This window comes from Cygnus atratus, chromosome 1 (assembly GCF_013377495.2).
Source record: "Cygnus atratus isolate AKBS03 ecotype Queensland, Australia chromosome 1, CAtr_DNAZoo_HiC_assembly, whole genome shotgun sequence".
Taxonomy (NCBI): Eukaryota; Metazoa; Chordata; class Aves; order Anseriformes; family Anatidae; genus Cygnus; species Cygnus atratus.
This window is the reverse complement of record NC_066362.1, coordinates 23,034,491-23,163,914: the sequence shown is the minus strand read 5'-3', so window position 1 is coordinate 23,163,914 and position 129,424 is coordinate 23,034,491. Positions and strand designations below refer to the sequence as shown.

The 129,424-nt window shown below is 36.7% G+C and overlaps 1 protein-coding gene across 4 annotated transcripts; it reads right to left on the bottom strand.

Annotated features, from left to right (window-relative positions):
- Positions 1–29,741: 29,741 nt before the first annotated feature.
- On the bottom strand, positions 29,742–103,481 carry POT1 (protection of telomeres 1). 4 transcript variants are annotated; one of them, XM_035559383.2, is made up of 21 exons: positions 103,374–103,481; positions 95,910–96,025; positions 94,966–95,099; positions 90,614–90,686; positions 89,074–89,159; positions 83,681–83,791; positions 82,844–82,891; positions 81,535–81,649; positions 71,606–71,736; positions 60,478–60,768; positions 56,406–56,561; positions 49,065–49,225; positions 48,264–48,352; positions 47,301–47,339; positions 46,753–46,909; positions 42,399–42,604; positions 39,399–39,534; positions 37,594–37,688; positions 35,971–36,062; positions 32,519–32,624; positions 29,742–31,410 (listed from the first exon to the last, which is right to left on the bottom strand). In XM_035559383.2, the coding sequence occupies exons 2-21, from the start codon at positions 95,920–95,922 to the stop codon at positions 31,298–31,300; spliced, it is 2,352 nt and encodes a 783-aa protein (XP_035415276.1). In that variant the 5' UTR covers positions 95,923–96,025; positions 103,374–103,481; the 3' UTR covers positions 29,742–31,297. The 4 variants fall into 4 exon arrangements, with proteins under 4 accessions (XP_035415276.1, XP_035415277.1, XP_035415278.1 ...); XM_035559384.2 differs by lacking the exon at positions 95,910–96,025; XM_035559385.2 differs by lacking the exon at positions 103,374–103,481 and having other exon boundaries at positions 95,906–95,921.
- Positions 103,482–129,424: the final 25,943 nt, after the last annotated feature.

The following is a 129,424-nucleotide window of genomic DNA, read 5'->3' as shown; positions in this document are numbered from 1 at the left end:
TAAGCAGCAGCTGATGCAAAAAATAAATAAATAAAAAAAAATGCTGGCTGGACATAATGTGTCACAACAGCCCATCACATTGAGATAATGTACAGCTGCAATGACGTCAACTGCCCTATGAAGAGTCCTGTGATGGGGTCTTAGAATAATTCAACTGAATAAAAATAATAAAACAGGCTCTGTTAGCATATGCAGCATGGTGATAGGCTAGGATTTTTGAGTATCCTTTCAAGGTAGATGACTTCTGCCAAGAGCATGGGTCTGCTCACGTTTTGGGGGTGAATAACTGCTGATTCATTCAGTTAGCAGTATCTTTCAAAATTTCCCATAGAGCAAGCCCTGCATCTACAAGGCCAGAAGAATACATCCTGCTTCATCAGCATAATGATGATTTTCCATCCTCTGTATAGTAATGATCTCACTAAGAGATTTTGTATTTTAAGCATGAGAAGTAGCAAAGAAAGAGAGCCTTGAAAGGTGCCACATTTCAGATTCTTTTACCCTGACACATAATTACCGAGAAAAGCCAGTTATCTGCCCCTGTTTTTTAGACAGCTAGAAGAGGATGATCTTGTGGGTAAGGCCTTGGGAGATACAAGCTCAGTAACTTGTTCTGAGAAAACATTTTAGTGTGCCCTTGAGCAAATGCTTCAACTGGCCACTCTTCAGTACCCCTTACTGATAGATCACTGTTAATGGTCTTCTATTTGGCTTGATATTTCTAGGCTCTTTGGGTTGTTAGTAGGCTTCAGCAAAACACCTATAAAGTGTCAAACACTTAATGTTCCAATGCTATTTGGGCCTTTGTGCATTACTAAACTGCACATAACAAACTGTGAGTTAGGCCACTGGAGAACAGCTTTGGAAACACCAGCAATTTCCTCTGGTTACTAAAATGAAATATTATTAGTTAGAAATATTATTTATTTTTAAAATTCCAGCCAAATCAAAGCAATATTAAACTTTTGTAGGGACAACACAGGTAATGTCATCTGTAATTAATGCTGCCCTTAACTTTCATTTGAGGTTTTCATGTTCCTAGAAACTGGCCAACTGGGATTCAGCTTCAGGCTGATTTTTTAGGCTGTTTTCTTAGAAAATTTCTAGGTAGACTAAGTAAACAATCTATTGTTTTAATCATTATGAAGTGCTGACACCTGTTTCCTTTGGAAGCTTTCAAGCAGAAGCTTGAAACACATTGAAGAAAGGCAGAGAAAGAGGAGGTCCCTTTCTCTTGTTTCCCCAAAACGCTATTCCACTCAAGCTGTGTTTTATCTCTGTAAGATGCCTGGTGCACATCTTATTTTCACTGAAGATGCTCCAGCACTCTGACCAAGCCATACATGTGCCAGCACCAGTGTTTGTGCATTGAACCTGAGAGAACAGCATCAGAAAAGTTCGGAGTGCAGGACTTTTGCAGGAAAAGCACCTAGAAGTGGGGGAACTGAGTGGAAGGGGACAGGAATGAGGATAAGGCTGAGAAAATGACAACTCATGAGTCTGGAGAAGGGGGACATGGGGCGGAAGACTGGGATTTGACAGAGAAAAGAGGATATGTAGAAAACATGGATGGGATGGAGGAAGACTGGGAAGAGGCTGGGCAGAGGCTCCTAGGATCTGGAGCAGAGCTCAGAAATCCTGAATCTCAGCAGCCCTTTGCTGTTCATAATGTTACCCTCAACCCCCCTTTTAACTGGAAAGCATTATGGAGGATAATGGCTTTCTACTACTGCTTCAAAGCCAGAGAACTTTGCCAGGAGCATTATTATCTCCAGTCAAGGGTCTGTCAGGGGAATTCACCTTCCCCACTCTGAGCATTTTAGTCTCAGAAATATTGTGGATAGTATTCAGAGAATGTATAAGTCACATGCTCAGAAAGTATCTGAATGGAGGCTACTTTCTCACTCTTAACCACCTACAGCCTGTGAATTATTGAGCTGCTTAATGTATTTACAGAGCAGGGAGTAAAACTAACCTGGTTTATTTTGGCATCAACCTTCTGCATTTCTTAAACACTCAAACTTATAGATTTGAAAAGATTCTTTCTGAATTGGGTCCACACCCAAATGTGCACTTCCAAAAATAACTGACTACCTAAATGACGACTACCCATCCATGGGTTTACCCAGCCATATGTTCCAACAGTCCATTTCTTATGGTATGCCATTTCTGGAGCTCTGAAGAGGAATCCTGACCTTTCTAAAAGAGGTCCCACTTTGGATATGGGGCCAGTTTATAGCACTCACATAGTATTGCTATTTGTGAGATTTCTGATCAGGAATTGCTGGGATCATAAGTTTTCAGACTTGCTTAAATCAAAACCTGTTCAACTGATTTTTCTTCAGCTTTCCAGACTCCCTGTGAGACAGAGCATGCAGAACAGAAGCCCCAAGGGAGCTTGAGAGAGCGTTCTGAGCAGTGCAGGTGACAGGCTTGAACAAAAGCCACCTGTCGCAGTTAAGAAGAAAAATCATTACAACATACACAGTATGGTGCAGCTCAAATGCAAAGTGAAGTGGAGAGGTGCACACACCTATGCTGAATGGCAATATGTTCAGGAGGAAGGTATGGTGGTGTAATTCATCACTTGCTACTCACAGACAAGGAAATCACCAGATGATGGTAAAGAAGTGGGGCCTGGTTGTCACTTCTCAGTCCCCAGCCACATGTTAAAAGGGAGATGGGACACCAGGCATAGAGGAGAAGTAAAAAAAGAAAAAAAAAAAAAGAAAAAAAAAAAAGATCTGCTGCAGTCCTATGCAAAACTTATACCAAGCTACAAGGGACAAAGAGGAGCTCCTAAGCCTTAACCCATCCTTGTACCTATGTGGTGACGCTGTATCCTCTTTCTCTAGTCAGCTCTATGAATTACACAAAAAAGGCTCAAGCATTTATGTTAGAAAGGTTCACACAAAATATGCTGCATTTAGAAATATTTCAGCCAGAAATATCATTTGCAGCCCTGAACAAACACAGAAGTATTCCAGAGGTGAATGTCCTCTTATTTTGCATTACTTAGCATCATAGGACGGTTTAGATTGGAAGGGACCTTAAAGATCACCTAGTTCTGACCCCCCCAAGTTGGAACCATCAGTGTATCATTGGCAAAAGCCTGGCCCAGGTTCCTACTGCACAGCAGGGGCGAGAGGAGCAAGAAGAGCTCTTGCCCTGAGAACTCTTGGGCCACGAACATCTGCTGCAAGCAGCAACCCCCCTGGACCCAGGAAGAGCTGTCTCAGAGTACCAGTTAAACCTGAAGGGCTACAGCAGTGCTGAGGGTCCACTGTCATTAGAGCCATGCGTGTACTGCAAAGGCAGCCTGCGCTCTTCTCTCTTGCTGGTGTTAGGGCAGGACCTTGAGGCACTGCAGGCTCCTCCTGGCAGGGCTGCATTTGGAGTCCTCCCCTTGTGCACACAGACATGCACCCAGACACAGACACACGCTGTCTTGGGCAACCTGTCCCTGATGTACCCTGTCGGGAAATTACACTGTATGTCTGCTGGTAGCAAGAGCAAAAAATATCCATCATCAAATTTAGGGCAGGGCTGTGAAGGCTCGATTAGCGGCTTCCCCCAAAGGACTAGCAGCTCTTTGACCCCGTGCCTGCTGCATACAGCAAATACACACCAAAATGGCTTGTGAGCCATTGAAATGTGAGATCTTGCCCCTTCTAAGCAAAATGCCCTTCCATCTTGTCAATATACATTGCTAAAGATCTTTTTCTTCTGTCTCTCTGATTGGTATTCACAGGGAGAAAGAGAGGGGTGTGTCAGCACGAAGGAGAAACAGCAGGACCTTGGCAGCAGTGAGAGCTGGTTAAAAATCCGAGTGCTAACATCTCCTGCAGCCCCTCCATGGGGTGATTCGTTGGGTAAAATACCAGGGGACCTGCTGTTATTTTAGACACTAGCCTGTTAAATGAGTGACTACCTTATCAATCTAATTCATTATTGTGTCTGAGCACCTCTTTTTGATATATTTCCATCCACATGTTCTAGAACGCCTTTTATATCAGACTGACATAGACTAATAGCTTGGTAGATTATCCAAGCAAGCAGACAACAACTGAGAAAATTATTGGTGCCTATTCATGTGAGAATACTCACTATTATGCTAATTGTATATTCACAAAAGAGCCAGGGGGCAAATACACTGTACCTTCACTTCACAAAGTGTTTCAGCTGACGATATTACTGATTAAATTTGAATTCACACTTTTCAAAATACTTGTGCTTGACAGCAAATTTCTAAAAATATATTTGGTGATGCATCTTGGTACCAACTGTTTGTGGTCTGCAGTAATTTGTTATCCTACAGAGTCATTGTCAAGTTGGATGACCCAGCTCAGTGTGGCAGGACTTTGAGGAATGGTAATGTCATTTCATTAACATGTGCTCTAGTGTTTTATTTTTAAGGCCAATGATGACCACACACAAATACACACACACACACACAAATATGAATGCTGCATTGCCCCTGTAGAAATATGTCAATCATATTTCTGCAACTGGAACATTTTGTGTCACTCATGGATTCTGGTACATAGGTCTGTATAACTGAGACACCAAGTTCCTAGTTTTTCTTGCTGTTTTTCCCTGCTGTATATAATCACAAGAAGTGTAGGAGTGCCCTTTTTAATCCTGTTACTGGAGTATTGCTATTTCTGATATCTTAACATATAGATGATGTAAGGAAAGAGCAGACAAAAAAGTCTTGTCCTAAGCTGCCATGTTGGGATACCAGTGTAGCATTTTCTCTAGAGCAGAGGGCTGGAGAAAGACCTTCAGAAAACCTCTAATTCATTCTCCAGCAATGAGGTGAGATAAATATTTGTTGTGTCCACTAGACACTTGTGTAGCTCATTTCTAAAATGCTTCAGCAAAGATCCCCAGCCTGTGTGGGAGCAACCTCAGAAAACACAGGATTCTTGTTTTATATTAATAAGTCAAAGGAACCTGTGCTAGATGGCTTGGAGATAAAGACCAAGTAAGGAGAGCAGTCCTGAGGCAAGATAATGTGCCTGCAGAAAATTCTTTCTACCTTACATGCATTTTTTTCTGAGGCTACAATAAGTTGGAAGGAGATATGATCACTCTCTTAACAAGCAACCAAGGATGTTCAAAGGCTATTGGAAGATGCTCCCACTTGCTGATCATTCTGCTAAATTTTCTACCTGATATGATTACGCATGGCTGAAAAAAAAATAAGTAAAACTAAAGCCTGATGTAAAATTACTATTAAAATGGGAAAGGGGGGCAACACATTCTTCTCTTTCCCTGGGATCATTGCAATTAATTCACAAGGGTTTTATAAATCCCTCAACAGCTTAGTCAGAATAAGAGTGAAAGTTTTTAGCCATTTCTGCTGAGATGTACTTTAAAAAGAGAAATGATGTTTCATGAGATATTTTGGCAGTTCTAAAAAAAATATACTCACCTCATTGTGAGATTGATGAAGTTGGAGTACCATTAGGAATAACCATCTCTGAATATCCTGTAAGGATGTTACTGTTATTACATTGAACACTCAGCAATCCAGCTGTAGCAGCATAAAAATTAAACTGATGAGCTGCAACTTAAGTATTTAACAATAAGATATCTAGTGAACTATTCAAATATGCTGCAGTTTAGCAATTCACAGCTGTAACTAACAGAGAATGCAACAACAAGTATGAGAGAGATTAGTGAGAAGCATGCAGTGTGAATGCTGGGGAGGGCATAATAGATGGCAGAAGAACTGAAGAAGCAAAGATAGATAATTACTGAAGGGACAAGAGATTGTGGTAGCTCTGAGGTTGACAGGTAGTAAAGCATTAAATGTCTGATCCAAAACCATTGAACTTGATGATACTGTACCCATAGCAGCCAATTTTCCTGTTATCTTCTAACAGCTAAGGTGCTTGCCCAGAAAGATGACTGTCCTCAGCCCAGTGCAGATTTTTTCTTCCTTCTTGTAGTCAGGAATGTAGAAGCTACAGGCACAAAACAAAGGGAGGAAAGAGCAGCTCCAGAACTAAGAGCTTAGATGCTCACCTTTTCCATAATAGGTTAGGGCCACGTACCTTCCACCAGGAAATAACAACCCTCTTTCAGTTCCCTCCAGATTCTCTCGGACACCTAACTCCTGCCTATGCCTTATCCTAGGGCAAGGACTCACCTAGGAAGCAAACAGACACAGATACCTTCTCTGCTCCCCAGGGAATTTTTTCACGTTGCATTGCCCAATCACTAAGAAATAATCCTGGGCAGCCTGTGCTGTAGAAGCCTGCTGGGAACCGAGCAGCAGTTGAGCAGCTTGCTGCCCATCCATCCTTTAGGAAGAGGAAGTGCCTTTTGAGCATAATTTGCAATAGGAATCTTTATGTGGGTGGAAAAGGAAAATTATTTGTGACAGAGTATATGAGATGCTTTAGAAGCTGCACCCCAGAATGTGGAGCTGCAATTCTGTCTCAAGGGCTCCATTCAAAGATTAAGGTATTTGGTTTTGGCTTGAACTCAGTCCAGTACCTTTTCATTATAAATGGGCATTTCAAAGAGCCAGAAAACAACAACAAAAAAACAAACAAAACAAAACAACAACAACAAAAAACATCAGAAATGAGAAAAGCATCTGACTTGTTGCTGATTGTTGCTGATCTGACACTTGTTGATACTATTTTTCATTGCCTCCAGGCTATTTTCCCTATTTTCACTCAGGGAAATAACTGTGAGTGAAATCAGAATCAATCTGTTCAAGTTTAGCCAACAGGATGCTTTTTTGCCATCATATTTAATTACTTGTCCATCTTCTGGAACCCCCAGACTGATGTATGCATATGATTATGTATCATATTGCTTTGACTGACAAGAGGAATAAACAGAACTTCAAATCAAGATCAAAAAAAAAAAAAGGGCCTAAACATATGTATTGGATAGCTTTGAAGCTCCTGAAGCTCCTTTTTTCCTGGTCAGTAAAAATCACAACAAAAAAGTAAAATGCGAAAAAGTTTATTATAGTGTATTTGTCATAAAAATAAGTAAATTATTGCAATATCAAAGAAAGTGTACTGTGCCAAGAATGCCATATAAATATCACTTTTAAAATGCAAATATTGAACATGAATCTCTTTATTATTATTATTATTTATTTATTTCTTTATTTATTTTAAACTCAGGAAAGCCCTTAAAATGCAAGGCTATATCAGAAATGTTTGTATATAAGTAATAAATAGTTTTAGAATGGTTAATAACGCTAGGTTCCTAGACAAGAGCAAAGGACAGCTATTTTTCTAGCCTGAAGATCCTCTCTGTGTAATAATGAGCACAATTCTCATATTTTTCTCCAACATCAATGTGTTTGCTATAGGCACAAACTGAGCTTTAAAGAGGATTTTGCAGACAATTTATACTGTAGCTGGTTTTTGCAGAAGAATTTGAACAGAAATAAGGTCTATTAACATCCATAAGTACAATTGCCCAAGAGAGAAAAAAACATAAAGAAGAGGAAGATGCCATTCAAAATGATGACAATCACTGTAAAAATTGTTCCTTCTCTGTTTTCTATAACAACCATCAGTTAGTATGAAAGTGAATTGTCTTCTTTATTACAATTATTTTGATCTATTTTATGTCCATATTGGTTTGTTGAGATAAATTGGTGGACTTCTGGCACTTCCCTTCAGAAAGTAAGGGGAAAAAAAAAAAGAAAGAAAGAAAGAAAAAAAAGACAAGATTTTTAAAATTACATGAATATTACAGAGAAAAAAAAAAAAAAAAAAAGAGAACAGGGGAAGTTACCTTTCAGCCCTGCCAATTTCAGCAATGTTTTCCTGATTTGAAATTGCAGAGGTTCTATAAACCTCAGTCATACTTGATTTTTTGCTTGACCTTTTGTATGAAGAGTCAGGTGAGAGGGAATCATCAGTCCCTATGAAAGTGTTAGACTAATGAACACAATCTTGGGAAGGGAAAGCAAGGGTGTGAAGGGTGCTCTAAATTTAAGAACTTATTTTTCCATTCCCTTGACTCCCATCCAGAGGGTGTTCAGTGCTTTTTACAATGTTCAGCCAATACAATCTATCCTATTGTGGTTTTCAATTTACAGTGCAAATGATTGACTCATGTTGCTAGTTAATGTAGTGAATATGTTTCCACGTTTCATCTGTGTGGTTTAGGCTGTATTGAAATCCCATCAGCTTGCAGTGCTGACTGTCATGCAGCATAAATAGAAGCTGCACAGAAATTTGAATTGGAAACTAAATGAAAGGGGGAAGAGATGATTTCAGTTGTCAATATCAATATTTACATATTTATTTATTTATTTTTATGCATACTTCTCACATTTTAAGTGCTAGTTTGGGGCTACATATGAATAAAAGAGGAAGCCATTTTTTGACTCAGATGTTGCTTCTCTGGGTACAGTACAAGCAGACAGACTGATGGAGACAGTCAGTGCTCAACCAGCATTGCCCGCTTTCTGACCTGCACAGAAGGATGTGCTGTCTGCCCTGACCAGAGTCATGTGCTACTGGTCCTACAGATGAAGACACTACCAATAATACAGACAACTTCTTCACCACTTTGTGACTCTCCAACTCATAGTTAAGGGTCCCTAGTACAGTCTCCTGTTGGGATTCACCCCCTAACAGGACAAAAATCTGGGATAGAAACCTTTTACCAGATGCCAACAAATAGTGACAATTTGGTAGAAGAATTACATTTATTTCATTAATTACATTGCATTGCATTTGTATTGGCAGAAGAAGTTTGTGGCATTACCACTATCATATGTATGCAGACAAATTTATCTATAAACAGTCTGGAAGGCTCAGCTAAATACTCCTGTCTCAGTAGATGAAGTAGGGACGTAGAGGCAAAGAGAGTGGTTGGAATACGCTGTTAGGCTGAAAATCTGCAGGAAAGAGCATTTCCTCTGTTCTTATCATCTCTATTTTTCTGTTTTATTCTTGAAGGCAGAAAAAGACACAATATATATTTCACAAGTATCCTTAGTCTATCCTGCATAGCCGCACTTGCTCTGTGGTTCTCTTTAGCACACTAAATGCTTTCACACATCCACATCTTAAAATATGTAGGGAATAGCTCCCTCCCCTGCAAAATAGAAGGCATTACTGCAAGCCAGACAGAATCAATCTACTACCTATTCCTTAAGTGTTAAATGAAAAAACAAAACAAAACAAAAAAAAAAAACAGGGACCTGTTTAATTGGTCTACAGCAGCAAACTGCACTTGCTGATCCATTTGCACTGTATTTGCTATGTTAATGGCATGTAATTATAGTCAGACATCTAGGTTGTAACTTCATTTACAAATACAATAAGAGTGTTTAAGATGTATGATAAAAAGAGCTCATTAACGAAATTCTTCTCTAAGAATAAACAAACATTGCGCCTCTTAGACTTCTCTGGTTGGAGGACTGATATGTTTTTCCAATAAAAAGGAGATAAAATAAATATCTGTTTCATAGTCAGCATGTAGAGAGAACAATGGTGTAAGAATACAAAATCTACAAGAACTACAGATGCTGGACCAGTCCACCTATCACACAATATTTTGTCTCAAAAAGTATTTGATGTTCAATGCTTCAAGAACAGTGTAAGACAAGCATATTCAGAGAGAGATCTTTTCCTAAAAGGCCCACTTCCCTGTAAGATCAGGGCTTGATATTTTAGAATTAATTTTGGTGAATTCTAACACTTCATGTGTTTGCAAGAATACAAATGAAGCAGTTTAACAGATTATGCACCCTCTGTAAGAGGTATGTCCTGTGGTCTTTCCTAAGAAGTAAAATAATTAATTTTTTCACCAAAGATGAGAAAAAGTATTTTAGAGATTATTTTATGTTTACATTTGCTCAACTGGTGTTTGGAAATATCCAAAGATATTGAGACCCCTGCAATACAAATAATAAATATAATGTGAGCATTGACCAAAGTCTCCCTTCCCCCCTACTGTTAAGATTATAAGTATGAAACTATGAGAAACACAGGAATGTATTTCAAATAAATTAAAATAATATCTACAATAATAAACTCTATCATTATCTGGAAGACTTATAAAGGTATTTTAACGTTCAGCTAATGGTGCCAAGGCAGGCTAAGACCAACAGCTGAGAGGAGGTTCTTATCAAAGTTATGATCTACAGGACCTGGCATTTTTTCTTTCTGTCCCGTAGGTCACAACATATTTCAACATCTGTTCTTTTAAGGCACATCTGATCTTGGACTGCTGCAGATGTTAACAGGCATAGCATTCAGAGCCCATTTCTCCTCCCACAAGTGCTGATTACAGCACAAGTAGCCCACAGCTAAGTTCAGGTCCTCAGCGTGCTGTCTGAAGTGGCCAAGAACAAGCTTGTTAGGTACTAGCAAACCACTTACCTAAAACCATTCTGTTCCAGTTGTTTTCTGCATCCAAGCTTAGTCCCTCATATCAGAGACCTTCACAGAATTAGGAATTAAACCAGAAGTCTATAATTTTGAACATACTCCACTGATATCTAGGGAAGTTTTGCCATTAACTTCAAATAATGCCAGGATTAGATCCCAAACAACCAGAGCTCTGCTGTAAAAGGGCAGGTCCATCTGTGTGGCATGCAAATCTGTTCACATGAGAATCAAAATGCTTCCCTTCTGCTGCAGGGTAGGTAGAAGGAGTGAGACACTCAGATTTTAAAACTGAACAAAAAAGTTTATATGTTAACCTTAGTTAAAATTAATATTATATTAGTTTGCCTGATCCTATGCATTTTGCCAGCCCACATTTGTAGAACAGACTATTAACCTTTCTGTATAGCACCTACTGAAGGGCCCATTATTTTTATTCCCATTATGTTTCTTTTGATATTGACAGTGTGATTGCAAAGGAGCATTTTCTTACTCTTAGAAATTTAAACACTGGTTCTCAAAACATCCTCCCTGGAGTTACACAAATGGGAATTGAGTCTGCTTTATTGGAAACAGTTAATAAATGCCAATTTCAGACCCTTTTGCTTGATTTTCCTAAGTGAATCTTCATAATGTTTATACACATCATTCTCAACATATGCTTAATATAAATGAGCAATCCACTAGTACCAAAAAAGTAAATCCAGACATATGCTGTTTTAATAAGAAGCTATTAAATCTGTCTGACAAAAGTGAATGTCAATCATTTTCCAGCATCTGATTTTCAAGATACCAAGGCATGTGTATAGGAAAAGCACACTGCTAAGCTTCTTGGTTTCAACCATGATTTATGGCCCAAGACTAGTAAATAGGAAATCTTCACTCTCGCAATTAGTAAAGCATATGAATTTATGAAGAAGTTGGCAGGAAAAAAATGATTAAAAAAAAAAAAAAAGAAAAACCTATAAAAAGTTGATGATGAACAAGTTTCATCTCTATTATCATTTTCCTGAGAACTGGACACTAGGCAGGGCACAAGATATAAAGCAGTTTAGGTCTCCATCTGTCACTGCTGGTACATAATATTCGCTGATACTTCTCTTTGCTTCCCAAAGAACTTTTCCAGATGACAAAGATGCACCAGAAATTAAGATCTGGCTACAATCATTACCAAAACGTCACTGCCATAAGAGACATACCCCTTCCTCTGCCAATTCTAATGGCAGAATTAGTAACATGGAATTGTTGATGCACTTTTCTTTCTTCCCTTTTCTGTTTTTATCCAGCAAATATTTTAAAATCCACAATTACTTTTTGGTGTCCTTGTACAACTGGTGGGTTGCACATCATATTTATGGAGTTTAAATTGTCAGCCACAATAAGGGGTGTAGCCTTACTTAGACTGATTATGCTGTCTCAGTTTCTTTCAAATGATGAACTGGCTGAGGGCACAATGTATATGTATATCCTCCAGTGCTGCATATCTGATTTTTCAGATATACCCCTTTAGCAAAAACAAAATAATGAGAATAGTTATTGATACAAGAAGCCAAACCCATTTTACAATACAAAGGCAGGATTTATTAGGAAGATTGAAAAGATGGATGACCATTTGGGTAATTAATAGATGAATAGATATACTACAGTCTTGTAAAACAATTAGACAATAATGTCTCATTAAGAATATTATCTTCTTTTGCATTATAAGACCCCATAGTAAACTATAATGGGATATGCGGAGACATTGTAAGCAATGTGAACTAAAAGAATAGTTTGTTCAGTCATCACAAATTTACAAAGGGAATTTTAAACACTATTTTTTTTTTTTTTAGGTTTTCCTCCAGATATAAATGCAAGATAATTTCAAGTCAATTAACTGTAAAATCTGATAAGATATAGCCTTGTCTCTTCCATCTGATGAAAGTTGAGGAGTATAAGAAACAGCAGTGATGAAAAATCTCATTTGATGTGCCTTCGTGGTCCTGTGCCAGAGAGTTCATATTTACAATTTGTCAAGAATAGCCTGGAAGTAGAAACTGCTAAGCAATTTACTGTGGGCATAAATCCCACCAGGAGTCAAGCACAGGCAAACTTTTAGTGAAATCCAACACTTCTTGAAATTAATAGGAAAACATACCTCTTGATTTCAGCAGGTCCAGGAACGTGTTGACTGTATCATTCACCGGTTCATCAACCATTTTTTCCCTGACCTGTTGCTTTTTTTCATCCTGAATGTATCCACTATGAAACCTGCTTCCCGTTTCATGCTAGAAAGAGATGTGAAAACAGGCTGTTTCAATTCAGAAGAGCAAAATGTTAAAAGTTTCATCTGATGGCCTACAGCCATGGTTTGATCCATCTAGTGTCTACAGCAGCGAGGTGAAGTGATTGCAGTGGGAAAACACCAGTCTTGGCTGCAAAGCAATCTTCATTCCTTGTGATCTTTGGAAATGAAAAAAGGCAAAACTGAAAGCAACAGGGTGAACAATACACCTGTGGTGCACTGCTTGATAAATCCTTCTCAGTGGACACTGAAAACTGAGGACTCTGTGCTGGGAACAGAAGGATTGGTGGGCTTGTATCATGACCACATTCAACTAAAAGTCGTATTTTAGTTGTTTTGTTGTTGACAACATCCAGAAAATCTCTAAATGTTTAAAGGGAAATATGTTATGGATTTGCAGTCTTTACTCTAGAAAGAGTTATGTGCAATGTTAAACTTAAATTGATTTTTGGTGTTTGAGCACTAGCCTGGATAGTGGGCCTAATTATTATCTGCAGTTACTTAAATAATGATATTGAATGCCTGTGTTGGAACAGTTCCCATCTTTATTTAGAATTATGTTTTGTGATGGAAACTCTTCTTGCACTTCTGAGAGATGCAGTTACTGGGGAATTGCAAACATCCAAGAAAATTCACTTTTGTTATTTAATCTGTGGTAGTTTTGCCTGCATACCCAGTTTAGAAACAAGTGAGGAAAACAGAATCTGAGCCATGGAGAAACCCATTGCTGATAAACACTTCTAATGGGAACATAAATCGTTGTTCACAAAGAGCTTAAACTTACCACCATCTTCTGATAATAAACCTGGTCTTTGGTTACCTTTTCCACTAGCTTTGCACAAAACAGCCTGGAAACTGGCCTGAACTGAGGTCCATCAGGAAATGCAAATCCACTACAGTCTAAATAACAACACCATTCTCCATCCTTTGTACAGAAGGTATTTTGGGACAGAAAATTTGCTCAGATGGAGCCTGGGAGGGCTATGGATATGTGCTTTATGTTCATGCAAGAAAACAGACCCACATATTAAAACATCGGTCAAATCAGAGAAGAAAAGTGTCTGTGTTACCCTGTCCAGCACTCCCTTGCTATCCTGAGAGTTGTTTGGCTACTACTTACATTTAGGGAAAAAATGTGCTCGGTTATTATATGCTTACTTCCTTTCAGAGTGAGGAAAAATAGACATAACTATGTGTGGCAGACTTCTCACCTAATCCTTCAGCTTCTTAGTACCTCAAGTTCCCACTGAAGGCACACAAAACATTCTCCTCACGAATGCATCTAAGAAAATATTCAGGGGTTGTGTGTTCAACAGAAGCAGTGACAGAATTTGGGTAAGGGTGCATCACATTTTCCTTACATTGTTGTGGTAGAATTTACTTTCTGAATGAGTCTCATTTAGATTTTTTTTTCTTTCCAAAAAGCATTATGGATTTATAATAGCAGAAAAGGGTATAATTTCAGCCTCTGTGCTCTGAGTGATGTTCCTCTAATTTGCAATCACTTAATTAAGGTCTGACATCGCTCAGCTATTCTTTACACTTATGGTGGTTGGCCATCTGGGCTTCACTAATAAATAAGCACTTTAATGGCTGAACCACTTAATAAACTTTCAGTGAGAGAAGAGGGAAATTAAGTCAATTCTTTCATTATGAAAATATGCTATGCCATCTAATTGTTCAAAAGCAGATGTCACTCATATTCAATTAAGCTGTTTAATGACCTGTATGCTTATTACTAACTTGACTAAAGGTTTGACACAATTAAATATAAATGCTTGGTAAGAGTTTAGCTGTTCATGTTTCTGATTTTCACTATTTCCCCAAACTATCCACTTCAATCTGTGGGTTTTTACATTACAAATTTGTACTTTCTCATCTGAAATCAGGGTTTTTGAAAATAGTTAGCAAACATATTTTTCTTATTTTAACTTCCAAATGTATAGTTTTAATCTCACAAAGAATGTGTCAAATAATTAAAATGTGAGGCAATCAGCAATGATGTTGGTTAGACAGAGGGAAAAGTTCCCCAAGGAAGATATTTGTTTAGTGATTTAGCTTTTTTCATTAGTGACAGATTGGAAGAGATATTAAGGCTGCTTTTTTTTTTTTTTCCTAAACAACTTCTTTTAATAGGCCAAGTTTTATAACATGTGAATGAAATCTACTTATATATATAAATTCCTCCTGATTAATTAAGAAAGAAAAAAAAAGGGAAGGAAAAAAAAACATACAATGCATGGAATATGCACTGATTATTAAACTACTATTCATCACATTTTTTTTTATAATGTGTTTCCCTCTGTCTTGTTCATCTCATCCTCCTGACTTCTTCAATTAGCTAATTAGTACTTATTGTTTACACAAAATTCAGCATGGATTATCTCAATTATGAACTTAAATCAGAGTTGCAGATTTCATGGACATAAATGCATTGTGAAGTGGCTCTCACAGTGTTTCCTGGCAGAAATAATGAAATTGTATTGATTAGCTGTAGGTGATCCTGGCTATGAAGTCGTACAGACTTTATGAATGAAAGAAACTTTACGAATGTTGTGCCTCCCACAACAATGTGTGCATGATAATTACTGCCATTCTGCATAACTTAACCTCACAGTATTCAGTGTCCAAATCCTTTTCTTAACCTTGCCATGGGCACTAAGGTCATTTATAGGCGGTCAAAACAAACATTTGTAGGAATGGTCTAGACATTGCCTAGGCATGGTCTAGGCTGGTCCTGCCTGGGGTAGGAGAAGGACTAGAAGGCCTTTTAAAATCTGATTTGCCATTGGATTCACAGTAACCATCTATTTATTGTAAGCAAATTAAATTTTTCAGAGGTGCTGAAAATTTCAAAATGGTTACTTAAAAAAAAAACAAAAACAACAACAACAAAAAAAAACATTTCATCCCTAATGCAGATGTCATGGGTGGAGGGCTTCTTGATAAGGGGTGGGAAGCCAAGCCATTCATCGTCAGTGATCTCTTTATTTCCAGACTCCATGATGGGAAGCAGATAACCTGGGAGCCCTGGAGGCCCAGAGCCACCCACATGCTGATGCAGCCCTAGAGCTTTAAACCCTGAAAGCTCAGGCACTTCAGCATCTGGTACTTCAGCCAACTGGCAAGCCTCCAGCTGAACACTGTCTGCGCTCCAGCAGGCAGCCTTCAATGGGATGAGTTTCTGCAAAATATTTGTGTTTAGATATAATTATCATTTCCATTTTACTAAGGAATTTTTAGCCTGCTCTTGCCACATCAGAGCCCATTTTTTGTGCTGGGTCAACAGCCCACAGCAGCGCTTCTTCTGCCCATTTCTCTGTCTCTGTGGGAGTGTGGGGCTACATATAACGTGCTGCTCTAGCCTCTAATTGTTAGATGTGTCTGTGTGTTTCAGAAATAGCCAAAGGTACCCTTTGAGTAAGGGCTTTGCCATATGGGTGTTCAAGGCCACTGCATTCATTTTTGGAACCATCTGTAAAGAGTTTAGACTGGCACTCACCTCACCTGTGCTCTTCCATGTTCAGAAGTCATCCATCTCTGTTAGGAAGTAGGCACATTTATTTTCCTATCCATCAACTAAAAATAAACTTGTAATCATGAGGATTTTACAGTTCAGACAGGGCTAAAATCTGTGATGTAGAAAATATTTTAGGTTGCTCTGGAGGAAAATACCGATATATTAATTCAGATACATATGAAAGAACATAGCCAATCTCAAGTCACTGACAACCAAGCTTTTTTGGAAGATGAAACACAAACAAGTTTTATCCACTTGTAATGTTGTTCTGTTTTCTTCCATCTCTTCTCCTTTCTCTATTGCATACAACTTTCAGTTAGGTTCACTGCGGATTAGTCAATACAATCCTATTGGATTATTCTAGTGCACTTCTTAATGCTTCTTAAGAAAGTCACTTTTCTCTCCTCCCTCATCTGGGACTCATCTGGGTGAAATCTCACTCTGCCTTCTTCAGAGTACAGTAAATACAACAAGCGTCTTTTCACAGGGCAAAAGGCTACCCACATCTTTAAAAGGATGAAGCTCTCTGCACTAAGTGCTGCAACTACTCATCAGAGGAATCAGTCTTTCACTTGTGTTGTTTCATAGGAACAGGTAAGCTTGTCCTGCTAGTGCTCAGTGCTGAACATCCATGTCAGTGTGGTCAGTACATTTCGGGGCTTGGTATGGTGATTCACTGTGCTAACATAGTCCTGTAGCTTTTGGCCCACTCAGAGAATAGGTGGTATATAGCATGTGAAGTACTGTAAAACACTGTGTTTTTTCAATCTGAAGAGAAGGGCTGATATTATCTAAGAATCTTATTTCTGAAAACCACTCTGAAATTAACAAAGACAATTTTGAAACTTGAGCAGATCTCCAATCTTCCTCTAATACAAAAGATCGGAAGAACTAATCATGAGTCAAAACAGAAAGTAAGTACAAATATTTGTGGTACCTTACCCAAGGCTTGCCCTGCCCATTTGGTCTTTCTAGCCATGGCTACCTGTCACCATATGTTCATCAGTGAATCCAGTTTAAGAGGTGACATCCCCCATTTCCACCAGTTAGTTATTACTGTTGTTCCTTCTTAGTCCTGGTAAAACAATGTTTTGTGTGACTGTTCCCACAGCTGCACTTGTGGGAACACAGACTAAAGTGATCACATTTTATTTCTTTTTAAGGAAATTTTGTTTTAAGCCAAGCCATTTAAAATTTTTTTTGGAGAATGGCCATGATCAAATCCAGAAGAGACAATTTTTTTTTTGAGAGGGAATGTAGGGGAACACAGCAGGGTACAAATGTAACTATGGAAGTGAATTTTCTGCCACAGAAATATCTGTCCGTGTGGAGAGAGGGTTGTTTCCCCCCCACACACACACAGCAATCCACTGAAATTTTAAAATTGAAATATTCCACTTAAGCTCTCTTTTTACCAGTTTTTCTTTTAATGGACAAATTCTAAAAAATCAGAAAAATTCGCAGAACAGGACAGGAAGTAAGAACTGTAAGGCACTTGGCTTCTGGAAGCAAGAAATAATCTACAAAGCTTATTTCTGAGCTACATCAGGGAGCTGATCAGCCAGATCATGCAACCCTACTGCTACCAACATGACGGAGGGCTTGGGAACTTATGACCAGGACTGATTTTGGTGGCAGCATGGACTTCCTTGGGTTTAAATGATTTATGGAATTGCATCTTTAAAAAGAATTGTGTCTGTGCGAATCCTAATGCCTAGGCCTTCCAGGAGAGGTTAGAGAGCATCAGTTGTTTTTAGGGTGCAGTGGTGACAACTCAGGGTATCAGCAGTGATGTGTGCGAGCACAGAAGCAAACTGGATTCACAGAACCCTGATGAAATTTGGAGAACTATCTAACACTAAGCATCAACTAAGCACTGTATGTGTGGGATCCTTGAACCCACTTCCCAGACCAGGAAGTCTGCTACACGTCCACAAAATCAGTTCTCAGTGTAGGGCAGCATTTCAGAATGCAGTGAGATAAGTAGAGGCAGCTCCACTGAGTTTAATATCAAACCAGAGTTGTCAGCTCCTCTTGCATTCAGGTGCACCAATTCCATCTAGGTTCTTTGTTACAGATGAAGGAATTTCAAATGAATTTCTGGACGAGCACTAAACCTATTAAATATATACACACAAACACCTTTTTCCCAAAAAGGTAGAATGTAACGGACAGCTTATTTGCTAAGGGTAAAGTCTGGAAGAGGATTTAGAGAAATTCTTTTCTGTGTACCAAACCAATGCACAATAAATTAGAGAGTTTGATATATAATAATTGATTTTCCATACTGGAAAGAACTGAGCTCTAGCCCCTTGCCAATTAAATAAGTTTGAAAGGTATTTTGTCTGTACTCATATAATATCCTTACTTGCTTTCCCATGATGGTTTCAGTGACTGTGACACTCTAAAAAGATTAACATCATAATCATTCAAGTTTTTCTCTGTGTTCACATGAAATTTTGTTGCTACGGCCAAATGTCTAATCAGCAATCAGCTGGAACATTCTGAAGCCAACACTAAATCTTCACTATTAAGTACAATAGTTTTAAGTCTTCATTCTATTATCTAGAAAGAACCATACATGGTGAACTGATTCACGAGTTATCTGACCTATCTGTAGTGTAATTGCTTTGTAATCATCATAATTATACAGGGGATGAATAAGGCCCATTGGGTTTTAAGAAGCAACAAGAAGACTGATTTCTGTATTTCCAGAGATAAAATGTTCAAGACGTGATCATTCATCAGGATTCAAAGGGCTATGTCAATCTCAACTCAAATGCTATGAGTGCTGGCATAAAAACATCTTTAATTTGCTTGAAAATGAAGAACAACACTGGAAACCTTGGGCAAACTTCCAAAAATTGATTCCTGCTTGAATTGGATGTACACAAAGTATGATCAAAAATTGTAAAAATTCAGTTCTTAGTTGCTTCTCAGACCAACAGAGCATTATGCACAATATCAAGACTTTTGTATATAACCCCAGAACATAAGAGCTCAAGGACCACCTTCAACTTCTAAGGGAGTCAGAAGACTTTGCAGGTAGTGAGTTTATGTTACATTTTCTATTAGATAATAGGCTAAGGTCTCAGACTAATATATTCGTATGATCATGTCAATGTAAAAGGTGATCACAAATAGCAGCTACCACCAATACACTATTCATGACAGTTCGAGTCAGTATGCTGAAATTGTTGAACAGTAATCTTTTGCCTGAATTTGAACAAATTCTGACAGTGGCACAATGTATTATATTCAGAAATCTGGATCCTGGTCTTTCCTTATAGGCATTACGTGCAAATGTACAGTTAATTGAATCCATGAATTGTAGTAACACTGAAGACTCAAGTACATATTCATACACATTTAAACAAATGAACAGGAAAAAACAAGCCAGCAGAAAGACCTGTAGTGATTTATCTTCAGAAGCTGAAGTGCTGAGGTTAAACAGATTGTTAACATTTGTATACCACCTGCCATCTTAATAGACTTAGCCCATAATAGGATGCAAGACTTAGTATGAATTGCTGTTGTATCTGATCCCATAAAACTCAAATTTGTGTGGCACTTGGACATAAGCAATAAAAGCTTGATTCTTCAAGATAAGCAAAATCAATCTGACTCAGAAAAGACAGAATATGCTTAACATCTTTCTTGAACTAGGCCCAATGTCTGACTTTGTTAAATCTGACGGAAACCACCTTTTGATGTACTTATATATGGAGTTTTAAATCAACACCTCTTTTTTATTATGTATTTTAACACTGCATTTTTTTACATTGCATTTTTGCATAAGTATTACAGGGTAATTCTCATGCAAAAAGCTACCTACTGCAAACTTAAAGCAATATCTAGTAGCTTAACACAATTTGGAAATGTTTTTGAAATTAAATAGGATGTACACATAGTGTTTTTAAAATGATATTTAACATATGTCATAGCCATGAGTTTTTTCTATTTCTCTCAGAAGTGTTAAGTGATGAACATTAATTAGACTTGTTTTTCTCCACACACATGAGCTTTCCTGGTATAGTTTTAGCACAAAGGAAAGGGCTATTTCATACTGTGTGTATGATGTCTAATTGCTTTGAGCCTGTTTCCTTAGGAAAAGGAATAACTCAGTAATGCTTTGGAGCACTGAATGAAAGCTTCTAACAAATTAATGATGCAACACCCTAGCCAGCTTTCCAGAAGACAAGCTGAACAGCTCTCCAAAAAGTGCTTCAAGAATGTAGTTACTTTCTTACGTGGCAGATGAGCAATATTTGAAATCTTGACTATCTATCTTTAGCAAAACTAAGAACAGAAAACAGATCTCTTGCAGTCAGTGGACTTGAAATGGAATGCTGCCCCTTCAGGGAAAACAAGCACAGTGAGCTGGCCTGTAGCAACGCAAGTTTGTTAATTATACTGTTATCTTGACATCCTTTCTTTCACATCCCTCCCTTTCATCTGTTTAATTTATGTGTTGTATCCGATCATAAACATGCACAATCTATGACAAGGATTGTCTCCATATGGCTGTCTGTGAGGGGCATAACACAAAGGATTCACAACTCTGGCTGTGGTCCCTGGCTTGACGACCTTAAAAAATAATGTGTATTAGATGTTTTCTGTCCATGGAGATCAAATAGCAAATATTTCAGATGCACTTCTAACAAGATAACATGATTGTTTAGGCTGAGGTCTTACTCTTTTAAGTAAATTACAATGAAATATGTACTGATTGTCTGAAGGGAATTTTTATGACTAAGCCTTGTTCCCTTACAGCTCTTTGTGTCAGAATTTATTTTTTCATTCTTATTCTGTGTGTGATCTTCTCAGTTAAGTCTGAAGTATGAATATAGCGAATTAAAGTGCTCTTCTATCACTGTGATGATGCTAGTAAAAACAAAACAAAGCAAAACAAACAGAGCTGTGAATGTCTATTTCAGATATTAGCAATTTCTTCAGATACTGAGAAACAGTAACTGAAACCTGACCACTCATTTCATTCATCTGTTCTAAACAAATATCTGAATTTACTGATACATCTTGAAGCTAAGAAGCTCACTGGTTCACAAAGCTCTATCTCAAGTGGCTGCAAAAGATAATAATTGAATAAAAAGGACTGGACTGTCCAGAAGTTAGACACTGCCTCAAGAAATATAGGCTTTGACTTTGGATTTTACCTAGGTGGACAGATGGCTAGCCAAATGAATGAGCCAATGGCAAAACTTAAAATATATGTTGCAGTTTTGTTGGACGATTACGCAGAAGAATTCCATGAAGTCTTACTGGGACTGTATCTATCTGCAAATAATGATAAAATCCAAGTTAAGAGAAAGCTGTGGAGAATTTTCTAATGAATTCTTTAGCACATTTATAAATGAAATATTTCATTTCAGTGAGTATGTATACCTTTGGGGCTGTGATAGTTTCAGTACCACTAAAAGAAGAAATGTGATAATCATTTGCTCAATTATTTGAAGCCCTTTCCTTCCACTAGCACATTGCCTAGTAGTAGATGAGTTAGCAGATAATAGTGCCACTGCACAAAGTACAGCTGGGTAGAAGTGGCAACAGATTGTCTAATTTCTAAGGGCTTGATTTAGCCTTAAAAATATCACTCTGGTTCTGCACTGTACGAGACAGATGGGTTATTTGCACAATTAGGCCTTAAGTTCTTCTCTTGATTAAAATGTCCAAGTCCTTCATTGCCAACTACCATTTAAGTTGTGTGCGTCTATTACAGGGAAGAATAAACTTTTAAGTATTTAATAATGTGTTTTTCAGCTGATAAAAAAGAGTAGGGTAGAAAATTGCACATTTCTGTCCCACATTATTTCTGCACTTAATTTGAGAAATCAAGCCCTTTATGGATCACGACCAAATATATTTCTGTTTACTGAAACCTCATTTCTCGTTAAGAGTCTGGCTCTGCTCTATCAGTGAACAGACTAGAATTTTTGAATTAACAGCTTTCTGACATTGTTTATTACACTGTCAATTTTCATGCAGTTCTCTTTAACTAAAATCAGAACATCTGAGCCAGCAATAGCAAGATGTCAGTATCTTATCAGCTTGGGAGCCTGGGCTCTGCCTGTATAAAACGCCTTCTACACTGCCAGAGGTACAGAAGGGAACATATGGATGAAAAAGAAAATTACATCCATCAGCCTTTAATACCCTTGGTCACCTGCATCCCTAAGGATGAGTAAATAGGCTTCACAGACTGCCTGTGAGCTTGCTCCTATGACTACAGAGTTTAGACAACATGCTGTGCTGTGTGTGCATGCCCAGGTGCTGGCAGCAGGGCTGCCAGGCTCCTGTGTAAGGATATACACTGTCCGCCACTCTAGTCTGCAATGAAATACAATGGGATACTGGGTATGCTTCTTGAAAATAATTCTACTACCTTTGATCCCATCCATTACAGCACCTCATTCTCTACTGTCATCTAAAAAAAATTAGCTTATCTACACTGAAACAGTGCCAGGTGGCAATTGTTTTCCTCTACTCCCTATGCAAAGATCAGAAATATAATTTCTAAATCAAGATTTTTTTTTGTTTTTATTTAACTCAGAATACATTTCTTTTACAACCAAATAAAACCTGGAACTAAGCACAAATTGTAAAGGAAGAATTTAAGGGGCTATATTGCCACATTACCACCTGGCATTATGCATATTTGTCAATGTATATTTTGGAACTGTGCAGAGACTATTGTAAACCAAGATTCAATATACTGCCTTTATTTTGAACTTTTCAAGTGCTCTTCATTAGATCATGACCAACAGTTGCATTTTTTTTAATATTCCACCTTGCTGAATGGATTTAATGAAAAACAGGGAAGTACTGGTATGTTCTAAGAGCAATGGTGTTTTGCACCAAGGAGGTGCCACTTCTTTCAGGATCTCCGTAAGAAAGGCACCAACACTCAAAGCTGGTTACATGGTTTATTGAGCTAAGAATGGAAATTACAGAAACGATTACAGCAATCTGAAGTCCCTCCTGTAGCCCAGAACTACAGAATCAGACAAGCCCCTCCTGGTGGACCATGGCATGCTGCAGAGATCGTGTCCTTGGTGAGGTTCATCAACTGTTCTTCAGTCTTGCTCACAAGATGCAGCTTTCTTCTCTTCTTTTCTGTAAAGAATAGAATGAAATTACCTGAAAACCAGTGTTAAAAATAAACCCAGGGCACAGGATGGGAGGTGCAGGGCAGTCCCTGTGGCCGAGGGGCAGCCTTTCTCTCTAGCAAGCCAAATGGCCCGTGGTAGCCAGCCCCAGAGAAGGGGCCCTCAGCCCCTCCCCCCCCCCCCCAATCCTCCTCCTTGTCCACATGTGGGCATCTTCCAGGCCACTCCCAACACAGCCGCCTTTGACCACGTGTGGGCCACCCCATCACAAAAGCTTGCTGAGGTCACAGTGACCACCACTGCCCCGCCTTTGCTGCGGGCCCTATAAACAGGGCCCCTGCAGCTGGCCCACCACTCGCTGAGCATCGCTCTGACTGCCAGCTTGTGCAGCAGGAAGAAGACTAGAAGCAGCAAGGCGAGCGGCAGGCCTCCTTGGTGTGCGAGGACAGCGATGCAGTCCGGTGAAGCACCAAGAAGGAATGAACCTGAGCAGAAGGAGATGTGTTGTGGGCAGAGGGATAGCACCGGTGGCACAAGAGACACCAGTGCCCAACAGACCTCTGGCACCCAGCCCACAGACTGATACAGGTGGTATCATTGGCACCGCAATGATGTGGGGAACAGGCCGGCCCCTCAAACACCCAGCAATAGGGGGCCTAGGCCTTACCATAGGAGCAACGGTGATGTGGGGCGAAGGCAGGAACATCAGGCAGACAGCCGCAGGGAGCAGAGGCGTGCCCATAGTCTGGGGCACAGTGCGGGACCCAGTAATGGCTGTAAACCAGACGGCAGCGTTGGACCCATGCATGAAAATCAAGCTGACAGTGGCATGGGACCAAGGCGTGGAACTGGACAACCCCCTGGTTCGGCACCCTGGCCTGAAAACATTCCCGATGGAAGACATCCCATTTGGGCAGTTCTGGGCAAAGACTGGCTTAGCCTTCTGCCCAGCACTGTGGAGCCCATGGAGCTGGATCCACCAGATGTGGAGGAACAGATGGAAGTGGATCCACCTCGGCCAGAAGAGAGCTGGGACTACTGTGGCATGTCTTTATGCTCTGCCATCCGAGAGCATCCGAGAGCACCAACAGCATCGCAGGAGTGCCCAGCGAGCCCCCTACTCGTTGCTCAGGCTCCATCACAAGCATTAGCTTGGAGCCACCAAACACCACGGACATCCTGCAGGCTTACCTGCAAGATGTCCTGGCAATAAACAACTCTTAAACAGCTCTTGCCAATTCTCAGGGGTTGTGTGAGTGCTTTTCTCTTTTTTTTTTTTTTTTTTCTTTTGGTGTGGGGGCTGGAGAATGGAATGGGCTAAAATTGCACCAGGGGAGGTTTAGGTTGGATATTAGGAAAAACTTCTTTTCCAAAAGGGTTGTTAGAAATGGGCTGCCCAGGGAAGTGGTTGAGTCACCATCCCTGGAGGTCTTGAAAAGACGTTTAGATGTAGAGATAGATGTGTTTAGATGTGATATGGTTTAGTGGAGGACTTGTTAGTGTTAGGTCAGAGGTTGGACTAGGTGATCTTGGAGGTCTCTTCCAACCTAGGTGATTCTGTGATACAAATGCAAAAAGCACTGACAGCTGCTGCATTTGGAATCCAGACCTCATTTTGAAGAGTTCCTTGTACAGTACATTCCAGTGCTCTCACCTCAGTAAAGGTATAGTTCCCAGACAGGTGCATATAGTATTTGAAGTACACAAGACAATGCACTATACATACATTTATTGAATACATATTGAATACATGCAACTTGGTTACTTATGCATTGATTAAGCATACCCTGATTAATAATACTGTTGTATAGAGCAAGTTGCATGGCATCCATGGTACAGAGGCATACACCAGAGTAATCATGGATCACTCTGCTGATAAGCACTCACAGGCTATTCGGGGTGCACCTACATACATGGGAAGGCAGCAAGCATGCATATCATTAACTCCTTGTACAACAGTCTTCCAGCTGCATCACTACAGACAGGAAAAACTGCATGGAGTAGTTGTTAATGAACATTGGTGGCTTTTCTTATCACCTGATGTGGTCAGGATCCCAAAGCGATTACAGTCTCCAGTTCTTTGCTGACACAGATAGCTAGACTTCAGTTCCTATAAAATAACTAGCTGACAGCCTTGCTGGATAGACTAAGCTGGAAAATCCAAATGTTGGTTGGACTGGATTGGGAACCTAAATAAACTGACCGCCAGAAGAAATGCCTAAAGAATGAAACATTTAGGGAAGACAAGTCAATTTTCAATAAGAAAACAGCAATTTTCAGTGCAGTCTCTTGTGGGCTCTCTAATCTAAGTAGTTTCATTATGCTTTTTGTCATAGTGAATTTTTATTTGTTATTTGGTTTAAGTTTCAGACCAGAATTCTCTACCAAAGCTGAATTACCGAAAGCAGAATATATCACTGTCACATTTCCCTCTGCTTTAGTTTTCCTTGTGTCAGTTTCAATTGGAATTGATTTCCAATTCTGATTTGCTCTGCTGCATTTGCTCTTGACAGGAGTATTTGGTACAGCTCTATGCTTTCCTGACACATATTAGCCAATGACCTCTATTTAAAATGAGGTTATGAGTAGTTTTGCTGTAGCCACTAAGAAATGAGTTAAGAATTCCCTGCCCTATCACATCAGATCAGCCACCTCTTTACCCAGATTGAAAAGTAGGCCAAAGACATTCCCGTTTTTCCAGGTCTTAAAGAACAGATAAATGAGCTTTGAAAACTATTGCTATTTTTACAATGCTTTGGTAAGCTTGCTGTGACAAGGTACACTTCGTATCATTGTGTAATTACCAGAAAAAATGATCTGATGTGAGCAGGCCCCTGTCCTTGGAGAAGTGCAAGAATGTATCCAGTTAATAAGGGATTGGTATTTTTGCAAGATTTTTTTTCTCCCATTTGGTTTTTAAAAGAAAAACAACCTGATCTCTCCCAGGTCAAATAGAAACAATTTCCAGGAACAATGCCAGAGGCATTGAACAAGTTTGCAAATAAGACAGTGAAATAGTAGTCTAGTTAATCACTTGCATGCAGATTGGAATAATATTCCAAAAGTTAATCATTACCAAAATCATACAGCTCATGGCAGGCAACAGCTCTGCATCAAGATTTTTAAAAAAAATCAGATACTGCAACTTGAAAAAGTGCATTGTTAGATAATTAATGGACACTCCTTGATCTTAACTGTCCTTCAAGGTTTCATGACCAACTTCTGACTTTTCCCACGCCCTCAAACAAAACTTTTGAAGATTCCTTTTTTTTTTTTTTTTTTTTTTTCTCCAAGCAAGGACCCAAGCAGCAGCACAATGATAATAAACGAATGACCCTAGTGGAAAATCATGCTGCACCCTTCTCCTTTACTTGCGTATCACTAGTTGCTTTACCTTCTGTTGCCCACCTTGACAAAACACAGCACACAGTGGAAGAGTAATTGAAGCCAAATGCCTTACCTTTAAGACAACCGTAGCTTTATGAGCAGCATGACCTTACGCACATCACTACACATATGTGCTAGGGCACCCGAGCACAGTGAGACCACAGGCGGCATGTCAAGATGATCTTTGACATCTCTTTAAGTTGCGCACTTATGTCAAACTCAATCACTGCAACTCCTCCAACTTTTTATGGGGTTTTGCACCTTTAGCACAGTAAATGGTGACGGAAGTTTCCTTCAAGCTGGGGTATCGTATTAAAGTACAGTTATGCCAGGGTAAAAGCATTAGATGCTGCTCTCTGGTGCACACCCTTTATCCCTCCCCATTAAAAGCAATAACCCCCCACCCAACTAATACACACGCTGCCTGTGACTAGTCATATTTGTCACTTGAAACATTGATTCAGAGCGGCTCTGAGTTGCTTAAGGAGCCATTTGCAGAGAGAAGGAAGAAATAAAGACTGTACTTACGTCTGTTTAATCAGCAGATTTTATTGTTCATTTCTGCTGCTCTTCTAGTCACAAAATTCAAGCAACATTTCTAACCTGCCATCATTCAAAGAATTCATTTCAATGAAGTAACACCATAATTCAGATTCATAACTCCATAATTCAAGTCTACCTGATAGTCTTTGAGCCAGTCTTCAGAAATGTGGACTGCATTGTGAAGATGTAGCCGGCACCTCACAAAACTGTATTTTAATCAGTGGTAGTTCACGTGCTGTACACACACAGAAGGTACGGAACAAATTTCTGCTCAAAATTTTGCACATGTAATATAACAGTTATGAGATAAAATATTCACACACACACACCTAGAGTGTCTATTTCCATACTGACCATATTTCCCCCTAGTTTACTAACAAAATTCAAATTAAAGCAAGTATCTACTAAATGGAGATTTATTCCTAGACTTTCAGTTTGCTGGGTTTATGAAGAAGACAAATTGCAGATAGGGCAGCAGTCTTATGGGGTTACCATATATCGGAGTTTTATCAGAAAAAAAGGAAAAATACATGATAATGTCTTTCTGGGGTGCAGGAAGTTCTGTATTCCAATCATGTCTTTGCTGTAGATAGGCTCATTAATTATAACATAATTCTGCCCTACTTTTATAAAGCACTTAAGACCTGGTAATCCTTCATCAGGTGGATGTTTCCACAAACTGCATTTCTTTCTGGAGATTTCATATATAAGAAATGATGTGAACAGGGTCTGTAGCAATCAGTCTCGTAAAGCCTCCTTACAATCACTTCTTGCCTTTGCTGCTGTCCTCTGAAACTGTTTCCTTTTCTTCCCCATTGCTACTGAATGCTTCCAATCCTTACATTTCCAATTCATTGTTCAGTACACTTGCAACAATGCTTATTTGAAGAAAATTTCAAGCAAGCATTAACTTCAACGCTCCTCCCATTCTACCCTGACCTGAACTTAAACATATCATTTTAAAAAATATATTTTTATTTAACTACTCCATGCTCCTTGTTGCAGTAGCACAGTTCATGCTGGCCTCACATATTTTAACACGATAAATCTACTGTGATGTAAAACACTGTGGTTCAATGAAGAGCTAAGCACTCATCTCTACTAAAACTCTCTTCCTTCTGTTGCAAACCTAAGGCTCTTAGCTTGGGCTCCACTGCTTGTTTTTTTTTTTTTTTTTCCAATCCCACTTCCTGCTGCTCTGTAGCCAAAGGATTAGCATTAAGCACGGCATTTCAGTCTTGTCTGTGAATCTCTGTATCCCATAACAGCAGAAGCTGATGAGAAAGTTCAATCACCACTGAGCAGCAGGATCACTTACCAGAAATGCCACCTTCTTTCTGTAATGTATGTCGTTATCGTACATTCTTTTCAGTTGGAGTTTCAAAATTTAATTAATTAAATTGAACTGACTGGAAAGACTTCCAACCATAAGTGTTTAAACCACCTTAAAACAAGGACTTCAGGAGTCAAGCATATGGGAATCCCTCAAAATACTGTTCCACATTTATTTTGCTTTCTTGCCTTTTTTTTCCCCTGAAGTCTCTCCTTAATTACAATTTTATCATTTCTATGCACTCACCTGTGCAACTAATCGGTGGTGGTGAGGGGTGATGAGTTCATGTTTCCTTAGTGCTTTTTTGTATTTTTCTTATTTTCCTTCATACTTCCTCCAAAGACGGAACTTGCACTTGCCAGTGGTGATGTTGCTGTGTGATATATACTTTGCTTTCCGTGCATATTTGTCATTTACTCCACAGTTCTAGCAAAAAAACCTAATGTTTTTATGCAGTTACCCTGTATGCTGTGATGTGCATAGGTGGAGGAAGATGAGACATGAGAAAGATATGCCTGGACTGTTTCACTGGTTCTGAGTGCACAGATATTAATCTGATCTGTTGTTTCAATTCTGGAGTGTTTTTGAATATATATAAAAAAAATACCAAAACAGGTCAGAAACTATTAAAAACAGACATATGGTATTTTAGTAATATTTTAGAAACTTAAATCACATATTTAAGAAATCGACCATGGGAAATGTGACTTTTACTTCTCTCTGAAATGCACAGCTTCCAGAAACCTCTCTCTGTTGATGTTCAAAGTCCAGGACACAGCAATCTCAAGATTTTCAACCATCATTCAGCCATTCACAGGTCTCAGTGTTGATGAGAACAGGTAAATTAAAGGTCAGTGTCCCATCTCAATGACTTCCATCGCTCTATATAAAGGCTACCAATGAAGCAGACATTTTCAACTCTGTGCATGAATTCTTTTTTCTATACAGTGATCTCTAGTATTGTAAAACACATTAATGTTTCACTACTAATTAAAATTATTTCTATGAATTATATTTGGAAAGAGAATTAAATGTACATGTTTCAATCAACAAACTATACAAACACTCAATGCATTTTGTTGGAGGAAGGCTATTCATGACTAAGTTTTCACTGTCTTATGAACTAGGAACTAGAATTCAAATACAAAAAACACAGTATTTGGAAAAATCTTTAATAAACGTTTTAATACAATATTCAACAGCAGAAAAGCGTCAGTTTTCTGACAGGCATCTCAGACACGGGATGTGATGAAAAGACTTATTTACAATAAAATGTACATTATCAATATCTGTTATCAGTTGTTAACAAAAATTTAAAAATCAAAATATATTCAAAAGTTTTCATGCACTATATACAAGAAAAGCAAAAAAGATTGCCTTCAATTTAAATCCTAACTTCTGAAATCACTGGGATCCTGCCAGTGTCTAAAGTTTTATAATATCCTTTATAATTATTTTTTCTTCTTATGTGTCTGTTCACAGATTCGGGCAATGTTTGATAAGTCAGTACTGCTCTTTGGTAAACTGCTAGCCCCATTCCAAAGTTGAGTTTTTCCCTAGCTTTTGAAGTAAATATGCAATAACCACCCTTTAATATTCGTTCTCCCCATACACTGATCAATAAAGAACACATTCTCAAGATTTATGGCACGTAAACTCACTATAAATTTTTAGAGTATCAGAAAATATGTAGACTAAATTTTAAATTGACAAATTGTATAATCTAGTAAGCATCCCATAAAAATTAAAAAAGAAAGTGTCATCTACTATCAAAATAATAATCTACTTACAAGTATTGCATCTTGCTTCTGAACTCCCTTAAAAAACAGCTGTTGTAAATATTAAGTGATTTTTCTCGGATGGGAAGCATTTGATTTGACAGGGATTTCTACATTAATTACCACTGAGGAAACATGTCCCGAATTTGTCCTATGTACTTCTGAATGCAAAGTAAAACCAAGTAATTTTCCTACTCGAGCAGTATTTTCAAGCCATGACATCACTATATTGGTTTGGTTTCTCTAAATTTAGTCATACAATCTCATTATGAAAGATAGAAAAGTCAGATACGGGCAGTGTAATCTGACAGAAAATTTACCCCGGTATGTGAGAGCCTTTGAAAACACAGCTAGGTAATAAACATGATAACAACGCTGGTCCCCAATAGGGCCACCTTAAAAAATCATTACAATCTAGTGAATACCAATATTCAGTTTACAATTTTCCTTCAGCTTACTTTCATGACTTGACTTTAACTTTAGTGATAATCATTACATGATCATATTTGTTACACCACCAAAACGCTTGTAGAACATAGTTTGAAAGTTTACTGAACAGCTCCTATTCCGTATCTCTACTGACAATGCTTATTTTAATATAGAAATGAACTATGCAGCATCATTCTGACTGCATTTTCTAAGTAAAATTCACCAGTTTAAAGTAACCTCATCACTGCCTTTTTGAAAGATAGCAGGATACTAGATTGCTTCCAATTGCTTACCACCTCCAACTGCATTCAGATCACAAGGCTGTGTGCCAGGAATATAGTAAATACATCAAAACAAAACTCCCATTCACCTTAACTCAATACAGAAACTAAAACTTAATGCACACAGGCTGAATTCCTAAGAAAGGAACATAGGTTTTATTATACAGTCTCCAATCCAAAAAAAAATAAAAAATAAGATTCTTACTGAATTACTTTCTACTAGTAACACATTACTATACAACATCTTCAGCAACCGTAGTGTCAAAAATTTGGTAATAAACTTGCTGTTTCTTCCCATCTGTGATATTATAGGACTTGATGAAGCATTCCAGCCACGGCAAGTCATCTACAAATCAAAACCAAATTATGATTTAATATTCATTTCTAACTTTTATAGAAGTAGAACTTAACTAGGATCTAAACATGTAAAATATTTAAAGAGAATAAAAATCAATTACTAATTTGAAATTAAAATTCATAACTAGTATTCCAGTTTGTGTGTTAAAATTTACTGCACCATCTGAAATGGTATTCAGTGACAATCAGCCGCCCAGACCACTCCCACCCCCACACCACTTGGTTGCAGTTGTACAACAGTGTAGCATAAAGACCTCCTAATAATAAAAACTCATCTCAATGATACTAAGACTAATGAAATTGGTCTCTAAAGGGAATCCTTTACACCCTTTACAGTAGGACAGTCTTTTAAAAGTAAAGACTCTGGTATGGTTGTCATCGATATCCATGTACTTTGTGAAGTATGCTCCTGAGGTTGAAGCTGTGGCTACCTTGGATGTGTGTGGTTTGGGCATAGATAATTTCTGCCACAGCAGAAATACTGTATGAAAATCTTTTTGACTGAATCTGGATTGAAGCTTTTTTGCTTAATTTCCATGGATGTTTCCTGTAGCAAGGGATGCTCTAAATCAGTATGTGCATTCAGAAGAAGAATCTCACCCACAGCATGAGCAATACACTGAATTTCCTTTCAGTTTACCCTAAGGTGCTGTGACATTCAGTGCAGTTCCGGCAAACGTCTGTATGAATACAATCAACATGTTAGCGCATACCTAAACATGACTGTATTCACACACCACTGCATGCCACATGAAAATTTACTGAACCATTACTTTTCTTGCTGCTCAAAAGGGTCTTCTACTATTCTTCTACTATTCTTCTACTATTCTTCTACTATTCTTCTACTATTCTTCTACTATTCTTCTACTATTCTTCTACTATTCTTCTACTATTCTTCTACTATTCTTCTACTATTCTTCTACTATTGAAGAAATACATAAAAGCAAATTAATTGGAACTCCCCTTACAGACTCCCTGAATTTCTTGGTTCAGAGTTTTACCCATGCATAAGTTCAATTCTAAGACTTTGCATATGTAATAGCAGACAGAAAGACCCTTTCCCTTCTCACCCCCCTTTAAAATAACATCAACCTAACCTAATTTTCTTCCTGGAGGACAAAGTGTATTCATGGTCATCTGCATCTTTTGCTGAAGAAAATTATTACTTAAGATTTCAGAGGCAGGAATTTGGAAGAACTTCTCCTGAAAGAGAACAGAAATTATAAAGTGTTGGAAGAAGGGTAAGAAACCATTAGCCAGAATCCTGACTGCTTGTCCTTTTAAAGAACTTAAATTATCCAGAGAGTTAAAAGAAGAAAAACATGATTTTTAACAGGAAGACAACAAACTGTCAGAAAAAATAGTAGCCTGTGTTTCAGTATTCCTTAGTATTCAGGGACTACAGCCACGCAGAAAACACTATATATATTACTAACACACCTGCATATATGTGTGTACATGCAATTGGCAAGTATCTCTCATAAATCTCCATTATCAGACAATGTTAAGGTGACAGAGGACAGTCAGCCCTTTGAAAACAATGGGGCATTGCAATTTGGCTTCATACTTTCACACCTGAAAGGGAGTTCAAGTGGAATTCTCTTCCACTTTTTGAAAGTTTAAAAACAATGGAGAAGGGCTCATGATGCAGGATGCGTTTCTGCATGGAAGAATAAAATACAAATGGAGCAAGGAAATGTTAAATAAACCTCTTTGTATTATTATTTTTTTTAAACTATATACAGTAACATCACTGACAAAGCTCCCATTTATTTTTTCCAAGCTTGTTACCTAATCTTGTACCTCTCAGGGCTATTCACCTTATAACTTCCAAAATGAGTTCAAATTTTTGATGGGAATTTCTCCTTTAAAAAAAAATAAACAGAGAATAATCTACTTTTTGTGTAATTTTTGTATAAGACATTTAACAGAACTGATTGGTAGTTAGCAGATAATCCTGTAGCAAAACTGACACACACACAACTACTTTTTCCTCTCACTCCAAGTTCTTCTGACTATCCACCTTTTCAATGTTTTCCTTCAATGATTACATGAAGAAGAAAGAAAAGAACTGAGAGCATTCCTATAAAAGTGTGACTGGAAGCTGGTGTAAAGTTGTACTTCAAAGTAGCTCAGTTCCATCTCAGGTGATGCTAAAGGACCAGAGTTCAGGCTTGGAATGTATTGGTTGCCTTTGAAGTTACCACCAGCAGGAATGGCAGCTGGCACTTCAGAAAGAACTGCTGTTTCTTTTTCCTGCGGCTGAGCTATAGTACTGAGCAATATCTGATAAGAATCCGGGCTACTCTGAAGTAAAGATTTCTGGAATTCTGAATCAAGAGTTGGTTTAAAATCTTTTTCCCCACCTCCCTTTTGCAGTTTAGTTTCTGTATATGAAAAGACAATGGACAGCAGAAGGAGAAGATGACTAGTTCAAATGAGGATTGCAGTCTTTGACATCCTTTCCTGCTAATACACTGTGGTATTTAAGAAAACATTTTTTTTCCCATTATTATTCTTACTTAGAGTCTTAAAATTAAACAAGGAAAATCATTCTCTTCGAAGTCACATTCAACATTGTTTAGTAAAACAATATATAAATTTAGTTCAATAGATATCTAATAGCATTTAATAGTACTATGTATTAAACTGCAGGGGAAAAAAATCCCACTGTTTCTGTCACATTTTGAAGAAAATCTTAAGTCCTAAGTGGCGCTACACTAACTCATTTCCACTTGGGCAGATGTATTACTCCAGTTGTGTATTCTGAGATCCTAATATTCCCAGCTATGAATTACTGGAATAAGAAAACACACAGATGCACTTATATAAAGACAAAGTTAGAATCTAATGCCAAGTTCTTCTGACTTCTTTACCAAATTCTTCTCACTTTTTTGATTGCTTTCCCTTTTCAAAATGGTCAATCTACCATCTCAAAATCTATGCCAATACCTAAAATGTGTGTGCATGTGTATGTTTAAAAAAGTATAGACTGACATATATTTGTGTTGCACAGAACAATATATTTAAAGGAGCAAACTCACTAAGGCAGATTGCTAGACTAGTATCATCTTCTGCCCTAGACTGGAGATATAAGAAGCAATGACAATCTCTTTTCAGTCAGAAATCCTTCACCTTCAGTTCTACAGAAAATTCTTACTCAAACCATCTTTGTGCATCAAACTGGTAATCTAATAATAAAGCTTATGAATTAGGGTAAAAGGAGAGCAACAACAAAAAATCGTGAAGAGTAGTTATTGGTAGTTTACTGTCAAAATGGGAGATCATCTGACTGTCCTAAGTCTGGTGCTTTTGAGGATTTTTCATGTGACATGCTTTATGGAATAACAAATAGGTCTACTATGTTTACAGGAAAAACAACACTGAGGGAACTGCAAGTATACAGGAGGGAAGAATATATTTTTTTCACAAACTGGAAGGGCATTAAGACAGAAACAAACAACAACAACAAAAACACTTTTCACTACATACTTACATAACATACTGGATTTAAGCAAGTCGAATCAACTGCACAAAGAATGTAAAATAATTTCTTAAAGCTGAGGTTCTGCTCAGAAATGAAGGGAGTATACCAAGCACGAATGAGGAAGCAAGAAATTCAATGATCACCATTATAGTTACAGACAGATGCATTATCTGACAATGACTCATGCTAGGGTACTGGGTTAGCACTTCAGGGAAAATGTGGGCCAGCTGAAAAGAACTCAGAACAACACTGAGAATGATCAGAGTTTACAAAGAACTCTGATATGGAAAAAAAAAGATAAAAACTCTTACATGTTTGTGTTTTATATGTGCATAACACCATTATATGTGTTTTTTCAGTCTTCAGAAGGAAAACTCATTCAGTGTGTGGTGACAAAAGTATGTGTTCTTCAGTGTCTCTGTGGCATTTAGTTGCTTCAGAGAAGACTGAAAGATTAATTAGGTTAGCAAAGGTTACCTAAGGTTAGCAAAGCAGTGGAATAAACTGCTTCAGGAATCAAAGACTTAGCTGTATGGCTATAGCTACAGCCTAGGATCAGGGGAAGGAAGGCCTCTTCTACTTCATATGGAAAAAAAACACAAACCAGGAATTACTAAATGGATAACTAATATTAGATTCTACTAGGAGTTAAAGAAGTCATGAGATTTTGAACTAACTGAGAAGCTACCTGTGTAAATCCTGAAACTCATTCACACAGCATTCAGGCTCCATAATTTAACACCACCAATAGAAGTGAAATTACGCCATGTATAAAAGTCTATGGAAAGATAAAATTATCTCCTAGCTCCAGCTTTGTTATTCTATACTTTGATATTTTATTGAAAAATTACTAAAAATTGCATTCTGTGCATCTTCATTGATGCACAGTACCAATAACATTATAACACTTGTAATGGTCACCATAAAACAATGCAGGTAACTTAGAATAAATACTTCTACATATACGCATTTGATATATATATACGCATTTGCTATTCTAGTAACAAATAAACTCCAAATGCACATGATCCATATAGTCTGCCTTTACCAAGGTTTACTTACGTAATCAAAAAGGTATGCATTTAGTGCTCCTGTTCCATCAACCAGTGTAAACTTCATAATAAACACATACTGGAGTAGTTCAATACCTAAAACTGAAGAAAAAAATGGACCTGTTTTATGTAGTGAATATGCAAGACAAACCATAACAACTGGAACTGACACTATCCCTCCTTTAATGGTAACTAACTTTGAATACTGTAATTAAAAGCATAAGTCAATAGGCCAAAAAATAAAGGCTCTCTGTTCATACTTTGAGAGCACATCGCAATTTGCCTGGAAACTTTAACAAGTGAGGCTCTACAAATACAGAGATGTTTTAGAATACTCTTACCCCAATAAAAGAAAAGATAATATTTGCTTAGATCAGGGATCCTATCTTTTGGTAGGGTCCTCCTACTCTTATTCTCTTATTCATGGAAGATTAAGAGAGTTGCTCTTAATTCAGTGGTAAAACAGTATTCCACCTGAAAACATATCTTCTGAAGAAAATGCTTTTTTTTTATATGACATAGTAAAAGTTACCAGGTAAACCCTTACTCAGAAGAATTTTACTGGCAGTTCTGAAAATAATCCATTATAAGTAAGTGACTATATTCATTATCTCGCTGGTAACAGCAACCATTATCCTGCAAGCACCTTAAACTTACAAAGTTACTGCAACTCAGCATCAATCTTTTCTGGGCACATTTACTTAAATTGGCTAGCCATTTTATGTTTTATCTGCTACATTTGTTGGTTATCATTTAGTCTGAAAATACAGATGATGAAAGAATAATATACATAAAATAATGTAAATGCTGCAAAGCATTTAATTAACAATGCTTTCATTTTGAGGATTGCATGTCAGTCGTAGCTGCTGCAACACCGTTTGCTACGTATTTACATTTATTTAACCGAATGACAGTTTAAGATAAACACTGTATTGCTTGAATACTTTTTTCTTTTATGAAGTATTTATCAAGCTTAGATACTGCTAGACATTCCAACTTGATATATAAGAACATGAATTAATATGCATGAAAACATGCTTTTATTTTTCCTTAATGTGTTATGAAGTTTTAAGCTCCATTTTCCCTTCAGCATTTTTGTGTGTTGACTACATGAAATAACAGAGGGAAAACACAAAGCAAGAACCCACAGATTCTTGTGTATTTCCTCTTATCTATTACTTCTTTCAGACTCTGCAATATGCTTAGCATGACATGGCTTGCAGATGAAAAGTTTAACTTCATTAATCATTAAATAAGGTTTGCTTTAGTCAGGTCACAAAAACTGCACGTTACTAATTTCTAATACTGCAAGCATGTACACAACTTAAAAAATGACATCTGTATTGATGCAACCAAAGATTAATTACATCTGCACTATGACAAGTTTTACTAGTGACAAATATGATAGAACAAACTATTCAACATATAGGATATTTAATTCATACTAGGAAAAAAAGGAAATATTTAATTTCAGTTTGTAAAAGGTGAATAAGTTTTACAGCTTTGTACTCAAAGGTAGCCATAATTTACATGCCTTCTATACAAAACTGCAACCTGCAAACCAAGCTATTTTGTATACACACTTAAGAATCAGGACACAAAACACTTTTAGGACAGTATCACATCAGCTGACCTTGTGCTATTTCGGTTGGTTCCCATGATGGTCGTGGTTCTGCTGCCAGGGAACTTAGATTCTTAATAGGCTTTGGAGTTGAACACTGCTTGCACCTAGCATTGAAAACGAGATGGTAAGACCAACCAAGCACAGAAAGGTTAATACTAGAGGCCTTCTGCACAGATCAGAAATCATTCAGATTTCCTTACTCAATGGGAGCACAAAAGTATTTCTATCGCTGCTTTCAACAACTATTTCACTGGACACACAAGCTTTAGACTACATCAAAATCCTTAATGCCGCTTTTGAATCATCCCTGAGAAGAAATATCACCACTGACTTATTCAGCAATACAAACAACATCTCATTTTGTAATAGCAAGAATTAATCTGAACTTACAGCATCCTCTAAAAACAGAACAGGTTTAGAAGAGAAATTTGGCTTTACCTATGTTCAAACATTAATTGAGCTATTAAAACTATCTCTTGATTTAATGCTGACATATTTGCATATCATTATGAATTTTACACAATGTGACATAGTAAGTAAATGCTGCAAGTGGATGAAAATATTGAAAAATTTCCAAAAGTTCTTCTCATTTTCCTCAAGAAGCAAAATAACAGAATAGCTATTTTTTCCAAATTAAGCTTCTGTGCTAGCATGTTACAGTTAGAAATCAAATTAAACATGCATTATCTATTTGAGCTACATGTCAAAAGTCAACAGGCCTAATTCCGTCCAAGGGATATGAAGCCAAACTCAATGAAGTTAATTTTATTTATTTCAAAAAGTTGTGAACAGCCACATTTGGAAAGGTCAAAACAATATATGGTAAATGACATCTGTATTCATTTTATCAGGCCCTTATGGGAGGGCATTAGGGTTCACATAAAATATGCAATATTTCTGCATAGATTTTTTTAATTTATTTTTTTTACTGCCTACAGGCCTGAAGTAGTGCAACACATAGCTCTGCTTGAAGTTATTAGGACTGCCAAGAAGGAGGACTTAGTAGCTTGCCTGAGGTAAACTGGTATTTCTGAGTTTTCTGACCTGTATGCTGCTGTGCAGTACTGGGAAAACATACTGCTGCTAGCACTCATTGAACAGGAATAAAGTATTCCAAGTCACAGCACAGACAGCAGACCTAGATGAGCGTACCATATTCCACAGCTCTGGGAACTGTGGAATTCAGACACCTGTTGAAGTTGTTCCTACAGCTACTGTCATCCACAAATAGGCAAGGTATTTTGCAGTGTTGTGGATCTCAATATACAGCAAATGGTGAGAAAAGGTCGTCCAAAAATCAAGCTTTCCCAACACTAGGAATTAGAGAGAGAACAAGACTTGGATCCACAGCCTGAATTCATTTTCTGGGGTCTGTGTTATCTATGTGGAAAAAAAAAAACAGCTTATAATTTTAAAGCAACATACGTTTTGATCTTAGTCTACTGAGTAAGACCAGAAAATGGTATTTGACTGTCCAGAAAATAGGAGATTTGGACTCAAAATGAAGATTTAGGCATTCTGCAGCCTGAAGAGGCTTATATGCACATTTCTGTCTATGTAGTCAACGCTGTAAACACAGACCAAAGGCAAGACTGAAGCTGGGTTGCTGTGTAATTAAAGGTGTATGTTTTATAGTGCAAGTGAGCAAGATACCCAACTACAGTTCAGTCAAAAGGATGCTTTTATACATCCTTTGTATCAAAGATTCTTTGGACACATTATTCCTTGAGCACTGTCGTGTGAATTACTGAAGGAAATGACCTCCATTTAATACTGCAACTCTTAACGTATTAATAAATACACCTTTAACCTACCCATAATATTTTACTTTTCCTTGTAAAAGAAAAGGAGCTGAAAGATCTAATAATTCAAGATCATTCTTTGTGGATCTCACAGGAATAACACATTTAAATCTTCTTGTAAGCTTCCAGATTTCTTTTGATGTTCCACCTATTAAAAACAGAAAAATGTTTTCTTAAACTGTAATCAAGAATAAATTGAACAAGTTATGTTTCCTGGCTGCCTGGATGTTCGTTTCAGGACTTCCACTATAAACTAAAACCCATTATGGGAAAAAAAAGGAAAAAAGGTCCATTATCTTCTCACTACCTCAACATCAAACTCAATAAAAAAAAAAAAAAAGATGGACATTTATTAGAGCAGATGTCTTAATATCTTCCTTAGAGTTATCATGGTAACCATGAAGCTCTATTTAGTTAAAATCACTTCCATATAATTTCTACTATGATTTCACTAGTAATTGTCTTAAAAAAAAAAAAAGAATAAAGAAAATGTGCAAATTCATCTTAGTAACTGGTTTTCCAGCTTCTAAGTGGCAAAAACCTATTAATTTTCAATCATCAGTTTATGAAAAAGTACCAATTTAAACACATCACATTTGACAGGAAGCCTGACCAGCACAGAACAGTGAACAAACCCTTCCCTCAACTGGCTAGCAATGCTGTGCCTGATGCACCCCAGGGTACAGTTGGCCCTTTTGGCTGCCAGGCCATGCTGCTAGCTTATATTCAACTTGTTGTCAACCAAAAACCCTAGATCCCTATCCGTGGGATCTAGGAAAGCGATCTCTCCAGCATCTTGTGCCCCAGTCTGTGTGTGTACCCAAGACTCCTCCACCCCAGGTGCAGAATCTAACACTTGCTCTTTTTAAACTTTATGCGGTTGGTGACTGCCCAGCCCTCTAGTCTGTCAAGATCTCTCTGCAAGGCCTCTCTACACTTGAGGGAGTCAGCAGTTCCTCCTTATTTATTTGGAAATAGCAGTTCTACAAAAATATACTTTTTAATCAACTACCGAACAACACATAATAAAAGTGAGCAAACAAATATTTTCTACAACTGTTTATCACTAACTCTAATTAAGACCTTTCAAAGATTTTATGACAAGCTATTATGGCACCGGGACGTAAAATATTTAATGTATATATTTGTAACTTGTATTGCAGATGTAACTAGAGAAGAAATCAATAAAGGTGCATATCAATAAAGGTGCACTGGTGATACAAAAATGCACAATAACATGAAACATCCTCAATGAGCAACCGATAAAAAAAGTTTAAGGAAAAAAGACAGATATATCTGAAAATAGCTTCTCCAAAGGTCCTCCAAGTCCAGTGATGTAGTTAAAGCCTCTCATATGCAGCCTAACTCTCATCAAAGGAATAAATATACTGAAAAAGGAATAAATATACTGAATTCAGGGTAGTTTTAACTATGGCATTGCTAAAAGGCCTCCAGACTTTCAACTTTGCTCTAATATGAAGTTGCATCAAGTGAATGTATTCTGGCTCCTACGAGACTAGCATAAAACATACAGAATTACCAGGGGTTATGTGAAATCACTGTGATTCATATCATTAAAAATAATGAGAATATGCAAGGAGCAATAATCTACGTGTTAACTAACATTTCACTCTTCAGTTCAACTGATCTGCAGCAATGGTCATAGATTTCCCTCACTCGCTATGAAGGCTCACCTAAAAATTCTGTCCATTATCCAACTATTTCCTCAATCCCAGTGCAATAGGTGCCAAACACAAGACAAGAAGTTCTTGCTTCAGTATAATGAATATAGGGAAGAACAGAGTCTCATGTTAGACAAGAGAAATTTGCTTGTGTTTAACAAGCAAACAGAAACTTGACCGTGCCTGTCTATTAATTGTCATAATGCATTTGGCCTTGGAGTTTGGTCTGTATCTGGAAAAGTATTAGGAAGATTTCTAGGGAGACTTCAAAATCTTAACCTCCAAAAACTTATAAGATGAAAGTGAAACTAGCACATGGCTTGGAAAGGGTTCATGATCAACGTCCTGGGAAAAAAAGGAGCTAAAATACTGCCTATGCTCCAACATGAAGCACATATTTCCACATGCACAGATACTTAGTTGCTGCCATTTTAATATCTGAAAAAGAACAAGTTGTTTTAGTTATTTTAAAAGAACACAGTAGAAATATTTTATTATTTCTTTTTTTTCCCCTGCAAAGATATGGTTGGATTACACACACACACGCACACACAAATCCAGTTTGGAACATGTCAGAGGCATAAACCTGCTATCAGAATTAGTCAAACATAAAACATAGCAGGAAACAGAAGTGGTTTGCTATTGACCCTGATGCAAAGGACCACCTGACTCACATTTACTTATTCACACCAATACCTTCAGGAAAATTAAGGACTTTGTTTTGTACTGAGAATTTATTATTCTTATTCTATCAAAAATATTCCTTATTTGGATTCTTGCTAAATTGCTTTGTTTAAACTTTAGTGGATATTTCTCTTCCCTGAAGAAAATCTGATTAAAAAAACAACATGCTGCAAGAAGCTCTATTTGTCTGAAACAACACTGACATCCAGAGGCTGACAAAGTTAAACGTAAGCTTCTATCATACGACTTCCAAACCTTTACAATATCAAGACTAAAAATTATTTTTAGAAGGCTCAGCCAGACTTCAAATGTGAACCGAAAAATCAGTAAGCACAGCTGGAAAACAACACAGCCAGATATTAATTTCAGGAGAACCACTAACAAACTTACTGGTATAGCTTAGAATGGGTAGAAGAAGCATCTGACCAATCTTATGAGCCTTCAAAGATTACATTTTCCTCTGTGGCTACAACATTAACAAAGTTCCAGATGAGTTTTCCTTTTTCTAGGAAATGCCTTTGATTATTACTACTTACACTGAATGTAAATTGAACATATCTTAACTTTGTTTAATTATTTATATATACACCCAGAGCAAACACTGGGCCTTAAGAAGTGATATATATTTGCATTTTATTTATCTTACCTTCTATCATAAGCAAGGTATCTTCAGGATATAGAAGCATTTCATCGTGCTTTACAAAATGAATAGTTATTTTCCTTTGTTTCTGGTCTTGTGTTGTCCACATTACAGATTCATACCAGGACGTACTGTGTAATTCTGGGTTTGGGGGAGTAACTGCAGAGCCTTGCAAAATTAAGTCAAAGGCATCTCCATCTGGAACTTCTTGCCTAAAACCATTTCCAAAATTAATATGTAAATGCTAACAGCAATCTAGCAACAAGGAAGACAGAACTCTGAATAAATATTAAAAGTCATGAGACTTAAAGTATATACAGGAAAATATATATTTACATCAATTTAGGCATTAAGAGCTATACAGCAAATTATATTAAGAAAATTCATTTCCATTTTAACAAATATATGGAGTAATGTAAGCTTACCTATGTGCAAAAGCAGCCTAGTGGCTTTGTTCACATATGTAAATCCATGGAAAAATGAATAACAGATTTAAGGGATTTCAGTTGGGCCTTAAAAAAGCCACACAATTGCACACCGTTTTAGAGGAATTAAATGACCTTCCAACCTCATACAAATTCCAGTTTTATGTTCCTGCCTATTTTACTTTGTGTATTTTGGAGAAAGAAAAAAAAAGTGCAAAAGAAGAATTGCTTCACATATGCATTGTAAAAGCAAAATCTGCAACTCTGCGTCACAGAGGTTTTTTTCTGTTGTATTAGAGAGCACCATTCATACATTTCCAGTTGTCACCCACAGGGAAATAATGCAAGGAATTCAAATTTTAACAGCAAAAATTTTACCAGGAAAAGAGCCAACAGGTGGTACAGAAAGAAAAAAAAAACATTAGGATGTTTTCTCCTAAGCAAGACAGACCTGCCTGGGCAGGGCTTGGGCTATTTCATAAAATATTGGAAGAAAGTAGATAGCAACCTTCAGAGTAGAGTTAAAGAGAATATACCAACAACTCCTGCAGCTTACTTTGATGATTTATCTTTCAAACCCAAGAGCAGCTTGCTTTAACCAGTGAATAGAACAATTCCTGCCTATAAAGCCCAAACTTTGATATTCTTCTGCTATAACTATAAAATTGATACACAAAAGTCTTGTTGAATCTGAACTTTCTTTTCATGAGCACACTGCTGCTGTTCATGTGAATTCTTTCCGTTTGTGTTCCTGGATAACTATTTTAAATGGAAAAGTTAAACTTCTGGCCTCTATAGCCTGTAGATTTCCTGCACAGGCAGGAATGGAACGAATTGGTTTCAGGAAAATGAAACCCGAGGTTTGTAATCTCTTTAGTGTGGGTATACAAATAAAACTATTTCCATTTATATCAATAACAGAAAAAGGGAACGTTACTCCCATCTACAAAAAAGGGCAAAGAGGACACAGGGAACTAAGGGCTGTACAGCCTTATCTCTATCTCTAGGAAGAAGATGGAGCAGATAATCCCGGAAACCATTTCCAGGTACATGAAGGGCAAGAAAATCAGTCAGCATGGATTCACCAACGGGAAATCATGCTTGACCAAATTCATAAGTTTCTATGATGAAATGACCAGTCTGGTAGATGAGGGAAGAGCCGCAGATGTTGTCCACCTGAACTTTAGTAAGGCTTTTGACAATAAGTCCCATAATATCTTCATAGATGAGCTGCTGATGAGTAGGCTGAATGGGCAGACAGTGAGGAAACAGCTGGGCCCAGAGGATGGTGATCAGTGGTGCAAAGAGTGCAAAGTGTAACTGGAGGCCAGTAACTAGCCGAGTACCCCAGGGGTCAATATGGGATCCAGTCCTGTTTAACACCTTCATTAGTTATCTGAATGATGAGTGCAGCCCCAGCAAATTTGCCGACGACTGGAGAGGGTGGCAGATACACCAGAGGGTCATGCTGTCATCCAAGAGAACCTCAACAGGTTGAAGAAATGGTCTGACAGGGAAGTTGACAGGGACTTTGGGGAAGTATAAAGTCTTGCATGGGGGAGGAACAAGCCCATGCACCAGTATATGCTGGGGGATACCCAGCTCAAAAGCAGCTCTGCAGAAAAGGATCCGGGGGTCCCAGTAGACACTAAGTTGAAAATGAGTCAGCAGTGCGCCCTCACCACAAACAGGGTTAATGGCTGCATTAGGCAAAGTATTGCCAGCAGGTTGAGGGAAGTTATCCTTACCTTCTACTCTGCAGAGGTGAGGCCACAGCTGGAGTACTGTGTCCAGTTCTGGGCTCCCCAGTAAACAAGAAAGAGTTGGACATAACATAGTCCAACAAAGGACCACAAAAATGATTAAGGGACTGGAGTATCTCTCTTATAAGGAAAGGCTGAGATAGATTTATTTATTTATTTATAATCCTGGAGAAGAGAAGGCTCAAGGGGGATCTCATCAATGCATATAAATACCCAAGGGGCAGAGAGGACAAAGCCAGACTCTTTTCAGTGGTGTCCAGCAGCAGGACAAGAGGTAAAGGGCACAAACTGAAACACAACAGGTTCTGTCTGAACATCAGGAAACACTTTGGCTGAGCAATGGAACAGGTTGCCTAGAAAGGTTGCGGAGTCTCCCTCCTTGGAAATATTCACAAGCCACGTGGACATAGTCTAGGTGGTCATGCTTGAGCAGGGAGGCTGGACCATATGACCTCCAGAAGATCCTTCCAATCTCAATCATTCTGAGAATATTTTGCTATTTAGAGGGAATCTTTCAAAGTCTGAAAAAACAAAAATACACCTCTCACTAGGGCTTTATGTATGAAGAATTATAAGCATCTTACTGCAGAAAGTTAAAGGTTCAAATTCACATTGAACTTTGTTCAGTCAAGCTCTTCAGTACATGCTAAAACAGGAAACAACTTCTTTGCCACAGCAGAATATGTAAGAATCACATTTCCATCTCTGGCCTTTTAATTCACTCAACTCAAGCTGCAGTATTGTATTTCACTGATTCCTTTCACCTGACATACAATGTTGAGAACAGAGAAGCTAAATTTCTGGAAAATCACTGCAAGTAGTCCCATCACTGCTGCAGGATGGTAGCAGTAGCAGTAGTAAGAATACTCTAACTGAAGCCTTGCAAATCTTTCTGGTTGAAAGTCTGCCCTAATTATGAGGCAAAAAGATGGCAGCAATACGTGAAACAGCAGGAGACTCAAACAGGAATGGAGAATCTAACAAGTCAAGAATTTATATAAAGTCAAGTAAAATTGTGGGATAAGGATAAAGCTCAAAAGGAACAAACAAAATCCTACCAATTCTACAGGCTTATACAGAGTTGGCAAATATATCTGAAAAAGTGGCAGAGAGAGTTGGTAATTATTTCCTTTTTATACTTGGTAATAAAGATCAAGTACTTCTATGTTTTGAAGATGATGAAGCACTACTTCTTCTTACATTAGCAACCAAGATAATATTATAACAACATCTGATGAGAAATACTGTTAAAGGAGCAAGCATATTACTTTGCACCCAAAAGCACCAGGAAAAGCTAGTATGGGCATCTTCTTGTCTCAGTGACTTTCATTTATAATAAATTTTGATTATATAAAAAAATCCAAAAGGATAGGAGAATGCTAACATGCCATCACTTAAAGAAGGAAACAGTTTACATCAGTTTAACATAAAGCCGTTTGCTCAGGACTGATGCGAGGCTAACCCACGCAAAAAAAAAAAAGTGATACAGGATTCAGATAATCATGAATAGCACTAAAATGCATGTCACTTTATATTTTAATTGAAAATAGGCTGTGTCAAAGAAACTTTCCCCCATTTTAGAGAGATTACAGTAGAAATGGCTGTTTTTAGGTGAGATCATTTAATCAAACATTATTTGATACAACGAGAAACCACATTACAAGGGAAATAACAATCATAAAATTGGTGAGCAAATTGACTTGAGTCAGAAAAAAGACAAAAATAGTGAGATGAATGTTATTTCCCTGGTATTTTTGGATCAAGAAAAGATGGCTCCTCTGGAAGATTCACTTTATCCAAAGACATAATAATGCTGACCATAATTTAGAGACTATGATTCTATGACTATCACACCCTTTTGCACATCCTATTTTAAATTTGCAAGACAGAACCAAGTACTTAAATACAACGTCAGTGTAAGAAATGCTCACTGTCAAATTTGAAAGTAAAGAAAAATTGTTTTGAAAGTGCAAAAAGGATCCTGTAACTGTAACCCATCTGATGATTTCAAATTTTCTTATTACCAGTGAGCTTCAAATCTTTGCTCAAAATGAAATACATTTAAATTCAGCTCATTTTACACAAAAAGAAGATAAAAATACACTGAAAATCTAGACATCCTAAAACACATAGAACAATTTCCAAATTACTTTTACTGTGTAAAGCACTTACAAAGAATTGCATTTGGAACAATGAAGTTTAATAGACTGATAGAGCTTCTGGGGTTTAAAAGTTCTCAGCTTTGCTCTAATGCGATACTGTTGAGGAGCTCTGCTGTTCCGAATAGTTTTCAGTACTGTGTTACTCAAATCCTGATGATCTGTCAATACTGCAAAACAACAAAAAAAAGCCACACATACCTATTAAACAACACAGCATTTGGAATATGCGGAATGGCCACTGCAGGTATGCATTTTCTCTTAATTCTCTCCTTATCTTTCCCCTCGAAGTTGCAGCCTCAGTTTTATTAATACAACATGCTACTGCAGCCTTTAAGATAAGGCTGTGGGACCACGGTGTAGAAACTCTACATATGGAAATAAAATGCCTACTTGTTTTATTCCTTTATAAATAAAAACAATTCATAAACTTAGAATCTTATAATAGTTCTTACTGTAATAAGTAATAGACATTACTTCAACATTTGAGCTGATGTCTCAAAAACAGCTTTTGTTCTTTAGTAGAAATAAACTTTATTTTGTCATCAAAATGTTCCTTACCTGTAACAGATAATTGCTGACATCTCTGTGATTCAAGATCTGAAATCAAGAAAAATTTCCTAATTATTTTCCTTCCTTTTCTTCTTTACCATGTGGACATACAAAACCAGATAGACACACAAATACACAACAAAAAGTTGAACACATAAAATTAACTCTGATTTTTCATAGTGTATACAATGAATGATAACTGCTGATATAATGATAACTGCTGATATAAACTGTATTTATCCCTTTACAATCTTTCTGGACAAGAATACAGACATTATTCTAAAAAAAAATATGGACTGCCTGGTCCCTCCTCTGAACAGCCTCTACTACACATACACAGTGCAGTAAATCCATTCAAAATTCTTTAAGTATTCTACTGATGGCTAAGTAATGTAGGATTTTAAAAGCCAGAAGCAAAGATGCAGACTGTGTTCAACCAGCTTTAGAGTTTAATTAACTTTCAGTTATTTTTATTCTAAGATAAAAATACCATTAAAAGAATTAATATAGGATCTGGAGAACTGTCCATAAGATACTACTTTTCCATGGCACCGTACTTTGCAACTCTCCCACTAACATAACTTTTCCACGCGATGGATTTGGAAAGTCTCCTCAGCAAGCAGCTGTGTAGTGGCATTTCCAGTGTCTGTCTTTAACAAACCTTCTGTTACAGAGAGGGATTTATTATGACACTCGATTTTATGACCTAATATAGTACGATTAAGAACACAGCCTGTGTTTAATAATTTATTCACTACCTTCTATGAAAATATTTTTCAATGTATGTGAAAGGCTTCTACTATGAGATAGGACAGCATAAGCTGAATTTCCAGTCTAATAAATCAAAAGAATTCTCTAACACTTTGTATGTGAAAGTAATATCACACATTAAGAGAAGCAGTAACTGTAACCTTATCTTGATCACTTATATATATTAGAAGAAGGAGGAAATCAGTTTTCAGTTATTCTTACCTGCAATACTGTTAGAAGTGCTATCTAATTCCAGCGAAGACATGCTGTCCATACTCTGACTGTCTGCCAGTTCCACAGATTCTAAGAATCTAAAAATAAATGGCTACGTATATTATAATCTAGTAGTCTCTCGTGTATATATATATAGATATATGAATAAGAGACTATATATATGAAACTTACTGTTTATCAACACACAGGTATAATGTTCAGACATAAATTCTCCAGCAGAGATATAAAACTCAATTGAATCATAAGTTGCAGGACTGCATATTAATGATGCAGGTGACACTCCTTTCCAAAGCACTTCTGGAACTTTAAACACAACATAGCGCCAAAAGAAATTCTACATTCCTGATAACGGAACAGGGACTTTGGTTACTTAGCTTTTCCTTGTGTATAAACTTGGTTCAGAAAAGTTTTATATTACATGCTTCATTTTAAACATCTTTTAAGACTCACTATTTGCAACTAACACATATGCATATGCTTAAAGTGTCCTAAAGCCAGTTGCTTAACTATGGCTTTTATCTCTAAAAATATATCACTATAAAACAGAGTAAGTATGTTAGAGCTGCCGATTCATTACAGCACTATAAAATAGAAATCTTAATTTTTCCAATTGAAAAAAAATACCTTTCATCTACTTATCCTCCCAAATACCTATTCTTCACATTAGCAGTGCTAAAGGCATATTCTGTTCCAGAGTTTCTGGTTCTTACATCCATTTACAATTCTAAACTGGTACAGTTGGAATGCTGTTTTCCAGAACCATCTAGGAAAAAAAAAAGTAGAACTTACGTTTTTAGTTCTTTAACATCTCGGTGACTTTCTGGTAACACTCCTATTCCTCGACCGTAACAGGTGCCACCATGAAGATGGAATTCTACATGGGAAACATCTTCATTTTCAGCACTTGCTTGTTTTGTATGAATACTGTAAATTCTCAGAAAACTTCCAATCTTAAAAAAAAGAAAAGATTTGGTAACACAAAGTTAGCTATTTACTTGGAAAAATGTAGGCCTCATAAAGCTCTCTCCCTGTTTTTACAGAATCACAGAATAGCTAAGCTTGGCAGGGACCTCTGGACATCGTCTCACCAACCACCCTGCTCAAAGGAGAGCAGATTGCTCAGGGCCTTGTCCAGCTGGGTTTTGAATATTTTCAAAGATGGATACTCCAAAACCTCTTGGGGTGACCTATGAGTTTTGCTTTATCAGACATTACTGGCAGCAAAGGCTGCATTCAGAACCAGCATAAGTCTTCTTACAAAATCTGATTCTCAAGCAGTCTTAAGAATACAGATCAAGGGAGCCAATGTATTCCTTTCCCGAGGGCAGTTTGTCTTCTATATTCTCTATGCAACCCTCAAGAGACTGATGTGCTGCAACTTTGCCATGTATGATCATCCTCAGCAATTCACATCGTGTCCATCAACATGCATGGCATGTTATCTCTTTATGTATACAAATACATCTGCTTACACAGGTTTCTCTACTGTATCTCACTTTTACTTTACAGATAACATTTTTTCTATGCCAGAAGAAAAGGAAATGCATTAGAAATTCAAAGATTTTAAGACATGGATTCCAAAGTCTCCCAGATTTCCAGGGAGTACATGGAGTGTGTACTTCCTGTTTTGCTTATTTTGTGTTCTCTGGAAGTTTGGTCAAGTTACACAAATGGACTTACACAAGTCCCTATTCAGAAAGAAGTTACAGAGTGGAAACCACTGAACATATCTTTACAACTTTGTTTTTATTTCAGAATTTTACTCCCTTTATTCCTCTCTATCACCAACTCCATCCAAAAAGCTCCAAACCAATGTTCTAGAGGTAGATAATCTGGAGACTTCATTATATTGTTAATTTCCCTATGATGTGTCTTAAAGGCCTTTGAATCAAATTTACTAGCACCTAAATAATTTTTTTAAAGTCTAACCTAAGATTCAGTTGATAGATGGTAAGCTACATATATTCAATAACCTGGATTTATATTCACCCTAAGTATCTTTTAAATAGCACTATATAAATGATAAATTATTTTAAATGGAATTCCATTAACATTAATATTACAGCAGCCAGTCTGTTAAGCCTTATTTCAGCTTTAGCTCTAATTTTAGATACACTGATAGCCAGTGACAGAGTAACTTTAAACTGCAGAAACTCAAAAAAATCACAGAATCACAGAATGGCTTCTCTTGGAAGGGACCTTAGACCATCTAGTTCCGATCCCCCTGCCATAAGCAGGGACACCTCCCACTGTACCAGGTTGCTCAAAGTCCCATCTAACCTGGCCTTGAAAACTTCCAGGGATGGGGCATCCACAGCTTCTCTGGGCACAGCTTCTCTTGTGCCAGTGCCTGACCACCCTCTGAGTGAAGAATTTCCTCCTAATATCTGATCTACATCTCCCCTCTTTTAGTTTAAAACCTTTCCCCTTTGTCCTATCACTATCTGCCTGTGTAAAGAAAGTGTACCTATGAGACTGGATTGGCCAGGTCTTAAGACTACACGTAGATAAACATCTGGATGCACAAAAGGACATAGAGCAGCACCTTGATTCTGTAATCCTTCTGGAATCTGTATCAAGGAACAGCCTATGACTATATAATGCTGGTATCACACTGCTTCTTTAAACAATAATAATGTATGAAAAAGGCAGCATATTTTCAAATTCGGGCACTTAGGACATAAAGTTTCACTTCAGCCAGCACCTATTTTGCTTCTGCCATAGAGCTCCTACCAGAGTTTTAATTATCTGTATATTAGGGGCTGCTCATTTTGTCCATTGAGAGCATCTCACTGGTTTTACACAACTTACCATACGTGGTTACTGGCAATAACCAGTATCATCACTCTTTATATTTGCACAACCATTGAAATTACTGGTGATGGACTATCAGTTGCTAGCAGGCTAGAAATGAGGTGCTTCTGAAGGTTTCATGTTGTTTCACACTCGACAGACAAAAACAGCTAACATTTAGATTATAAAGCAAGCAGTGTAACATTGGTTTACTGCTCTTTTATTGTATGTTTCCTCTAAATAAATGCTTCAAAAGCATTGCACCTAGGTTACATCGGTCTTCCTATCTTTACCTTCTGTAAGATATAGTTCACTTTTTAGATCTAGAAGGAGATTTTCCCCCCTTAGGAGATCCACCCATCTGCTCTAAATCCAGTTAAGAACCTTAAGCCCATAAGCATTCTGCAGGAAAGAAAGTACTGGATGTAACATATATATGATACTGAATAATATATATATCATAGCACCACCACTTGCATTAACTGAATCCGTATCTAACCATAAAATTCATAGCAACAAAATGCTTTCTGGAACAGGACTCAGTTATGGTAATGAACATCCTTTGCAGCTTTTTTTTTCCCCACCCCCAGAAGAGAAGCATTCCTTACAGCTGTATCAATACAATAATGCACAGCATCTCTGTCGATATGCTATAATGGCACTTCAAGAAAAATTCCCTGAATTTTTTTAGGTCCTCCTTTCCTTTCTATTGCCCATCTCCAGCAGAACCAAACAAGCATGCAAGAAGGCCCACTGATACAAACAGGACAACTTGCACATTTAGATCATGGCTTATCTGAAGCATTTTTATTTATGTATTTATTTATTCTCTTTTCAGATGCTAAATTTCATTTAAGTATGTTCAATAAACAAAAATGCAAGGGACAGACATTATAAAACTAAACATAACTATGACAAATGCTTTTGGATAAACAGCCTTTTAAGTTCTTAACTAAGCTCTGCCTATCAAATAACCTTATGTCAATATATTATTGTCAACCTACTTTTTTTTTTTTCCCCAAGAGCAATTTGTATATGAGCAGGAAAAATTCTATTAGAATTGAAGTGGGTTTTGTTTTCTTTCAAAAACACTGTATGAAAAAAATAAATATTTAATGTTGCTAACGTGGTAGCGGAGAGCCAAGAAGGCAAGAATGTAAAATGTTGATTTTGCCTTCTAAAATTGTGTGCTGAAATTCATGCAAAAATTTGAATGAATTACATATTTCAGTGCAACACTCAACTTCCCCAAATTTACGATCAGTAAAAAAAAAATTGCTTTCTCCACATGCATTTTATTAGATCACTTCTGAAAACACTATTATTTTTATATATTTTAATATCACTCATAACTGTACTACAGAGATGCATTATAATCAGCATTGCCAAATACTGAAAACATCAGGAAGATATAAATGTCAACATAAAATAACAGATCTGATTGTGCAAGACAGACTTGCAATTTCCATAAATTCCTTTGGGAGGCAGCATTGCTTACTCTTTACAGTGAAAAACTGCTGTGGGTGTTAAGGCTAAATATGTTACTGTATTTCTGTTGTTTACTGAATGCCTGTAGATCAAGTATACATTATATACTTGACTGAGACAAAATTATAATCTACATTAAAGCAAAAAAACATGATTTACAGAGCCATTATTCAAATTTAGTACAAAAGCAACTCTTGACAGAATTTTATGAACTACCTACCTACCTCATTCAAAGCAAAATTTATTTAAAATGAAATTAAAACAATAACACATTTCTGGCAACACTATAAAATACACTAACATCCTAATTGCAGTACAATTCAAATATGCCTATTTTAAAAACAGATAACAAAGCCAAAGAAAATTTTAAGACATCACAGTTTCCTGTAACTAGACAGCTTCAAAATAAAACAACACTTTTTAGTATAGCGAATTCTTATAATTACTTCAAAACATAATGGGTTGCATTCATATTTAATACACTGATTATTTCTGAAAGGTCTTTTGTCAAGGTAGTTAAATATCTACGTTTGGACACAGACACTTGTGACAACAGCTTGTCTTTATCTACAGGAATCACTTAACCAAATCAATCTATGCTGACTTTTATGCCTATTTTATGGCTAATAATATTTAAAGTGATTTCTTTTTGATCATTTTCATATCAACACTCAAATTTTACTAAGTAAATTGTGCACAACTTTTTGCAAGTGACAAGAAGCACATACACAGTATTTAGGTGTGGTCCCAAGGACCTCGGGTTGCACCAAGGAAAAAAAAAGCAACTTAAATCCATTAAACAGGTTGTGGGGTTGGTTTTTGTTCTTTTTAATTAATACAAGTGAAGAAAATACCACACAGGTCAAAGGAATACTACCCAAGCCTGAAAAGTATGAAACTAGATAATACAGCCAAGCAACTCGAAGTTACAGGTTAGAAATGTGACTCAGACAGACACTAGCACCATCAAAAAAGACTTGAGATTGTATACAGCTGGAAGAACAACAGAAAATATTCAAATTTTGCACCTGAAGACATAACAATAGTAAATGTCGAGACACTAAAGACTAGGACCTTGAGCGTGACCACACTTAACTATTTTGATTATACTAACTAGAAAATACATGGCAAAAAAGAAAAAATTATATTAACCCATGCGGGGAATGCACAGTACCACCTACCCACTGAATAACTGTATATGAAGGAAATCTCTAACCAGATGTGGACAGCTGGACTCCTCTACTGTGCACTGATGGACCTCTGATGCTCATCATGGCATTCAGTATCGAGCAAAACACCCCAAATGGAGAAATCCATGTCACAGACTTTTTTTTTTTTTTGAGTTGTATGGTAAGGTTTGAGTGGATCCTGAGGACCTCTGGGAAATCTGGAAGAAGTGTGGATAACAACAAACTGCAACCTACAGGGAGCAACTGTACTCTGGAGAGCTAGCTGCAGGCGGGGGTTCCTACAAAAACAGGAAAGCCTCACGCACCAAGGGTAGTCACAGGAAGAGGGAAATGCTGCAAAAATGAAGTGAACACCATTGTCTCTGCTTAGCTGTAGTTCTGTTTATGTTTCGATGCCCCAGGAAATAATCTATTTCAGAGATGAGATTTCTGAAAATTCTGTGTTCTGCTAAGGCAGCAAATGCTGAAAAGACACATTTTTTACCAGGGGAAGAAGGCCAGCAAATATAGGTTGCAAAAAGTCTATTTGCAGTATCAGCTGCAGCATCCCTTTGAAATTACTAAGTTCTCTTCACAGAGATTTGTAAATATTATTTGACTGGTGAAAAGGGATAAAATGCTCACATCTTCAATGTTCTCTGGACAGACAACACAAACAAGGAGCTTTTAACAAATGCCTTCAGCACAGGCTAGGATTTGCTATCAATTGACTGTAATAAGTCACACAGTTTCTCTAGACTGTGTAGTCGTTACTCAGAGCTTCCCTGTGTGAGCATTTACCTACAGATACAATTATAAATAAGATTTTTTATTTTTATTTTTTAGTCTGCCCTTCTTGGTAACGAGGCTGCATAAAGCAGATTGTTCCTACATAAAACATCATTTCAGAGCTGCAACTGTCATTGCAAATAATACATGACAACATGGGAGTGTAACCTAACAGCTCCTCAACAATTTACAATAAAAAGGCAATTCCAAGCTCCTTTCAAATGCAGAAGAGATGGCTCAAAAATAGTGTGCTTTTATTGTTTCTGAAACCATAAACTGGCAGATCATTTTGTACACAGTTTCTGTCCACACTGTTCTTGTGTTTACACTCACGAAGGTGCACATGCATACACTCAATTCCCTCAAGTTTAATACTTCCATATAAATTTTTTAAATATTTGCACAAGACCCTGTATGAAATAATAAAAAAATATGCAGATTAATAAGCAGTATTTTAATTAATTTTCTTAGTGTGAGATGATCTCCACTAGTATTTAAAAATAAACCTTTTATTAAAGCTTCAATTTTATAAGGAGTCCCAAAAATCTAATTATCTTTAGATTTTTCTGTGAAACAAAATTAATCGCACAAATTGCAATGTAAACTCAATAAATCTTTCTGAAGTCTAATTACTAAGGTATCAGCATTTTTTCTTCAATAACTCTAAGACAATTCACTAAAAAGTGAGAGAAAAAAAATAAAATTCTGAAGTTTAAATGACTGAAAGTATCGCAACTTTGGACATAGCCAGAAGGAGAAAAACACAGCCTGTGCTGCTCAGTAGGTCAAGACAGGTTTCTAAACAGTTTCCTTGGACATTAGAACCTCTGCTATGCAACGCTATATCCAACAAATGCACAGATGCTTTACAGGTAAGTAAGAAAGGGCATACAGGAAGGAAAGAAATGGGAAGAACTGATGAAGACATCCCATGTAGCACATATTCAACAGGAATTCCTGAATATACATGGGATTCATTATTTTTTAATTTATTTCATCAATTTTAATTAATATTCATCATTTCCCCCCCTTAATTTTCAAAACATAATGCTTCATTGGAACATCAGCTTTTATGCTTATTGATAGATGAGAACAGTTAGCAAAAGAAAAATTCTGGAAGATAACCTGTAAGTAATGAAATAATTCTGTAAGTTTTGTTATGAATTCTTACTTGAAGGAAAGTTACTTTGCTTTCTGTCATTTACTTATGACTGGGCACTATGCATTAAAATCGATTTCATATCTGCTGATAGCTCCAGACAACAAATGTCTACCATTTGCACTTCTTTGCTGGTAAGGACTATCTTAAAAACAATGCTTGGATACAGAAGTAAAGACATAAAATGAAAGATGTAATTTTTGCTAATTTACTGTATTTAGAAGCAAGATGGCAGTATTGCTGAAGATCAAATGTTTAATTACGTTGTTTTCTCTAAGCATAATCAACATTACTGACCCACTAAATGAAGACAGCATTGCAAATTGCAGAAGTTTATAGAACAGATAAAATCCTTTATTGACTTCAGAATTACAGGCCTTTATAATGGGACTACAAGTTTAACCCCACTTTATATCATTTAAAAAATACTTCTGAAGCACAGAATACATTTTCTGAATGCATTATGTCCACAGGATTGTATACGATACTATAATGTCTGTAAAGAACTGCTTAATTGGAAGATTTTTTTTTCATGGAAATTTTAGGGTAATGAGGCTATCTTACACACAACGGAATTTTGCATTCAAATCAAAGGTACGGGGAATACACTGAAAGATAAAGAATAATATTTGAAACTAATTTAGAGCAGAACTGAATTGATACATTCTCTGAAGTGAGTTTAAGCATAAAATAGGCCACAAAATGACAGCTAGAAACACCAAACTACATTACCTTGAGTGATTTTGCCAGTTGTACGTGGTTGTCATAAACCAGAATATCCACTGTTAGATTTCGCAGCCGATGAAGAAGAACTTTTTCTCCTTCCAGGTCTTTTGCTTCTATAGGTACCCTCCACGTTGGGTAGGGACATTTTGTGCCATCCCACACCTGCAATGAAAGTCAACCATTTCAGTATGCTCAAAAGATTTTAGATGGAGCATTTTAAATAATGTTTAGCTTTTTTTTTTTTTTATTCAAACAACAGATTAAAAAAAAAGAGTCTAACAATAAGAAATCTTAACTCGAGTATATGTTCTAAAGTTCTTAAATGACTGAAATTAAATTTTATGGGACTTTTTTTTTTTCCTTTACAGAGTATAAAATAACCTCCACACAGAACACAATTAAATGTTAAAAACCTGGTTTTCTCAAAATTAAAAAAAAAAGTGCTAGCAAAACCTCAACTGTTTATCCAGCAAATACAACCATTAGAATTTACTGCATAACTGCCTATATGTAATATTTTAATCATTGCTGGTTTTTTTTGAACACTCCAGCTCCAGAATGTGAAACCTCAGTACACAGCACATGCTCCATTAATTACTGATGATTTCCTACATCAGTCTACACTGCTAGTTATGCAGAACAGATCAGAAAAGCATCACTATTTAACATATACCTAATAACTAGGATTCTAAAAATTGGTTCCCTAAAGCTAAGTTCATGACATACACTTAAGTAGTGAAATATCAATAGAATTATATTTGAGCTACCAAAATTATGAAAAAAAGATATAACATATAATATATAAGATATAAGATATATAAATATATAAGATATAGTATAATATAATATAATAACAGACTTAGCACTTTGCAACCATAATCTTACTACTTAACATTAAACTTTCAGTGCTGGCCCCCTTACAATATATTCTGTAAGCTATAGTTTAGAATTCCTAAAGACACACTCTTCTCAAAGGCAACAACCGAAATAATGCTCTGAAATATTAGTACAGAAAAAATAATAATCTAGAAGCATTTGAGATTGTGAGACCAAATTCATTTCATAGGAACTCATGCATATTGGTCCAACAGAAGCTACTTTTAAGATAGTTCATGATACCACCTCTTTGGTATCATGAAAAAAGCACTGTGGGTGAGAAGGGAGGGGTAAGGCAAAGACACCAAAGGTTAATTTTTAAAGGGTTTCTACCCCTTTCTGAATGCTTAACTGCTGTGGATCAAAGGACCCACAGGAAAAGATCTAAGCAGCAGCAAAGCCATGTGTAAATGCACCGAGAATAACTCATGGCTGAAACACTCATCCCAAATCAAGAGATAAAAGGGAAAACTGTTTACAGCAAAAATGACCCATAACATCAAATTAACGTTCTGAAATAAGAGTGTATTCTGAAGGACCCTGATAATGAGGTGGTACATGCTGCCACGGATTTAAAAGGGAAAAAAAAGCCTATTATTTTCTGATCCTGTACCATGAAATATTTAAAACCACCTTTGAATGAGATGCTACCCGTTGCTTGAATTAGCCAGGCTTTCCTAAAGCTGAGCTAGAGAAATACAGATTTAGTGTTTATGAAATTTAGCATTTATATTTAGTATTTATGAAAATAGTCACTTTGACAGAATGAAGAACTTTAAGTTTGTCAAGTTTCCTATTATTTTTCAACTGGCTTTATTTGACATACTTGTAGTTCTACGCTTAACAGATGGGATCTTACAAAATGATTGAAATAACTTCAATGCGCCTCGTCAGGTCCAAGGTCGACTTATTTAGCTTTAGTCCTTTGCAAGACGAACTAATGCATCTGGTGTCAGGGCGTTTTTTGGAAGAATTTCTAAGCCCGTAGACTCTCTTGACAAAAAAAGTCCTTAGATAGATATGTGGTTTTGTCTTGTTAATTACACAAATAAGAGCACAGATATGTCAGGAGCTTACCAGCTTCACTCTACTTAAATTGTGGATGAAAATACAGTAGCTATGACTTCCTATTAATTTCTCTGTATCTGCTAATGCCACAGTTATGAACAGCTATCCTTGTGCCTTCATTCTTTCCAACAATAATCAGATGAACTCTGGATAAGAAACAGCAAATGGTTCCATTACCAGCCATAAACAGACTGGTATTACAGAATAGTTAGTGATGACCTCTGATCACCATGCAAGATGCTGAAATCGGAGAGATACGATGAAGCCTGCTGTCCTGACTCATTAAGTCTCTTCAGCTGAATATGCTAATCGTATGACTTAGCTTAACACAGACAACTGACAGACAGAAGAAAAGAAGAATAGTAAAACTCTTATGAAAGGTATAAATGACTGCAGAATTTCCAGCATGAGGTCTCCATTGGTTTGAAAACAAAATTCTCAGAAAGAGGTAAGCACCTCCTTCTTACCTTTGTAAGGTAAGTTATTCAGTCTTCATGCTACATCAGACTGAGGTGCTGTGCTATGTCATTTACCAAGTGGAATATTAGAGGTTATGCTATGGGTGATGCACAAAATCACTCGAAGTCATTTTAGTTACATTTGAAACAATACCACACTACTTATTTGAGTTCAATGATTAAAACCCTCATTACGCTTTACTGTATTACCAACCACTAAAATAAGTGATACACTTGGAATGACGTTGCAAATTTAAATCAGTTATAAAAACTAAGAACAGAAATTTAATAGTAAATAATATTTAATGATCAATCCACTTGAGCCGGTGGTGTTTTGTTTCTTTGTTTAGTGAATCAACAAAATAACCAGACTTCTGTCTACAAGTTTTATAAAAGGCTTCTCTTACAGCATGACCAACATTTGATATATAAGGAAAGGACTCTGACCTGTTTGAAGGGAGCAAAAGCATATCAATGTTCATCTACCTTAGTTTTTGTGATGTATTTTAATGCAGACTTAAGTATTTAACATTTTCATGTGCTAAAAAAAAAAAAAGACCCTGACAAGGAATCAGTATCAGAGAAACTGAACTAGTGCTATTGGTTTTCATTAAGCTTTTACTGTCCTGTCTAGACAATCCCCATCCCTCAAGTTATTCTCATTACTATACAAAATTGACAAAATAGACTTTAGAGCTTACAACACACAAAAGAAGGTAAATAAATATTAATAACTTAAGAAAGCACTTGCCTCTGTCCTTGCAAAGGGTCCTTCAGTGCTGAATATATACTTATTAATGAATGACAATTAGTCCACAAAGTTCTGAAATTTTACTGAGTATCATGACAACCATTTCACAAGATAGTTAAATGGAAATACTTTTAACAGCTGCAAAACATGTTACAGGATGACACTTAAGGTTTCTTTCTGTGTAGTGCATTCATTGCTCTGCATGAGAAAAAACTTTCCTACTTTAGTAAAGGAAAAATGCAATGTGCTGTTTCTAAAGATATCATAGCAACATTTAATGCAGCAGTACAAGGAATAATGTTATTTTCCATTTTACGACTTTATAATAGTCTGTTCATCACTCACATTTTAACAATCAACTTAAAATACTGAGAAGAAATACAGAGGTGTTTCAGAATAACATCAGGCTGATGCATAGGGAGCTAAGCCAGGAAAAATATGGAGATCTAGTTTATACTTAGTTGATGTTAAGGATCACTCCATGGAAGGTACTTTCCGGTTGTGGGGCATTTCAACATTTTGTACTTTCATTAGGCACTGATCCCCAAAGTGCTTATACATAACTAAAAGAAGTTACCTAGAGCTCTAGAGAATGCTACATACTGCATTAATTATATCCTGTAGATCTAGAAAAACTAGCAATAATTGCTACTGACTAAAAGACAAGGTTCAAATTCAAAACTAACAGTATTACTCAACTTTAAGAAATCCTACAACATTTACCTACATGTCTGTGAAAACTGCCATACATATCAATGCACCTTAAAACACTCTCTGAAGAAATAAATTATATGAGCAACTTTAAAAAGAACTGGGATTTCTGTTTTGTTTTCATAGAAATAGAAGGGTAAAGGATCATACATTTCCTTAGCCTCTACATATTTATCCACATAACATTATAACAAATTCAAGAAAATAAATCTACCTTTAGAAGAAAAGAAGATCCATCCACTTGTGCCTTCCCCACCAGCTGGCAAGTGAGATCAAAGAACAGCATTGGTCGAACACCAGACAGTTTTGCTGCTGGTCCAGAGATGGAAAGATTACTGGCTGCCCAAATACGTAATTCTTCTACTGTTTTTTGTTCTTCATCCATGAAAGTATATACTTTACTAGAGGTTCGAGGAACTACTGGTGCTCCTACAGTTCCATCAAATGTCAAGGATGCAAATCCTGCACTGGTAATTCCCTGCATCTGTCCATTGTATTCTCTGATCTAGAACAAAACACGAAGAAAAAATGGTCATAATTCACTGTAATATTCTTATGCTTCTATTTTATCATGTGTATAAAGATTAGATTATTGATCATTTTTGTTCCTGGTGCCAGTAGGTAAAAGCAGTCAAAATAAAAACAAAAAAGCAAATAAACACTAACAAGAAAACAGTGTATAAGCCAAAAATAAAATTTAACACTAACAATTTTTTAAGAGAGAGACTAATACCTCAACCTGTAAATATAAAGCATCAGTGCAAAGCGTTTTATTCATAAATCTCAAAATATTTGTGTAAGGAACACATTAGTATTGCTTTTACTGGCAGGGAAACTGAGGCCTGAGAAAAAATAATTTTTAAAGGTCTCACAGCAGAGCAATGACAGAGCAAACGTATTACAGATTCCTGTTTTCTGCCTCTCACAATAGATCCTGTTTCCTGATACTAAAAAATAGGTATTATCTTTCCCAGTTCCAGAAGTTACTTTTTTTTTTTTTTTTACGAAGTAAACAGAGAGCAGTTTTCATCCCTTTAATTATGGGTATAGCTTTCACTATTGCTCTGATGTCTACTGCTTTGCACATGGCAGGTCTCTTGTATCCTGCTGGTTTAGCTGTGTATCTGCTGCCATATCAACCACGGCATTCAAAGTCTGAAGCATTTCTTCAAGGATCTAGTCCAGTATTATTGTTCCCTGCACTTAAAAAAATAGAAACATATATTTACAAAATGTATGTATCACAGCCCTGCATGATGTAATATCAAGAAATCTCAAATCTTGATCTTCAACCAGCTGTTTTGATCTACCCTTTTTTAATTAAAATTAGCTGACAAAAAAAAGCAAAGCTTTTTTTTTTTAATATAGCATTTATGAGACAAACTAGTTTGTCTCTACCACTCAATTTTCAAATGTTTGAAAATCCTACTGATTTAAAAACGCAGAATGTGAAAGCTAACAAAAGTTCTAAACACTGCCCATGATTTAGGCCTAAATTTTATAACACACAGATTTAAAAAGCATGCAAATAAAACAAACATTTGGAATCCATAAACAAAGAAGTTCAAGCTTGGTAACAGGAACTCTAATCTCTGCTGCTTTGACATAAAATTTGTCTAGAGGCATAAATGCATTAAGAATCATCTCAGGCCTGACCAATGGAGCACATCAATTCATAGCTTTTCCTTAACTGTAACTCTGTAAAGATTAGTCTTTTAACCTTTAGGTTTAAATATTGAAAGTACAAGAAAGGTCAGGAATCAGGACAAAAGTCAGGACTAATTAGAAAAGCACACAGTTTCATAACCAGTTCCTTCCAAGAATGAATTACCCAAGATCTGGAAAAAAAAAGTTCCACTATAACACAAAGACATTATCTGAGGCAAATTCATAGATCTACTTTAGTTGCAGCCACTGGCATTATATTCCATAGCTTCTCAAAATAGGTAATATCCAGAGGGGAAGAAAGCTCTCTTTCATCAATTTTACTCATTCATCCGTTATCAGATGATACTTCAAGCATATTATTAAGTATCTCGTCTGACATGTGAAATGTTTCTCAAAGTGTTTTTATTTCCAATTTACCTACTTCATTAATTTATTTAATTTCATCATTAATTCATTTCAATCATCATAAAAATATCTTGACTTTTTTTCTTAGAAAAAAATCTGTCCTGGACCGCTAGCCTATACATTTATGAAGGTTCTAAACCTTCCAGGAAAACAGCTCAAGAAACTACTTTGTCTCCGTTGGCTTCCATAATACTTTACCATACACTATTTTCCCCATCTTCCAAATATTTTAGCTCACGTTTTAAGCATTCCTGGGGCTGTTTGAACATACTGCACTTCTGACATCTCCTAGTACCTTCATTTAATGGCTTTGAAATCAGCCGTAATGTTAAGGAAGTTATAAAACAAGAAAGGAAATAAAATATTTAAGAAGGCAAATGTGAAGTGCCACGATGAGAAAATTACCGATGATTCAAAGCGAAACCAAATGTACTTAGGTATGGGTACATGGAAAAGACACTGAGTGGCCTCAAAGATAAAGAGCATTCAACAACATTACTTAGTGAACAACAGAAGAAACAAAAGAGTAAATGTCAAATGTGTTAGAAAGTACTTCAAAGCTAGGAAATTGTCAGACCCATAGAACAGTTGATTGTCAACAGAAATTCTCTGAACTTGTCCTTTAAAAATTAATCATTGTGATAGTGATGAGAAATCACTGGAGTGTAAATGAACAAAATTCATAGACAAATATTGATTCATTATGGCACTCCAAGTAAATTTCAGATCAAGTTAAGCAGTGATACTGTTAATGAGTTATATTTTCCACACACAATTTTCAAATGAGTTTAACTTAGGGAACAGAAATAATCTGAGACTTTTGTATAAAACGACAATTCCCCCCCAGTAGGTACTGTGCAATTTCTAGGTACTGTGTAGTTTCTAGAGGCCTTTAGGATTTATTTTTTCAAAGATGGGATGGGGCAGAAAGATATCACTTAAAAAGTTCCATGAGATTAATGGCAGCAGTAAATAAAGTTTGTTAAACAAAAGTGTCCTCTGAGACAGTAACAGAGCTGATAGGATGTATTTGACAGGGATGTTTATAACCTGTCTCCTCTCAACTGCACAATCACACTTTATGTGAGATACTAGTGAAAGAGAAAGTGAGCAAGGTCTCCTATGCACAATATACCTGCAAGAATTACAGTTGCTGTGGTGAGCAACTTAGTGCCCTCAGTTAAACACATGTATATATGCATATGCTATTGTGTCACGCAAACAGGAGTCTGCTGACATATAAGGAAGATAACTTACACAAATAAGCACTGACAAAAGAAAACACGACACCTTCTCAGAGTCACAAACCTTCAGCAGCAAAAGCTTTATGAAGGTCTACACAAAACTACAGATGGCTGTACTGAAAAGACCATGGATACTGTCCAAGTACACTCCAGTCACAGAAACAGAAATTTTGGTTGGAAAGGACTTCAGGGACCAACAAGTCCCACCTTTTTCTCAGGTCAGGGCTGTTGTCAGCACTGTGTTGAGTCAGGCTTTGGCTAGTTGAGTCTTGAAAAATTTCAGGCATGGAGATTCCACAGCCTCCCTTGGACACCTGTCCTCCCTAGCCTCCCTAGATTACTCTCTTAGACAGCAACCATCCTTCAAAACACTCCCTTTGCCATCCTAGGACTTGACAACTCAAGATCTGTAAAGTCTCCCAGCATGGATTATGATATATTTTGACTGTATTGAATGTTTAAAAAGATCTGTAGGAATTTGGGAAAAAAGCACCTGTACATGGATTACATTTCAAGTGAAACTCCAAACAAAAAAAAAAAGAGACGGGACCTTGGGATATGTGCACAAGGAGAACCACAAAATCCCAATTAGTTCTTAATAAATGATGGCTATGAAAAAGGATTTCTTTCTAGAGATAGATAAAAATTTTACCTTATGCCAGGTACTGAAGGTGCCAAGTCCCAAATGAATGACACACTTCAATTCCCCCCATCCACTCATCACTTTACATAAAGTTTGAGATCACTGCACTTAAACTCGAAAAATGGTTAAGAACAGCTGGAGCAGAGACTTGATGAAAAAGCAAACAAGAAAAATATATAGCTTCCATTGTGTCACAACAAAAAAGTTACTTCACTTACATATTTAGCCTATTTATAAAATTATAGAATAACTCAGGTTGGAAAAGACCTTTAAGATCATCTAATGCAACCTTTAACCTAGTACTGAAGTCTACCACTAAACCATGCTACTAAGTTTCAAATTTACACCTTTCTTGAAGACCTCCAGGGATGGTGACTCAACCACTTCCCTGGGCAGCCTACTCCAATGCTGCATAACCCTTTCAGTAAAGAAGTTTCTTCAAATTCCCAACCTAGACCTCCCCTGATGCAACTTGAGGCCACTTCCCCTCATCTTACCACTTGGTGCTTGGGAGAAAAGCCCAATACCCACCTTGCTGTAGCCTCCTTTAAGCCAATTGTAGAGTGTAATAAAGTCTCCCTTGAGAATCCTTTTCTCTAGTCTAACCAACTACCAGCTACTCATGAAACTTGTTCCCTAGACCCTTCACCAGCTTTGTTGCCCTTCTTTGGATGTTTCCTTCCACGTTAATAAAGGATGGAGATTCTTTAGGGCTCCTTTTCTTGTTTATTTATTTATAAAAATCTATTTACTTCTTTCTATTTTTAGCTGCACAAGTAGCCAATACAGAATGGAATGGCATCTAAGAGCCATTGGCCCAAGATTAACACAGGTTCCACACCTGTTTGAATTCAACTACAGGGTTCACCCAATGAGTACTGCTTCCCACGTGACCAGTGATGGGTTATAAACAAAGGTTGCTTTCTCCTGTTAAATGTTATTATCTTATCTGTAGTTCTAAATCCCAAAAGATTTTTCTTAAAGTCTTTTAGGGTATGAATAGCCTCAACAATTTAATTCCGAAATTGGCTTTCTATTAAATGTGAGTTACTCCCTTGTACTATGGACTTAAGACAAAAATCAACGTCTTGGATTTATGATGATCTGTCAATCTCAAAGACTGTAACCACAGAGTACAAGACATCATATGTCCAGCACCACCTACAAGGATATTGATAACTAATCCCATCAATTTGTTCCTGTTCTAAAACTGCTGAAATTCTTGAGCTTTATTAGGAATTGCAAAGGGCAAGAAGAGTCTAAAAATATAGCATATGACCTTTGGACATGTTTCTCACTAGCCCACTTCAGACTTGGGAACATCAGAATGACTTCAGTCCTACAATTTTTAAAACTAATCTGTAAATTTAAGCTTAAAATTAACCTGGAAGCATGAAATATTTGCTTTCCATTCTGAGACTCATGCAGTGCATAACAATGGGATGGGATGGAGTAGGAAAAACATGACCACACCCATGGAAGACATACTTCCAAGCTCCAACAAAGTTCCAGATTGAGCATTTGAATGATATATAAATCCCACACTGGAACATGCAAATAGGAATGTACTACAAAACCAAAAAAATAACAATTCCTTGAAATTGTTACTAATTTAATAACTTACTACTCAAGAACATGCTAGACAACTGAACCTGCATCTTAACATCAAATCAGATCCAGAGATTAATTTCTTCATAAAAATTTTCAAGTTGTCACTGATTCTGTTTATATGAAAAACGTGTCCTGTCAGAGAGGCACACAAATCAATTTTGAGTATTTCCTTATATTTTGTAATGGTTTTCTCACATTAAGCGTAGTCATCACAGTCTAAACAAGTTTGGATAATATGGTGTGTTGATTACATTTTCTCATATTTTAATAACGTAATTCTAGTACACATGTACCTCCAGTTGTATTGAGACAGAGGTAGCAATAGAACAGAATCAATCTGAAGTAACTCAATAAATAACCTGTATGCTCATTTAAATTAAACCAGCTTGAACATGTTTAAACGTAATAACAAGAAAATGAGTTACAAAAACTGAAGGCACCGTCCGATGAGAAGTGAGGCAAGTCATATGGAAGCAAAATAAATTTTAATGACGATATGAAAAATACACAGATATTAGGATCATAGAATTGTAATCCTAATATCCTAATTATATAAATATAATTATCCTCTACTATTCCTGAGAACTGATGTGCTCAAAATATGATTAACAGAAATTTCTGCAGTAATGTAACACAAATTAAAGAAAATTAACAATAATTTGTACGTTTCATTTACCAGTTCACATGTACATGTTATAATAATTTTTGTGAACAAAAACTGTATACACAAAGAATAAATATTTAAACTAGCCGAAATATTTTCTGTTTTGATAATTAAAAAAATCAGGCATTGTGATACTGCTTTAGAAATATTCCTCACAGAAAGTGACACAGCATATTTGAGAAAACTCTGCTAAAGTAATAAATTAATGTATTTTGGAAAATTTCCTACATACTTAAGATATGATTAAGTAACTTGAGAAAAAATTAGAAAACATGCAAAATTCTAAGACATCTAATTATTGAAGAACTCTATCACTGTCTACAGTCAATACTTCTTGACGTTATTTACTATAGGACAAATACTTGGTTTTTAATTTAACCTTCAACAAAACTTCAAAGTGAATTGAATGCTTTACATAATTTTTGAAAGGAAGCCAAAAGCAAGAATAATACTGGTTTCCAAGAAAATGTTCATTTTCCAGTGTTAAAAAAGAAATTCATAATCACTTACTAAAAATGTAAATTATTGCCACTCTTCAGAGCAAGAATTTGATAACTGGATGTCACTGTCTCAAGCAATATGTTCTTTAACACATACTTTTTAACAAAAAGTCTCATATCTAACTTTGTCGAAATTTCTGTATTTGAACAGTATTTCCTCAGAAGGCATTAAGAGTCTGGCAGCAAAATTCTCCCTAAGTTTAACATTCACTATGTTCTACACCTAAGCTTCAGATTTTCCTCTGTCATAGTACTTATCAACCTGGCAGCTATGGCCAGAGCCATCTAGGAACAAGGAGTGAGCATGTTAACTGTGCCCCTCTGTCAGTGCTTTCCATATTGTACCAGATAGCAAGAGAAAGAACTAACTTTAACGGGGCAAACTAAATTAAACTAAAGGAAGGAATGCTTCGAGACATGGAAACCTCTAGCTAAGCACAGAGGTGAGACTGCTCCTGGAAATAATGGCAGACTGGTTTAAAAAAAAGGGCAAGTAACAGAGACAGGACAGAACCAGTAGGGATAATAATAAAAATAAAATAAAATAAAAAATGTGATCAATCCTTCTGTATTTATAAAGCCAAGCCTTAGATGCTTGATATTCAGATTCCCAAGTATAACTCTACTGTGGACAGGCAGACAGCTTAGAAACTCTCTAGCAAAACATACATCTTACTCTTGTAAACTCACTGGCCAACACAGAGGGAATAAACACCTATAGATGATGGCTATAAAGTACTCTTTCTCAAAGGAGCAATATGCTTATATTGTAAATCTAAACAGTCTAGAACAGCTGAATATGCATTTGATCACAAGGATTTTTTTTTCTTGCAGTTTTTCTTCATCTAACTGCAAAGTTAGACCATTAAAATTATAAACCATAAGCATTTCGAAGTCCTGGAATGACACAGTTACCATTGTCTGTGCAAACACAATTCAGCTCATGGTGCACTTATTATGATACCACATTCCATTACCCTATTTTTCTACAGGACATTTTCCTATGCAGTGCATGACTTGATAAGTGCGGTGGTGATGAATTAGTGCTGTGTAATGAATAAGCTGCCATCCTTAAAACTCCTGCTTCATTTGTTGCAGCAACTGGAGCCTAGGTACAAAACAAGCCAAGGCATGAAAGTAAAAGAAGATAACAGTAGCAATACTATGACAAAAAGTAGAGAATTAAGACTTTGATCTTTGTAATTGCATTGTTACAGTGATTGCATTATGATAAGGAAGGCACATAAGGAAAGTCTATAATGAAAGGTCACTTATTTGGTGTTCATCTTCCAAGCATTCAACTTGAATCACACAGACTCTGAGTAGAAGCACTGTGCACTGATTGCTGAATTAGATGTCAATGAATACAGTGAAAACGTGAGGTGCTCAACAACGGTCTGTATTCTGGAAAAAGTGTCAGCAGAACACATCCCAGACAGCAACTCCGTGGGACAACTGAGGCAGAGTAAACTGAACAAGATGAACACCTAAACAAGAATATGCTTCATTTCAATCTCACTTTTGTCCAATCCACAAACATTAAATTAGAAGTAAAGTATCAATTCACTTCACTAGGAGTGTGGAAATAAATTCTTATTTGAGAATCACTCAGAGGTAATAAGCAATACTAGAGAAAAGTCAAAGAGGAAATGAACAATTCTATCATCATGGCAGGGTTTGTCTAATACAGAGAAGGCAGAACACAAGCCAAAACTCCAAGTCAAGTGAGGAGAGGAACTAGATGATTAGTTCACAGGCCTCATTTTTATAGTAGAGGGCAAAACAAATCCCCAGACTGTCATCTCTGCAGAGCACTGACTGTGGTTGAAGGCCCAAATATAGTACTGTAATTCAATAAGTATTACAATTCACGAGACATCATTGTAAGAGGTCACAAAAATGCATTTCAAGAAATATTAACAGAAATGTAATTAAAACTGGAAAAATCAATCCTGTTACCAAGACACTAAATTTTTCATTGTATGGAACAAATACTGAGCAAATAAAATGAGACTACCCACAGTAATCCCAACAGAATATTCTCCTTTAAATTATTATTAGCTCTGAACCACAGGACCTTGCCAACACCTGCATTACTATGAAAAGAAGTTATATATTAGCAGCTGAGAGCGTAGCAGGGAACAGTCATTTTTAAAATGTGTTTGCTATCCATATCAACTGCTTCGGAGTCTCTCAAAGCATATCTGGGACACAGAAATGTGAATACACACTGTAAGGACTATATATATATATATATTATATATATATATATATATATACACACACACACATATATATATATATCTATATATATCTGTTCTTACTGTTAAGCACAGTTCTGACAGACTATGGCCTCTGGTACCCTCGACTGCTTTTCATTCAGCAAACTAAGAGAGGGTGATAAGGCTTGAAGACAAATGAAGAGAGTGAATGAGGAATTGCAGACATTGTACTTAGAGCTCTAATTAGAGTTCATTTTTTTAAATTGAAAACGGTGTTACACAGCAATCACACATCCAGTTATACTAACTCCTTCCACTTCACTCTCAACACCAGGCACCAAGTTTCTGCGGCAGCTCGGCAGCTTTTTACCTGCTCAGATCAGGTAACAGAACTTGCAAAGTAACTGTTAGTCTGGTGTAGTCAACCCCCTCCAGAAAAAGACACCTATTTAAATTAAATGACTGCTGATTAAGATCATTTTAAGTTAGAAAGTAGTCAGACAATCTGTCAGCTTATGCATCTGAGGGGATATGGACTGTAGGCAGCTGGAAGTGTTAGGGCTGGCATTCACTTAAACATCTCAGCTACAATGGAAAAGAAATGCGGGGGGAACATTAACTGACCTTGGAACATATCTTTAAATATTAAAACAGGCTTGAAAAATGATGAAGTACAAGTTGAGAAGCATTTTAGAATGATCCTCAAAAATTTGTTCCGAAATCAGGTAAACAGCGAGGCTCTCTCTTACATCTGCTTTATCAATAGCTTGTATTAGGAAGTTTACATGAAAGATAAATAGTGGAGCTGAGACACTATTAGCCTTCCATAACAGAGATGCATTCATAACTTCCCTGAAGGTGGAAGTTTTTAACCTGTAGTCCCCACATCTCAAAAATAATCCATTATTAACCTACCACACGTGCAACTTTTCAATTCTTTTAAGCACCCTCCCTTCTACTTTCTCCTTTTTTCCATATATATATATATATTTTTTTTTGACTTCAGAAGCAAGAAACACGTTTCTACCTCCCACTGAGTTTCAGAAACCAGTACGTCTTTCTAACGTTTATCCTATGGGATTCAGAAAGAATTTGAAATTAACTGTAACACTTTTCTGTCTGAAGTCAAATCAATGAACTTCCAAGACTGGCAACACACCTCAAGTACTGGATAAGCAACACAAGGTTCAAAATCTAAATATAGCTTAATTCCACTCTTATTATATACAAACATGACTTTAGGGAAGGTTAATACTAACCCAAAAGGGCTTAGCTAGTTTCTCTCTCAATTGTAAGTATTTATGATATACATTAATAACAAAGTCTCAAAATTGAAGACTGTTTTTGAAACTTAGCAAGCTCTTTCTAATAATGTCAGTGACACAAATCTCCATCACCGGATAAACCTTGCCACTTTTTAAGTTTATTCTACAGCACATCAAAACTCACATATGGGTACTATTGATCTTTATCCCTTTCATCATTATTTTGTACAGTCCTAAATTGCCTCTAGAGTGTTTGAATGTTTTTTCTTTTTTTTTTTTTTTTTTTTTTAAAGATCTTTTTCAGGACATTTACTCCTTTCTGATTTATTTTAAGTACAACAAAAAAGATAATTATGTATGGTTATCTTGCACTTTAGTATGTAACATGATAAAATAATTTCTTTGCTATTACTCGTCACCTCTTTAGTAAGTATGGTCCAGCATTACAAGGCTAGCAGTCAGTGTCTCTGTACTGCAGTTCCTCTTTATAGACACAAGAAAAACATCCATCAGAAGCAATATCAGGGCTATTGACACAGTTTTCTTCAGGGACATTGATACAGATAAATACCAGGTAAAGCACATAAACATCAAAGAAGCAGCTGGAACTGGGACACTACATCCCACTTACTTATATTACACTTAACTTCCACAGCTGGTCTAAAAACTGTTCCATGAGAGAAGCTCTGAAGTAATCTCTCAAATAATTCCATAATTTGAAGAGAAGTGAATTGTACATGTTTATGTCAGTTCAATTCTATTCATCTCCAAGTATTGCCACTTAATTTTTGCCAACTAGCTAAACAAATATTCAAACAAAAAGAATATTATTTTGGAGTTGACATAACCACCTCTAGCACTTTTTTTTTTTTTTTTTTTTTTTAAAAAAAAGAGGGATACCAGATTAGTGCTTCTTTGTTGTTGCTGTTGTTCTAAAATTTGACAGTGGATTTCCAGTTTTGGTCCCTACCATAACCACAACTCAATTTTTACCATTTGACTGTTTCATCCAGTATCTCCATATGTGAAGTTCAGTATATGAAGAATTAAAATAACCCTGGAGCCCCGTAACTACAAAAAAACCAAGCACATTAGAAACAGCAAAAAAAATAGTACCTACCTTTATTCTATGAAATCGAACAATATCTCCGATTTTGTAAATTTTTGGTAGAGAATCCAGATTTCCATTAAAAAGAGTACATGTTAACTTCACATTTGATTGGTCCACAAGCGTTACCACTGAGCAATAATCTGTAAAATATAGAAGTGTTTGAATGAGTAACAGACATGATGGAAGTTATTAGTACACTGATGTTAAAGTTGGGATGAGCAACCATATGGCCAAATTTTTTCTGCTATGATCTGTATAACTCTTCCGAAGTCAATATAGTTAAAGCCGTGTAACAACTGAAGTGTGGCCCATTTGGAAAAAAAAATTAGCCCAAATATCTGAAAATGAAATGGGTGATTAAGGACAGGTTTTTGAGCCAGGAAAACAGAAAGCTTCTTCTCTGTCTTCAACAAACATGCTATTTTTTTCAGATTTCAATTACAAAACAAGGTATGACAAAACATGTCAGAGCAAAACTGCCCAGAATAGGTCAGAATTTGCAGGTGACATAAAACAAAACTCCATTTCAGGTTACAGAAGCATGTGTGTTTCGATATTTCACAAATTGAAAATGAAGTGAGAGTGAATTGATTTTTCATGGTACAGTAGCTGGTTAATCTTCCTGAGAACTTTTCAAACAACCAATATCAACTCAGGTGTACGTTCAGAACCTGAAACATCTATAAATCTGGTCCTAGTTAATCAAGACAACAAGGTGTTTTTCTTTTGGATACTTAGTATACTAGCATTTACTGAAACTTACAGTTCAGGGCTAAAACACAACTTGTAAAGCAGATAAATAGAGCAATGACATCATAGCCTACTATTTTTAACTTGATATCAACTATTTACTATACATTTAGGTACACAATTTTGGCTTGAAGAAAGTTAGCACAGATACTCAAGTAAAAATCACAATTTTTAGGCATTAAATTAACACTACTCAGTCATTACAAAAACTTCTACAGTTTGAACTCTAAATTTTGAAATGAAAGGGGAGTGGAGACAAGGAAGGGAAAAGGAGATGTGTCTGGAGTGAAGCTGAGCCTGGGAAAGGTGGAGGAAAGATGTTTTCCATAAATGTTTAAACATCTTCTTTCTTCTTCAACACCTGAATTGGTAATTAAATGTTTGTTAATTGGTAATGAATTAAATTCCCCAAGTGAAGTTTGTTTTGCCCACAACTCTAAAACAGGAAAAAAAAAAAAAAGCAAACAAATAACTCCCCATAGCTATAATTCTACGAGGCAGTTAGCAATTATGGCACCAGAGTTTGCTTTTTCAGGAACTGAACAAAGATGTTGTAACACTAAAACAAAGTTGACAAAATCTCCATTGTTCATATTGTACAGGCACAGAAACGTAAATAAGTGTTACTAGACAGCTTTGGAAAAGAGAATACTATCAGTCTACTAAAACTGACAATTGTATTATCTAAAGTGTAGCAAGGCACAATTGCCATATGTAAACTCGCAGTGAAAGATTCCCCAAACCTGATGATGACGGATGTGTTAGACTAGATTAGAATACATGCTTGCATGTACACTGACTATGCCTTCAAAAGAAATATACTGCTGTTTCCAGCAAACATATCGTTAAATCTTACTATCATTTAAACTTAAAAGTTTAAATTCTGTAATGATTTGAATGGCAGAAGTGTTCAAAAAAAAAAAAAAAGAAATGCAGTGAAAGATTACTAAGAAAATACAAAATAATTTTCCTATAGAAATAAAAACTGTAGTATTTCCAAAAAATTGATGTTTCTTCCTCTGAAATATTTTTACACACTTGATAAATTCTAATCTGTTGCACTTCAAAGATGCTAAGCATCATTCTTTTTCACACTACCACAAAAGACACAAGGTCAGTTTCATGTATCACCTAATCTGACATGCTGTGCTAGGATAAGCAGATATGAATAAAGTATAGTCAACAGCTGACATGAAACTGCAAGCATGTACTACTGCAATACAAAGAGGGATTGTTTTGTTTCTCTGGGTAATAGCTGTTCAGATACACAGCGATAGGGGCAAAATAAAGAAGAAAAACATTCACAGATTTACAACTCTGCGAAGACATGGGATAACACATTACGGTGCATTGATATAATCCAATGTAGAAATTTGAAGTAACCTAAAACCACATTGAAATTGTTGTTGCTCTTTGCTGCTGTGATTATATAACCTAGTCAGCTTCATACATGTGCAGCTGCCAATTTAAGGGGGAAAAAGTCACACTTGTTGTATTTTCTGTGCAATTAGCATACTCAAAAGACCAATATTCTTCCTACCCAAAGTATTACAAAGTATTATACTTTATGCCTTCTACATAATACAGGCTCTCTACTGCTGTGATTACAAAATTCCATTCTTAACTATGACCTCAAAATATCACTTCTACAATAAACCTTATTAAAATAAAGGTCTTCAAAAACAAAGCATAAGATGGATTTTCTTTTAAGGAAATCCTCATCCAGCAAGTCCTTTTTGAAGGTGAAAAAATAAAGTCACCTGTCTTTCCTTTTCCAGCAGAAATGTGAAAATTACTTTCTGCTTTCCAAAGCAGAATTATAGTTCAGTGATTGAATTCACTTTTCTGCACAAATGGTAAGTCAAACTCGAAACAGAACTGCTGAATTTAAATCATGTCCCAGTGTCAGAAGAAACAATATAAGAAATGTCATTCTTTAAACTTTTTTTTTTCCCCCTACAATATACCTTCTAACGAAGAAAAATCCCTCAGTTACCAAACTACAAAAAAAAATTAATGGAAGTTTACATACTGGGGCCAATTTTCTTTTATTAGACAAATGTACTCCACTGATAACTTCTCTTAAGAGGGAAATTATCCATCAGTATCTTTTATTTGTAATAATTTGGTTTAAAAACATGACACTCAAGGGAGGCGAAAAGCAAAGCCCTCCTCCAGCCGCTCAGGCCCAGGACCATCCCGTCCAAATGATGGGGCCCAGCCCAGTGCCCAGGGACCCAGGGTCACTGCCCAGGCTGGGGGGGATACAGCGACTACTTTCCTCATTGTGGGTCTGGCTGATAGCAAAGCTGAGCACCTATCCCAGAGACACACAGACAGACAAAGAGACCCCTTCCTTCCCTCCAGCTGGTAAAGACAGAAGTTCACTAGAGAAGGCTCACACACAGCACTCTCCTGGTTAACAACCCCCCACACACATTTGTTGACCCCTTTTATACCAGCCCTTTTCTACTAATCCCCCACCTCTTTATTCCTCCTGCTCCCCTTTTCCCCTGTACCCCTCATGGCTTTGCAGAGCTCTGCAGTTTCTGCACCCTCCCAGTCCAGGGCTCCTTGGTTCACAACCTTATCAGCTGCAAGGTTCACCCTTCCTGGATGTGACACCTGTAGCTTGTAAGCCCACCAATTACTGTGACTGGGAGGTTTGTTTCCTGTGATTTTGTCCCAGCTTAGAAATCCTCAACCAGAATATGGTATAATATAAATAAATATTCCTGTATTCTCACATGCTTTCATAAATTAATGTGACTGACCAGACTTCACTGCCTCCTTTCCTTATTATCCCCTGTTGCTTTGCAAAAAGGCCCTAGACAAGATACCCTTAAAGAAGCAGACACTCTCCTTCTACATACCCTTACAGACACAATAGATGTAAAGTTCAGCACATTTATCTACTATAAAGGAAAGTTTTTACACTTTAAAATGCTTTATCTTGCTTGATAAAACACCTCCCTATTTGGAGATATTTAAAAGCCATCCGGAGATGGTCCTGGGCAAGCAGATTCTGGTGGTCCTGCTTGAGCAGAAGTGTTGGACAAGATAAACTCCAGAGGTCCCTTTCCACCCCTGCCATTCCAGGATTCTTGAAGAACTCTCTTAACCATGAAAGGAAATATTGAACAATTCAGTTAATTTCTTCAGTATGATTAAGTGCTAACTGGCTTGGAGTTTCATGATAAAAACAAAAAATTCTAGTACTTCTGACTAAAGTCCTTAATGAAAAAAAGCCACATATACCTAAGATCAGATACACTAACTTTACATAGGATTAAGCATAAATGCTTTCTCTCTGTAATTATAAGAATCATTGAAGAGCCAAAATCTCAACTGTTATGACAACTCAGGGTCGCTCTTCAGATTCTAATTTTGTTTTTATAAAATGCCTTAGTATTTGCACTCTTCTTTGGACTGCTACATTAGTCATGAGAATGCTCAGAAAGTCAGCACCTCTGGACAGAGTACACATATAAGAAGAAAAATGAAGCTTCACTTAAAGTTTTTTCAGTCATCATAAGAAAACCAGAATTGCTGCAAAAGCTTTGCAGATTAATAGCTACTTACATGATAGGAAAGCATTCAGTACTTATTGATTAAATACTCTTATTTTGGTTTTAATTAGGACTTCAGCAGTTCACAACAAATATGCTTGTAGAAACAATTTTTAATGTAGAAAGCACTGACTAAATTACAAATCCCATCTTGGGCAATTGCATATGCATTCATTATCTTTTAAGTTAAAAAAAGAAGCCGCTATCCTGGATCAATAACTTCCTCCCACAAAGAGATAAAAAAAAAGTTGTTGGCAAGGAAGGACTTCAGAGATTGCCTTCTGCTTTTTACATTCCAATACTTAAAGATTTTAGTAGCAAACTACTCTCTTCAAAACTACACCAATCATTAATACTGTTTTCAAGTATTACTGAGGCCAATCAACACACAAAAGTCTTTTTATTAAAACTAAGAAGCTGAACCAGCTAATTTACCAAATATGTTCAACAAAACACAGGGAGGAAAATAAGGCATTCAAATGTACACACACCTGGGTTCGTGTAGATACACATGTACGTATGATGTATACATACAGATATTACAGAAGTCCAAACAAGCTCTAAATAATCAAACTGAAGATGTTTTATTGCAGCTTGTTATTTCTAACATGGCAATGCACTTAAGAGGTACTCACAAACATATAGCAACTATGAGATACATCTGGCTAAACAGATGCTTTAATGAGAGCATTTGCAAACTGTAGATCAAAGTAACTATCTTGAGATTTCTTTCTATTAACTACTTTTTCAACTGTTTAGTTTTTGATTTCATTTTTAACACTTCATTTTATTTAAAAAACTTTACTTTTAATTTTATATAAGAAATAGTGATTATTAAAAAAAGAAATGCATACAAAACAATGTGAACAGAAAGGAAGACTATTACTCTCAATTTGGACTCCAGAAGTGAAATTAATTTATTTATCTTTACAACAGTTTCCATTCTGTTCTGAAAAAATTATACACATCCTGAAAAAAATTGATTTGGAAAAAAAAACAACACAATACTTTAGAGTAAATAACAAAATTATTGCAGATTTAACTCTGAATCTCCTTCCCCACAAATTGAGCATCAGATACCACAACAGTCTCTGATTCATTCGCAATAACGGCAATCAATATCACAAACATTTAATTACAGTCATATAAAATGACAAGACTGAATTGGCTACCACTTGCTTTCCGTGGGAACAAAAAGCAAAGTTTCAGCTTTAGGCTTTAACACATGTAAGAAAAAATATCTCATATCTAGGGGAATATCTATGTAGTGAATAAATATAATATATGAATAAAGCAGAATGGCTCCACTACCCATACTTCCAGCCAGGACCAGCTTAAAGCTATGTAATTCCATTAACACTGTGTCAGAAATAGAAGGTATTAGTGCAGGACTGTGCCAGATCTAATGCAACTAGAGAATTTTCTGACAAGAGCCATTTCATGCCCTGGCAACTCAGAGTAATCATCAAGCATTCTGCACCCTCTCAAGTAGGCACAACCCCAGACTGTGTAAAAAAAAGAAAAAAAAAACTGAAATATTTAACTGAGTAGTGAATATTTTTACACTAAAACTGTTTTAAAGATTTTCATGATAAAGTAGCAAATGAATCACAACTGCAGCAAAAAATGACAGTAAGAAAAGCAGTTTACAAAACACTAGGGAAGAACCTTAAAGAGAGAAGTTCCTTAAAAACTTGCATCAATGCATGAAAAAATCCACCAGCACTCTAAGCTACCTGGCAATGCATGTAAAATATCAGCTATTACCACTCACTGAGAACCAAAGTCAAAGCTAAGCAGAAGCCCTGAGTTGTTTCTCTTGTTCACGGCACACTGGTAGCTACCACTATTAGACTTACTCCACTCAGTGGTAGTTGCGACTAGTGGTGAGACTGTGTGCAATGCCATTCCCCTCTCCTGCTGGCTTTTACTGCCCAGTAGCATCCATTCCCAGATGGCATACAAGTTAAGTTTCTATGCTTTTATGAGGATGTGAAAGGATTCCAGAAAGATTATGAAAAATTCATAATTTTATATAGCAGACTCTCTATATATCAGCTATTTTTTCTCATGGTTGTTCTCTATCTTGGTTTCTGGAAGTTTAGCAACAGCAGAGTATGTTTTATCCCTTGAATCTAACTTATCACTAAATCATATTTAAAAACCCTGTATCAGCACTTCAAAAACACCCACACCTTCCAGGTGGTCTGATGGAACAATTCCTCAGAGGAATCTTTGTATTGTCAAACAAATCACTAAGCATAGTTAAAGGTTCACTGGAAAAGACAGTCATGTACTTTCCAGTGATAACTGAACTAAGTTTTCCTCTTGGCAAAGCAGGCAAGGTAATTGCTCTGTTCCATAAAGGAAGACTGACGGTCTTGTTTTAATTCTCCCAACTACCAGTACCTGATAGGATTATCTGTGATAGCATGGTGGAATGCTTCAACTGCTTTTTGTCTTGAACATGAAGCAACTCTTAAAAGGTAAATATAAACTCCACAGACCTCTTTGATGAAGATTTCTCATGGACTACTACAGGAACCAGCACCTCACGGGCAATCTGGAACACACTGCTCCTGGAGAAAGGACTTCCCCCAACAGCACACACACTTTTCCCCTTTTGGCTCACATATACTTGGAAAATCAGTTTGGGTTTTAATGCTACAAGTGTGTTCCTCCTGCCCCAGTAATTTGTCTCAAACTGAAGTATACACATAAAACAAATTCAGTAACATGAGATCCTTTGTGTGGGAAGATAGCAGCCTGAATTTATTATTTGAAGTTATTTTATTTCATTTGCCTTAGAGAGCTATGCTTTCAAAGAACAGCATAATGTCTTACAAAGTCCCTTTAAAACAATCTTTCAGCTCTGTTTTTAAGTAAATCTACTGTGCTCATCTTACAGAGGTACTGCTTTACAATAATTTTGTCCAGCAACCACTAAGAGATATTACAAAAAAAAAAAAAAAGCTGGCCTTTCAGTTGGTTTGCTGAGCTGAACAATTACTTAGATGTAGATATCAGAAAAGAAAAATTAGAAGGTTTATGAGAAGAGGGGAGGGAACCTGCCACAGATGGTACTGTAAATAAAACAAAATTATGAAAAAATCCAGGATGTACATAATACTGTTTCTCAAACAGTGCAAGCATGTAGCTCACAGCTCAAACAGCTGAATTTAATCAGACTGGGGGGCAAAGAGGAAAGTCTATTTTGTAATGTTAGACTGCACCCATCTACCACTCAGCAAATGAGAACTACCTACATACAGGTCATAAATCTGAAAAAAATAACCACTGAATTAAAATGAACATTAAGATGTTTAAACGTAGTTTAGATTGAACAGAGATTCCTGTTTTATAGATATATAATATAAAAAAATTATATAGATCTACATTAATACTTCTTAATGTTGTGCAATCCACAACTGAGAGATTAGTCCCCAAATGCTTTCCTCCTTTCCTGCTACGTACCCCCCCTCCCCCCAACAGGTTGAAATATAAAGTCATCAGAAGACAACATGGTAGAATATTTTTTCTCATAGGCACTGCAAGGGATGATTTTAGAAGTGATAAAACAGCAAAACATGAAAACATTTGCTTCTTCCTATACAAATCAAAACTCAACTTTCATCTGAAAGATCTGCAATGTATTGCTTAGTATAATAACTTTAGTGTATCGAAAACTATGTATATGATAATCTTCATTTTTATTCAGTCTCAAGAGGAAAAAAATACATGCAGTATATTTGCTATAAAACAGATGGACCATTACTTGTTCAGTTCCCAACTTAATGACTACATCTATTTTTAAATGTTAATGTTTAAATTAGATTGCCCTATGTTCTTTGGATTTGTTTTTCTGTTTGTTTCACAGTTATTTTGGGAAATACTAGTACCTTCTTAACATTTAGTAAGAATGCCAAGCAGAGCTGTTTTCTAGGAGTGAGTCTTGTCATCTGCTATAACAAGCAATGGGAATACATCTCAAAAAATAAATGTATCCGAAGCAAAGCATTGCTCCTCTTCAGACACCAGAGCATTGAGACAAATGCTGCAAATGTTATTGCTTCTCCTGACATGGTCAATGGAATGTAAAAATGCAGCTCCATTCCCAAATGCTATTCATTAGCTTGTGGACCCAGACAATCCAACATATTCTTGGAAAAAAAAAAAAACCTGTGTTACTCTGCATAACTTAATTATGACTGCTGACTGGTTCAGTGTCTGCCTTTAATACAGCCGACGCTCTGTGTAAGATAACCCAAAGAGCAGCACACACCTTTCTACATCTCCTATCCATTCTATGGGCAAGCATTAGGCCACGCTTCAGCTACAAGCACACTGAGCGTGCAAATTTCCTGTCAACAGGGTCAGTATATGTTTACTTAGAAGAATACTACATGCACCAAATGGAAGTAGTTAAACTAAGCCCACAATACAGACTATCAGCGTAGATAAATTGAACATACTGAAACCAGCATACATACACTGGCACAGATCGCCCAGTTATTCCTCCCACTGATACACTGAAAAACAAACAAAGGCTGCAAGTTATTTAGCTTTCAAAAAGTGTGGCCATTAGTTGAACCTCAGCTGGACTTGCACCTTGCCTTTTAGGTGTGTGACCATGCTTGCATAGCCTTCTGTAATTCCACTCATGTTTCAAACGTCCTAACTGTAAGCAAACCTCTTTCTGGAAGCCACGGTACTGCTGGTATAGCATTGTACTCCCAAAAAGGGATTTAGTACCTCAGCTTGAGTGCTGCTGGCAGCTATTGAGCAAGGAAGGTCACACAGATCTCTTTGCAAAAGGTTTTGCAGACAAGCCACCAACTCTTGTTTCTGATTTTATGCTTACTTCTTAAATTTCTGTATTTAGGAGCCAAGTTCAAGGCTATTGACATGATTCAAGAAACTACTGCACGCAAAATTAAGACAATGAAAATCAACAGTCATGATCATAAACAGCTCTTTTTTGTTCAATTAGAAATATTTAGAAGAAAAAGACTCTTTAAAGTGCACAGTAAAATTATAATAAGCAGAAAATACTTGGATCAATTCTTATTCAATTAACAAATTTATTGCTTAATCAAATTCAACAAGAATATCACCTAGCTCTGTATTTACTGAACACCTAGCAAAATGTTACAATCTTTTAGCACAACTAGAACAATTGGTTAAGTGTTCACCTTGCAAAGAGGAATAATGATTCAGTTGTTGCACAGCCTCTACAAGTAACAAATATGGTGTCAACATATTTGTAGCATATCATAACTGTCAAAATCTAGAGGAAAAAATGTACAGTTACACAGCAATCCTTTGGCACAAAGACAGGTGCAAGGTTTTTGTATTTTCAGGTCCTTTTCACTGTTTTGTACTGTTACAATGAGCTTGATAAGTATCTTCTTCATTTGCTATCCACACCAGTCTGCCTAAAATGACTCAGATATCCCTTCCCTATTTGTTATTCCATTCCCTTGATGTCAGCTGAGAACCCTGGTTAAAGGATCACCAAAATCTGTTGTTCCAGTTCAATTTTAACAGAATTAACTATTTTATGAGAAAACAGTTCTGTTTGAAGGAAGAGACTTTAAATCTTTTAAATGTAGTACATACCTGTTCCTTTGCTTACATATGGAGGCTTGAAGAATTTCACAATACCATACAAGTTCACTATAGTTCCATCTTTAAGATGATTCAGAGGAGTATACACGTATTTTGGTGCAACAGACTAGAAAGGCATGATAAAATTAAGGGACAGAAGAAAAAATGTTATTCACACATTCACCCAGAATTCTGTCTTCTAACACCATCCAGCCTTAAGTATGTTTTTAACTTGTCTTAATAAATAAAGGTTTTTTCTACCTTACTCACTTTAGACCTTCTAAATTTTATTTATTCATTCACAGGCAATGAAGCATACAAGACCTATATTTCCATTTCTTTTGTGATTGCATCTTTCTCACAGTAAACTAGCCAGTCAGTCAGTTCAAGCAAGCTCCAACATATGAAATAGGTGAATAGGTAAATGAAAGTCATTACAATAAAGAACTCTGGAAAGCAATTTTTTATTGATTGATCTTAACGCATCCATCCAAAGGACATTTTAAAGCACGCACATAAATCTCTTTTTAATTTTTATCAGCAGTGTCTCTGCACAGAATCACTGATTTGGGGATCTCACCTCTCACAGCAATTGCATAAGTTTCTATTGTAACAGCCCATTTCTTGAAGGATTAAAGAAATTAAGGACTACTTTTTACTATTTAACTTTCCTCTCATCTTAAGATTAGAGAATACGATGATTAGCCCCATTTAAAAAACATAAGTTCTCCCAAACTGACTGAAAACTGTGTTTTTAATTCACTGTATTGTGGAAAAAAAATTCTCAGACAATTAAGACAAAACCAAGATGTGTTATCTTCAGCACTAAATCTTTAACCTTATGATAAAGGACAATTAAATTTCATATACCAAAATTTATGCCTTTAATATACTACTTCCTGAAGAATTTTAATTTAGATAGGCAAAGACTTGTTCCAAATAGTAATCAAAATAAATGTTAAAAACACAAAGTCTGATTTTAAAGCAAGAGAAGATACACTTTTTTTTTTTTTTTTTTAAAAAAAAAGGAGTAGCATACAAACTGTTTTGGAAGGGAAGGTACCTTTCTAACTCATATTTTCCTAAACCAACATGCAGCCTATTTTTAGATCTAGATGGAAACTATACCGCAGAAGTACTACTTTTTCATATTTGATCTCTTTTTCCAGGCATAATATTTGCAAAATTAAAAGCTAAACAAATGACTGCTAGGACGGAAGTATGGATGTCAAATAAACAGGTAAGAAAAAGAATACTACACATTCTTATCTACATGCAGTTTGTCTTACGTGGGTTAAAAAAATCCCAAATATAAACTCACCACAGATGCAGTTTCTGAACCAGTAGTTGTGCTTGGCTGAGCATAAATCTGAGGAGAAAAAACAGCAAACTCACTGATTACAGAAGTGAAGAGAGCACAAATATCATAACAAGATTTGATATTGCTACAGCAAAGACTTAGAAAACAATACTAAAACCACTTTTCCTATCGGAATCACCTCTGAAGCTAGCAAAATTTGATCCTACAAAAAAATCTGTTCTGATTACACTTAGAGAACACCTACTTTAAATAATACACAGTTTCTCAAGTAGAAACCATTCTTGCACCCTTTACCTTGTGTGCATCATTGCATTGTATTATGGGCAAGAATGGTTTAAACAGCTCTAAGAAGGCCAAATTTCTGCACTCAGAAAGTAGAATTTTACCTCAGAGGCCAGAGATAATTTGGGTCTGGCACCACACTGGATCACTTCAGCATCATATTTTGACACAGTGTACTTCTCAGACATACTCTGTAATCTCAGTGTTATCTACTGCAAAACATTCTTCTCTACTGCAGGCTATTCTGCAGAGTATTATCAGGAGGGACAGAACTCCCATCAAGGCCTTTCAGAATCTTGGGCAGAAAGGAGAACACTCATTCCCACACATCAGCAAGATAACACAGATGTTTTTTCCAGCTACACCACTTTCACAAAATGGATGGAGTCAGGTATTATAAAACTGTGCACACATGAATGTGTCCTGTCTGGTTCCTGATGGACACGCTACAATAATCTGCAGTACTTCAAATTCTAACAAATATTTTCTCTATTGTAAAGCAAAACTCTAATGAAGGTGTTTATTAAAAAATAAAAAAAAAGGGCACCCACGTACATAAATGGCTGATCCAGCTTCTTCCGACACCTCCAGGTGACAACCATGTCTACCATCTTCTCTTGCTGTAGGTGATTTTGCCAACTTAAATCCAGCAACTATACAGGTGTCCTAAGGAGACAGGGTGATTAACAGATGTGAAGTGCTATACATCCTCTTTTAAAAAGAGGATGTGATGTCTTATCTCACTCTAAAATCTTAAGACTTACGATAAGATTTAAACAAATTCCAAATGCTGCCTTTAAGTTTCTCTATTAAGTTCTTCTACCCATGAAATTCATATTTCTAACCAACCTCAGCTAGCTTTTTTTTTTTTTTTTTTTTTTTTTAATTCTGCTAAAATATTTGAATTGTTCATGCTACTATTACTGGCAAAAGCTAGAGGGGAAGAGTCACACTGACTAAAGCAAGAAAATGGTTACCCTTTAAATATACTGAAGTCTGACTCCTTGCATAAGACTAACTAAACCGAAAAAGTAGTCACATTTCTGACTGATACTGGTAAGACATTCCTTTCTTGGTTGTTGTTACTGCATTACAGCTACACTTTGAAGAGATTCTCCTTAAAAATATTTTCAAATTGGTTGAATTGACATCTTCCAATTTAATCCTTAAGGGTCAACTAAGTTAGTAAATCACTAGACTGCTGGTAGGAAAAGAGACACAAACTGCTCTGGTATCACCCTTGAGCTTCCAGCACAAGCAGCAGTTTCATTTGCTGCTGCTTGGGTATAAAATACCTTAGACACCACTAAGTGAAGAAGAACAGGGAGGATTTAAGCACCTGTAGCAGATCACCTTTAGTAGTAACTTCACCCCAAAAATAAAAGGGAGAAGAAGGATGAAGGAAAACACATTTAGGAAGTAGACATGCTAAGAAAGGTGTTTGAGCAAGAAAAAATACAATGCTGGGAACTCTTACACAATGTAAAGCTCTTTTAAAGTCAGCTGCTTATGTACCAAAACAGGATGGAAGGATTGTTCGTACATGATCCATTCCCATAAACCCTTTCATGCTCATGCAAACACACCTGAGAACAATCATATTAGACCTGAAGCCCTTTTCCTATTTGACCTTCTACCAAAAGCACTTTCAGCAGTTTTTAATGAATGACTTTTGTTTGTGTGTTTATTTGATTATAACAAATAAAAGAGTTTTCTGATTAAAGCTGACAGTTTTTGTCGAATATTGCACTACGATATCTCTTTTTGCTATTTCAGCAGTCTGATAATGCTACTCTGAATGATTTAAGATCCAAAGCATTAAAATTTTCTGCAAGAAAAAGAAAGGCTGCTGGTTTAAGTGATACTAATATATTTAGTTATTAAAGGATTTGGAAAAAAATGCAAGAAAAATAAGCTTGAACAGAGCATTTAATATACAGCAAAACTACATAGGGCATGGTGATTTTCTGGTAGCGTCATAAATGGGTACAGAATGTGTATTTTGACTAGAAGATAATAGGCAAGTCACCTAACTGTAAGGTGTACTCAGAGCTTAGAATCATAGAATCATTAAGGTTGGAAGAGACCTCCAAGATCATCCGGTCCAACCATCACCCTACTACCAATGTCACTCACTAAACCATGTCCCTAAGCACCAGGTCCAACTAAATGGGTCAAAACAATTAGATGACTTAATATTCCCTGCACCCGAAACATGCCACCCTGCAAACATACATTAAAGTTGTTTCATTCTTTTCAGATACAGATAAAAACATAGAAACACAACCTTCAGCTCAGCTACTTTACAGAAAACACGTGCAGTACACATCTTTCCCCTCTCTACTGCTGATGCTGTTCATGGTGTTCCTTCAACAGTGGAATCAACCTTCAAATAAGAAGCTATCCATTATTCCTGCTTCAGCATTTTATTAGATTACAGGCTGCACCAGATTCGGAAACTTAGCTGCTGAGTCAGGACTGGAGAGCTGACTTTACTTGTCTTGTACTTCTTTCTCAGAAGGAACTTTAGATTTACACAGACTCAAGTGTTTACACAGCTTGATAATAGAAACTTTCCTGTGAATAACAGAGATTATTGGTGATGGCAACTCTTACATAACAAGCAATGCAAAACATGACATTCAATAAATACCTATCAAAGGTCTGTAATTTCAAAAGAAGTGGTAAGACGGCACTATCCTCAAAATCTAGTTTTAAGGATAAAAAGAACAGATGTATTCTCAGATTTGTCATTAATTCTTGGTCAAGTCTGACAGGCTGTGAATTGCAGTTTCTAAACATGAACAAAATTTACATAAGCCTTGCACAGTGTTTTGAAATTTAGGACTGTATGCAGTGTGAAGGTTCAGGTTATCGGGGAAGACCACTGACTTTAGTGCTGGCTTTCTAAGGGTTGCTGCCTGTGGGTTGTGGTTTCCTATTCAGCTCTCTGGGACTGATCTAATTGTTACTCAAGGCTTTGCTCATGATTTGTATTTTAATCAGGACAATAAAAATCATTAGTTCTATATAGTTAAAATCATTCTGCAGATTGTATATTTAGCAAATTAATTCAAGAACTTCCCATCCTGGTATAAAGACTGACACTTCTTACTTCATACATATCTGAGGTTTGTAAAAGTAGGACTTTCTGTCTCAAACCAACTGAACTGATTTTGCTGATATTCAAGGCACATTTCTCTCTTCTGCATGGCATATGACAAACAGTAAAACAAGGCTTTGATTCACAGCAGAATCTGATTTAGAATTGAACGCTCTCTGACCTGCACACATTACCCAAGCCCCTTGGTATTGTTTCCTCAAACTCACACAAGTCTGAAATTGGCCATGCATCAATTTCAAGGTCAAATTAATAGCACAATATCTGTACGCGTTCCACTAAACGAATCTAGGTAATTTTTATTCCTTACTGTTAAATTCATTTGAAAGAATTCTATTTGTGAAATCTCTCATTCATGACCACTGTGTTCCTGAATTTTCCTTCATATAACCTATTCTGACTGACAAGATACTAGCTGCAAACAGAGGAAGATGTCCTGTAGATTTATTTCTTTTTTGCTCTTCCCCAGACTTTCTATTAAATAGATTACACAGTACAGATAACATGTACTTCCCAAGACCCACCGCCATGCTATCTGTCAGAACAAGCACCTTTTGCTGGAAAATATTTCTTAGACTCAGCAATTTCTTAAAAACAAAGCTTTATCCCATTCAGTTCATGACAAGATCAATTACCTGCTGATAGAAACCACACGGTAAATTATGCCAGAAAAAACCCTTGAAGTGCAAGGAATTGCATTGTTGATTAAAACTTCCGAAGAATTTTACAGATTCATTAAAAATACAATAAGCATTTTTGAATATTTTAACTCATATATTATGTGACTGAAAACAAGACAAGGTCAGAATGACAGAGAAAAAGAAGGATCGACAAATATGTATGCCAGCATCATTCATTTCCAAGGGAAGATTTCACATATATTTCACAACTACTTACTAAACATTCATAATACTGGTATTTTTGGGGGCCAGCCTTTTCATAGACTATGTCAGTCTCTCTTATACGTTCTGTAACTTTCAAACCTCCTTAGTGACTTCAGCTCATTTATCAAAAGTTTGAAAAGTCTCAAAAAGACACTTTTGGAAAAAAAAGGGCAATACTAAACTTTTTCTTGGGTAAGGTACTTTTGCTTTTTAATTGAAAAACAATTTCATTTGAAAAAGTAGTCAATGTATAACATCGCCTACATTTGAGGATCGTCCAAGCAATAACTAAATGCTTAGTTCCTTCTCTCCAAACTATATGTATTTACAGGAAAACAACTAAAAAAATCCTTATTATTATTAAGCTATATTAATTTAGTAAGATTAACACAGAGGAAAAAACAAGTTTCAGAAGTTTTCACTGTCTGAAAGTATACAAGCATCTAATTATAGAAAAAAATACTATAGGTTACTACATAGTATATAAACACATCAGCTCTAATTATAGGTGTAGTTCTTGAAATTTGCAGCATCAGTCCCATGTGTCTCCAAAGCTGACATATGCATCTTTGAAGCCAGTACAATTCAGAGTGCAAGCTACTATCCAAAAACTGAAAGATCACTCCAAAGGAGTGAAAAATCGATCTTTCCTTCTCTAAAAAAAAAAAAAAAAAAAAAAAGATAAGAAAAGAAAAAGAAGAAAAAAAGAGCTGAGAAACGAGCAAAAATCATTATTTATCCTTAGGTAGAATTACATTAAAAGAGCAGGCTTTTCTCTGAACTGAAACTAAAAGATCCCATAAATTCAAAGCAATTTGGACTTTCGATAATATTTTGATGTAGGTCCCTAACATCTGAATGTTTTATCTTTCAGCATGTAGATCAACAGAGTTCAGGTGTACTAGACTGGATATTAGGAAAAAAGCTCTTCACTGAGAGGGTGATCAGGCACTGGAACAAGCTCCCCAGGGAAGTGGTCTTAACACCAGGTATGCCATTCAAGAAGCATTTGGACAACGCCTTCAGACATATGGTCTGATTTTTGTGTGATCCTGTGTGAAGCCAGGAGTTGGACTCGATAGTCCTCATGGGTCCCTTCCAACTCAGGATATCACAATTCTATGATCTGAACTGAAAAGCCTAGACAGAATTTTAACTAAGCCATTTCTATTTCCATGTTTGAGAAGGCTTTTAAATTTTGCTCATAAAAATATATCTAAAAACCTGAAAACAACACTCAATTTTCTTCACTAAATAATTCTCCATTTTCAGTGTGAATTTATATCACAAACAATAAAGCACTAACATGACTGTATAATGTACCGTATACTTCAAGTCGATATCTGGCTAATACTGAAATGTCAGCAAACTGACAGGCAATCTAATCAAAATTATTAACTTGAGGTAATTGTTTTCAGCTTCTTTTCCCTCTTTAGTTGCAGCACTCTCTCACTGAAACTCATAGGCTGACTTGCCAATGTCCCTTACCCTGCAGCTATCAAACCAAGATGCATCTCTAACGAAGCAAGATGCCAGCACCCAGACAATAAAGAAAACTATGCAGTTTTGAGTTATTTAAAAAAAAAAGTTTTTAGTGTAATTATCTTAAATCAATTTAATTTTAAGGTCTACCTTATCAAATTGCAATAGACTTTTAACTTATGAACATAAAAGGATAGCTTCTCTATCATCCACATTCATGATCCTTTACTTGTTAAGTAAAGGAAACAGCACTGAAAAACAAAAAGAACTGCTTTATTTCAATGTTATTGTCCAAACGAATTTACACAAGCAAATACTTTTTTCTAGTTTGTATTTATAGATTTTAACTGACTAAACAGACTATTTCTAATTTTGGTGATAGCTATACAAAGAGAAAATAAGAAAGCAACATACATCTGTGGAAAACAAACTCTAAAATAAGAAAAATAAATATATTTTACCCCATTACGTATAACTTTTGCACAATCATCTGCCATTTTTCCATATATCAAAATATTGATACTGTCAATCCTTGCACACGAGTTATCTAGAGAAAAAAAAGAAAAAATCCAATTACCATAAATTCTTCAAAGCAAAACTGTAACAGGAAGATGTTTCCAAAATAAATTCATCTTCAGAGCTTAACACTTCATTCCAATTTATTTACAAGCAGCAAATCATTTAAAATAGCTGTTAAACTGTTTTTGTGTGCTAACTATAGGTAAATCAGCAAAATATTCTTTAATAGATGACCATTTTATATGGGCACATATTCTGCATCAGTGTACATTAAGCAGAAATGACACAGATTTCCACTTGAACAATTCAGTGCATAATATTAGAAAGGAAATATTAACTAGTCACATTTGATTTTTTTGCATTAACACAGAACTACAGAACTAGATTAAATAGAGATAATCCTCCAGGACACATGCATATCAAGTAAGTAGTCTTCCAGGAGGACCAAAGCAGAAATCAAGTTGTTATTTTAGAAGATTTTCCTAGCTGTTATTGTTACAGAAATAACACTAATGATTTAGATGTGCAAATTTATTTTTTGATGCTCTGGAGAACATGCAGAAGCTCTCAGCCTTCTTGAACAGCCATTTGAAATTAACAAGACTCATGAAGTTTTGCTTCTATCCTTGGGAACTCTGAAGCCAGCAGGGAGACAGCCCTCCAGTCCCATCAATGTCATTCACCTCTAGTGACACTAATCACAAGCGGCACTGCCAGGTAGGATCTGCACCCCCTAGCCTGCAGTTTGGCCATAGTCACAGAATTTGTAGAATCAGGAAGGTTCAAAAGGGGCAAGTGATGATTCCCTAACAAGTGTAAGGAAGGAGCTGAGAAAAAAGGTGAAAGAAATGGGAAGTCCAACATTAATTTGGACTCCTGACTAATGACATCCTTCTACTTCCTGGTAGGAAGGAAAGATAAGCTTTGGACTTAAGAAGGAGAGATTTTTTTTAAACTACCATTTATTACATGACGAACAACTTCAGTCTTCCAACACAGCAATGTGTCTATTGATATTTGAATACCTGAGTAATGAGCTGAAAATCTTTCTTTGAACAGCGTAGTTTAAAGAAATACAATACATATGTCTTACTGCTAACGAACATACTGACCCATATTAAACGTACAATGACATAGTATATACTGGACAACTAAGTGTATATATTTCTTAGTCCCTCTTTATGATAAGAAGCTTTAAAATACTCTATTAAAACTACCCATAGCTAATGAATTTCCTGAACAGTATTTTAAAAGATTCTGCATCAAGAAGTCTACTGAAAAATACAGAGACCATATTGCTCACAGGTAACTTACCTGGTGTAAGTTTAAAATAATCCAGTTGTGGGGGGAATGAACATTTCTAGACATTATTTCAAGTCTAAACATTTTCTGAACACAAAGCAGGTACTAGCGGTGTAATAGCATTATGTCAAAAAAAAAGTGTTGAGAAGTCCAGGGAATAAAAAAAAGCAAATGGAGTACCTTGAAGAACAATCTTGAAAAAGTCTGTCCCATCTCCAAGTTTTGTTAGTGGGTAGGAAAGAATAACAACTCCCTAAAAATAAAAATAAATATATATATACATATATATATAAACTAGGACTATATACCTGTATGTTACTGAAACACTGATAACAACTGAAATCTCTATGAGCTAAAAGAAGAAAAGGTAGAATTAAAATAAGAGCAAAATACCAACTGAATTCTTAAAAAAATAAAAAATAAAAAGAACTTGCTCAAGAAGAGCAATATTCTTGGGATATACAGGAAATTCCATGCATGAAATAGTATAGGTCAAAACTACTTAGATGCTACAGATTACATGGTAAACTTAGACTGCACAATGAAATAATAGATATGGAGGTACATTTTACTACTTACACCACAAAGGCTAAAATGTAGCTAAAATGGGTCGGGCAATCAAAATCTTGAAAGATGAAGCAATTCCTCAAAAATTACTGGCAAAAGGTTACAACATAAATATATATAGAAAAAAACAGTTGAGAGATAAAAGACACATAAGAAGATACAGTGTCATAAGAATAAAGAATAAGAATACATACATACATAAGAATAAACTGTGGAAATAAAAAAAATGTACATCTGGAATTACAAAACAGCATCACAAAGCCTGGAAACTGCAGCAATATAAAAATTAATCAATAGTATGCTCTAAAAGATTCAAAGGTTCTATTAAATACATAAAATATATTTTATTACATGCATGATACATATTAATGTATTATTAAAATGAAGTTCCAAGTTACACTGAAGCAAAATTGCTGCAATTTTACATAGGTTAACATCTCCTTGGAACAATTTTGGTTTGCCTGTTTTCAGAAACATGGCATCTCATCAGTAAAGTTTCTTCTTCAATGTTAACAAAAATGTTAGTCCAATGTATTCCTACCCAGTAAGGCAGGTAAAAAACTGTCATTTCTAGGGATAAAAGCATAGAAATTGGTTCAATAAAGAAAAACACAGGAATTTGAAAACTGAGTCTATGAACCATTTAAGAGAACTATAAAACAGCACAGTAAAAAATAAATAAATAAAAGGGCTCTTATAAAGACACAGCAGAGGCAGTCATCTATAAATGCACAAAAGCAACATTAAGAGGACCGTCAGGTAAATCACTGTGATGTTATAACACACATTCTTTAGGAAACTTGATTTAAATGTTAGTAAACACCTCTTAAACCAAATTAGGATAAAATATACAGCACTGAGTTGTTATTGTAGATGCTTTTCAGAACAAAAGTAGTCCTACAACAACATATTAACAGAGAAGGCATCCAAATAAAAGTGAACTTTTTACTGCTTTATAAAGAATTACTTAACATCCATAAATCCTCCTTTTCCAACCTGAAGCATAGTTTAATTTTATTACACTAAGAAAAAGCTATATTGAATTGTATTTAATATTTACTATATTTATTACTTCCAAGACAATAGTAATATTTCATTTAGACCAAAACAAAGGTCAAAAATCTATAACTACGTGTTTTTAGCAGTTAAACTCCTATGTGAGACTGAAGTATCAAATACATATTTTAACAATCAGCATCTGTAGAATAATGTTTTGAGATCTGTCAGCGAATACACAGATTTTTCCACTCATTCACAAAAATCACAACTTTGTTTAAAATCGCAAGTAGTATATACATTTTTTCTTGAGACTGTTTGTCTTGAACTGTATTCACAAGTAAAACAAATTCTATAGATTTGCTCTTATAATTAATTCTTTGTAATAAAGCAGTCACCTCAGGAACACTATATTCACCTCTATTTTTTCTTATTAAAGAAATTTCAATCCACACAAATACCATTTGAAGAACACAATATGTTTATGAGATAGGGACTCTACTTTCTGACCATTTTTACTTTCCATGTTTCCTTCTGCATTCCACTACCTTCAAATCATTTCTCAGATTTTGGGACCCCAACCTTCACTAGAATAACATGCCCCCACTACTTGCCTTGGTATCCCAAACACCTACTCTCTAGTCCTCTTTCTCATCAGAAATACTACTCATTTTTCTCAATATACCTAAAACTCTTGGGCTCCGAATTTTCACAAAACCTGCTCCAAGTCACTTTTTTCCCCACAAATCCTGCACTGCACACCAAGACCATAGACAAACTTCTTCCAAAAGCCTCCCCATTCCATCTACCACTAGACTAACCCTCAAACTGTCTTTGTGCAATTCATCTAGTGAATCTGGCTCCCTCCTTGCCAGTCTAGTTCCTCAGTCTGGTCCAAGAGCTGATTTGGCAGTAGCAACAGTGCTCTGGGACATCACAGCACATTTTTCAGGTTTGGTTCAGCTGCCAAAGTCCAAAGGATAATGAAATAACAGGAGGTGGCATCAGGTTCAGTCAGGGCACAGCCTGACTGAGGATGTATGGACTTTCGTTGTGCTGTGTTCCCACATTTAATGGGGAACATAAATTTAAATTAAACTTTATATTCTTCAGAGGGATGCTAGAAACAAAAAACTTTCAGAAGAGCAAAAGGAAAACACTTCATAAAATCCTCCTCTGCCCTTCCTTCTTTCTCAAAGCATGACCTGACTTTTGGCAGCTCTGGAATAACAGCATGCCACCACTAAGATAACCTAACATCAGTGCAGCCTAACATTTTCTTCAAGCTCTGTCTGCGGAACTGGATTCTCCAACATATTTAATGGTGCATTAGCACAAGCTTTATCAGCTCTCCAGTTGTACTGGTTTTATGCCAAGCTGTTTTAGTCACCTACTAATCCATATTGGCAGCAGCATGAAGTTTTCTTAATATAAGACAAAATTCTGAGAAAGATTCTGTACACTTTCTCTTTCAGCAATTAGCTATAAAACCACACGTATGCTTTAAATCATAGTATGTTAATAATCATCCTGCTTTCCTACTGGAAACATTTGCTTCGGCAGAAACCTTTTCTAATTCAGAATCTGCTTCCGTCTGCTTCAGCATTTCCTTTGTGAACAAGAATCCCTGTTCTTCAGTGTCAGAGCGTGCTTGCAGAAATAGCTCTTTAAAAGCAGAAAAGCCTGCATGCCCTGCAGGTGCACGGGGACAGAAAGCTACACCCCGAGGAATAAAAACCCTGCTTATAAGCACCACTGGATGTTAATTCCATTTGTTCATTTACAAGACCTAAGGGGTCATTCTCCCTTATTTATGTCATCAAATCACCTCCTATCACACTCTAGTCTACTTCCAAAAAGGGCAGATTTGCTCCTTTATGCTTTACTTCTGGCATCTCCTTGACACCAGAATGAACCAGTCCAGGGAAGAAGAGCAGCTGAAAACTACCCTGGTAATATGGATAGTTTCCCACCAGTTTATTTCTCTCAATTGAGTCATCGCAGAGTCAGATAAGCACTAACGCTAGAACTGGGAATATACAGGTGGGGAAGCAAAATGTTCTTTTTGGATGCAGAAAATCATTATGTCACTTCTGTTCATACTTTTAAAACATTTGCATCATTTTTTAAGGATGCAAGCCACCTAAGGTTTTCTCCAGAATTTGCTTTTATTTTTAACAGTCAGAAAGCAAGCCTGGGATGATGCTGATTTCTAGCTTCTTAAATGCCAGGGATGGTAAACAGGATTTTCAGCACCATGCACACAAAAAAATTAAACAGGTTAAAAAAAGAAAACCCTCAAGAATCGGCACTGCATTTTACAGAGTATATGTGGTTTAGGAATGAAAAAATATATTGCTGCATTATACTAGTACACTAGGACTGTACTTCGAATATATACCAAAATATATTTGGGAGTACTGGAAAATATATAACGCGCAATTGATAATGATTAAAAAAATTAATCACGTCTTGATGCATATAGTTGCCAGAGATCTCTTTTCATAAAACTGGCTACTGAATTGCTTCATACAAGAAAGAAAAACCGTTTCAAAATACATCACTGAGAAATCCGATCTTTAGCAGGATGGTGGTGCTTATTACTATTTAAAAAATAAATAACCTCCCTCAAACCTTTAATTTTCAGCACAGTCTTCTGCATACTAAAGTATTTTTATATGGGTACATAAAGAAAAATATATCAAAGAAATATATTTATATAAGAAAACCTCTTACAAAATTTAAACCTGCTCATGTAAGAGGAAGGGGCAGAAATGCAGACCAATGGAATCATTAGCAACAATGCAACTAAATCCAACAGTGTCATAATTCTGCATTACTTAAAGCTATGCAACAGACGTAGATAAACACAGAGCACCAGTAAGTCACAAACTGAGTCAAAATATGTAGACCCCTTACAAATAAAGCAGGAACTATTTCAAAGCAAAATTTGTTTGTCAGTAAGTTACCTGGAAGTATTTGTTGGTATGATCCAAGCCTGCGTGCAAATGTTTTAAATCCTCCCTCTGCAAGTGGCTTGGTAGTGGAGGCTCAGATTTTCCTTTAATGATCTTCAGCAGCTGAACAGGCATGGTTGCTTTATCTAAACAAAAATGAGAAACGGACTCCTGAAGCTACTCAGCTTGTTCAAACTAAGAGTTACTAGAAGATGCAATTTATTCAGAAGGGGAAAATCTATTTCATAACACAAGAGTTTTATTATACAAGACTAAAAATCTTCAGAAGGATTGGCCTCATCTCTCAGCACTATGAACATCAGGAAGAGAGAACATAACATTTGCTTGGTGATAGACCTCCATTGTAACTTTTTATTTGGAAAACATTTCATTGTGCTGGAAATGGCAACAAAATACTACTTTATACATGATTAAAAACAACTGGTGGATGTAAAAGATAAACAGTACGAATGCTTTATGTACAGAAATGCACATTAGAAAACAAAGATGGACTTTGAATGGCAAAACCAAAGCAGAATCTTGTTGCCAAGTGAAAAGCAGAAGTGCAACTACAGCTGGATCAGCAACAGTATATCAGCAATATAGAGAAGAAGATCCACAGGAGACGCATTACGTTTGCATGACTGATTTTCAAAGCAGTTTGTGCAACTGGCAAGATTTCCTTGTCCCTCAACCCCCTCCCAAAATTAAAACAAACAAATGAACAAACATCCCAGAAGATTTAAGATCAGAAAATAGCTAAGTCATTGCATGTTAACTGACTATGCTTACCAAGCTCTTCATAGCAAGCACACAAGACTACCTGAAGGAGTAAAAGGTCCTTATAATAATGGGGAGCTGTTAACGGTCGTCACGCAACAGATCCCTGAGCTGACAACTCCTATCCATGTTGCTGCCCAAATCACAGATAGGCTGCCTCGACAGCTATTACCTACATGACTCCAACATGTGAAGCAGCGATCAGTGGCATTAATTGTATCAGCCTCCTCAGGTCTCCAGAACCACACCTGGTGCTCTTGGAAGGCACCAGCAACACGTGGGATAACAGTTCCTAAGGGAAGAATATAGTCAAAGCAGTCATGTAAGCCAGCCTCCACACCTTCTGAAATAAGACTCACCTTACATTAAAAACTTCTACCTTGTATGTGGCTTATCATATGGGCCAACATATATTAATCTTCATAATAAAGAGACCCCTTCCTCAACACAGGTTGTAGGTAAACAGTCACTACATTCTGTATAAGACACTTTGACTGCTTCAAAATAAAGTATCTGTTCAACCTAAGGTAAACGTAATATGCTTCTGTAGACTTTACTCGATACAACATTTTTTAAAGAAAAAAATAGTAAGAAAATAAGATGGGCCTCTACAAATGCTAAACACTGCACCACAAGAAAAAAGCTAAGAAATGTATGACTTCAGCTTCTATTGTTTGTCCTCACTGTGCTTGAAGTCGATGATACAAATTCTTGGTGATGTTATTATTATGATAATAAGAATGGGAGAGAGGGAGAAGAGTCTATTGTAGCAAAGTTACACATAAAAAAGATACAAAAATGATATAGCAATAAGTAGTTTTTGCTATGTTTTCTCATTACGTGGTCATCTCATTCTTTTTGACTTACAGTATTTGTTGGTTTTGTTGTTGTTGTTTTTTTCCTGTTGCAAATTTTCTGTTTAAAGTGTTATCTGCAGAAAAGTCACAGCACTTTCAATCTTCAATTTTCAGTAAGTTTTAATAAACTACGCAAGAATACTTTCTATTTTCTAAAAAACCCATTTGGCAAGATTATAGCCATAGTCCTTATTTCAGACAGTTTCAGCAATCTTTATATGACAGTGAATAACACACAAAAAAAAAGTATTTCCTACTTTGGAAGGAACACAAAACCTGGTGTGCTACTAACTAAAAGCTTAAAATACGTTATCCTTTCAGTTCAGAGTGCTTATTTGATGTTAAGGAGACTGAATTCTTACAACGTATTCCCTTAAAATTAAATGGAAATGGGATGCCATTGCCCAAAGAATTCCTAACATTTCCTGAGGGGAAAGACCAGTAGATGGTAAGTTATAAACATAAGCCAATGAATACAGGAGCAAACACCCAGAAATATTATAGATATTCTTTAAAATAAACAAACAAACAAAAAAAACAGGTTCTTCACCTCACTGTCACTCCAGTACCCAAAGCTATCTGATTCCACTTACTGACTATTTCTCTGGTACTGAACGGCTCCATTCTTTCTCCTTCCTGAGGAAACTCTCCAGCAGCCTATTCTTGTCTAATAGACAATTTGTTAACAATAGTTAACCCTTCAGTAGCAACATCGGCTTTTTTCTTAACATTTAAGAAAGCAGTAATAACAAAACAGCCTCTGGTTTCTTCTGGTTTCCTATTGCATCTAGGAAACCAAGTATGCATTTAAAAGCAAAATACATCGTAGAGAGTCTGATAACTATGGTATCTCATGGGGAAAACACTAGTGTCTGACTTGAGTGTCTAATTTAAATCTGTAGCTTAGACTTTGAAAACCAGTCCCACATCTACTTCAGACAACTAAGCATCCACTTGAAATTAGGAGACTCAGTAACAGGAGAGTAACAAGGCCACAGTGCCATGCATCTCACTCGCTCACAATATATATTCCCCTACTTTGCAACTTCTTTCTCTGTAGCTTCCTCCCCAGTGCCCACGAAACAAGGAGGCTTTGTATCATTCAGAAGATGACAACATTACAAGGCCACCAGGTACAGCACCAGATTCAGGTTTCAGTTCCTACTTGAGCCAAAGGAGGGGCAAAACCCAGGTGCAAAGAGGCACACGCGCTGCCCTCTCTGTAGACTGCTTTAACTACTGAGCTACGAGGGTTTACAAGTCCTGTGCAACACCTCCGATGACCTCTGATGACTCTGATCTGTATGTTTTCAAACACGACAACGTTGTCATTACCTGACTAGGATTTTAAGCCTCTAGTGAAAATGGCAACTAAAACTCTTAAAAAGCTTTTCAGTCAAAAGTATCTACTTCACACTACGTTCTAACAGCCTGAGAGGCCAATCTATTTCATCTAGAAACAGTCAACTTCAAAGTTAATCAGCGATGTTGCTCTTCATCAAGCAACATCAGAATGAGCTAGGGAGACGTACAACATAATGAATTAACACTTCTTAAATTTCTCTCTGTTACGGTACTTGAGCAATTACATAAATGTTTCCGTGTTGTTGTTTTCCCAGAGACATATAAAAGCAAGACATGTTTTGTTACAATACAAAGACCACTGTTAAAATAAAGAAAAGGTATTCAGGTTTAAAAACTCAACTCTCTCTACCCTCAAATTCTACAGACCCCTTGCTTTCATTTTTTAAAAAAAAAGCCTTCACCGTTTATTTCAATGGGATGAATATTCTGCACGTCTTCAGTATTACGAAGGAAAATTTCTGAAAAAGAGACATATACAAGCTGATGCAGTGGGACATGCCCATATTATTTACACTACTTTCTTAACATATACTCCCACAATTAGGTAATTCATGTAAATAACATACAAATAGAAAACAAGTTGTTGTTTTTCCAGACCTTAAGTTTCTATACATATAAAAATAAGGTCACTGAAGTTCCCAGATTTTTGTTCTCTGCAATTAAAACACAAAGACGTGGGTGTATATATACACACACACACTGCAGCTCCAAGAGCTACAAAAGCAAGTTTTCAACACAGAAGCGATGCAAGCCCTGGCTTCCCAAATCTAGGTGCAAATATCTTTAGTGCTGTCCTTGGCATTCAGACCTATTGTGAACATCAGCTAAGTGAAAATAAGTCTGTCGAGTATCTCCATTGCTTTCAAAAGGCTGTCTGCATAACACCGACAAGAATCACTTCAATTTGAATCTGCTGCTCAAGAATTCTCTAAGTGGCATAAACAGAGCTACTCATAAGGAAGGGGGCGAGGAGGCTGTAAGAAAGGTAGACAGCATCACGGGACACTCTGACCAGCAGAAAAACGGGATGGCTGCAAAACACACACATAGAGGAAAGTAGGCAGTGAACTGAAAACACCTACTGCCTTCCAATAGCTAAAAGTGACAAAAGTACAGAGATAGAGCGACCAAAAAGCTTAATAATTTTACTAATCAAAGAACTATTCAAAAGGTTACATCTTGTATGCAAACCCAGAAAAAGTGGTAACTATCACTTTTTTAAGCAAGTGAAAAGTAACTGAGGATAGCTATGGGCTCAACATGCATGTGCTGCTCTGCCCTATAATTAATTTTCTACCTACTAATTTTCTAGACTTTACATTTGTGACAGGGGAGCAGACTACTCCACTACTACAACCCACTAGTTCCATCTTAATCATCCAGGGAATATTAACATGTATTCCAAAAGCATAAAAAAAAATAACGTGGTACACCAGAAAACAATTGCCTAGTAGAAGCAGCTTTGAACAAAGGTTACTCTTCAACAAAAATAAAAAGTTATTCTAGAAATTTGTTCTTCTGGAATGAGGACATATTCCACCAAAATAATGCAATCACAGCATGCCTCTACCTCGAGGTCCAGAAAGAAGAGAAAGAAATTCCTATATTTTAATACTATTAATAATAATATGAAGAAGGACTTTAACTCATTCTTCTCACCTGCAACCTAAGACTGTAAACATCTAAGACCTGAATTAGGGAGCTAAGAAATTGTCTGGTGTACAACAAAAGCTGTCAGGTTCAGTCTTTTCATTGGTTCAGACAGAAATCAAAATAATTAGCTTTTTCTTTTAGTTGCAGCACACCCCAGAAACAACCTTAAAATTAAAAAAGAAAAAAAAAATCTTAATTTGTATTTGGAAAACTCACACCAGAACTGAAACTCTCAGATTAGCTGTATCATCCCTTAATGCACATTGAAAATCATTAAAACACCACAAGCTGCAGCTACAATTGTAGTTAACACCATACAGCCACAAACAATACAAAACTGCTGACCTGAACGCCAGCACAACATGAGTGAGACACAGGAAAACAGGAAAAGTAAGAAATGTTTTTCCTAAGAAAGGCACATACAAAAGGCAAATTTGTTCTTACAATCAAGATAATTCATCACCATTTCTCCCCTTCTTCCACACCTCTTTAAGCAACATGAAATAGCAAATTTTGGACTGTAATTATCATTAAAAAGGGGTAGAAAGTTTCTACAAGTTTTCAGCACAAAAAGCTGTAGGTCACAAGCTAGTACACAAAAATGTTCTCATATGCTGCCAACATTAAATTAAAGGTACCAACATGCCTTAATAGTCAAAAGCCCAGGGAACATTCTACCACTGCAAAACATCTTATTAGCAGTGACAGACAGGTCAAGTCAACCTCCTGTTACAAGCAGGAATCACTCCACGTACATTCTGGATATACAAGTTGCTGAATTCTTTTGTACAATTCTTTTTGAGCAAGGAGAATGCCTGGGATTCAATGAAGATCAACTAAATTTTCACAGATGATAGTAAGTCAGAAATAACATAGTTCACCAGTAATGGAATGATGACCCATTGACCTCATATCTCTAAGGAAATACAAGGAGTAAGTAATGTAAAGACAGTCACAGTTAATGTCCTGTTTCTTTACCCCAGATCAAGAGAAACAAGCATTTCCTGCAAGAGAAGACAGAGAGACCACAAAGCAAGACTTTTCCCCATTGCATTTATTTGCTGAATGGGTCCAACATATTTGTCTTTCATGTCCAGTTCTCTGAAATATCACAGTTCTGTTATTTCCTTCAAAGGGGGACTCAAAACACATACTTAAACAGAAAAACTAAGCCCCTAATAGGATCCTAAATTATAAATAATAAGATGTAAAACAAACTTTATCACTTTTTATTCATACTGTAAAGTCATAAACCATGAATATCCGGAGCTGGAAGGGACCCACAAGAATCATCGAGTTCAACTCCTGGCTCCACACAGGACCACCCAACAATCAGACCCTGTGTCTGAGAGCACTGTCAGACACACAGACACAGATTTCTAGGTTGGAAGAGACCTCAAGATCATCGAGTCCAACCTCCGACCTAACACTAAGTACTCCACTAAACCATATCGCTAAGCTAAGTGTCCATATCGCTAAGTGTCCAAACACTTCTTGAGCTCCAGCAGGCTCGGTGCTGTGACCACTGCCCTGGGGAGCCTGTCCCAGTGCCCGACCACCCTCTGGGTGCAGAACCTGTCCCTAACACCCAGCCTGACCCTCCCCTGTCCCAGCTCCATGCCGTTCCCTCGGGTCCTGTCGCTGTCCCCAGAGAGCAGAGCTCAGCGCCTGCCCCTCCGCTCCCCTCGTGAGGGAGCTGCAGGCCGCCATGAGGCCTCCCCTCAGATTGCTCTGCTCTGGGCTGAACAAACCAGGAGATGTCAAACTCTCCTCGTACGTCTTCACCTCTAGGCCCTTCGCTATCTTCATAGCCCTCCTTTGGAGGCTCTCCAATAGTTTTATGTCCTTCTTATACTGTGGCACACAGAACCGCACACAGTACTCGAGGTGAGGCTGCACAGCACAGAGCAGAGCAGGACAATCCCTTCCCTCGCCCGGCTGGCAGTGCTGGGCCTGATGCACCCCAGGGTACAGCTGGCCCTCCTGGCTGCCAGGGCACACTGCTGGCTCAGCTTCAACTTTGGAGTCAACAGCTCCTCGCAATTTAGTGTCACCCGCAAACTTACCTAGAGTACTTTCAAGTACCTCCTGTACAAAATTCAGAAATGACATACTACAGACAATACAACTACACTCTAAACACCGCAAGTCTGAAGAATTCAATTGCCATTAATCCTGAAAAGAACAAGACTGAAAATTAAATACATTAATATTCTCCATCTTGACTCCAGAATTAACTTCCTGAGGGAGGAAATTGAAGCTGGATCTGTTTTACCATACATAATAGTACAACAATCCAGTTCACCGGATAGTACACAATTATTTTTTTTCCTGGATTACACAGATACACCTAATATTTAACCTTTGTTCAAGCCAAACATATGCACTACTGGCTCCTAACTTTGGCTATCTCTAAAACTTAAGGATTGTTCCTATGTACCCTCCTCGAGTACACAATTTTTCTTCCAGAACTAGTAAGAGATTAGCTCTGGAGCAGAAAAAAAGAAATCCCAAGAAGCAAGACGTAACTTAGAAAGATTATTTCTTTCTCTATAACCAAGAAATATTTCACTGACATATGAAAACTCCATAAAGAGAAGTTTTGGGATAAGGAAGCTGCAGCAAAGGCATGAGGAGATTTGTTATTTATTAAAGCATATGCTACTTGCAGTGAGGTACTGAAAGTCATTCTCCAAATCAGAGAATAAACACATGGCTGTGCAGATCTGGGGAGGAAATCTCACCAAAATGTCATAAAGAATGAAGGAACAACCATGAACACCAGGATCTAATTGATGTGGACAGTTAAAATGCCACTATAAACACTCAAGAAGATGAAAATATGTAGCTTGGACATTTTTAGACACAGTCTAGTAACTTGTAATGTCACTGAGAGTTCCTTAAGGGAAAAATACAACAGCTAACTAAAACAAAAGGAAAAAGCAAGTCAGAAGTGTGACACATTTTATCCCCTTGGCCATCAGACTTCAGCTTGATGCTGGTACAGGTTCTCAGGTGCAAGTCTCTGGCAGTAAGTCCTAGCCCATTTTTACTCTAACAGAGCTGGTGTTTGCCATCACTAGCATACAACTAGAATTCTTAAAAATAAATAAATATTAACTCCTTTACTTTATTCACATCAGATTATAAAGTACCAATCAGATTGTTTAAAAATAGCAACAAACAAATGTGACCTGAGGAAAATGGATTTTTATGCTGCCATTTACCTAAAAAACACTGCAGCTCTAGAAAGCAGCCACTCACTGCAATATGAACAGACCTCAAGAAAACAGGGCAGCAGGTCCATTCCCGATGTGACCTGTAATTATTTCAGAGGCAATCCAGCAAGTGCAAGAAGCCGAGATGTTTAATAGCAAGAGCTTAGTATTAGATTAAATGTGTTAGGAACTAAAACTTTGTTTTCTGTGCACTCAGTGCTTAAGTAGTTTAAGTACTACCAGGAGAAGATAAAACAGAATATATTTATTATATATAGGGCATATATATAATACTATATATATACACAGTGCGCATACACAGTATATGTATACATATACACACTGCTAAGCCCTAAAGCACTGGGTTTGTCAAAGCGGGGGCTGAATTTCCGCAGCAGAGACGGGGAGCGGGTACGTCGGGGAGGGAAGCTGCGCACGGTGACGGCCGGTGCCGCACCGGGCAGCGGAGCCCCCGCGATGCCCTCCTGGCGCCGCCCGCCGCCCTCCCCCTGCTCCCGCGGAGCCCCGCTCCACGCCCCGCCGGTACCTGCCCGCCAGAGCGGCGCGGCACCGTCCGCCGCCAGCACCACTTCCGCCCGGCCCGCCGCAAACACTTCCGCCCGGCTTTCTCGCCTGCTCGCACTGAGCGCATGCCTAGAGTACCGCGCGTGCGCACTGGTAGCGCTGAGCGGCGGTGCGAGTATGCGCTGTGTGGAGGCGTGAAGGCGTTGCCCTCAGCTGGTGCCCGCGAGGGGGCGGGCAGGGCGGGAAGGGTGGTCAAGGGTGGTCAAGGGTGGCGGGGGCATTTGAGCTTTCTCCACGGTGAGGGAGACGTGGCCTTGGCTCCCTTCTCTCCGCTTCCTCGCCGGGGAGGGCAGTCACGTGTGCCTCCACTGCTGTCCTTCGGTTGTTTCTCCTCACGTAGTGACTCAGGAAGTCCCACAATAAAACGTTTTATCCTTTCCCTACGTTTGAATCTTTTCCTCCACAGCATCCTCACCCTTTCCCTTTTGGATCTGTTTTTAGTCAAGCCACCTGAAGTACTATAGTTGCACTTTACAAGATGTTTCAAAAATTGGAACTTAAATCCATCCATATTTAAGAATCTCTGCAGGGGGATTCACTACCATTTATGTTTAATACTCATTGCTGACAACCTGTTCTGAAACATTTTTTTTTTTCCTTTGGTCATCACTGTTCTCCATAAATTTTAATCCTATACCTTCCACTGGACGTTAATGTAACGTGCTTGGTTATAAGCAAAAATACTATTTGGACATTGCCATTACAGGATTGATTATTTTCATTGATTATTTTTACTATGTGGAAAAAAATAGTAAATAGTGTGCTTAATGGTGCTAGTCTTTCCTGGCTATTTATAGTCCTCTGATTTTATCCAGTTACTTCTAAAATGAAAACACTTTCTGGTGACTGTGTATGGCAAATTGGAGCTGACTGGATGAAGAATTTACATAATAACTTTTTATGTCCCAGTTCACGTACGGACAGCCAAAAACTCCAACTTTTTATATGTGTTTTGGTGCAAAGCAAACAAAATAGGTTCTCCATCTCTGTCTGGTGAGCTAAACTGTTATCTTGCAAACAGTGTGGAAAGCAGTCAGAGCTGAGGTGGAGCTGGGAATTTAAACATGACTGGTTGCCTGGAGGATGAATGATCTGGGCATCTGAAAAGCCAGTCACAGCAGAGCTGATAGGCTGAGATCAGTGTCACTTGCTCAAGTCTCTTGTTTCTATCAAAAGTTTTGGAGAAATCAACTCTGTTCTTTAGACTATTAAGTTCTGTCAAGCAAGCATTTCTGGTGGAATACTTTATGTTTTATGACCTCTATTTTGAAATCTACATATTCAAAACAACACTTTTGATCATAATTAAAAATGCATTAGGAAAAAAAACTTGCTAAAGCACTGAAGGATACAATCAAGAATAGAACATTTTTAAAGCTCCTTATTGGTGAGACAAAAAGCATCTGGAAACTGAAAATGCAAAGTGAGGGAATTCTGTTTTAACCTGCTGTTGTGCTTCTCATTGCTGTTGTGTTTCTGTTTTCATGTCTGTAAAAGATCTGCTTAGCAATTACAATCATTGTGAAGTGAAAGAGTGGAAAGTGTATATATTACAGATAAACTAAAATCATTTGAAAGCATTGAGTTGTATTCCTGAGTAATTTAAATCATTATTTATCTTCTTATTTTAATTCTTCCATCTTTTACTGCTTCTGTTCCTAGCTACCTTTTCTACATTTGCTATTACTTTTTTAATAAAGTCACCTCAAACCTGAGGAATCTGAGTTTTGTGTGTGCTGTCCTGCACACAATCAAAGGAGAAAAATGAAGGAGAAGCTGTACATAACCAGAATTTTGATGAAATAAGTTAGATCCCGACAGTATGTGTCAACAAAATAGTTTCTGGGTCTGTCATAGGGTTATCCTGAAATCTGATTTCTAATACTGTTTTGTCAGTGATAAGCATCTTACTCTTCAGTTATTCATTTGTCTTCAAGAAATTATCCAGTTTCTGCAGTAGAATATTACAGTCAATATGAGAAGCTAGATGAACACTATATTTAATTACATTAAATCAGAATGTGATTTTTAATGTTCTAGTAAGTATATGCAGTATGTTCTTGTGTTACTTGAAGTAATCATGAAATGTTCTGCAATTTATATGTATCATAGTAGCAAATAATACCTCTGCAGAGGAAAAAGCAAAGTAAGAATTCTGTTCATGGTGTGACTTTAAGTAAATCATGTTCAAAGCTTTCACTACTAAATGAAAATTCATAAATAACAGCATGGCAGCCTTATCATTCTTGATCTTGTGTATTGAAAGGTGGGATTGCTAAGAGTCTACAGGTAACTGGTGCCCATGCTCATAACAAGTTCAGGAATTCTTGAAAGCCCCCAAAACAACTGAAATGCTAATCCAACCGAAAATAATGAAAACTTTCCATTCGATTCAGCAAGATCAAAACTTCACCCTGTGCATCCGAAAGAGGTGTAGCACAAGACATTAAATCAAACATTTCAGAAGTAGAAGCCTTAAATTCATACCTAGTTACAGAAGATCCTGGAGACTGTTCTATTAACAAGATGAAAAACTAAGTATGGATTTAGGAAACTGGCCTCAAGCTTATATATTTTTTTTTTTTTCAAATTTTTGGAGCCAGTTGAAAATGCTGGGCAATGTTTTCAAATGTGTTTTTAAACACATGTTGCAATGACAGTCAAGTCCATAAGCAATACTGAAAATGTTACCTGTCCAACTTTACTTTGTTCCAGTGTCTTGTAATACAATAGCGGGAGAATTGTGCTATAGGAATACAGGCTCTCTCAATTATAGCAGCGGTCTCTCTATGTTTTTGAAGTTGAGCATGAGACATTTCATAGGCTGCCGATACAATGTTAAACATGAAGTATATACTCAGATTATAAATAATGCAGCTCTCAAAAAGGATCAGCTTTCATTTCATTTGAGAGCTACTGTAAAAGAGCAGAATAATCAAAACTGTTTCTATATGCTTCCATAGCTAAATGGAGCCCATTTCTGCTCCTTTAACTCTTGCTTTTGACGGCAGCACTTGATTTTGTAGTAGATTTTTATGGACATAAGCCAAATTCTGACAGTTATGGGCCACAGATCATTTGTAGTACATCTGAAATTATATGTTAAAAGTTAGAGTTGATAGGCTAATAGAGGTTAAAAATTCAAATTTATTAAAATGACTAAGCTGATGACTGTATAAGTATTTAATAATATAATTTAATGTAGTGATTTCCAAGAAAGCATTTTGACTAATCACATCTTTATAAACATTGTTCATGTGCAATGAATCAATAAGGAATCATGGTTCTCATTACAAAGTGCTGTGTTTTAATGATTTTCCTTGTCTAAAGGCCAGTCAGATCCATGACTTTTTATTATCACTGCTGGCAAGCCTGAAATGCAAAGTCCAGAATTAGAGAGTGTTTTGAAATAAGTATATGAGAAGTATTAAAATAAGTAATCCTTCATTATTTGTATTATATTACTGTTCTGTGTAATTTAAGCTCACTTATATTGTAGTTTATGTGGAAATAATAATAATAATAAAAAACAACATATATATAATGGGTATTTAATGGTTACGTTACGGTAATTTAAGAAATGAGATTTGCAGAGAAAAGATAATCGCTTTTATTAAACCAAATGCTATAGGGTAGGGATTGATATGTCATTAGATAGCAATGAAACACTTCCAGAGATTATTGCTGGCATTTCAGCAGCTGTCTCACAGTGCGAAATCATGACTGACTCCCTGGATAGAAGAAGCCAGCTTCAAATAACTCACTGATGAAGCACTGGGTGAGATAGTTTTCTCCTATATCGACAGGGTGAGAGAAAGAAATGGGAGATGATCCAGGAAACAGCAAGAGACTGAATGTGAGCAGGAGTGTGAGGAAGGTCTCCATTATTCTGATTCTGGAGACATCTCTGCTTGTGGCAATTCCATGGTTCAGCAACTCTAAAAAAGTCTGAAAATCTCCAAGTTTTCCTGTAAAGAAGGTGGTATATGATATATGGAGTCTCTCAGAAAGGAATGGTTCTTGTGCCTCCTGGCTACTTCAAAACTTAAGGAGGTTTTGAGCATTAAGAAGACAGATGGTAACAGCATATGAAGAGTTATTGTAGTTGGTGTAAATTTTGGAACCTGACCCAAAGCTGTTTGAAGTTAATGTTAGTCTTTCTATTGATTTCAAAGTTTTTCTATCCATTGAATCATTAGAGATACTGCAATTTAGACTTTTGTTTGCCAGTATTAAATCTGCTTCTTCGTTTGAAATTAGGCATTTTTCTTTTCAAAATTTAATACACTCATTAAGTGTGTTTGCACTGTGTCTGTGTTCTTAGCTAATTTGCTTAGCAATAGGATTTTATTTTCTAATGAGGCAGCTTTCTGTAGAAACGAACAATAATGGATATTTGTTATCTCTTTGCATAGTAGCTGTTCTATATTTAAGTTAAATGTCCCCTGGCTCAAAGAATGTTGGAATATTGCTCTTTATTTTAACATCTCACCTGTTTGTCTAGCTCAAGAGGTTTGTGCGTTCTTCACTGATGCTTAAAGGTTTATGCTGGCTAAGAAGGCTACTGCAAAAGTAATTTAATTTATATATTTTACTACTGAGTTGATGTGTTAGTATAACGCATATCCTTGGACTGAGATAGTGAAAGGAAACCCCAACATTTTAAAAGCATAGGATCTTTTTTATTGCAAACGCAGGAATAAAGATAGGAATATCTGTATAACAGAATAAAACCGAAAAATGCAATGTTCATACATGCAAGGTAATGAAAATGAAGATGGTATCACTGAAGTGTTAAAAAATTTAAGTGCTTGTGCTTAATATCACAGCATTTTTTCTATGTACATTTATTGTGTGTGAATTTTGTTAAGTGTGCTTCAGATGTAGACAACAGCAGATGGGAACCTAGGCATATATTTTCAAGAAAGTCATTAAAAGAGCTTATTAAAGGGTGCAGTTGTGTGAGCACAGATAAATAGAATTATTTCTACAAGAGCTATTTAAGTATTGCCTGTAAAATAGTAAAATGTTTCTTGCTCTGTTATTTTCATTAACTGATGCAATTGCTGTCCTATGATATACACTAAACCCTGAGAATTATTATTTTTTGAAGTAGAATTCTTTATGAACTTTTTTTTTTTTTTTTTTTTAATCTGAGTTCTTCAGTTTCAGGAACGAGTGTCTAACTATGGTTATATGCCTGATTATGCAGGCATCATCGTCTTCACTGTGAAAATCTATGAAGTAGAATACTTTCGTGTTTAGCAGTGCAACAGAGAATAAAAGAGCCAGTCTCCATCTCAACAGGCTTACAGTCAAAATAAAATGAGACTATTAGAACTGAAGTTAATTTATAATGTGTTGAGATACTTATTTTAAAATGAAATTATACCTCAGGAAGGAAGAGGAGACGGCAAGAGATGTTGCTGGGAAGCCTATTCCTGTTACGTAAATTACTTAGCTTTCACAGGTGTGATGATGGTGCTGATTTTCTAGATATTACTGCATTCTCCAGCCTAGAAGAAAACTTGAATATAAATGAATTGTGATTTAAGAAAACCCATATATATCAAATAACCCGAAAGTCCAAAAAGACATTTGTTCCTTTCCTTCAAAAATCTTTAGCTCTGGGGACTCAATTCTGATTCTTCTAACTTCATGGATTATACTGGGATTATTCAAAATTATATCCCTTTTTTTTTTCTTACTTTTTTCATGTTTAATTCTTACTTCGACTTTGCGTACATGTTTTTTAAAAATGTGGGGTTTTTGGCTTTAAGTAAGAAAAATAGTAAAAGGAAAAGTAAAATCAAAATTAAGTAAATAAAGGAGAAAAAAGATCTGTAGTTTAAACGGAATGACTTTATCACTAGTCATGTTTACCTCCTTTGCTGAGGTATCCTGAATACTTTCTAAGATATCCTTAATTCTCAATTATCTCAAACAGCCTTAAGTGGTTATGGATAGCCTGAAACTAGAGCATCTAGCATCCAGTGTTGTTAACCTTTTCAGTTTCAGTGTTCTGTGGAAAACTGAACAGAAGTTGTTCTATGATGAATGACTGACCTTATTTTAAAATTTTTGTAACTTTAAAGATGTTTGTCTTATTTTTCAAATTATTTTCATCTGTTTATTTTCTTAGGCTAATTTTTGAAGCTTCTGTATTATTGAAAAACAGCAACAGCATTTTCCAAAACATGGTAAACACAAACTTTTTTTTTCTTTTTAATACAGTTGGAAATAGCCAAAGTATTCAAACTGAGGCCTTTTGGTTTTTGACTCTCATTGAAATGAAAAAATGCTCCTCAACAAAGAAGTACAGGAAGGACTTCTGACCTCTATGATAACATATGATATAGCAATTTAGGGATGATCTTGCACTCATCTGTACTTCTAGAGTTTGCTTAATTTAGGAGTGTTTGTGATTTCATCCATTACTGGCCACATTTTTTTTTAAGTAGGCCTGCGTGGTCCTCAGTGTTTACTATGCACTTAGCAAGATTTAAATCTACCTGGAATTTTGTGGAAATAAGGATTCTTCAGCTGTGTTAGGATCTCTTTTTACCAGACTACTGAAGGTTGAGAGGTACTGCAACTCAATTTCCATAACAGTGTCAGACAGATATTCAGGACGTCTAGAATTATGAGAATGCACTGGTATGTTCTGACAGGCTTGTCAATAGAGTTGTTGCTGTGGTCTCCAAAATACAACACACCTGAGAAGCATGGTAAGCTGAAGAAAGACTCTCAAATAATATCATATCTTGAGGGTGTTGAGTCCTTGTTACAGTAGAAAAGCATTTTGTCAATTTGAAGAAAATGATTTGAAAAAATAAGATGCAGTCAACAGAGACAAGTAAAAGATAGTGCACTTAAGCAAAAATAGTCAACTGCATAAACAGCCAGCTAAGTGGCAGCTCTTTAGAGAAAAAAAAGGGTGAATCACAAGCTGAGAGTGAGTCAGCCATGTCATTCTGTTCCGAAAAATAACAAATGACATAAACAACCTGTAAGAGACATAGAGTAACTTTTCTGTTCCAGACCTCTGATAAGCTGAAGTAATGTGTTCAATTTCTGTCATAAAACTTCAAGAAAAACATAGGTCAGTTGGAAAAAGTTTAGAGGACCCCAGCGAGAATGATGAAAGGCTTAGAAAACATGACCTCCAAAGATGGATGGAAAGACCTGGGGTTATTTAGCTTAAAGTCAAGGGAACGTTTTTTTCTCCTGTGGAGTTATGTGGTATACAAAAAATAGAAACAGAAGAAATAATTGTTTCTGTGTGTCCTTGGTACATAGGAGAGGAAGTAATAAGCTTAAATTCCAAAATGAATGTTCCATATTAAATAGTCAGGTAGACTTTCTGACAAAAAAAAAAAAAGTGTTGAGGCATGGAATAATTTTCCCAAAATCTGCATTAATAATGGATTTTTTTGGACCAGGTTAATAAAATATTTAGTTTAAATAGCTGATCTGTCTCAGAGTAGATGTATGGTAAGATATTTTCTTAAGGTCACTTCAACTCTACTTTTTTATGGTTCTCTAAAATGTGATATGAAACTTTTCAAATTTATTCACTTTTTAAATCTGTATTTTTCTCAGATAGCTTTATTCTAAGCTGTTTGCGTGAACCCAAAGAAGAAAAGGTCAGAAGTCTTTTGCTATGCAGACTGTGAAATAAATATTTAGAATTAGTTGCCTTTTGAGGCTTAGTATGTGTTCATTGCATTTGTTTGGATGTGGTTAATACACGCTTAAAAGCTGTCATTTAGCTTTATTTTACACACTCTTTCATGATTGTTCATTGCCACATTTTCATGCCACATTGGTTCTTTGTTCTTTTTTGTATATTGACAGTGTCATTCAGTTTCACAGCTTGTGTGTTTTAATATTATTGGTTTAATTGTTGTCTTTTTGTATCCCATAAAAATCTAGGACGAAATGCTAAGTGGTTTCAGAAATAAATTTTCAAATTTATTTGATAATTGAATTTATAGCAAAAAGAAATAACTATTGTAAACAGTGTTTCCTGATATATCATAATTACACCTGTGTTCATCTGAATTGACTAAAACTAGGTGCTCAACCAAGCATCTACTTATTTTGAAAAATTACAGTTGGATGCTGCATTTGCACTGAATATGGACAAGTGTTCACGATACTGATTTCTACATCTTTAAGGAAGCAGTCAAGCCTGAAGAAGCACAATAGAACACTAAATTTGGGGTTTGCAACCCTTGCCAACACAAATAGTCTTTTCTTAGAGGAAAAGGCTGATTTATTTGCACGTAATTGTTAATGTTGATATAATTTATAGCTCTAGAGATTATGTTCAGGGTGATCTAGACATATTTTAAGAGACATTTCTTCAGGAACGCCCATTAGGAAAAGTCATATAGGTCACACTTGTCTCAACCTTGGTGAATATGAGGTGTTATTTGCTTTTTTCATGTGATGTTTTCTGTGATTCTGTTCACAGGACAACATTATAATTGATCAAACACTACATGTCTAAATATGTCTTATCACATGCCAAGCTATTTCTAAAATACCTAGAACAGTGAATATTGTGGGAGTTTCGCCTACTCTGAGACCTAGGTGGATTCTTCAAAACAAAGTTAATTTCTTAAGAACAGGGACTGCTGAAGATGTCAGCAACATTACCAAAAAAATAACTACCGAAAAAGACTGTGGAGAGTTGGCCCCAGCTGGCAGCCAAGCACCCACCCAGCCAGTCACTGACTCTCCCCACCCTCAGCCTGAAAGGAGGAGAAAATGGAAAGAACAGGAGCAAGGCAGCTCATGGGTCAAGATCAAGACAGGGAGATAGATCACGTACCAATTACTGTGCTGGGTAACGCAGACTTGATTCATTGCCAGTTAATGTAAATATTTAATTACTGTTTCTTGTATTGTGAAACAAAATCAAAATAAGAAGCATGCATTTAAACACTTATTGAGAACACACCCCTCCTTTTCTCCAGCTTGACTTCACAGCGGAGACCTCTCCTTCCCTCTGGCTGTTGCTGCAGGTTATGCTCAGTATATCCACTGAGGCAATGAAGGGTACAGGAAGGATTGCAGTCAATGTGTAGCGGTTGGTTACTCCTTCCTTCTTGCTCTTCTCCTGTGCTCTAGTGTGGGTCTCCACCCCTTCAGAAATATATTTTCTCTAGGGAACTTGCTTTGGCAGAGGGGTTGGACCCAATGATCTCTCGAGGTCCCTTCCAACCCCTACAATTCTGTTTCTAATATCCGCACCACCAGGAAGTACCTCCTGCCCCTCTGACCTTGGTGTTCTCGTCCTGCTCCCCTTTGATTTCTCCTCCTTTCTCTCTTCCCTCATTCTCTCCTCATCTCTCTGGCATGTTCTGCACTTTCTTAAATATGTTTTCACAGAGGTACCACCAACTTCACTGATGGGCTCAGCTTTGGCCTCTGTGGCTTTTAATTTAAATAAATAATATATTAAATATTTATTATATTAGTCTGATTTACCTGATATTCAACAGACCTTGCTACGCATTAACAAAGATAATTTATCATTTGTATTGACATCCAGCTCTAAATCTCTCTCTGTGTGGGCAAATTTTATTATTATTTATTATGTTTATTACTGTAGCAAATAAGAACTAAAACCACATTGTGCTGAAGAGAACAACAGCTACTGACAGGCTTTCAACCTGTAGAAGACAAGAGAATGGCAGAATAAGAAGGGCAGTGATGTAAAATGATCAGCCCGATGAGATGTAATTTTAAAACAGCAGCAAATAAAGCATTGCCAAGGTTGCTGGTCCAATTTCTTAGTGAGTTATCTGTCCATTTTCCTGTTGGTCTGACAGAAACCAGTCTCCACATATGAGAAAAAGTCAGGAGGGAAAAAAAAGCCAGAAGGCATGAACTGTGGTAGACAAGATTGAAAAAATAAATAAATAAATAAATAAGGAAGTGTAAGTCATTAACTTCATTGGAGAAATGTCCAGTAACCATTCCAGAGGATTCAAATTTCCTGCAGATAGTGTATTTGGCTAAATGATATTGGAAATCACAAAATGAGATCGTTTCAGGGAAAAAAAAAAGAATGCAGTAGTGATTAAAGATAATTACTCTGTAAATGTCTTCAGGCTCTGAAAATTCCAACCCTGCTTATGAACTCTGCCTTTTAACTCACCTAACTCTCTTCGTGGTAGTTTCAAGAAACTCTTGGGATCAGAAGAAAAAAAACCACTGAGACAAGGGATTCTGTATTCTGTGGGTAAGTGCCATGGCCTCAATGGAAAGGGCTTTCTGCATTTTGGCACATCTCATGGGGGGAAGATGCAGAAATGAGAATCACGAAGATCATAGGCAAGATGATAGTGACATTGATGAATTGGTAGTCTGTTTTCTACCACAATTTTACTCTAAACATAATAATCACTGGAATATAGAGTGATTTTCCACACGATGTGCTTGCAAAACAAAGTATCACTCACTGTTCAGAATATTAAAAATCTTCCTTTCATACAGATGTCAGAAATCAGATTGTTTTAGAAATGTTTATCAGTACCACCTAAGATGATGACCCATGGCAGAGCACAGCTTCCACTGATGCAGCAGTGTTGAGCATAAGCATCCGAGAACAGATTTAGGCCCTCTATATAAAGTGACATTTCAGAAATTAATGAACATTTATGGAAAGTCATGAACAGTCCTTATATGAATTACTTAACTGACATATGCATGTCTACATAGAAATCCAGGCAAAGGTAATATGAAGAAATTAAATGGAAAATGGTATGGACAATGAATAGGGGAAAAAAAAAAAAAGCAGCTATGAAAAACTGTAAAAGAGACATTTAACATTTTACTCTCCCTAAGGGCATAAACTAAGATGATTAAGAACATGCAGAAAGGGGAGACTAACAATTAGGTCTTAGGTTTATTGATTACTTAAGCAGAACTGTCCCCCAGTAGATGTTAATATTTTATAAGGCTCACATAAAAGCCAAAGGATGTCATCTATTGGTGGGTCTTGTGAGACATCAGAGTTCATGTAGTGAGGCTATGAACCTAAAATAATGTTTTTCCTTTAAATCAATGGAAAAATAATGATATTCTTTTTAATACTGTTGAAAATTGTTCATGATTTTCCTTCAGGATTTTAAAGTGCATAGATGTAACATGCATGGTAAAGCTTACCAAGTCTGCATATGCTGGTCTCAGTCCTAACTTCCTTTTTATTTTTTTCCCAAGCAGACATGGAAAGGAAAGAAAGGTGAAATTTGTCTCTGCGGTTTGAAACTGTGTGCGCTTAAGGAGATTTATAATTATGCTGAGCAATACTTAACTGTTCTTATTTGTTTCCAGGAAGACTTGGAGGCTGTAATTACTTTTAAGTTTGAAATTGAATTATATAGACTTGAGTTATGAATTTAGATGTTGACCTCAGTTATTTCACTCCTGCCATGCTGAAATATCAGCTGAGTTGGCTTCTTGGCTGAGCCAGTAAGTTGGCTGAAATATTTCCTGGGAAATTTCCTGGAAAAGGAAGCCTTGGTGACATACAGCTGGTATAGATAGCTTGATGTTTCTCTTTGAGTGATCAATCCCTCTGAATAAAAATGGCCACTGAAAGAGAGGCCCTAGTGGGAAAGCTAAAGCCCACTTGGAGTTGAACCTGGCAAGAGACATGAGGGGCAACAAGAAAGACTTCTATGGATAACTGAGCAGCAAAAGTAAGACTAAGGAAAATGAAGGCCTGTTGCTGAATGGGACAGGAGTAACAAAAGACAGAGAAATGGTTTAGGTACTCAATGCCTCCTTTATTGGTCTTTATTGGTGAGAACTACCTTTAGGAATTCCAGGTCCTGAGACGAGTGAGACCAGAAAGTCTGGAGCAAGGAAGACCTGCCCTTAGTGGAAGAGGACTGCTGGCCATGTGCTCCATGGGATCTGGTGGGATGCACCTATGAGTGCTGAGGTAAGATGGAGATGGAGCAAATCCTGCTGGAAAACATTTCCAAACATGTAAAAGACAGAAGGGTCATTCAGAATAGTTAGCATGGATTTTTGAAGGGGGAAATTGTACTTAACCAGCCTGATAACCTTCTGTGATGGATGACTTGCTTGCTTGCTGAATGAGCAGAGAGAAGTTTATCTTGACTTTAGTAGGGCTACCACCTCTATTTCTCATAACATTTTCAGAGACAACAGATTAAGTACAGGCTAGATAAGTGGACTAAAGTACAGCTGAGTACCTGAGTGCAAGAAAAGGATTGTTATCAGCAAGACAAAGTCCTGCTGGAGGACAGTTGTTAGTGGTGTACCCCAGGAATTCATAGTGGGTCCAGTGCAGCGTAACACCTTCATTAATGGCCTGGACGACAACATAGAGTGCACCCTCAGTAAGTTTGAATATACCACAAAAACTGGGAGGAGTGGCTGTGTGTTGTCTCTCCTTCAGAGAGACCTTCACAAGCTAGAGAAATGGGCCAACAAGAACCCAAGCGACAAGCAAGTGAATTCGCGAAAGGAGCTTCACCTGTGATAACGGAACTAGTCCATGAGAGAGCCTGTCCCTTACCACTGGATGTGAAAGAAGCCTACATAGTTCAGGCTCTTATGCCTGAAGTTGCACTTTGCAAATCTGCATCTTTTAAGTGGTCAGCTTCTAGAGTCCTAGCACATAAAATCAGTCTGACAGGAAGGATGATTTCTTGAGTTGATCCTATGACAACTGGTTCTCAAGAAATGGAAAACAGCTGAAATGACGTTTCCTCACCATTGTCGCTGTTTCTCTTCTGTGTAGCACTACCCAGTGCTTGTCCAACCAATGTCCTGACAGCTTGTCAAATGTCTCCTTGGAAATAGCTTTCACACAATTTACTTCATCAAACAATCTGTCTTTATGTTCCAGTTCAAGCTTGACAAATTTGTCAGTTTCTCCCATCTTTTCACAGTTCATAAAGTCAACATTTCTGTGAAGCAACCAATTCTGAGAGACCTTCAAGGAAACCCCTGGTGATTGCTTCAAGTGTGACTAATTTAGAAATAGTGCAAGTTATTTTCAAACCTTAACAAAAGAAAGGAGCTTGGGAGGTAACAGGAGGGCTTCATTAATAATTATCTAACAACAGTTGCCATGCAGCAAAGATTTATTTCAGAAAATCTCACTGGTCTAGGAAAAGTGATTCAGGAAGCTTCCCTTGAGGAAGTGTTTGGTCCATGTTTGTAAGCTCTTACAGTGTGTGTTAGAAAAATTAAGAGAATACAATCTTTCTCTTTAAACACTTGGACAGGCAAGAACAAAACAAAACAAAACACAACACCAACACTTGTTTTGCTGACTGGATAAACAATTTGAGTCCTGCATTACTCAAGTATTGTTATCCTTCTGAAGTTGTGTGTGCGGAGAAGTTTTCAACTTAATAGCTTTCATTATATTTTTTTCCCTACAGCAGAGAACAGGGTATTAAACTGTTGCAATACACAGAGCAGTAAGGCAAGAAAAGGTAAGTTAGATCTTAAAAGTTCTCTCTCCTGCTTTATGTTCATATGTGATTTATGTTATTTTAGTCAAATTGATTTTTGCAATGTTTAAACTGTTGCCAAGTTATAAGAAGCAAATCTATCTAAATTACCAGGCAAAAAGAAGAGGAAGAATAAAAATGCAAACACATAAAACAATTCTGATACACATAAAACAATTCTGATTGTATTTTGGAGTTCCAAAGTAGAGTTAAGTTTCATTGACATCACTAAGCTTTATCAAATGATATAACCTATTAACAGTAGCACTGCATGATGCGATGTAGAAATTTAGAGGGATTCCTTTTTTTTTTTTTTTTTCTGTTTTCTGTATGGATTTAATCTCTTGCATGAAGTGGAGAGATTAGTTCAGCTTTTTGAAAACTGCATTGGCTTTTTTTTTTTTTTTGAATAACAATAACAGACTGAACAAAGACAAAGCAGATTTGTTGCTTAGCAGAGCAACATATATGGTGTCCCAACAGAGAACAAGAAGAGGTCTTTCAGTGCTGGCCAAAGCAGCAGGACTCTTTCAGTTGTTGGCAGAAGTATGAGCTTTAGATTACTTGGACATGTGGGCAGGAACGTGTAATTGATATTCACAAAGTCACAAAAGTCCTTGAAGGATTTATGGAACAAACAGGACTAGAAAAGTGACTTTCAATCTTTTACAGAATTGATTCTGCATCACAGCCTAGGCACTAACCAGCACGCTTGGCTCTGCTGTGGCAGTTATGTCAGAGAGCCCAGGGTAATAACAAAATCCTTTTGTTCTTGCTACATGCATGCAAACATTACTGCAGGTAGTTTGATTTGTGCTACCACACCTGACATTTTCTCTGTCAGCAGAGAGAGCTACCAAATTTGACAAATCGAACCACTCTTGATCAAAACACTTTTCTGGAAATCATTTTGACTGTTTCACCTGGCAGGCTTGTAAATTCCCAAAGCCTGATGTTCTTTGAGATGAAAAATGCTGCAAGATATGAGGATGATTTTTGACTTTCTTTGGGTCCTAGATACTTGTTCCAGCCTGCAATTTGCGAAACAGTTTGTTCACAAAGCCTTCAATGATTTCTTGTACCTTGAGGCAAACTTCACTCTGTTAATCACCTGAAAAATGCTACGGGAAATGATCATTGCCAGTTTTAACCAACAAGAGCCATGCCATTCTCCTTCTCTATTTTCTGTTACCAAGAAAGAGTAGTATGAAAGATCCAATTTACTTTTTCTGAATGCAGTCTTAGTAACACTGGGTCGTAAGAGATCAGATGGAGTTTTACTGAGATCAAGTAAAAACTAAGGGAAAAGGAAGATGAGATACCTGACAATTATGCTAGTAAAATACATTTGCTGAGAATATTCCTGGTTCCTGAGTCCAGCTGGCACAGAAAAGCCTGCTCCTAACCAGTGCTATCCTGGGAAATAGGCTGGCTGCATGCAAACTACCTATTGGCAGCCCTCACTGGAACTTCCTAATTCCAGAAACATACCCAGAAAGTCTTCAGTGAGTGGCACATGACAAAATCATGTGAAAAACACCCTAAAAGCTTGCTAGCATAGGCAGTTGTGTTCTACCACTGAGAAAAAGCACTACATGTTGCATGAAGAGCTAGCAGTGTGTCTCTAATATCAGGATTGCATGAAATATACATTTATAAATATATAAATATATTTAAAAATGTATATAATACTATATATAAATAAAATGCATAAAATAAAATAAACATATGAAAAAGAAATACCGTAATGGCCACATAAGGTGGCAACAGTTCTTGTGGCTTCCTGTGTACATTGCAGTCTCAAACTCTGTTTGTTCTAGAGAGTGGTTCATCTTAATTCAATTTTACATCATGTCATTACAATGACCACAAAATAAAAATTGAAGTAAGGGTCAACTCTCTTAAAAGGAAGTTGTGAGTTGGGCTTCTCTGTTCCAGTGGAAGTTCATCTAAGAAAGAATAGAACTACCCCCCCCACCTCCAAATTTTCGTCAGGTTTAAAAAATGTAATTTATGGACTTCCATGCTGTAAAATTGTGATTTTCCTCGAGGAAAAACATCCCGATTTTATTAAGGAGCTGCAGTAAATTATTACAAGCCCTTTTGGCTAGCCTACTTTTTTGTTTGTTTGTTTTCTGTTGTTTTCTTTTTTCCTAAACCAGATTTTGTGCCCAAAAAGTAATTGGCAGGTGTTCATCATAAAGATGGATCCAGCTCAAAACATCCAGAGCAACAACTAGCTATTGAAATGGAAGAACCTATTCTTTTCCCTTGGGATTTTACTATTTTAAAAAAACTCCATATAGCTATATTAAAAAATAGTCAGACACTACGCGAAGATCAATGAGTAGCTATATGAACCCAAACAGCTTCCCTTTATTTCTGGTGAACGATGCTCAAAGACAAATTTATGTTTCTATGACCCTTGAAAGCCAGGAGCCAGTTCAGCTTCTCTTATGAGTAAGAGTAGCTTGAGGTTATCCAAATTTACACAGCAAATCCACTACTCCAGCACTCAACCTGTTTTGCCAATACTATGATTGCTCTTGGGACCTTGTTTCACTGTTGGTGGTACCATTGTAGCTGTGGTATTGTAAAGGTAAATGACATATAGTACAAATTCAGAGTACCAATAGTTGTATAATTGAAATAACTGGTAGAGTTGGAGGAAAGAGGATTGTTTTAAATGTTAATCTGTTATTGGGCAGCTATTAGCATATTTCTGCCACAGACTGGAGAAAAGTTGGGGGAGGACAGAGAGAAGGAAGCAGAACAGATAAACAGAAAAATCTCACTACATAGCTTGCATTGTCATGAATTTTTGTCAGCTGAAGCTCTACCACAGCTATTTGCAACACTTCAGTGCTATATGGATGTCAAGTGAAGCTGTTAATCCTGATCAGGCCATTTATTTAGCTTGTTTAACACCATTCAGAGTGGTTCAATGATGTTTCTGAGAACACTGCAATGATCCATCTCAGCCCCACGGGATGTGACACTGTTTACTTATCAGTTGTGTAATGTTCTTTCATTCTCAATTAATGGATTCAGTGCAGAAGAAGTATCTATCATTTATTTATTTATATTGCATAACTTGTTACTGCCAGTAATAAAATTAATCATTTTCTTTTTAAAATCCAGCAGGTACATTTGATTCTAAGACCTGACAATGGCACATCCTGAATGCAGGGTATGCAAAAAATAGCCTGGAGTTGTCTTCCAAACAAACAAAGAAACATACAGACAAAAAAACACGGTGATAGCAAAAACACCAATTATTTCAAATGCCAAGCTTCATCATTTATGAATTGGATTATAGAACAGAAAGCAAGGGACTAGAATCAGTAAGCAAAAAGATCTCTTTTAGCTACACTTCTAGGTTTTTATGCCTTCTAAATTTAACTAACACTAATCATGGGTGAAACAGGCGGGTTGGGCAGTGGTGGTGTATCAGGAGGGAAATGCAAAATGTATGGTTTGTGTACTTTATATCTTCCAGGAGCTGGTTGGCATTGTAATCCAAGTACTATTTTTTACAATACCGGGATCAATACTGAAAATGGGAGAAGTAATAAGCAGCTTCCCATAAAGTCAGAACACCATCTACCAAATAATAAATAGGCTCAACCAGTGCTGTGTTTTCTGGAATGCTACTAATCCACAAGGACCTATTAAATTATTTCTTTGGTTTTATGGGTCTATCTACAGTCATTTACTTTTCCTTCACAGTCAGTTACCCAAGGTAATTCTAACTCTAATGAGACTGAGATGTTTTGCTAAAGAAGTAGGAGGACAACTTAGAGGCCCTGCTGAGAGTGTTTTCCTCTAGCTAGCAGTGAAAGTCTTTTCTGCTGAGGCTCCTGAACAAATTTGTGAAATGGCTGTCAGGGCCCAGAGGGCACTTTTTAGGCCTTAGTGCCCTGACAGTCCTCACCCAGGTCTCCCACCCACCCATCCTCTCCATGGCCCCGTTTCACCTCAGGCCTGGGCCCATGGTCCTCACCCCTGCTGGACTATTCATCTACCTCTCTCCATTCCTGTTCACTGATGTTCCTGAGCTGTTGATTAGATTTCCTGGACTGATGTTACGCCTTTGTCTGGTCCATTGGACTGTGGGTGGGACTTCTTTCGATGCGTCTCTTTGCTCTGCTCACCCTGCTCAGACACTGTGGGTCTGTGCCCTGATGGTGAGGACACTGTGATGCCTCACTGTGGTTAACCTCAGCTGTGGATTGCCCTCCCCATGGAGCAACCTGCCACTTGCTGCTCCCCGGCAGTAGTTTTGGCAAGGAATGGGGCTTAGTCTTGGGGACCTTTGACAATCCAGTGGCTGTTTCAGTCATGTAAATCTAAATTCAATAGGTTGCATGGCCTACAGCATCCTTGGAGCTCATATCCCCAGAGCACCTGGGCTCCCAGTGCACAGTTCAGCCACGTCATTGGGGCTTAGGGATCTGGACTGGAACAGTTCTCAAATCCCACTTCTGTCATTTCATTTTAAGATGAAAACCCTGCTGAATTCTAAGATGAAAACCCTGGTGAATTCTGTTCCAATGGCCTATTAATCCTGTGATTTACCGTTCCAAAATGATTTATCCTAATTATCAAATGCCTCAAAAAAGGCATCTATAGGAAGTTAGCACCCACTAATATCAGTGACAAATCCCTGTGGTTTCAACAGGAACATAGGCTGATTTTTTTTTATGCTTTTGGGGACTTCACCTGTGCTAGCGGTCATGTAATCTGTTGGTTTAAATGATCAACCAGATGGCAGCGGAAGCAGAGAGTTTTCTGAATAATCTGCCCTGGGTCTGCAGGAGAACCTTAATTTGGCTGGAATTAGTGTGAAGGTGAATGTGCACATGTATTCTTTAACCAAACTCTCTATGTGCAACAATATATGTAGCATGAGGAAAAAAAAAAAAAAAAAAGGACTTCAGCATGAAAGGTAAGCATGGAGTCATCCTTCAACAGAGCTATTTTTAGAAGATAAAATCAAACAGGCAAAGCTAATGAAAGGAGCAAACAGACTTTAAGACAGGTGTTTTATTGCATTTCTTTGTTGAAAGGCAAGAACAAATATGTAAATTTTGCACGTTGTCCTTTTGCTTTGATGCTATTTTTGTATTTCTGCCCTTTCTGTTTAAATACTTAAGCATCACTTCCCTCACAGCATCAGTCTCATTTGCTGTTAGCTTAAATATCCTCCTTTGAGACAATAAGCTGAAAGGTTCTATAGAAAATCAGTGATCCTAGCCAGATTGTATAGAATAATGATTAATCATAAATAATAATTAAATTTTGAGAGAAGTAGTTCTCCTCAGACTAGGGGCTGGAAATGTTACTTGATGCTAATGTTCTTCAATTGTTGTTTTGTTTCTTAATTACCTCTGAAAAAATAGGCAAATCTTTCTTGCTCTCTCATCATAAGTATATTGCACATAGGGGCCCACTTCACACAAAGCATGAGAATGCAAAATTAGCATTTTAAAATCCCTGCTTTAACCATTTTATTATAGACACTGTCTATACCTTAAAATATTGCAGCTTCTCTTTGGAAATATAGTATATAGAAATAAAATATGTAAAAGCTTCCATCATCTGGCTTATGAGGGCTAGCTAAAGTTTTAAATGTTATTTAAACATAGATTTTTATTACTTCATTTGATCTGTAGTGTCATATTTTAGAACATTACCAATAATGCCATCATTCATTTTAATAGAACTCAGTGCCATAGGTGTTTTTGTTTGTTTTTCTTTTTGGCTTTATTTTGTTCCTGACTCATTTCTATTAGTTTCAGCAATCAGAAATTTTTCAAAATGAAAAATTTTCATTCCAATTTTTCACATAGATCATGTTAAAATAAGGTTGTGTTAGATTATTGGTTTGGTTTGGTTTGGTTTGGTTTTTGAAGCAATAAAAGCTCTGACTCAGAACCTTATAGCATTGACTGAAAGCATCCTGAAAAATCAAATCACTGAAGTCCATTTCTTTATTTTTGGTTGTTGCAAACAAAAGAATAAACAAAACAGGTGGACAAGAATTTCACAGTCTGAGGAGACAAAACAAATATTTGAACAAGGAGAGCAGAGGGAACATCTCAGCCTTGCCTTAACTCTATTAACAAGTTTCAGTTTCCTTGTTTCTGTTGTTCTTTAAATGTACTTCCCATTCCACCTCATCCTGGCCCTATAGAATTGAGGAAAGCCAGCTAGAAGGAATAAGTTTTTTAAACTTATGTCAGCATTGGTTTTATTTTATTCCCCACCCCTTAGCCTCCTCCCACAGTCCAATGATCACCAGAGAACTCTATAGTTACAAGGCATGCTTGAGGTCAAGACAGAAACCCAAGTCAACAAGGCCATGATCAACAAGGTACAAGGCCATCCAGAGCATACCTGTGTTATAGTTCAGTCAGGGATGAAAAGCAATGGCCTGCGCGTAAATGCAGCTTGTGAGCCAATGTGCATAGGGTGCATGGTTAGAAAAGCCAGGTGAAGCTTCTTACTGCTCTTTCTCACAATTTAGTTGTCTTCAAAGAAGTCTGAACCAGGGTCTCAAAGCTATGCCAATAGCTAACTTTGACAAAGGCAGCAGATCCTTGGCAAAGAAGTTACAGAGAATGACAGAGTGGTCAGGGAAATTAAAGCCTGCTAGTGCACTTAATTGCCGCTTGGAGGCGGTGGTTGGACTAGAAGACTTCCAAAGATCCTTTCAAACATTAATTATGATTCCATGATTTGTGAGTCAAGTCATCCTTCCTCTTCAAACAGATTTAATGTTTGTTAGAGTAAGTATGTTCACAGCCTGTCTTTGTTGAAGACAGTTTAATTGATGAGATATTAGAAGATGCTGTGGTTTAACCCAGCAGGCGGCTAAGCACCACGCAGCCGTTCACTCACCCCACCTACACCCAGCGGGATGGGGGAGAGAATCGGGTAAAAAAAAAAGTGAAAGCTCATGGGTTGAGATAGAGACAGTTTAATAGGACAGAAAAGGAAGGGAAATAATGACGACGATGATAGAATGTGATGCAAATGCAATTGCTCACAACCCACAGAGCAATGCCCAATTCATCATTGAGTAGCAGTCCCCCCAACCCTGGCCATCCATCTGATATTAACTGTTGAGCATGACACTTTCTGATATGGAATGTCTCTTTGGCTGGTCTGGGCCAGCTGTCCTGGCTGTGTCCCCTCCCGGCTTCTTGCGCACCCCCAGCCTCCTCTCTGTCAGGGATGCACAAGAAGCTTGGTTCTGTGTAAGAACTGCTCTGCAAGAACTGAAACATCAGTGAGTGATCAGTATTATTCTCATCCTAAATCCAAAACACAGCATCATACCAGCTACTAGGAAGAAAATTAATTCTGTCACAGCCAAAACCAAGGCATACTTTAATATTTTTCATATATCCAAAAAGACATAGATCAAATTTTCTTTACATCCATATATTTCACAACATTATTCAGTCCTAATACTTCTCCATAGAATGTAAATAAGCTGTCCTAGGAAGATGAAACAGCATTCTGCTTTAAATCCCTTTCCCCTGCTGTTAGAAACATCTAGATAATTAGTGAAGCCTGTCTCTTTATTGGACAAAGAGACATGTTTTGAAATGATAGACAGCTTTTCTGTTCACACTTCTACCACCGTCATTGCAGTTCCAAAATGAAGTGGTTTTTAATCAATAGCTTGCAGAATAGTTGCTGGTGGTTTGCCAGCTTGCTGCCCTTCTCACTGGTTTTGTCAATACCTTTCCTACCAAGTCTGTTAACAACCAACGGTCTGTAAACAGCACAAAGTCAGAGGGGTTAATGTTCTCTCTTGCATTCAGTAACAACATGCATCTTATCATCTAGTACAACTGAAAGGCATACAAACCTAACAAATGGGCTATCAATAAAATACTGTCATCTTATACTAGCTACAGTTTGTAAGATCCCAAGTTCCTGAAAACTCACTCTGCATGGAGATTTTTTTTTCAAATATAATATCATTTCTATCTTTTTAATTTAGTCCTCTTCAGTAACTACTGTATTTCATCACTTAACTCAGAAATTGGATGCCTTAGGGCTTGACTTTATCATGCACTAATAAAAAGAAGAGAAACAGACCTTTAAAAATAATTGCCAAAATAGAGTCTGTCAGCAAACATTAGATTCAGCTGTGGCACTGGCTTGAAAAGGTTATTTTGCTTTAGAATACATTAAGCATTTATTAGATTCACCTCAGGTAAACATTCAGTTGTTTACATATCTGCAAATTTGTATAGACACACTTGTAAATGAATTTAGAAATGAACATCACATTCAAAAATGCATACCTTCCTTATCTCTGGTTTGGAAAATAAATAATCAAAGAGTTGCATTAGCAATTGGCCAGGGGTATAAAGCTAAGGTATTTGGAGAACACGACCCGTTTTCTTAATCTGTCTTTGACTTTTATAATAAAACGTGCTACTACTCATTTGATTTGTTTTGTCTTCTTTCTGCCTGAGACACTTCTCCTCCACAAACAGAGCAGGTTGGCTTAGGGGAACGTTTTATGAAAGTAAAATAAATCCTTTCTTCATACTTACCAGTAAGAGTAGATGACCTAAACCCATAAGAAATGTTGGTGCTACCATCAAATATCATCAAAAGAGATTTGTGAAAGTGAAGGTCTCAAAAAACTCTATTTTTTAAAATGTTACTGAGGGTGGGTAAGATTCAGATGATTTTCTTTGGCAACCAAAAACCTTGTTTTCTGACGGAATGTAGACATGTTGCTGGAACATGCGACATAAAACGTCCCCTAGGACTAGTCACTTAATTTGGTGTCAATATTTTGAACTCAGTCTCCTGTTTATGCATAGAAGCACTCCAGCCTGGGGAAAAAAGTACCTAGCTCATAACTGGAGCCCCTGGATTATCCAGTGAACAGAAAGGCTCAGAGCACAGCAAATCCACAGAAAAAGTGAATGAGACAGAAATGAACACTGAAATGCTGTATAAGAAGCCCGGATTCGAGCCTGAGTTCTCAGGACTATTTCAATCTTCTGCATAATGAAAATGAATAAATAGTCATAGGATTTGAGACAGTCTCCATATTTGAAGCAGATTCTAGACCTTGATACAAATTCCTCAATGCTTTTTTCCAGTGCTTGACTCAGATAGTTTTATCTGCTCTATCACTTCTCCCTGTAGCATTATTTACTTAGTGTTTCCTCAGCACTTTTATTTCTAGCTATCTTTAATAATAGATATCTTTCAGAATCTGTTTTATTATTCTTTTCTGTCTACTACATATAAAATATATGGCTTTTATGTCCTATGGCAGTAATTCAGATTCTCCTGTTTTGTTCCTTGGAACAATGCACAAGCTCTCTGAGCTTTTTACTGCCCACACCAAATTTTCCGAATAGATTAGGTTTCCTTCTATCAAGGATTGTGTTTCTACATAGTGCCTTTTTTCCTATAAATCTTACAATTTTCCTCCTCTTGTGGTCTTTCTCTTCACCGTATCTTTGATTGCCTGTTTTTCCTTTTCCTTTGTACTGAAATGAGGAAGGGACACTACATGATTTTTTACTAATTTCTTCAGTAATTCAGTAATTGAAAGCTTGCCTTACCCATGTATTTTCCCAGCTACTTGCATAGAATTCATCAGCTGAGAGGATTAATCTTAAAAAAAAAAAAAAAAATCTCCCAATGCTAATCCATCCCCAGCTTTTCACATGATTGAACCATCTTTTCATTTGTGTTATACTGTCCTTATTTCGCTAGTAAAAAATCTCCTTGGCCTGCACATCCATAAACATCTTCTGCAGATTTCTGTAATCCTCCATGCACTCTTCCAGTGGGATACTAGCAATCATTCACTGTAGTGTAAAGGGAAGTCAGGACAGCTGCTGTGGTTGCCTTCCCAGCCTCTCATCTACATCTCATGTCCTCAGTCATGGCAGGCAAGAAACAATTTTAGAAACATTGCAATGACAAGCTGATCAGTTATTTCTGAGTATGAAATTTCACTCACAGAGATATGCTTCTGCGATGTGTCAGTGTTCCTCCTGATCTCCTGTCCAGATTTCTTTCTGGCTACAGATCACCCAGCACTAAATACTTTTGGTGTGTGTATCTTATTGAGTGATTTCTTTTAACCTGTTTTTTTATTTTACCTTTCCCATGGATTACTAACACTGTCATTTAGGATTGTGCTCATGGAATTTTCTTGAAGCAAAATAAAAAACTATTCTAATATATTTTTTAACATTTAATGGTTTTAACATTAAAGCACAGAATGAAAATGTCTCAGTGTTCCCCAGAGGCAATAGCTTTATCCTTTGTTTAGGTTTCATTATAATGATCAGCTTCTTTTTTAGGTACAGAAGACTGCAGTGTACATCACATTATAAATATATGTGATCTAATACAGTGATAAAAATCTTTTATATTCAGACACTCGTGTCTAGAAGACTAAAGCTTATTCAGCATGTAAACACTGTGAAAAAGTAAGCTTCTGTCCTTTAAATTATAATCTGTATGATATGAAACTCCCTGGTGCCTGCATCATATCGTTGCAAATAAACAATGCAATACTGTAAAAAATAGTAGTGCCAGAACATTTTAATAAGTAGAGTCTCCTCTGCTAAAGCAGTTAGAAATGGTGTCTTTCTTCTAATTAGAAGACCTTTTAGCCATTACAAAGAGTTATTAACTCTGTTCAGCCTCTTCTGAGTTTTATACAGGACTGCCATTGGGGTATCTTTCTGTTTATATTTGTTTATAGATGGGTATGTGATATCAGTAGGAACAATATTAAGACCTCTCATTCCTCAGCAGGTATACCTGAAGTTGTCATCTCTTTGCTTTTGTCAATTGTATCCCTTTTAAAACTTGTGAATCTGACCTATGATCAGATTTTAAGTCAAACTCTGTGGGATTTCAGTTTGTTAAAATGATTTACTTTTTGCACAGATACTTTTGGTAAATTAATATTTTTGGATATATGTTTAGAACAAAATCTATTAATATAAGCATTTGCACTGCCTTTGTTGTGGTATGTGTGCTCCTTGCATAAAGAGCAGGAAATAAAAGGAAAAGGAAATGACTGATCAAAGAAGCTGCTTTCAGCTTAGTGTGTAGGCTGTTTGTCTTTAAGCTGTCTAGTTTGCTCATGCTATCCCAAATCAACACAGAAACATTTACTGTTTTTTTTTTTTTTTTTTTTTTTTTTTTTTATGAAAGGGAAGAATAAATGAAAAATGGTACATGACAGTTTCACTGTATATAGTATTATACTGCTTTGACTCACCTCAGATGAACTAAATGGAAATTGCACTACAGTAGCTTAGGGCAGACTTCAGAAGATAGAAAGCACCTCCTGACAGCACTGGGCTTGAAATATGCATGACCACTCTTTTGAGAGTCTTCAGGCTTCTCAAATGAACATCATGAGTATTTTAGCAGGTACATCAGGTTAAAAGAGTAAGAAAAGGTTTTCAGCCCTTGTTGTAGTCTCTTACAGTAGCCGGGTCTTTTACATGTAGTGTGCATGTAGGGACAGAAGGGGCAATAACACTTAACCAGTGCTTTTTGCAGTTTCAAAACATTTCCTTTTTAAAACAAAACAAAAATAAAACAAGCAAACAAAACCCACCACCCTCTCTTTGTGAAATATCATTCCATGCTTTTCAAAACCCCAGTTGTTGATCTTCTCCTCCCTCAGTGTTGTCAGAGCCAGGACCACATGATGCAGTAAAAGTTAAACTGGATTTCCAGACTCATGGTCATGAACTAGTACAATTTCATCCTAACTTCTGCTGTAACAAGTCTAAATACTAAGTAGATCAGGCATAGAAAGCAATATCCAGCATACATTGCCCATGGGGTAACAAGAAAACAGAAAAAGAAATTATTCATAGCCCATGTCATCCTCATTGCTGAGTTGTGTTGACTGGTGCATTCATGTCAATAACATAACAAGCATTTCACATTTCATAGGTAAAGGGGTAGGTTTGTGATGTGGTTGTCACATAAAAAAAAAAAAAGTACTGTATTCTGCTGCCTTCCCTTTTGGCAGCAAATTTTTGTGACAACAAAAATGATTTGACAGAGGGACTGGCATAAAAATAGCATCATGATGTCTCTGGGGTGGTTTTGGAAAACACTGTCTGAGATAATTTCAAAAAATCTTTTGGCTTATAAATTCCATCTTTAAGCTCACAGCATAAATGTAGTTAGTCCCATTTAAGAGTATAAAACCCATTTAAGGTATAAAACCAGGTTAGAGAAAATGTAAGAAGCTTGTTCTGTGTTTGGCAGTGAGAACAAAGTACCTTTAACTACCGCTCCACACTGCTTGCATACAGAAATGCGTGACACTTGAAAAAGATGTCTCTCAATTTTCTTACCAGCTAGAAATTACTGCATGTTACTTTGAGGATTTAGTGGCAGAATAAATTAGATTAATGTACAGCCAACAGATTTGTGTTCCACTTTGAACTTCTGCAAATATTAAGGT

Excerpts from the sequence above, each read along its gene's own strand:
- POT1 (XM_035559383.2), bottom strand. Across the intron at positions 56,562-60,477 it reads GATCTTCTTTTCTTCTAAAG|GTGTGGGATGGCACAAAATG; the intron begins GTAGATTTATTT and ends CTTTCATTGCAG. Across the intron at positions 49,226-56,405 it reads AACTGGCAAAATCACTCAAG|ATTGGAAGTTTTCTGAGAAT; the intron begins GTAATGTAGTTT and ends CTTTTTTTTAAG.